Raw genomic sequence first — 144,179 nt, 5'->3', positions numbered from 1 at the left:
ACATACATGCAAACATACATACATACATACATGCAAACATACATACACACATGCAAACATATATACATGCAAATATACATACAAACATGCACATGTATACATACATGCCAACATACATGCACATATATACATACATACATGACAACATACATACATGCAAATATATACATGCAAATATACATACATACACACATGCAGATATATACATACATGCCCACATACATGCACATATATACATACATGACAACATACATACATACATACATACATACATGACAACATACATATATATATACACACATGCAAATATACATACAAACATGCATACATACATACATGCAAACATACATACATTCATGCAAACATACATACATACAAATATACATACACACATGCACATATATACATACATACATGACAACATACATAATGACAACATACATGCAAAAATACATACATGCAAACATGCAAACATACATACATGCAAACATACATACATACATGCAAATATATACATGCAAATATACATACAAACATGCACATATATACATACATGCCAACATACATGCACAGATATACATACATGACAACATACATACATACATACATGCCAAAAAAAATAATAATACGTTCATACTTACTTTCCTCCTGTCCGGCCTCCAGCGATGACGTTTCATCCATGTCGCCGCTGCAGCCTGTGATTGGCTGCAGAGGCGGTCACGTGGGATGAAGCGTCATCCTGGCGTGCGTGACCGCCACTACAGCCTGTGATTGGCTGCAGCGGCGAAAGGGATGAAACGTCATCGCTGGAGGCCGGACAGGAGGAAAGTAAGTACGAACGTATAATTTTTATTTTTTTATTACATTTATTAAAATTGTATTTTCCGCGCGCCGAGCATGTACTGTCAAGGTTGCTGAAAGAGTTAGTGCAGCCCATTAACTCTATCAGCACCCCGGACAGTAGCATGCTCGGCGCACGTAAGTGACAGGTTCGGTCAGAACTAGTTCGGTCCGAACCGAACTTTTTTGTGAAATTCGGCGAACTAGCCGAACCGAACTTTTGATAAGTTCGCTCATCTCTAATTATGTGGCATATTTGAATGTGTTGCAAGAAAAACCCTTGCTCAAGATCACATTTTTCTTTTATTTGGCCAAAGGTTTTAAGTTTTCTATTTTGTTCATCCATCAAATCCGAGATTCTGCATATACCTTTTTTAGCCCATTTTTTTTCCATTCTATATAATTCTGATAGCCTTTAGATTGTAAATATTCCCTAATGGTCAGAAACCCTGACAAGCTATAGGATAAATCAAAGCTTTTTCTTAGCATTCTCCATATTATTTTAGAGTCTCTCAACAAAACCGAAGATCCTGTCCTCAAGGGACCCCCACCCGGTGATTGATGGAGATATGAATGGAAAGAAGTTTGAAACTGTTTATTGTTTTTCGATTTTACAAATAACAAAGGTATTATTATCATTAATCCACTCTATAACATATCTTGCAATACCAGCAATATTATATGCCCTGATGTCCGGGAAGGATATCCCTCCTACTCTAATATCTTTTTGTAGATTCTTCATCGACATACAGGATTTTTTGTGTCTCCACGTAAATTTCTGAAAGGCTTTATTGATATTATTTATGTCATTATGTTTCAATAGGAGTGGAATCATTTGGAGCTTATACAATAGTCTAGGGAAGATCCCCATTTTTATTAGGTTCTTCCTATCATATAATGATAATGACCAATCCTTCCAAAATATTAGTTTCCTTTTGGCATCATCCAGTACCGGCACAAAATTCCTCCTGTAAATATCATGTATGTCTCTCCCAATATAGATCCCCAGATATTTGATCCAGTCTTTTACAATTTTCAATCCAATCTCTTGATTCCATCCCACATTCATCTGTTTATCCAGCAATAAAACCTCAGTTTTTGTGCTATTCATTTTCAAACTCGTGCAGTGTTTCTTAGAAAGTTTCTTAACCCTTTAGACGTTTCACATGAATTAAAGCAAAGTACAGGTGAAATTTACAAATTTCATTTTGTTTTTGCAGAAATTAATTTTTAATAAAAAAAATTTGTAACACAGAAAGTTTTACCAGAGAAATGCAACTCAATATTTATTGCCCATGTTCTGCAGATTTAGGAAATATCCCACATGTGGCCCTAGTGTGGTAATGTACTGAAGCACAGGCCTCAGAAGCAAAGGAGCACCTAGAGGATTTTTGGGGCCTTCTTTTTATTAGAATATATTTTAAGCATCATGTCAGGTTTGAAGGACTCTTGCGGTGCCAAAACAGTGGAAATACCCCAAAAGTGACCCCATTTAGGAAACGACACACCTCAAGGAAATTATCTAGGGGTATAGTGAGCATTTTGACGCCACAGGTTTATTGGAGAAATTATTGGAATTAGGCCGTAAAAATGTAAATCTAAATTTTTCCAAAGAAAATGTAGGTTTAGCAGGAATGGTTTGCGGAGGCCATGTCACATTTGCAGAGCCCCTGAGGGGAGAAAACTGTGGAAACCTCCCACAAGTGCCCCCATTTTGGAAATTACACCCACTGAGGAAATTACCTAGGGGGTATAGTGAGCATTTTGACCGCAAAGTTTTTTATGCAGAAAGTATTGAAATTAGGCTGTGAAAATTAAAATCTACATTTTTTTCAAGAAAACGTAGGTTTAGCTAATTTTTTTTCATTTCCACAAGGACTAAAGGGGAAAAAGCACCACAAAATTTGTAAAGCAATTTCTTCCAAGTAAAACAATACCCCAAATATGGACATAAATGGCTGTTTGGACACACGGCAGGGCTTAGAAGGGAAAAAGTACTATTTGGCTTTTGGAGATCACATTTAGCAGGAATGGTTTGCGGAGGCCATGTCACATTTGCAGAGCCCCTGACGGGACAAAACAATGAAAACAACCAAAAAGTGACTCCATTTAGGAAACTACACCCCTTGAGGAATTCATCTAGGGGTGTAGTGAGCATTTTGACCCCACAGGTTTTTTTTTATAGAATTGGGAAGTGAAAATAAAAACAATCTCTTTTCTTCAATAAGACGTAGTTTTAGCTCAGCATTTTTCATTTTCTCAACAAAGTACAGCAATATCCCATATGTGGTCATAAACTGCTGTTAGGGCGCACGGCAGAGCTCAGAAGGGAAGGAGTGGCATTTGACTTTTGGAGTGCAGATTTTGCTAGATTGGTTTCAGGTCGCTATGTAGCATTTGCAAAGCCCCTATGGAACCAAAACAGTGGAAACCCCCCAGAAGTGACCATATTTTGGAAACTACACCCCTTAGGATATTCACCTAGGGGTGTAGTGAGAATGTTAATCCCACAGGGGTTTTGCAGAAATCAGTGAGCACTCGATGTTGCAGAGTGAAAATTGGATTTTTTTCCATAGATATGCCAATATGTGGTGCCCAGCTTGTGCCACCATAACAAGACTGCTCTCTAATTATTATGCTGTGTTTCCTGGTTTTAGAATCACCCTACATGTGGCCTTTATATTTTGCCTCGACATTTAACAGGGCTCAGGAGTGAAAGAGTACCATGTAAAATTGAGGCCTAATTTGGTGATTTACAAAGTATTGGTTCACAATTGTAGAGGCTCTGATGTGAAACCCCTGAGAAGTGACCCCATTTTGGAAACTGCACTCCTCAAGGCATTTATTAAGGGGTGTAGTGAGCATTTTCACCCTACAGGACTTTTCCATAAATGATTGCGCTGCGGATGGTGCAAAGTAAAAATTAAATTTTTTCGCTAGATATGCTGTTTCAGTGGCAAATATGTCGTGCCCAGCTTATGCCACTGGAGACACACACCCCAAAAATTGTTAAAAGGGCTCTCCCGGGTATGGCGATGCCATATATGTGGAAGTAAACTGCTGTTTGGGCACGCTGTAGGGTTCAGAGCGAAGGGAGCACGATTTGGCTTTTGGAGCGTGGACTTGCTTGGTAGTAGTTTTGTTTGAGTATTGCTGGTGATTCCGTTTTCTAATGTGGGGCATATGTAAGCTGGGCAGAGTACATCAGGGGCATAGTCAGGTATAATAACTGGGTTAAAAAAACGGTAAAATAATCCATAGATGTGTGTTACGCTGTAACACAATCCTATCTGCACAGGCCGGTGTCACACTGATAAATGTCCTTCCTTATCCCCCTTTTGGTCCACACTCCGCACCTTTGCAGTTTGGGGAATTTTGCTAGGAAGTGTTGTCCTGGTATAATACGGGCGCCCTCACTTCCAGCAGATATGTTTGAGCCCTCCCCTTCCTGGTTCCCTAATTTTAGGGCCTTGATAATTTGCCGCTTGAAACAGAAGAAATGTTCCCATCGGGCCTGCACAACTGCATATTTTTAAATTCCTTGCTTATTGGAGCTTTAACTAATGTAGTTTTTTCATAGACGTAGTGGTATGAGGGCTATTTTCTTGGGGGACAAGCTCTAGTTTTTATTGGTACCATTTTTGGGTACATGCGACTTTTTGATCACTTTTTATTCCAATATTTGTAGGGCAAAGTAACCAAAAAACAGAAATTCTGGTATAGTTTTTTCAAGGGTTTTTTTTACGCCGTTCACCGCGTGAAATAAATAACATTATATTTTTATAGTTCAGGCTGTTACGGTCGCGGCGAAACCAAATATGTATGTTTTTTTGTACTAGATCTGTCAGTCATTCACTGACAGCAAGCCAATCTGCTAGCAACCTCTAAGATGCAGCGATCGCTTTCGATCGCTGCATCTAAGGGGTTAATGGCAGGGATCGGAGCTAGCTCCGGTTCCTGCCATTACAGGTGGATTGTCAGCTGTAACATACAGCTGACATCCACCGCTGATGACGCCGGCTCAGCTCCTGAGCCGGCGCCAACTTGCCGTCGGCTACGAAAGCCTTTCAGGCTCCGCCTCTGGGCGGGGCCTGGAAGATTTCTGTGCTAAGCTATGCTATTGCAATCACTGGAACCCCTGCAATTTAATTAGCTTTTGACAGCTGCATTTAAGGGGTTAATGGCGGGGATCGAAGCTCATTTCGGTCCCCGCCATTACAGCCGGATGTCAGCTGTAATACACCACTGACATCCGGCGATGATGGCATGGACTCAGCTTCTGAGACGGCACCATGCATTCGTCGTATGGATACGGAAAAATGCGGGAAGCACTAGCTTTCCATGACGTATCCATTAGGCAAATGTCGGGATTGGGTTAATGATTCATGATTAAAAAAATTAATAACTCATGATACATGATTCATGATAAACGATTAATGAATTATGATGCATGATTCATGATTACTGGTTATCCACAAAATAGGGGATACATGTGTGATCGCTGGCACTGATAAGGAGAACGGGGGACCGAAAGTCCCCCGAAATTCTCCATGACTAACCTCTGACTTCCGGAGTCTGCGCAGCTTAATAAAAATGAAAGGAGCGCTGGTCACGCATGCGCACAAACGCGACCGGCGCTCCATTCATTTCTACGGAGCTGCTGACACAGACCCCGGAAGTCCGAGGTTTGTGATGGAGAACTTCAGGGGACTTTCGGTCCCCCGTTCTCCCTGTCACTGCCAGCGATCACACATGTATCCCCTATCCTGTGGATAGGGGATACATGTCTTATGTAGGAACAACCCCTTTAATGGCAGAGCGGGGAGAAACCTCCCTGCTCTGCCATAGTGTATAGTGGCGTCGCGCTGTAGCAGCCATAGCGCCAGCTAGCGGAGCCTCCGGAGATGGAGGGGGCCCGTGCCGGCGGGCGACACGGGCCCCCTCATGCCGCGGGCCCCGTACCAGCCGTTAGGGCTGCTATAGCGGTAGTTACGCCACTGGAATCATTTATCATGAATCATGAATCATAAATCAAATCATGAATCATAAATCATGTATCATTAATCATGAATTATACATCTTAAATCATAAATCATGAATTATTAATCATGAATTATTCATCATGAATAATGTATCATGAATCATGTATTATGAATAATTAATAATAAATCATTTATTATCTATCATTAATCGGAAATCATGAATAATGTATTATGAATCATGAATCATCATTAATTATGAATAATGTATCATCAATCATTAAACATGTATTATGAATTATAAATCTTTAATCATTTATCATGAATCATGTATTATGAATCATGTTACATGATTCATGATTAATTATTCATGATTAAATGATTCATGTTTAATGATTCATTATATATTATTCATAATTAATGATTAATGTTTCATGATTCATGATTCATAATACATGATTCACATTTCACGATTATTGATTCATAATACATGATTCATAATACAATATTAGTGATTCATGACACATTATTCATGATTAATAATTCATGATCAATAACTCGTGATTAATGATTAAGGATACACGATTTATGATTCAAGATTCATGATACATAATACATTATTAATTATTCATAATACATGTTTAATGATACACAATTCATGATTAATATAACTTTTTATTTTTTTTAAATGAAAATTTTTATTCAACACAGTGTCAAAATTTGACAGGAATAGAATAACTTTTAACAGAATATTGCAATACACACTTTATAATACAAAATTACTTTTAAAACTTTTACCATAACCCTTGACAACCCCCCATAATGCCCCTCCGCCCTTATCCACCTTTAGAAAGGCATAGAATCAGACTACTTGAAAATTACTAGAAATTACACTGGAATAGAATCACTACCATTGGCCCCAGTAGCAATTTTTAAGGTTACTCCAGGAGGTACTATTGTTGTTTATTTTTTCATAACTTATGATTTTTTCACATTATGGATCCATGCTTTTACAGCCTTAGGAGTGTTAGAGATCCATTTTCTAATGATCTGAAGTTTGGCGATAAACAATAACTTTATTACACCATTTTTCCAGTGTCTAGGTACATTTAAAGCAGAATCATCTCCCTGTAATACTAATTGGGGAGAGAAAAGAATATCCACCTCCTGACGGTCCAAAATTTCTTTAGAAATTGCTACCAAAAATGTTATAACTGTCGGACAGCTCCATAGGATGTGCAAATAGTCGGCCTTCACTACCATACATCTGGGACAGTTAGATGACTTTTTTTTATAGATTCTGTTCAGGAACACCGGAGTGTAATAAAGTCTTTGAACTATATTGAATTGTATCAATTGGTGATTCCTGTTTAATGAGGCTCTACTAATGTTTTTATATAGAAAAAATGGGGAGAAACCTCCAGCTCACCAAATCCTGCGTCCCAGCCTGACACCTCGCACGGATCTCCGCGACGGCCCACGGTGGAAGTTGCAAGAAAAAAGGAGAAATGATCCAGCGCTGTGTCGGGATAAAAAGGATACGTGGATCCCACTTTTATTGACAATAGAATATATCTACATTGCAGTGCCGATCACATGCAATAGGAGATAGGGGTTTGAGAATCTGGTGACGGAGCCTCTTTAATTCAGATAAATTTCAATTTAGGAATATTGAAAAATGGGAAAATTATTTGAAATGTGTAGGCAAGTTAAAATGAGATATTATATATAAAAACATTGCAAAAAAAAAAGGAGAAATGATCCAGCGCTATGTCGGGATAAAAAGGATACGTGGATCCCACTTTTATTGACAATAGAAGATATAAAATGTAGAACGAGACGCAGTCCCAGGATGGTTGATGGTGCGGGCGTGTGCCCGAGCCTACGCGTTTCAAGCACCGACCGTGCTCTTAGTCATGGCAAGAAATGAAGACTTCCATAACTTGGCCAAGTTATGAGCTATTTTATATTTATGCAAATGAGGTTTGAAATGGACAACTGGGCGTTTTTTTTTCAATTATGTCCAACTGGACGTGTATTGTGTTTTTAACTGGGCGTTTTTACGTGTATGACGCTGACCAATCAGTGACCAGTCAGCGTCATACACTCCTCAACATCTGCACGCTCCTCTCCTGAAATATTCTGTGCTGCTGTGAACTCTGCTCTTACCATTACGTAGCTCTCAGTCTGTTACCTCTCCTCCACTCCTGTCCTCAATAACACCTTCACATGATTGGCAAGTCACCACCCCGCACAAGATCCGCACGCTCATCTCCTGAAATACTCTGTGCTGCCTTAAACTCTGTGGACAGGTCAGGATCCTGTTTTTTTTAAATTCTGCTGGGGAACCCGCTCGATCCACTATATAAGGCTGCGCCTCCATCCTCTTCTGCCCCAGTCACTTATTCCCAAGCACTGTAAACTTTCAGATTGGTTGCGCTGTGAATATTCGGAGAACATGATTGGTTTATGTGCAGGGTAATGAATATACAGACAAGCAGTAGAAGACTGAATTCAATGAAATGCTCAGCCCTTAGTCAGTCTTCTACTGCTTGTCTGTATGTTCATTACCCTGCACATAAACCAATCACGTTCTCCGAATATTCACAGAAAAAAAACGCCCACTTGTCCATTTCAAAGCTCATTTGCATATATATAATATAGCTCATAACTTGGCCAAAAATGAAAGTTTTTTAAAAAAAACCACGTTGCTGTTATCTACATTGCAGCGCCGATCACATGCAATAGGAGATAGGGGTTTGAGAATCTGGTGACAGAGCCTCTTTAACTTCTAACAATGTTTTATAGATATTAGAGCCTTGACCCCTACTTCTTGGATGAAAAATCTTGAATAGAAGCCATTCGTAACATCCTTGTAAAGAAGCAATTTATTGTCCAAGTGATCAAGGGCGGGTTTTAATTGCGCAAAGGAGAACCTTTCCTTTGAGGATAGACCAAAAACTGCATAAAGTTGCTCCTATGATTTAATTTTTCCCTCCTCCCCTCTAGTATACGCCTTATTTCTTTTTGTCTTAGGAGAGGATGCTCTGAGATATCCTTGAGCTGCTTGAACCATGAATTATGCCATAAAGGCGAGAATTCTATTGAACTTTTCCTTCCTATAATTTTACCCATGAGAGTACAACAGTCATGTAGATGACGGGCTGTTGGCACAATTGCTAGTACACCGGATAGTAATTGGCCTGACTCTAACACTTAAAAAAAATTGGAGTATTGACCTTTGGTCTTAGACATAACCCACAGCAAATCCTTGTTCCATTCCTTAATGTAAAGTAGTTGGGCTGCTAAAAAATACAAGCGGATCTCAGCGAATGCCAAACCTCCACTTGTCTTTGGAAGGCATAAAAAGTCTAGTTTTATCCGAACCCTTTTCCTCCCCCATATAAGTTCATTGGACATAATAATAATTATTTTGAAGTGATGGATCCCGACTGGGCATACTCCAAAAATAAACAATAATTTAGGTAATAAAACTGCTTTTATCTGTAATGACGGGGGTAGGGAAACGGACAAGTGAGCCCTAATCTACCCGCCACTCTGTCCCTGCCTAATTGCAACGACCCGCCCTAGGCGACGGGGTACAACTGGGCGGCGGTCCCTACGCTCAGTAAGTGCACGAGACAAACAGACAAGGGAACAAAAAGCAAAGGGAAAGGGGCAGTTGCCCACGGCAACACCGTGAGCAACAAGAGTGGTGAACGAGCCGAGTCAAACCAGGAGTGCACGAGGTACCAAACGCAGAGCAGGAGAGTAGTCAGTAAGCCAGGGTCAGTATGGAGCAGGATCAAATAGTTAGAAGCTGTAGCTGGGCCAGGAAACCACACGAGAAGAATCACAAGGAAAGGAGGAACAGGAAAGGCAGGTATAAATAGAAAGAGGGCGGGAGCTAGCTCAGTCTGGCCAGGCTGCGATAGGCTCTCCCACTCCTAAGCCTGCCATCCTGAGTGGTGGAAGATGGAGTCAGTCTCAGAGACATAGACTCAGGTGCAGACTGATTACCTATGGGAGTATACACAGAAGTTGTGCCTGGCAGATCCTTTACAGTACCCCCCCTTTTATGAGGGGCCACCGGACCCTTTCTAAGTGGACCTGGTTTATTGGGGAAACGAAGGTGGAACTTCCTGACCAATACCCCAGCGTGAACATCCCGGGCGGGTACCCAAGTCCTCTCCTCAGGCCCGTATCCTCTCCAATGGACCAGGTACTGGAGGGAGCCTTGGACCATCTTGCTGTCCACAATCTTGGCCACCTCGAATTCCACCCCCTCAGGGGTGAGAACGGGAACAGGAGGTTTCCTCGAGGGAGCCAAGGACGGGGAGCAGCATTTAAGGAGGGAGGCATGAAACACGTCATGTATTCGAAAAGATGGGGGCAACTCCAGTCGGAAGGAGACAGGATTGAGGACTTCAATGACCTTATACGGCCCAATAAACCGGGGAGCAAACTTCTTGGAAGGGACCTTAAGGCGCAAGTTCCTAGACGATAACCACACCAGATCCCCGACCATAAACAAGGGGTTAGCAGAACGTCTTCTATCAGCCTGAGTTTTTTGTACGCTCTGGGACGCCTCTAGGTTCTTCTGAACCTGGGCCCAGACTGTGCACAGTTGCAGATGAACGACCTCTACCTCGGGATTGTTGGAACTACCAGGTGAAACGGAGGAGAACCGTGGATTAAACCCAAAATTACAGAAAAAGGGGGAGACCCCTGACGAGTTACTGACCCGGTTATTAAGGGAAAATTCGGCGAGGGGAATGAATGAGACCCAATCATACTGACAGTCAGAGATAAAACACCTTAAATATTGTTCTAGAGATTGATTAGTCCTCTCAGTTTGGCCATTAGTTTCAGGATGGAAGGCAGAGGAGAAAGACAGATCAATCTCCAACTTTTTACAGAAGGCTCTCCAAAACAATGAAACAAATTGTACCCCTCTGTCCGAAACAATATTGACAGGGACCCCATGGAGACGCAGGATGTGTTTGACAAACAAGGTAGCTAACGTCTTGGCGTTGGGTAGTTTCTTGAGGGGCACAAAGTGGCACATCTTACTGAAGCGGTCTACTACCACCCACACCACCGACTTGCCTTGAGATGGAGGCAAATCGGTGATAAAGTCCATGGAGATATGGGTCCAAGGTCTCTGGGGAATGGGCAAAGAATGTAGTAAGCCCGCTGGTCGGGACCTGGGAGTCTTGGACCTAGCACAAACCTCACAAGCGGCGACGTAGGCCTTAACGTCTTTAGGCAACCCAGGCCACCAATAGTTTCTGGCAATGAGGTGTTTGGTACCCAGGATGCCTGGATGACCAGATAGTGCGGAGTCATGATTTTCCCTAAGTACCCTTAGCCGGTATTGCAGGGGAACAAACAGCTTGTCCTCAGGAAGGTTCCCGGGAGCTGAACCTTGATCAGCCGCAATTTCAGAGACTAAATCAGAATCAATAGAAGAAATGATTATACCAGGAGGCAAAATACAAGCAGGATCTTCCTCCGAAGGAGGGCTGGCCATGAAGCTACGCGACAGTGCATCGGCCTTAATATTTTTAGACCCAGCCCTATAGGTAACCAAAAAGTTGAATCTGGTAAAAAATAGTGCCCATCGAGCTTGTCTCGGGTTTTGCCTCCGGGCAGATTCTAGGAAAACCAGATTCTTGTGGTCGGTAAGGACCGTTACCTGGTGCCTAGCCCCCTCCAGGAAGTGGCGCCATTCTTCAAATGCCCATTTAATGGCTAAGAGTTTGCGGTTGCCAATATCATAGTTACTCTCAGTGGGCGAAAACTTCCTGGAGAAGTAGGCACAGGGGCGGAGATGGGTGAGGGACCTGGTACCCTGGGACAAGACAGCCCCCACTCCCACCTCGGATGCGTCAACTTCCACGATAAATGGCTCCATTTGGTTGGGCTGAACCAGCACCGGGGCCGAGATAAAGCACTTCTTAAGGACCTCAAAAGCCTGGACAGCCTCAGGAGGCCAGTGGAGGAGATCAGCACCTTTGCGAGTGAGGTCCGTAAGAGGCTTAGCGATGACCGAGAAGTTAGCAATAAATCTCCTGTAATAATTAGCGAACCCCAAAAAACACTGTAACGCCTTCAGGGAGGCAGGTTGGACCCATTCCGCCACAGCCTGGACCTTGGCGGGGTCCATGCAGAATTCATGAGGAGTGAGCATTTGACCCATAAAATGGTATCTCCTGTACCCCAAACACACATTTTTCGGTTTTCGCAAACAGTTTGTTTTCCCGAAGGACCTGGAGCACCTTCCTGACCTGCTCAATGTGGGAGGACCAGTCCTTGGAAAAAAACAGTATGTCATCAAGGTACACTACAAGAAATACCCCCAGGTAATCTCTTAAAATCTCATTTATGAAATTCTGGAAGACCGCAGGAGCATTACACAACCCAAAGGGCATGACAAGGTATTCGAAATGACCTTCGGGCGTGTTAAACGCAGTCTTCCACTCATCCCCCTCTTTGATGCGGATAAGGTTATACGCCCCCCGTAGATCAAACTTAGAGAACCATTGGGCCCCCTGAACGTGATTAAAGAGATCAGGAATCAAAGGAAGGGGATACTGGTTCCTTACAGTGACCTTATTCAAGTTACGGTAGTCAATGCATGGCCTAAGACCACCATCCTTCTTCCCTACGAAGAAGAAGCCAGCACCTACCGGAGAAGTAGAGGAGCGAATGTAACCCTTGGCCAGGCATTCCTGGATATACTCTCTCATGGCTTCACGTTCGTGACAAGAAAGATTAAATATCCTACCCTTAGGAAGCTTAGCTCCTGGTACCAATTCGATAGCGCAATCGTATTCTCTATGAGGAGGTAACACTTCGGAGGCCTCCTTAGAGAAAACATCAGCGAAGTCCTGAACAAACTCAGGTAGCGTGTTCACCTCCTCAGGGGGAGAAATAGAATTAACAGAAAAACATGACGTCAAGCATTCATTACCCCATTTGGTAAGCTCCCCAGTATTTGAGTCAAACGTGGGACTATGCAACTGCAACCAGGGAAGGCCTAAAACCAAATCGGACGATAATCCCTGCATCAACAGTACAGAGCACTACTCCAAATGCATGGAGCCAACAAGGAGTTCGAAAACAGGGGTATGCTGTGTAAAATAACCATTAGCAAGAGGAGTGGAGTCGATACCCACTACCGGGACAGGTTTAGGCAAATCAATCAAAGGCATAGCTAGAGACATAGCAAATTCCACAGACATGATATTAGCAGAAGACCCTGAATCCACGAAGGCACTGCCGGTAGCAGACCTACCACCAAAAGAGACCTGAAAGGGAAGCAAGATTTTATTAAGTTTCATATTTACGGGAAATACCTGTGCGCCCAAGTGACCTCCCCGATGATCACTTAGGCGCGGAAGTTTTCCGGCTGCTTATTCTTACGCCTAGGACAGGTGTTCACTTGATGCTTGTCATCCCCACAATAGAAGCAGAGACCATTCTTCCTGTGGAACTTGTTGGGGGGACACGGAGGCCCCGAGTTGCATAGGTACCTCCGAGTCTTCCGTGGAAGAGCGAAGCAACGGGACCTCGGGAGGCATCATGGGGGAGTCAGAGGGGAAGACACAAAAACGTTCAAGCTGTCGTTCCCTGAGACGTCGGTCAAGTCGTACCGCTAAAGCCATAACCTGGTCTAGGGAGTCAGAAGAGGGATAGCTAACAAGCAGGTCTTTCAGGGCGTTCGACAGACCCAACCTAAACTGGCACCTTAAGGCAGGGTCATTCCACCGAGAAGCTACGCACCACTTCCTAAAGTCAGAACAATACTCCTCAACAGGTCTCTTACCCTGACGTAAGGTCACCAGCTGACTCTCGGCAAAGGCAGCCCGGTCAGTCTCGTCATAAATGAGTCAGAGAGCAGAAAAGAAACGATCAACGGAGGAAAGTTCAGGGGCGTCAGGAGCCAAGGAGAAGGCCCACTCTTGGGGCCCTTCCTGGAGCCGGGACATAATTATACCTACCCGCTGGCTCTCAGAACCTGAGGAATGAGGCTTTAAGCGAAAGTAGAGCCTACAACTCTCCCGAAAGGAGAGAAAAGTCCTCCGGTCCCCTGAGAACCGGTCAGGCAACTTGAGGTGGGGTTCAAGAGGTGAGGTGAGGGGCACTACCATGGTAGCGTCAGGCTGGTTGACCCTCTGAGCCAGGGCCTGGACCTGTAGGGAGAGACCCTGCATTTGCTGGGCCAGGGTCTCAAGGGTGTCCATAGTAGTGTCAGGGAGCAGGGTAGACTAGGTATATGGGCTTGTGATTATGTAATGACGGGGGTAGGGAAACGGACAAGTGAGCCCTAATCTACCCGCCACTCTGTCCCTGCCTACTTGAAACGACCCGACCTAGGCGACGGGGTACAACTGGGCGGCGGTCCCTACGCTCAGTAAGTGCACGAGACAAACAGACAAGGGAACACAAAGCAAAGGGAAAGGGGCAGTTGCCCACGGCAACACCGTGAGCAACAAGAGTCGTGAACGAGTCGAGTCAAACCAGGAGTGCACGAGGTACCAAACGCAGAGCAGGAGAGTAGTCAGTAAGCCAGGGTCAGTAAGGAGCAGGATCAAATAGTTAGAAGCTGCAGCTGGGCCAGGAAACCACACGAGAAGAATCACAAGCAAAGGAGGAACAGGAAAGGCATGTATAAATAGACAGAGGGCGGGAGCTAGCTCAGTCTGGCCAGGCTGCGATAGGCTCTCCCACTCCTAAGCCTGCCATCCTGCATCCTGAGTGGTGGAAGATGGAGGTCAGTTTCAGAGACATAGACTCAGGTGCAGACTGATTACCTATGGGAGTATACACAGAAGTTGTGCCTGGCAGATCCTTTACATTATCAGAATAATTCTGTCAGCTTTTGATATAAGTAGTTTACCCCAAATTTTTGTTTTTTCCCCCAGTTCTTTTATCATACAGGTAAGGTTAAGAGCCCCAAAATATTCTATCTTATTGTAGATTTAAATTCCTAGGTATTAAAATGTTTGACCCGGGTAAAATCACTTATTTTATTTTGTAGTATTACATTTCTTTAATGAAGGGACAACAACGTGGCTTTCGCCCAATTAATTTTAAGACCAGAGAAAAAAAAAACTTCTGAATTTTGGCTATTACATACTGCAATTTACACTCTGGATCTTTCACAAACAGGAGTAAGTTATCCGTGTAGAGGCCAATTTTGTCCTCTCTCACCCCAGCACCAAATCCCTCAATGTACTGGCCTGTCCTGACTAGATTGGCCAAGGGTTCAACCGCCAAGGTAAATAACAGGTAGAGGTAGAGGACAGCCTTGCCTCATACCCCGCTTTAAGATAAAAACTCTGAATTCTTCCCATTGACCCGGATATTAGCTCTGGGAGCGGTATATAGTAATCTAACCAATCCAATAAAAAAATTGCCAAATCCTATTTTCCTCAACACTGCCCAAAGGTATCCCCACTCCACCCTGTTGAACGCTTTAACTGCGTCCAAAGACCGGATGGAGCGGGGATCCCACCCAGATGTCACTTGAATATTACCAAAGACTCGTCAGACACTTTGCCACACTGTTCTGCCTGGAATAAAACAGTTTTGATCCTCATGAATTACCGTTGTGATTATTTTTGCCAATCTAATTGCCAAGACTTTTGCAAAAAGTTTAACGCTTGTATTTAACAGTGAGATTGGTCTTAATGAGTCCACCTTTACTAGGCATTTATCTTTTTTTAATATCAAAATAATTTTTGCTTCTGTCATGGTAGTTGGCAGTTTACATGCCTTTTGTCACGTTGGGTATGTGGACCCTCTGGACCGTACCACCTTGACGGTATGGCAGCTGGCCAACAGGACACGGGTCACAGTCTATAGTTCTTATAGTGTACCTGTGGTAGCTCAGACAGTAGGAAGGCAGGTTCGGCTGGGACTAGGCAGCAGGCAGGCTCCAGGCGTGGTGTAGCAGGACAGGCGTGATACACAGCACAGCACAACTTCAGCTCAACCTAGTGGGTTGCAGGGCAGGGCACAGCCCTTCTTATAGCCCAGGGTGGTCTGGGAAACATCAGCTCAATCTCCCACCTGTGTGCGCTTTGGCTCCTTAAGTCAGGACTGAGCTTGCGAGCATACCCTGGTGATCACTGTGGAACAGGACGGCCGCATGTCCAGACATCTCTGGAGAGAAGGGCGTCGACTGTATGGAAGGAGATCGTGGTCAGTGACCACAGATGATACAGTATCCCCCCCTCTTACGCCCCCTCCTCTTGTGGCCAGAGCGAGAGAGAAACCTCTTAAAGAGGGTAGGAGAATTGAGATTCTCTTCTGGCTCCCAGGACCTCTCTTCAAGACCAAACACCTCCCAATCAACTTTTTTAGTGTCCAGGATCTCCTTAACCTCAAAAGTCTCTGATGTACCGCTGGGAGCCACTGCAGGAGTGGAAGTCTCGGAGTAGCGGTTCAAGATCACCGGCTTCAGCAGGGAGATATGTAAGGAGTTGGGGATCTTGAGGGTATGAGGCAGCCGAAGCTTGTAGGAAACAGGGTTGATTTGTTGCAAAATCTCGAAGGGTCCAAGGAACCTGGGAGAAAACTTGTACGATGGCATCCTCAGCCGGATATTCCTAGAGGACAGCCAGATCTTAGTACCTGGAAGGAACTGGGGAGGCTCTCGTCTTCTTGTGTCTGCCTTTCTCTTCATGCGGTTGACTGCCAGAAGAATAGAAGATCGAGTCTGCTGCCAGATTTGTAGAAAGTCTCTGAATCAAGAGTCAGCTGCAGGCACCTGGGACGTAGTGGAAACAGGAAGAGGTATACGAGGGTGTTGCACCCAGTATTCATGCTGCCCGAAGATAAAGTGGCGTAGATAGTTCTCCATAATCTGGTTTATTCTCTCGAATTGACCATTGGACTGTGGATGGTAGGCAGAGGGCTCTCCAGAACTTAGAGGTGAACTGAACCCCCTGACACAATATGTAGAGGCAAGCCGTGCAGACGGAAGATGTGTTGGACAAAGAGATTGGCCAGTTGGGAAGCGGACGGTAGGCCGGTCAGTGGAATGAAATTAGCCATTTTGGAGAATCGGACAACCACCACCCAGACCGTACTGCAACCAGCAGAGAGAGGCAGGTCCGTGACAAAGTCCATAGCAATATGTTGCCAGGGGGCATCGGGCACAGGCAACGGCTGGAGCAGGCCCGCCAGTTTGGAGTGGGCAACCTTATTTGCTGCTCACACCGTGCAGGAGACAAAGGCCATGATGTCTTTGGGCAAGGTGGGCCACCAGAACTGATGAGCAATCAGGTCTCGGGTCTTACGTGCGCCCGCATGACCTGCAAATTTGGAACGGTGTTCCCAGTGGAGGATTCTTCTTCTGTCCGCCAGACGCACAAAAGTCCTCCCTGGGGGAATGTATCTAACTCGCCTAGGGTTGACAGGGATGATGCAGGATGGGTTAATGATACTCTGTGGAGACTCCATAGTGTCCTCTGTCTTGAATGACCTGGACAAGGCATTGGCTGGACGGTAGTGGAGCTCAAACTGGAACCGGGCAAAGAACAGCAACCACCTGGCCTGACCAGGATTCAGTCGTTGGGCCGTCTGGTGATAAGTGAGGTTCTTGTGGTCCGTAAATATCAAGATAGGATGAACTGCACCCTCTAATAGATGTCTCCACTCCTCCAGAGCCAATTTAATGGCCAGTAACTCCCGATCCCCAATCGAGTAGTTGCGTTCTGCGGAAGAGAAGAGCTTATAGTAATAGCCACATACCATTGACTTGCCCTTGGAACCTTTTTGGAACAGGAGTGCTCCAGCACCAACAGAGGAGGCGTCCACCTTCAACGAGAACTGTCGAGAAACATTTGGATGATGGATGATACAGGCTGACGTGAAGTCACTCTTCAGGCTATTAAATGCGAACTCTGCTTCTGTAGTCCACAACTTGGCGTTCATGCCTTTCTTGGTGAGGTTAGAGATAGGAGATGTCAGTGAGGAGAAGTTTGGAATGAACAGTCTGTAGAAATTGGCGAAGCGCTGTATGGCCCTCAAGCCTTGAGGGCGTGGCCATTCCAGGACAGACTTTACCTTTTCAAGATTCATCTTGAGACCTTGATTCGAGATGATGTAGCCCAGGAAGGGTAGAGCATCTTTCTCAAACATGAACTTCAACTTGGTGTACAGGCGATTCTCCCTCAACCGCAGCACAACTTGACGGACATGCCTCTGATGAGTCATTGGATCTGGAAAAAAAAATCAAGATGTCATCAAGATAGACCACAACACAAACATTGGAGGAGGTCGCGGAAGACGTCATTAACGAACTCGTGGAAGACCGCAGGAGCACTACACAGGCTGAAGGGCATTACTAGATATTCATAGTGTCGGTCACGGGTGTTAAATGCAGTCTTCCATTCCTCACCCCGGCGAATCCGAATTAGGTTGTAAGACCCACCCAGGTCTAGTTTAGAAAAAATCTTGGCAGCACGTATACGATCAAACAGTTCAGAGATCAATGGCAACGAATACCTATTTTTCACCGTGATCTGGTTGAGACCCTGGTAGTCGATGCAAGGACGCAGAGAACCATCCTTTTTCTTGACGAAGAAGAACCCGGCTTCTGCCGGGGTGGAAGACTTCCGTATGAAGCCCCTATCCAAGTTCTCTTTAACATAGGCGGACATGGACAGAGTCTCTGGCAAAAAGAGAGGATATACCATACCATGGGGAAGGGAAGCACCAGGAACTAGGTCGATAGGAAAGTCATACGCGCGGTGTGGGGGCAGCATCTCAGCCCCTTTCTTGCTGAAGACGTCCGAAAATGCAAAATAATGACCAGGCAATCCTGACAAGGACTGAGGCAGAGGAGGCTGAATCGAACTAATCTGTACCAGGCAACGATTGAGACGCTGGAGGAACGAGCGAGGACACGCTGTGTGTCTGCGCACTGCCAGAAGCTGGGTGGTAACGAAGAGAAGTGGATGATGCTGATTCGTCAGCATCATACACTTCTATTCACAACGCTCAGCTAGTAAAACAAGTAAACACACCCAGATGTAACGAACACAATACACGCCCAGTTGGAAATAAGATTAAAAACGCCCAGTTGTCCATAAGAAAGGCTCATTTGCATAAATATAAAAATGATCATAACTTGGCCAAAAAGGATCGCTTTTGAAAAAGAAAAACGTTCCTGTTATCTACATTGCAGCGCCGATCAGCTGCAATAGGAGATAGGGATTTGAAAATCTGGTGACAGAGTCTCTTTAAAGAGGCTCTGTCACCAGATTTTGCAACCCCTATCTGCTATTGCAGCAGATAGGCGCTGCAATGTAGATTACAGTAACGTTTTTATTTTTAAAAAACGTGCATTTTTGGCCAAGTTATGACCATTTTTGTATTTATGCAAATGAGGCTTGCAAAAGTACAACTGGGCGTGTTTACAGTAAAAGTACAACTGGGCGTGTATTATGTGTGTACATCTGGGCGTTTTTACTTCTTTTACTAGCTGGGCGTTAGGAATGGGAGTGTATGATGCTGACGAATCAGCATCATCCACTTCTGTTCGTTAACACCCAGCTTCTGGCAGTGCAGACACACAGCGTGTTCTCGAGAGATCACGCTGTGACGTCACTCACTTCCTGCCCCAGGTCCTGCATCGTGTCGGCCACATGGGCACCAGAGGCTACAGTTGATTCTGCAGCAGCATCAGCATTTGCAGGTAAGTAGCTACATCGACTTAGTTGCAAACGCCGATGCTGCTGCAGAATCAACTGTAGCCTCTGGTGCCGATGTGTCCCCGCTCGTCCGACACGATGCAGGACCTGGGGCAGGAAGTGAGTGACGACACAGCGTGATCTCTCGAGAACACGCTGTGTCTGCACTGCCAGAAGCTGGGCGTTCTGAAGAGAAGTGGATGATACTTCTCGTCAGAACGCCCAGCTAGTAAAATAAGTAAACACGCCCAGATGTAACACACATAATACACGCCCAGTTGGACTTTTACTTTAAACACGCCCAGTTGGACTTTAGCAAGCCTCATTTGCATAAATACAAAAATGGTCATAACTTGGCCAAAAATGCTCGTTTTTTAAAAATAAAAACGTTACTCTTATCTACATTGCAGCGCCGATCTGCTGCAATAGCAGATAGGGGTTGCAAAATCTGGTGACAGAGCCTCTTTAATAATGTTTATTAACATCTTATTCGGGCTACCTGCTTCACAGAAACTTTTTTCCTTAAAAAGAAAATTTTATTTTAAGCTTTGTTTAGTAAACATTCTTTGTACTCCTTCTGTGATATTTTCCACTCGCTCAAGAGGGCTTCCGTTGAGTTTTTAGTGTAAATTTTTTCACATTTCTTTCCCCTTACAACTTTATTATATTCACGTTTTAATTTGACAACATTCCCAAAGAGTATACCTCTAATAAACACCTTTATTGTGTCCCACACTATTAACCCCTTCCCGACATTTGACGTATCCATACACCAAAGTCGGGTAGGGGAAGTATGGAACGGGCTCACGGAGTGAACCCGCTCCATACGATGCCGGTGTCGGCTGTTTGTTACGGCCGACACTTCAGAGTAACTAGCGGCATCGCGCTCGAGCGCGATCCCGCTCGTTTAACTCATTAAATGCTGGGCTTAAATGGGGCTTAACAGTTACCTGTCAGAATCACGATATACTGCAATACATTAGTATTGCAGTATATCGTGCAAGCGATCTAACGATCGCTGGTTGATGTCCCCTAGGGGGACTAATAAAAAAAGTAAAAATGAGTTAAATAATTCACTGTATTTTATGATAGTTAACTTGTGCTCCCACAAAGTACTAAAGATTGCAATTCACTGAAGTGATAAATGAGTAAAACTTATAATTTTTATTGAATAACTCTCTAAAAACAGGGGTACAATCACCACTGTGAAAACAGCCCACCGTGATTAATAAAAAGTGTATTAAACATATACTGCAATTGCTGGTTCGTTTGTGAACCCTCCTCAGATTGAGTATGCTTAAAAGTGTGGGATCAGCGTTTGAGCATTGGTGTATCAGTGAATGGGACCCTACAACATAACAGAGCCAGCAGTTTCCGCTTCTAAATACCCCAGTGCTGGGGTTACCCAAAGATACCACTGTCACCTAGGGCCATGCGAGCACGCTTCCGTGTGTGTGTGTAGCAGAATATCTGTTACAGTTTGATATCACTGGCGTCTTAGCCAGAATGACAAAGACATAGACCCCTGATGAAATAATGCATAGAAACGCGTAGGGTCAGAGGAGATAGGGATTATAGCGTAGGTGACAGTGGTATCTTTGGGTAACCCCAGCACTGGGGTATTTAGAAGCGGAAACTTCTGGCTCTGTTGTGTTGTAGGGTCCCATTCACTGATACACCAATGCTAAAACGCTGATCCCACACTTTTAAGCATACTCAATCTGAGGAGGGTTCACAAACGAACCAGCAATTGCAGTATATGTTTAATACACTTTTTATAAATCACGGTGGGCTGTTTTCACAGTGGTGATTGAACCCCTGTTTTTAGAGAGTTATTCAATAAAAATTATAAGTTTTACTCATTTATCACTTCAGTGAATTGTAAAAATGAGTTAAATCCAGTTTTTTTTATGTAAAAAAAAAATTAAAAGTTCAAACAATCCCCCTTTTTCCATTTTCCCCTTAGAGCATAGTAAAAAAATAAATAAGTAAACAAATAATTTTTTACCCATTTCCTAGTACATTATATTGTAAAATAAATGGTGCTACGAAAAACTACAACCCGTCCCACAAAAATCAAGCCCTCATAGGTCTATATCGACGGAAAAATTAAGAAGTTCTGCCTTTTGGAAGATGGGGAGGAAAAAACTAAAATGAAAATCTGAAAAAGGGCTGCGGCGTGAAGGGGTTAAATCAGGAGTTGAGCCCCAATTAATGTCTATTATACTTTTAAGCTGAGCTTTTATTAAATCTAAGTTTTGTATCAAAGTGAACCAGTACGGATTAATTCTAATACTTTTTTGGGAAACATGAATGATTTAAAGAACACTACAGCCCGTGATGATCCGATATACTTCTGGTGTCATATGTCATTTTCCCAATTAACGTGATGAAGGAATCGCTGCACAGCACCATATCAATACGTGTCACTGTGTGATGTGAGGCATTATAACAAGAAAAGCATTGATTTTGTGGGTTCTTAACCCCTTCGCGCTCAGGTCAGTAATAGTACGTCCTGCTAAGTAGAACGTTCGCGCTCAGGTCAGTACTATTACTGACCTGAGTAAACACGGCGCCATCTTTCCCCGGCGCGTGTCTGAGCTGTGATACCTGCTGTTTCCGACAGCAGGCTATCACAGCTTAGTGTGCAGGGACCGATCGCGGTGGTCCCCGCCGATTAACCCCTTAGAAGCCGCGTTCAATAGCGATCGCGGCTTCTTAGGGGTTAAGCTGCCATCGCCGGCCTGCTACACGATAGCGGGCCGTGATGGCTACTATGGCAACCAGAATCCTAACAATGGACTCTGGCTACGCCATCGACGGAAGCCTAGTGGGTCCCGACAAAATCAGGACCCACTATGCTTGCTGTCAGCGAACAGCTGACAGCTCTAATACACTGCACTACGCATGTAGTGCAGTGTATTAGAATAGCGATCAGAGCCTCCTGCTCTCATGTCCCCTAGTGGGACAAAGTAAAAAAAGTGTGAAAAAGTAAAAAAAAGTTGTGTAAAAATAAGAAAATAAAAGATTTAAAAGTAATAAAAGTAAAAGTCCCCCTTTTTCCCTTATCAGTTCTTTATTATTAATAAAAATATATAAACAAACAAATAAACTATACATAATTGGTATCGCCGCGTCCGTAACGTCCTGAACTACAAAACGATGTCATTATTTATCCCGCGCGGTGAACGCCGTAAGAGAAAATAATAATAAACCGTACCACAATCACAATTCTTTGGTCACTTCACCTCCCAAAAAATGGAATAAAAAGAGATCAAAAAGTCGAATGTACCTAAAAATTGTACTGATCGAAACTACAGTTCGTTACGCAAAAAATAAGTCCTCGCACGGCTTTCCTGATGGAAAAATAAAACAGTTATGGCTCTTAGAATAAGGGAACACAAAAAATAAATTATATTTTACAAAATGTATTTTATTGTGCAAACGACATAAGACATAAAAAAAAACTATAAACATCTGGTATCGCCGTAATCGTATCGCCCCGCAGAATAAAGTGAATATGTCATTTATAGCGCACGGTGAACGCTGTAAAAAAAATTGAATAAAAAACAATAGTAAAATTGCTGTTTTTTTAGTCACCACGCCACCTAAAAATAGAATAAAAACTGATCAAAAAGCCGCATGCACCCCATGAAAACTACAATGGATTCCTCAAGGGGTCTAGTTTCCAAAAAGGGGTCACTTTTGGGGGGTTTCCACGGATTTAGCACCACAAGACCTCTTCAAACCGGACATGGTGCCTAATAAATTAAATTAAATTAATTAAATGTCACCTCTACTTTGCTCTAAATTCCTGTGAAACGCCTAAAGGGTTAATAAACTTTTTAAATGCTGTTGTGAATACTTTGAGGGGTCTAGTTTCTGAAATGGGGTGTTTGATAAGGGTGTCTAATATATGGGCCCCTCAAAGCAACTTCAGAACTGAGCTGGAAACTAAAAAATAAAATAAAAATGAGGCAATCCTTCGCTTCCTACATTATACTGATAATGAGCCGTGCCCACCCCGAGATGACCCCAGTTTTGACCGTTTGTATAAACGGAGACCCCTATTAGACCGTTTCAGTGCCCGGTTTTCCCAGCATTCACCCCCGAGAAGTGTATTTCTATAGATGAATCCCTGGTACATTTGAAAGGGAGGCTTCAATTCCGCGAGTACCTGCCGGGTAAGAGGGCAAGGTATGGTGTGAAGATGTGTAAGCTGTGCGAGAGTGCATCAGGGTATACCTACAAATTTAGGATATATGAAGGGAAGGACACCAGTTCTCAGCCCCCAGAATGCCCCCCCTTACTGGGAGTTAATACAAAAATTGTGTGGGATTTGGTGCACCCACTGCTGGACCAGGGTTACCACCTCTACCTGGATAATTTTTATACCAGCGTCCCACTCTTCAACTGCCTCGCTTCCAGAAGTCCTGCGGCATGCGCCACTGCTAGAAGAAATCTGAGAGGCCTCCCTAAGACTCTGCTTGGGCAAACACTCAGAAGGGGTGAGAGCAGGGCACAATCTAGCAGCAACATATTGTGTGTCAAGTACAAGACCAGGGAGATGCCACACCAGTACCCATGTACCTGTACGAGGTACCAGTACAGGGACCCCCAAACTAGACTGCATCCTGGACTACAATAGGTACATGGGAGGGGTGGACTTGTCAGATCAAGTCCTGAAGCCTTACAGTACTTCTGGAAGCGGGGCCACAGGCATCGTACCAGGGCAACACTTTTTAGGAGAAGTTCCCCAAACTGGCAAGAAGGGAAAAAGTCAAAAGAGGTGCAGAGTCTGCTATAAGAGGGGGATAAGGAAGGACACAATATATCAATGTGACACGTGTCCCGAAAAACCAGAGCTCTGTATGAAAGAGTGTTTTCAAATTTATCATCCATCCCTTTATTTTTAATTTACCCCAGTTTTACTCGCTCTGATCCACTTCGCACAGCTTACCCATCCTCATCTTTCCCCTCTGAGCCCTGCTGTATGCCCAGGCAGCTGATAACAGCCACATGTAGGGTATTGCCGTACCCGGGAGAGCCAACATTACAGTTTATGGGGTGTAGGTCTCCGGTGGCACATGCTGGGCACAATATATCGGACACTGACATGGCATATATATAGAAAATTGCAAATCTCACTCTGCACCATCTGCTGCGCATTATCTTTTACACAATACCTGTGGGGTCAAAATGCTCACTACACCTCTAGATGAATTCCTTAAGGGGTGTCGTTTTTAAAACGGGGTCACTTCTCGGGGGTTTCAACTGTACTGATACCTCAGGGGCTTCTGCACACACGACTTAGCACCAGAAAATTCCCAGTAGGCCACATGGTGGTCCTTTCCTTCTGAGCCCTCCCATGGGCCCAAACGGCAGTTTATCACCACAAATAGGGTATTGCCACACTCAGGACAAATTGGGCAACAAAATGCGGTATTTTATTCCTTGTGAAAATAAGAAATTTTGAGCCAAAACTACCTCTTATTGGAAAAAATAATTTTTTTTTTAATTCACAGTCCAATTCAAATAAATTCTGTGAAAAAACTGTGGGGTCTAAATGGTCACAACACCCATAAATAAATTCTTTGAGGGGTGTAGTTTCCAAAATGGGGTGACTTCTGGTGGGTTTCCATTGCTTTGATACCTTTGGGGCTCTGCAAATGCGACATGGCACCCGAAAACCAATCCAGCAAAATCTGGGCTCCAAAGAACACATAGCGCTCCTTTCCTTCTGAGGCCTCCCATGGGCCCAAACGGCAGTTTATCACCACAAATGGGGTATTGCCGCACTCAGGACAAATTGGGCAACAAATTGGGGTATTTTATTCCTTGTGAAAATAAGAAATTTTGAGCCAAAACTACCTCTTATTGGAAAAAATTTAATTTTTTTGAATTCACAGCCCAATTCAAATAAATTCTGTGAAAAAACTGTGGAGTCTAAATGGTCACAACACCCATAAATGAATTCCTTGAGGGGTGTAGTTTCCAAAATGGGGTCACTTCTGGTGGGTTTCCATTGCTTTGATACCTTTGGGGCTCTGCAAATGCGACATGGCACCCGAAAACCAATCCAGCAAAATCTCTGCTCCAAAGAACACATAGCGCTCCTTTCCTTCTAATACCTCCCATGGGCCCAAACGGCAGTTTATGGGCACAAATAGGGTATTGCCGCACTCAGAACAAATTTGGCAACAAAATGGGGTATTTTATTCGTTGTGAAAATAAGACATTTTGAGCCAAAACTACATCTTATTGGAAAAAAGTTTTTCTTTTTAAATTCACAGCCCAATTCAAATAAGTTCTGTGAAAAAACTGTGGGGTCTAAATGGTCACAACACCCATAAATAAATTCCTTGAGGGGTTTTGTTTCCAAAATGGGGTCACTTTTGGTGGGTTTCCATTGCTTTGATACCTCTGAGGCTCTGCAAATGCGACATGGCACCCGAAAACCAATACAGCAAAATCTGGACTCCAACAAACACATAGCGCTCCTTTCCTTCTGAGCCCTCCCATGGGCCCAAACGGCAGTTTATCACCACAAATGGGGTATTGCCGCATTCAGGACAAATTGGGCAACAAAATGGGGCATTTTGTTCCCTGTGAAAATAAGAAATTCTGATCAAAAATGACATCTTATTGGAAAAATTGTCATTCTTTTAATTTCACAGCCCAATTCAAATACGCGCTGTGAAAAAACTACGGGGTCAAAATGGTAACAATAACCATAAATTAATTCCTTGAGGGGTGCAGTTTCCAAAATGGGGTCAGTTTTGGGGGATTCCTACTGTTTTGGCACCTCAACACCTCTCCAAACCTGGCATGCTGCCTAAAATATATGCTAATAAAAAAGCACCACCAAAATGCACTAGGTGCTTCTTTGCTTCTGGGGCTTGTGTTTTATTCCACGAGCGCACTAGAGCCACATGTGGGACATTTCTAAAAACTGAAGAATCTGGACAATACATATTTAGTTGTGTTTCTCTGGTAAAACCTTCTTTGTTACAGAAAAAAAATAGAATAAAATTGAAATTCAGAAATAAAAACGAAATTTGCAAATTTCACCTCCACTTTGCTTTAATTCCTGTGAAATTCCTGAAGGGTTAAAAAACTTTCTAAATGCTGTTTTGAATACTTTGAAGGGTCTAGTTTTTAAAATGGGGTGCTTTATGGGGGTTTCTAATACATAGGCCCCTCAAAGCCACTTCAGAACTGAACAGGTACCTTAAAAAAAAGGCTTTTGAAATTTTCTTAAAAATATGAGAAATTGCTGTTTATGTTCTAAGCCTTGTAACGTCCAAGAAAAATAAAAGAATGTTCAAAAAACGATGCCAATCTAAAGTAGACATATGGGAAATGTGAACTAGTAACTATTTTGGGTGGTATAACCGTCTGTTTTTCAAGCAGATGCATTTAAATTCTGAAAAATGCTATTTTTTCTAAATTTTCTCTAAATTTTGCAATTTTTCTCAAATAAAGACTGAATATATCGACCAAATTTTACCACGAACATGAAGCCCAAAGTGTCACGAGAAAACAATCTCGGAATCGCTTGCATAGGTTTAAGCATTCCGACGTTATTACCACATAAAGTGAAATATGTCAGATTTGAAAAATGGGCTCTGAGCCTTAAGGCCCAAACTAGGCTGCGTCCTTAAGGGGTTAAGGCGCCAGATAGCCAACAGGCCCAACTCTTCGCTTATTCTGGCCAAAGGCGTTATTACCAAAATTCTAGGGCCTCTTTCAGGGTTAAACGTATCTATGGCCTCATCCATTACACAGTTCATATCTCCGATAAACATTACAGGACAGTCGTTTCTCCCCAACATAAACATAATTTCTTAAACACCACGGATGAGAACGGAGGTGGTACATATACAAATGCTAAAATAGCTAGTGTTTCTTTTAATATACAGTGAAGGAAGACAAACCTTCCTTCCTCATCTATATACTTATCAAAGGTTTAGCATTGTGTGCCCATGTGAATAAGTACAGTAACACCCCTAGAATACGAGGAGTGTGTAGAATAGAATTGTTGTGCCCACCATCTATTCTCTAATCTACTAATCGTCTCTTTTGTTTAGTGCGTTTCCAATAAACAAGCATTTGAAGGAAAGTGAGATTTTATATATCCCATAATTGTGAACCTCTTTCATTTCTCACCTATACCCCAAACCACTATTTTCATGCTCATCCGTAGGATTCAATATGTATAAATTGATAGTCCTGTGGGGATTCCTTAATAATGGCCCCAAAATTATACAACTTAATTCTATTAGCTGAAAAACAATTTTTGTTTTTTTCATCCATACCTGTTTTACCCCCTCCCCTCTCCTCTCCCCGTGTTGACTTGTCTTTTCTAACAGGCCTCTCCACTAAACATGTACCCCGTTTTCCCTGTGAATAAATACATAATTATTTTAAACCCTCTAAGTCTCACCATTTTTCAACCTCTTTCTGGTAGGAATAACAATTTACTTTGTCCTGATGTACAAGCCTCAACTTTGCTGGGTAGATTAGGGATTATTTGATTCCTGACAAATGTAATTTTTTCCTAAGGCGGGATTCACACGACCGGGTCGCGCCCGAGCCCGAGTGCCGGCCGGTAAAATCGGCCGGGCAGATCTGGACAGTGACATCAGCGGCAACTCCTGAAGGGGAATCCCCATGTGTTCGGGGATTCCGCTTCAGGAGTTTCCCCTGATGTCACTGCCCAGATATGGACAGAGACATCAAGCGCTCTGTCCAGGAGCGGAATCCCCGAAAACAAAAGGATTCCGCTCCTTCAAGGAGCTAAAGTGCGGCTAGCACATAGCAGAGCGGGGAGATACCTCCCTGCTCTGCTATAGTGGCGTCGCTGCAGTAGTAGCAGCCGCAGCAGCAGCAGCTGCTAGCGGCGCCATCGAAGGTGTCGCCGGGCCAGGGCGCTTTTAAAACAAGCAGGGGAAGGGAGCCAGCGCAGCGCTCCCTTCCACCTGCTGTACACCCCGGCCCTGCCACACAGTGTACAGCGATGCCATTCGTCAGAATGGCATCAACTCCTCCTCCTCACATGCACTCTGCGCTGTGAGGAGGAGGAGATAGAGCGCAAGCGCCGGAAAACCCGGCCATCACTCGGGACACATCCCGCTGATGGCCGTGTATTACCCAGCCCCATAGACTTCTATGGGAGCCGGGCGGCCGGTTACCCGGCCGAAGATAGAGCATGTCCTATTTTTTGACGGCCGGTTTCCACGGCCGTCAAAAAATCGGTCGTGTGAATAGCCCCATTAGGGGTCTATTATTCCTAATGCAGCCGGGTGCCGGCCGATTTATGAACGGCCGGCACCCGGCCGGGAAACCCTGTCGTGGGAATGAGGCCTAACTGGAGTAAACGCCTGTCTTTTTAGTTGTTTCATAAGAATAATCTGGGTATATAGATATTTTTATGTTATTAAATAATAAATTCGATGATACGCTAGCTTTCTTTAGGATGATGTCCCTGTCTTTTGAACTCTGGATTCTTGCAATTCTTGCCCTCAGCTTAGTGCCATAGGATAATGGCTTAGCAGGTATTATATGTGCTTTATCTATTCCAAATCCTAGAGACAAATGATTTGCCCCAACTTGATCTTTTATCCAGTTCTGAACAAAAGCCTCAGAATCAGTTTTTCAATCCGTTCCGGGAAGCCCAATAATCTTATATTGCATCTTCTTGACCTATCCTCCATATCAATGATTTTATTTTTAAGAGATGTATTACCTTCTGACAGGCCCTTAACTTCTATTTAAAAAAAATAAAATCAAAAAGGCTCCGAGGAAGGTTTCAGCCTCCTAGCTTTAATGGCCAACAGTCAAACAATCTTCTCAAAGTTCTCTAAGGAGAGTATGTAAGTGCTCTGGACTGAGCCCAGTCTCTCATGATGTTATATATAATGCAAACATCTCCTGGAAACAACAGAGACTGATCATATTTAGCATTTACTCTGGCTGGCATCAGAATACACATGCAGGTTATTTCTTATAACAAAAGCATTGAGAAATCCAGTAATGTATACCTGAAAATGATCTATATTGCCAATACAGACAAAGCCATATGATCTACAGAGCATAGCATATAACAAAGTATGTAACAGTACTTAGCTGACTTCAGTAATCCATGTGCAATGTTCGGTGTTTCACCAATTCAGTATTCAGCCAGCAGGAGAAACATAGTGCACCAATCTGTGTTAGTGGCCTCAGCTATGCTATGCCACTTCAGTAACTGGAAACAAGCAGCAGAGGGCGCCAGAGACCATGCAATGCAAGGCCGTTCTATGAAGAAATCGCTCAGTATTGATATCAGAGCTAGCAAAGCACAGGGAGCTGGAGAGTCAGAGAAACAGGGAGGAGAGGCAGAAGGGATCCACTCTATGGCTTCAGCGTCGTATGCACATGGTCAGGGGGCGAGCTACCAGGTGTTCCTACATGCTTGCTTCCTGTCCCATATCAAATATAGCTATTAAATAATCTACAATCCCTATCCAGTACAGAAATATTTTCAGGCATCGCCATATCAGGCCGCATTGGGGGAAACTAGATGAATCCCTATGATCCATTCTAAACAGAGACTTAGGTGTGTAATCCAATCTATTACAATCTCGCATTTAACATAAACTGAGGGAATCCATGCGCACTTATGGATAGCTCGTTGGGTATGTGTCGGCGTCCTCCGATCATCTGAGCCAATTGCGTGGCACTTACCTGCAGGTTATCATATAGACCACATAACTGGAGGTGCATGAATATTAAAGTAGATTCCTATATGCCTTTCCAGTGTACGGCTGTGCAAGGAATTCCCCTTTAACCGTATTACTGCAACATTATCATCATAAACATGAGAAATCTCCCTGTATCGGGATGCTCAAATACAGGGCCGGCCTTAGGGTAGATGGCGCCCGCCCCGTGCGAAATTATCTTTCGGCGCCCCACCCATTATAAAAAATGCCCCATAAAAAAGCATAATTCCTCCCCACAGTATAATGCCCTATATAGTGCCCCCACACAGTGTAATGCCCCTTTAGTGCCCCACACACAGTATAATATTTAATAATGTAATATATTATAACGCCTTCAAGGACACAGTATTTTGTCCTCTAATTGTGCCCACACAGTGTTATGCCCCCTAAGTGCCACACACATTATATTGTCCCCTGTAGTGCCCCTACACAGTATGATGTCCTCCAGAGTATAATGCCCCCACAGCCCCCCTAGTAGAAAGTGCCCCCTGTAGATTGTGCCGTACAGCCTCCCTGTAGATAGTGTCATAATCCCCCACCTCCTCCTTGTAGACAGTGCCATACAGCCCCCATCTGCCCCTTGTAGTCTCATACAGCCCCCATCTGCCCCTTGTAGTGCCATACAGCCCCCATCTGCCCCTTGTAGTGTCATACAGCCCCACCTCCCTCTTGTACACAGTGCCCCCCACCGCCCCCTTGTAAACAGTGTCATACAGCACCTACCTCCCCATTGTAGAAAGTGACATACAGCCCCCACCTCCCCCTTGTAGACAGTGCCATACTGCCCCCCACCTCCACCTGACAGGATCCTTGCGTAGGCCGGCTTGATCCAGAGATGTCATCACGCCGACTGCGCAGGGATCCTGTCCCTGCGCCTCATAGGCTGCAGGCGCCTCTGTAGCCTGTTACAGAGTTTCCCAACCTTTTCGGACTTGAGCCACCCCTGGAAAAAAAAAAAATCCTCAGGGCCCCCCTACCAAAAATTGTTTAGAGAAAGACAGAAAATAGCTAAAAATAAGCACTACATTCTTAGGGTATGTTCACACAGCGTTTTTTTGTAAGGCAGAAAAAATCTGCTTTTGAATTGACAGCGTTATTTGATGGGGTTCTTTTAGCGGTTTTTTTTAAGCCGTTGAAGCGAATGCAAAAGACGCAGCAAAAAAAGCTCCAAAAGAGCGCCAAAGCTATTTTCTTCCTACTATTAATTTCAATTGGAGGTCAGAGGTGGAAACCACTTGAAGACCATCAGCCCCCCCCCCCCCCACTCACAGTAAAATGACCATCAGCCCCCCACTCACAGTAAGGCTGGGTTCACACACACTATTTACGGACGTAATTCGGGTGTTTAAGCGTCGGCAAAGATCTGCCCATTCATTTGAATGCGTCTTACGATATTCTGTGCCGACGGTCATTTTTTTTACGCGCCGCTGTCAAAAGACGGCGCGTAAAAGAGACGCCCGCGTCAAAGAAAAGCCTGTCACTTCTTGAGACGTAATTTTCCCTTGACTCCATAGAAAAACAGCTCCAATTACATCCGTAATGGACGCAGCGAATAGCGCCTGCACATGCCATTACGTCTGAAATTCCGGAGCCGTTTTCTCCTGAAAACAGCTCCGTAATTTCAGCCGTAATGGACGCTGCCGTGTGAACATACCCTAAAATGAGCATCAGCCCCCCACTCACAGTAAAACTACCATCAGCCCGTCCACTCACAGTAAAACTACCATCAGCCCCCACTCACAGTAAAACGACCATCAGCCCCCCACTCACAGTAAAATGACCATCAGCCCCCCACTCACAGTAAAATGACCATCAGCCCCCCACTCACAGTAAAACGACCATCAGCCCCCCACTCACAGTAAAACGACCATCAGCCCCCCACTCACAGTAAAACTACCATCAGCCCCCCACTCACAGTAAAATGACCATCAGCCCGTCCACTCACAGTAAAATGACCATCAGCCCCCCACTCACAGATGCCCCCTGTATAGTACCACACAGCCCCTTGTAGGTCGTGCCACACAGCCCCCTTGTAGGTAGTGCCACACAGCCCTCTTGTAGGTAGTGCCACACAGCCCTTTTGTAGTTCGTGCCACACAGCCCTCTTGTAGGTAGTGCCACACAGCCCTCTTGTAGGTAGTGCCACACAGCCCCCTTGTAGGTCGTGCCACACAGCCCCCTTGTAGGTAGTGCCACACAGCCCCCTTGTAGGTAGTGCCACACAGCCCTCTTGTAGGTAGTGCCACACAGCCCCCTTGTAGGTAGTGCCACACAGCCCCCTTGTAGGTAGTGCCACACAGCCCTCTTGTAGGTAGTGCCACACAGCCCCTTTGTAGGTAGTGCCACACAGCCCCCTTGTAGGTAGTGCCACACAGCCCCCTTGTAGGTAGTGCCACACAGCCCCCTTGTAGGTAGTGCCACACAGCCCCCTTGTGGTTCGTGCCACACAGCCCCCTTGTAGTTTCGTGCCACACAGCCCCCTTGTAGTTTCGTGCCACACAGCCCCCTTGTAGGTCATGCCACACAGTCCCCTTGTAGGTCATGCCACACAGCCCCCTTGTAGGTCATGCCACATAGCCCCTTTGTAGGTAGTAGGGATGTCACGACACCTGAATTTGGACTTCAATACCGATACTTCGTGTAGTATTGCAATTTCGATACCAAAACGATATTTTGCCAACAGTAATAAAAAAAAGTTCTTCCATTTTCTGATGTGAGGCGCGAGGTGTGATGATGAATTTAACCTCCATTTGCCTCACATTAATAGTAATTAACCCCATCATGTTTCTCAGTCATAATGGGTTAATGTGTGAGGTACATGATGGGGTTAATTACTATTAATGTGAGGCACATGGAGGTTAAAATCATCACACCTCGTGCCCCATAATAATAAGTGAAAGAAGTTTTTTTTAAATTTATTTCTGAAGTCTTTCTGCCAAAAAAACTGCACCAAAATTTGGTGCTGTTTTTCAGGTGAAATTCCCTGCGGTTCTCAGGACGTATACACTGTGTCGTTTTACGTATCCACCCTGTGTGTTCCTACCCTTATAATCAAGTTGCTCTCCCCACAAATATTATCTCTAAGGGCTTATTCAGACGAACGGGATATACGTCCGTGCAACGCGCGTGATTTTCACACGCGTGGCACGGACCTATATTAGTCTATGGGGCCGTGCAGACATGTGCGTGATTTTTATGCTGCGTGAGTCCGCTGCATAAAAGTCATGACATGTCCGTTCTTTGAGCGTTTTTTGCGCATCACGCACCCATTGAAGTCAATGGGTGCGTGAAAACCACGCATGGCACACGGAAGCACTTCCATGCGAACAGCGTGATTCGCGCAACAACTGTCAAAAGGATGAATGAAAACAGAAAAGCACCACCTGCTTTTTTGTTTACAAACATCCAAATGGAGTGTCATAATGATGGCGGCTGCGCGAAAAGCACACAGCCGCGCATCATATGCTGCTGCCGCACGGAGCTGTCAAATGCATTTTGCGCAGGCAAAACGCCGTGTTTTTTGCGTGCGCAAAAGGCACGCGCTCGTGTGAATCCAGCCTAAGGGTAAGGCCACACGGAGCAGCCCTGACACGGTCGCAACGCAGCTAACAACCACGCCGCCACCATGTTCAGTGCGGCTGTCAAACAGCCTGTTAGTGGCCGCACGTATTCCGGTTACACGCGCACTGCCGCTCCATTCATTCTCTATGGGAGCGCCGGAGATAGCCGAGTGCAGTGTTCTGCTTTTTCTGCCGCTCCCATAGAGAATGAATAGGGGGTAAGTTGTTGTAATTTGCAAAATCGTGCGGCCATAAAGGGTGTATTAATTCATGGCCGCACGATTTTGCAGATAAAGGGACGGTTTACCAGCGTTAACGTGCGGCCATGAATTAATACACCCTTTATGGCCGCACGATTTTGCAAATTACAACAACTTACCCCCTATTCATTCTCTATGGGAGCGGCAGAAAAAGCAGAACACTGCACTCGGCTATCTCCGGCGCTCCCATAGAGAATGAATGGAGCGGCAGTGCGCGTGTAACCGGAATACCCCTTAACGAGGTATTGGACAGCCGCTCCTACATAGTGCCAAGCGCGGTTGTTGGCCGCGTTGCGACAGTGTGAGGGCCGCTCCGTGTGGCCGTACCCTAAAGAATCCTTTCTCCCCATACATAACGCTAAGTTCCCCTCCCCCATGATTCATAATAAGCTCCTACACCACAAAATAAACTATACAGAAGTCCCCCTCCCCACAAAATACATGTATAAAGAATCCCCCCACTCCTATAGCATTTAGGGCAATGTCCCCTCCCCCACAAAATCGATCTGTAAAAAATACACACTCAAAGTACCTCTAACCTAGCCTCCCCTCCCCCACAAAATCGATCTGTAAAAAAACACACACACACACACAAAGTACCTCTAACCTAGCCTCCCCTCCCCCACAAAATCGATCTTTTAAAAAAAACAAAACATCCTGTTACACATCAAATAAAGCCCCCTCTCTCCCCCTCCCTCACACTGCACATAAATAGACATAGATTAATCTAAAGCTGCTGCACTTACCTGACTCTGGAGCTCCGTGGAGGAGTCTTCACTGGGGCAGCAGCACAGCAGGAAGGAGCTGCTTGAGGCTCTGAGTGTGTGTGACACTGCAGTACAGGCTGTGCCGATTGGTGGAGCAGACAGAGGCACCTGCTGCTCCTCCAATCAGCGCTCACTTCACGCAGCAGTGCAGAGGGAGGAACATTTCTCCTCTCTTCTGCTCGTACCCACTGGCGCCCCCCTTGCAGCATGGCGGCCGGCGCCCTGTGCGACCGCACGTGTCGCACATAGCTAAGGCCGGCCATGCTCAAATACGTCTGTTGGGGACATTTATTTGTTACAACGTCTGATCAGACAAGCCGATCTCTTAAATTAGGACTCCGTCTGTATGGTAACAGAGGAGGCGATTTAAATTCAGGTATTCCTAAGCAACCCCTTTCCAATATTGACCTGTTTTGTCTCAGGTTGTCCCCAATCCCATTACTAAGAGGGCGGTAGATGGAGACAAATGGGATTCATTGCAAGTTGTCCGTTCTACACTTTCTACCCAAGAGTGACTCTTTGTCCACCATACGGCCTTCCCTTTCTGTTGTTGAACCACATTTAATGGATACCCTCTAGATATAAATCTTTGGCACATTTCTTCTAGCCGATTATTTACATTGTCCTCACTCCTCACAATCCTCCTAACTCAGGCCCAATGCACACGACCGTAAAAAACCTCAGTTTTTGCGGACCACAATTGCGGTCCGCAAAAACGGAGCCATTCACTTTCACTGAACACTGACACCTTTCCGTAGCACTACGGAAGGGTGTAAGTGCCGTGGAAATGTTCCGGGAATTATGGAACATGTCCGTTTTTTCGCATTTTGCGGGCCGTGCTCCCATACTTTGTATGGGAGCACGGCCCGAAAATGCGGCTGTCAGTCAGCGGCCGGCCGTGCCCGCAATCACGTGCCGTGATTGCGGGCACGGTCGTGTGCATGGGGCCTTAGTAACTGGCTTAACGGTAGTGAATTAACCATATTCTTGGGATTATGGCTCTGGTAATTCAACATGTTGTTCCTATCTGTTGTATTTTTTAGAAATATCTGATACTAAATAGTCACCATTCTTGGAGACCATAGTGTCTCTTGAATTTCCCTATCTGAGTGGGTAAGTGTGAATTTTAACTCTATATATATATTATTAGGTTCCTCCTGGAACAATAATAGTTCCTCCACTGAGCTTGTCCCTCTGCGCTGTCGGTAAAAATCATCTCCAAACATAAAACAATTATGTGTATTCAGTACAGCAGCTCAAGGACAAATCGTGTACACCAAGGAGACATATCCGAGCCGGTGAGCACACACTGCACTGCTTCCAAACCTCTATCTTGTACAATTGATGTGTACAACCATACATCAAAGGAAGCCAAAATGGCCGAACCTGATGTCAGAAGCTGTATCTCAACAACTATATTATTTTTTAATAAAAACCAATTACAAAGTTGCATTAAACACTGTTGTTTTAGTTAAAAAAAAATGTCTTCTAAAGCTTACATAGCCTTTAAAGGGAATGTGTCGCAAATTAAACTTTTTTTTTTAAAGTAAGTTACTTATTTCTATTATATTTTTAACGTTTTTTTGCTGTATTTTTTTTCCTTCCACATTGTGGAAAGTATTAAAAATGAAATAATAATTTTACATGTTTTCCTATGTTGGCCACCAGAGGGAGCACTTCCCAGAATTACAGCAAGGCAAAGCAACCTGACTCACAGCTGCCATAAATGTGGGAGGGAATCTCAGCACCCCTCCTACAAGCCAGGAAAAGGTGTCTTGAAATTGCTAAGCAGTGTCCGGCTGCCATTTTCGGAGTGATTGTATAAATGGCAGCTGGCAGAAGCTATAGGACACACCAAAAGGCTAAGGGTATGTTCACACACTTACTAAACAAAGGGAAAACAGCTCCTGATTTTCAGCAATTTTTTTTATCAAACTCGCATTTTTGGCAGCGTTTTTTACAGCCGTTTTTGTAGCTGTTTTTCTATAGAGTCAATGAAAAACTGCTCCAAAAACCTCCCAAGAAGTGACATGCACTTCTTTTTGGCGGCCATCTTTTTACGTGCCAATTTTGGAAAACGGTCACGTAAAAAAATGCACCGTCGGAACTGAACGCCGTATTTCCCATTGGAAACAATGACCAGATGTTTGTAGGTGTTCTGCTTCCAATTTTTCAGCCTTTTTTCAGGACGTTTATGGCCCGAAAAATGGCTGAAAACACTGCGTGTGAACATACCCTTAGAATGATGAAAGTGAAGTGAATGATTTTTCAGTTGACAGGTTCACATGGCATGTATTTCAGGAGGAGACATAGTGATACTCAGTGACCGGCGATCAGGTGATCAGCCTATGCTGTTAGGAGAATGTTTTTAAGTGCCTTCTTCTAGGCGTTTGTAGGGTTAGAGGGGATAATTTCATAGCAATTGCGGTTGTCAAGGATCCCGAGGCACATAGAAATGCCTGGCGATCCATGACGACCACATTGCCCCCCTTGTGGGATGACTTGATAATAATAGACTCATCGTTTTCAAGGAGTCGTAAACTCTCAAGTTCATCAGGGGTAATATTGCTACACCCCCCTTTACGACAAATACGGGATAACTGGTCAGTCACCACCTTCAAGAACATATCAATTGGTGTATTTTCACTCATAGACTATGCACATTGATAAGAATCTTACGTTCCGTTAATTTCTAGATTTACTGCCTGATTAGAACGATTAGGCTGGGTTCACACGACCTATTTTCAGACATAAACGAGACGTATTATGCCTTGTTTTACGTCTGAAAATAGGGCTACAATACGTCGGCAAACATCTGCCCATTCATTTGAATGGGTTTGCCGACGTACTGTGCAGACGTCCTGTCATTTACGCGTCGTCGTTTGACTGCTGTCAAGCGACGACGCGTAAATTGACTGCCTCGGCAAAGAAGTGCAGGACACTTCTTTGCAACGTAATTTGAGCCGTTCTTCATTGAAGTCAATGAAGAGCAGCTCAAGATTACAGGCGTCAAAGACGCCTCGCATAATACGAGGAGCAGCATTTACGTCTGAAACGACGCAGCTGTTTTCTCCTGAAAACAGTCTGTCTTTTCAGACGTAAAAGCCTCTCATCGTGTGCACATACCCTAAAAATAAATTTTATTGATAGATACTAAAATAAGCTCTTGAAGCCCAATTACATATAACAACAGGCTCAGACAGGTGGTCAGCAGCAGAGAAGGTCTATTAGTAGTGGTAATATTGATAAGAAAACTAATGGTGGAATAATATTACCACTACTAATAGACCTTCTCTGCTGCTGACCACCTGTCTGAGCCTGTTGTTATATGTAATTGGGCTTCAAGAGCTTATTTTAGTATCTATCAATAAAATGTATTTTAATCGTTCTAATCAGGCAGTAAATCTATTTTCACTCATAGGTGGATTCTTATTTGAGGGCAAGGCCAAGTCCGTAAATGGACCTTCTCCTGTTGGCTACCACCTTACTTGAGTAAATCCCCCATAGTCCTAAGAAGGGGCATATATGCCTCCTCTAAACCCAACTCCTGACACCTACGTCTGTCATTAATTTATTTATTTTTTTTTAATTTTAGCTTCCGCCTAAACAGTTGTAGGTCTTTGACCCATGAAAACAAGTCAAAAGTCGGGGTAGGGACAAATGAGAGTCCTCTCTTTAACACACAAATTTCCCCTTTAGATCGTACTCTTTGAGAAAATTTGTGTTGGGGTATTGGGGTCTGCCTCTTCCCCTAACACTAGGACGCGAAATGTATCACTGTCGTAATCAAATGAAGATATTTCTGTATACATATCTGGTATACACTACCGTTCAAAAGTTTGGGGTCACCCAGACAATTTTGTGTTTTCCATGAAAACTCACACTTATATTTATCAAATGAGTTGCAAAATGACTAGAAAATATAGTCAAGACATTGACAAAGTTAGAAATAATGATTTTTATTTGAAATAATAATTTTCTCCTTCAAACTTTGCTTTCGTCAAAGAATGCTCCATTTGCAGCAATTACAGCATTGCAGACCTTTGCCATTCTAGCTGTTCATTTGCTGAGGTAATCGGGAGAAATCTCACCCCATGCTTCCAGAAGCCCCTCCCACAAGTTGGATTGCCTTGATGGGCACTTCTTGCGTACCATACGGTCAAGATGCTCCCACAACAGCTCTATGGGGTTGAGATCTGGTGACTGCGCTGGCCACTGCATTACAGATAGAATACCAGCTGCCTGCTTCTTCCCTAAATAGTTCTTGCATCATTTGGAGGTGTGCTTTGTGTCATTGTCCTGTTGTAGGATGAAATTAGCTACAATGAAGCGCTGTCCACAGGGTATGGCATGGCGTTGCAAAATGGAGTGATAGCCTTCCTTATTCAAAATCCCTTTTACTTTGTACAAATCTCCCACTTTACCAGCACCAAAGCAACCCCAGACCATCACATTACCTCCACCATGCTTGACAGATGGCGTCAGGCACTCTTCCAGCATCTTTTCAGTTGTTCTGCGTCTCACAAATGTTCTTCTGTGTGATCCAAACACCTCAAACTTCGATTCGTCTGTCCATAACACTTTTTTTCAATCTTCCTCTGTCCAATGTCTGTGTGCTTTTGCCAATATTAATCTTTTCCTTTTATTAGCCAGTCTCAGATATGGCTTTTTCTTTGCCACTCTGCCCTGAAGGCCAGCATCCCGGAGTCGCCTCTTCACTGTAGACGTTGACACTGGCGTTTTGCGGGTACTATTTAATGAAGCTGCCAGTTTAGGACCTGTGAGGCGTCTATTTCTCAAACTAGAGACTCTAATGTACTTGTCTTGTTGCTCAGTTGTGCAGCGGGGTCTCCCACTTCTCTTTCTACTCTGGTTAGAGCCTGTGTGTGCTGTCCTCTGAAGGGAGTAGTACACACCGTTGTAGGAAATCTTCAGTTTCTTGGCAATTTCTCGCATGGAATAGCCTTAATTTCTAAGAACAAGAATAGACTGTCGAGTTTCACATGAAAGCTCTCTTTTTCTAGCCATTTTGAGAGTTTAATCAAACCCACAAATGTAATGCTCCAGATTCTCAACTAGCTCAAAGGAAGGTCAGTTTTATAGCTCCTCTAAACAGCAAAACGGTTTACAGCGGTGCTAACATAACTGCACAAGGGTTTTCAAGTGTTTTCTAATCATCCATTAGCCTTCTAACACAGTTAGCAAACAGAATGTACTATTAGAACACTGGAGTGATGGTTGCTGGAAATGGGCCTCTATACACCTATGTAGATATTGCATTAAAAAACAGACGTTTGCAGCTAGAATAGTCATTTAGCACATTAACAATGTATAGAGTGTATTTCTGATTAATTTCATGTTATCTTCATTGAAAAAAACTGTGCTTTTCTTTCAAAAATAAGGAAATTTCTAAGTGACCCTAATCTTGTGAACGGTAGTGTATATATATTTATAAATAAAAAAAAAAAATATATATATATATATATATATATATATACTGTATATATATATGTATATAAATGTTTTCAAAGGTGTACATAGTCTTTAAACAGAATCCCCTCACCCCACACATAACATTCACAGTCAAGCTCCCCCTCCCCCACATAGCATTCATAGCCATATCCCCCCTCCCCCACAAAAAGTTTTACACATAATCCCCTACCCCACACCAAACATATTGGCACAATTCACACAGAGTTTTTTTTACGCTGATTTTGATGCGGAAACTGCATCAGAATCAGCAGCAAAAATGTCCAAAACCACCTCCCATTGACTTTAATGGGAGACGGAGGTGTTATTTTTCTGTGACAGTTTTTAGCCGCTCGTGGCAAAAAAAAGCGTTATGATCTTCCTTGCCGCGGTTCCACCTCTGACCTCCCACTGAAATCAATGGGGGCAGAGAAAGCGTCTTGCACTGCGTTTTTTGTCAGCAGCACTCAATGGCTGCGGTCGAAAAACACTGTGAAAATCGTGGCAAGAATTTTCAGGCAGGTCAAAATCTGCCTGCAAAAAAAACTCAGTGTGAACAGAGCCTTACAGTTAAGTCCCCCGTCCCCCTCAAGAGCGATTTGTAAAGAATCCCCTCCCCCACACATAACATTTACAGTTTCATCTTCATCAGCTGTTACATGTTGCAGGCAGGAGGGTAGGAGAGCTGTGTGTTACTGCTTCTCTTCAGCCCTTTCTTCTTCTTTCTTCTTCCTCCATCCTCCCTGCTTCTTTGTGATGGGGCCGTGCAGTGCAGCAAACGGCAGGGCCCCATATGTTATTACAACCTGGTCGGAGAGAAGAGCTGTGATTCTCCTGCACAGAGTGTGTGGCCACGGGTAGCTGCATTATACATCAGATGTGACGTCATATAATGCAGCCACCGGACGTCAGATGTTCTGTGCAGGAGAATCACAGGCATTCTCTCCAATGCTCCCCTGCGCTACCCTTAACTCCCCGTGGCCCTAATCATCTACTAGACAACCGGCCCCGGGGGCACACACCTCCCTTCCCCCTGGCTCAGCCCGCTTCTGACTGCCGTGTGACAGTGTCCTTATAGCTAGACAGCTTAAACTTAGACCAGACAAGCACAAAATGTGCCATATTTATCACAGTTATACAACCTGAATGATAATTTTGGCACATCTTGCATAACCTCTTAGGCACTTGTTTGTTCCTCACACCACTTTAGATTTGGCTAATTTTGCACCAGCATTTTAAGCCACGTGCTTTTCTGACAAGTCACAACTCTTTAGCTGCTAAGTATGCCCCTTTTCAGTACTAAAAAATGTCTAGTGAGATGCAAACATCAATATTGCGCCAAACTGCGACTATTTTGCATCCAAATTTTGCTCATTTTTTATCACTTCTAGATCCAAACACAATAGTAAATCTGCCTCAAATAGTTTATCCTTAGATAATAAAAATAAAAAAAAATAAAGATATACACTTATAGCTGTGAAACAGTGTAGCATCTATAGACAAACCAATCAATGATTTATTATACACTGCCTATCAGGTCCGATCCTAGCTTTTCTGCTGCCTGAGGCGAAAATTGAAAAAAAGCACATAACTTTGCAAATAATATACGTTTTAAACACAATTTATACTGTAGTTATCGGCATCATAGCACATATTAGATTAGTTAGGAGATAGGGCATTAATAAACTAGTGATTCAGTCAGATGTTCTGACACCCTCCCTTGTAGAATAATAACTATTGAGGGCTTTAGAGTGGGGATTATACTGCGGGGGGGGGGCTGAGCAACTTATTGACTGCTGAGTGCTCTATGGGGAAGGATAATTCTGCGCTCAATTATCCCCCCACAGAGCTCTCTGCAGTCAGTCAGATGCTCAGACCCCCCCCCCCCCCCCCCGCCCCTTCAGTATAGCAACTACTGACGGCTCTATGGGGGATTTTTTCCCCCCTCAGTGCCCTTTGCTGTCAGCAAGATGCTCAGTAACCCCCCTTGCCCCTAGCGTCGGCCTGGTCACTTTTAAAGAGTGGAAGCAAGAGGCTGAGTCTGAACACAGCAAGCAGCGGTCTGCCGCTCTAGTCTTAACATTGCTCACCTTACAGATCACCACTCTGCTCCACCTCTCTGGCAGTGCATGCTTCGTGCAGTGTCAAAGAGGAGGAGTGTTCTCCAGCAGACGTGCGCACATCTGCTAATTAAGTTACGCTGCACCCCCCTGCGCACCAGCCCCCTGTGCTCCACCCCTAGCCCAGCCCATCTCAGTCCGTCCCTTCCATGGCTCCTGGCTGACTGAGATTAAAACACAAAATTCGCCCCCCCCCCTTCTAACTAAGTGGCGCTCCCTGAGGCAGCAGGCTCACCTCGCCTATCTATCTATCATCTATCTATCTATCTATCTATCTATCTATCTATCTATCTATCTATCTATCTATCTATCTATCTATCTATCTATCTATCTATCTGTCTGTCTGTCTATCTATCTCCCTCTTTATCTATCGATCCCATATCTATCTGGACATGATCATCATTTTTATGTTAATGTATTAGGCTTCGTTCACATCTGCGTCGGGTTCTGTTCATGGGTTCCGTCAGACCTTTCCGTCAGGCGAACCCATGAATGGAAATCAAACGGAAACCATAGCTTTCCGTTTGCATTACCATTGATTTCAATGGTAATGCTTCCATTGCTAATTGTTTCCGTTTGTGTCCGTTCTGTAAGGTTTCTGTTTTTTTGAGCGGAATCAATAGCGCAGTAGAGTACGGAAGAGATAAACGGAATTAGCAACAGAAGCATTACCATTGAAATCAATGGTAATGCAAACGGAAACCTCTGGTTTCCGTTTGGTTTCCATTCATGGTTTCCCCTGACCAAAAGGACTGCAGCACGGTGGCTCAGTGGTTAGCACTATTGCCTTGCCACGCTGGTTTCCGCCCACACCCCAAAAACATACCAATAGGGAATTTAGATTGTGAGCCCCAATGGGGACAGTAAAAAAGAGGACCTCTGTACAGCACTGCGTAATATGTTGGTGCTATATAAGTAACTGAAATAAATAAATAATAAATAAACCCCTTCGCAGATGTGAACGAAGCCTTAACTATTTTCTTATTTCCTTCCTCAGCATATTCAATGTCACTTTCACTTTCTTCTGAACAGTCCTGTATATCAGAGTAAGGGAACCTTTACTTTCATTTTGTGAACTCCGTACATGAATAACACAGCCTTGTATGAACAGGATTTTAATATCTGATCACTGCAGTGAAGATTCATTGTAGACTTAAAACGGACGTCCAAGAAGTTACAGTGATTTTTTTCTTACTACCAAATTTAACATTGGAAGAAAACTTAAGAAACATTTTTTGATAAGTTTCATTTCCTGTATTGTGGATATGTCAATGTTGGGCACCGACCAAACCACATCTGACTATCAGGTATGTTGGTTAGAAGAAATAAATTGAATGCTCCACTGGGGCAGGGATCAAGGCATTGTATTCAATTGGATTGTACGATTTGGTAGCATATAAGATACATAATAATAGGAAATATGACGAATAATAAAAACAATTACATTTATAACAATTTCACTGCAAGTTATGCTCGTTTACCTTAATACAGAATGTCATAACTTATGTACTATGTGAGACTTTCAAGCTATAATCTGCATGTATATCAGAATGATTCATCTAATGTTTTTTTCTGTTGGTTGGTTTATATTAAGTTTATATGATAAATTAAGGCAGTCTTCAATGTGTTTTCTTAGTAAAGATATGTTGCAAATCTCTTTGTATTATAGCTGGCCAAAAACGTAAAGATTAATAATAATAAGAGGGGTTGTACAGTTCCTAAAAATTGATGGCCTATCCTCAGAAAAGGCCATCAATATCTGATGGTTCGGGGTCCGACTACTGGCACCCCCGCCGATCAGCTGTTTTGAAGGGGCCGCAGTGCTCGTACAAGCCCTGCTTCCCCTTCATTCCTTATCTGCTCGTACTGTGAATAGCCGACACGCTTTTAGCAGCGATTCACAGTATTACTTACATTCACTTCAATGGCAGAAGGCTCTAGTACTGTGAACCGCCGCTACATGTGTGTCCACGATTCACAGTACGAGCAGATAAGAAAAAAGGGGAAGCAGCGCTCATACGTGCACTGCGGCCCCTTCAAAACAACTGATCGGCGGGGGTCTCGGGAGTCGGACCATGACCGATCAGCTGCTGAGGATAGACCATCAATTTTTAGGGACCGGACAACCCCTTTAAAGCTATGTCTATGGTACTAGAAACAACTTCTCGGTTGGAACATATATTGTCCATTCTAAAGAATTTTTCTCGGTTGTTAGCAGTAAACTCTCTATTTTCAGCAGGTTGGCAATGTAAACATACAATATTTCTCACAATACGAATGATCTTTCATGGGATTTATGGCAATTCACTCAAGTGACAAACAATGTAAATATCTACTCAACCTGTACTGCAAAATGAGATTCTCTTCATGCCCCACTTGACTTATCAGCCAGACTCCTGTTCATTACAATATATATCCTTTCTAACGTTATTAAGCTACCAAACCACATACCAAGAGCCAACTGCAAGACATTTAACGCCAGCTGCACCCCCACACCCCCAACACACACACACACACACACACACACACACACACCAGCAACACTAATGCCTTTTTTTAAACTCTGTCCTGCAATCCAACATTGGAAATGTCCAATCCTATTTCTGTTAGGTGCACACCATCCAACACAAATATTTTTGGCAGACTACCTTCCAAGATCCAAGGCCTGACTACGACCCCACTCAATTTCTTGTTAGAAATAACCTAAAGTCGCTGGATTCCTAGCATAAAGCTCACACAACCACAGCATCACTTCGAGACTTGTCTTAAATCATAATCACCACATACAAAATTCAAGATATTCTCAAAGGTTTTCAGAATTTTGCAGTATTTCTGGTTTCTTTCCTCTTCCACCTTATTTTTAATCCCTCCTTTAATTATGCCTGTTATCTAATTATTCCTGGTTATCAGAGAAAACAGCTCCACAAATTCACCATTTGGATGCTCTCCCCTGCTCAGGCTTCAAATGGGCCTGCAAAAGCCAAGCCTTTACCCTGATGTGCTGTCTAATGAGTCCATAAGAAAGGTTGCCGCTCCCCTCTCTTAACTAATTACAACCAATTCTATTAACATGGAGCCCAAAGTGGGACTAACAAGGTTCCACTCCATGGTAGGTTTAACAGCAGCTGATGACGCCATACATTTCATGTAAGGCCAACAGACAGGAGGTGGACACACTGGGTTTCTAACATGTTTGGCATAGACTAGACCAGTGAGAGGACTCTATAAGATCATCTATTCTTCACGTCATTTGAGGTCTCCCCTTGATGCAAAACACACCATCTATGTCACAACACCAGCAGATAAAATATTTGCTAAACTGTTGGTTGTCAACATAGGCCATATAACTGTGTGCACATGAGCGGCGAGGGGACAGAATCGGCTTGTGTAAAAGCAACTTAACAGATGAAGATCCAATCAGCCGATAAACGATCGTTTGCTCGTTCATCGGCTGTTTGTTGGCCTGTTTACACAGGGAAATGATCAGGATCGAGTATAAACGTTCATTTGCCCAATCATTAGCCAGTGTAAAAGGGCTTTTACTCAACCTCTTTTACTTGGTTCATGGTCAACTTCTGCAAAGATAAAGAATCCAAATGTACATATTAAATTAAGGCAATCCCACGTAAAGCATATTTAAGCCATTCTCTATTTCTTTTCTTCTTCCAGTATATTACTTTGCCTACTTTTGCTGGCCATTAGCATCACTCTGCTTCCTTCTCAACTTCTATTTTTTGCTACTTCTCTCTTTGGCTTCTTCTTTTACTACTTTCTTTTTTTCTCTGCTAAAGTCTTCTCTCTCACTCAGGTATTTTTTTCTGGTTATATACTTCGGACCAGATAACCTTTCCTATATTCTTCACAGAGTTCCTGTTTTTTTATTTTTTTTATTCCTTTCTAAGCCCTGTTGGTAGTTGCTGGATCACAATATTTGTAATAATATTCTAATAATAGCAATACCAGATTAATCTCAGGAGCCTATATGCACAAAATGTCCTCTGGTAAAGTTTTATTGAGCCAGTGTAATTATAACAGACCATGGACAGCACTCCATCGATATGAGAACTTTTGCCACAGAGCGTTGAGTGGAGTACAAATAAATATTCATCTATTGGCGTTTACACCACTGGGAAACATCACATGTATATAAGTAGTGAGTGAAGAAAATATAATGTAGCTCTTACCCTGTTAACAGATGCTCTATCTTATGGCCACCCTTAGACATAGTGTTGGTGACTGATTGACAGGTGTGTTCTGCACATCAATCAAGGGCGTACGTATTAGTGAGGCAGACCATGCAATTATTATAGGGCGCTGGGGGAGGCTGGTCCCATCTCCTTTGCTACTGGATAGCGAGAACCTGTGCAAGACTCCCCCTCCAGAAGAATCTTATTGTTAGCAAGTAATGGGATGTGGAGGGTAAAACAAACACTAGTCCCTTCTGTCCTTGGTGGTGAATCCTAACACCATAATGGGGGGCTCTTTTTTTATATTTGCTGTGCGAGCCCCTCTCTTCTATGTATGCCACTGACATTGTGAGAGCAGGAGACATTCATTTTGTAATAGACAGTTTTTATTTACTAAAATGCTTTCCACATTCATTTTCTTACTAAAATCAAGAACTTCACCACTTAAATAAAACACTAATTTATGAGTGGACAGGAATGTTCTGCTTTTTTACAGAGTGTTTGAAACATTACTTCGCTTTGAGCAATTACTTTTTGTTAGCAGTGTCCACCAATGATAAGCGGATCATAGAGTGTCCTGCCGTGGCCTCCGAGGACCACCAGCAATTAGCTGTAATCTGTGGGGGGAGTCAAGCAGCATGTGTTCAGCGCCACCACAGGGGAAATTAAGCATTACATGGTGCCCATTGTAGTTAATAGCCTGGCCACTTGCTCCTCGGCTAATCTGCTTGTTTACGTGGCCAATAAAATGGTCAGTAGTCGGCAGCACATCTCCCTGTGTAATCGAAATGTATGGGGACAAATGATTGTAGTAATGATCGCTCATCCCCATATATAAGCAATCATTGCTCCTTGTGAAAAGAGCAAACAATCGCCGATCAACGAGCTGTCTTGTCGATCAGAGCTCGTTTTTACAGCCCAAATTGTGCCGTGTAATAGGACACTTTAAGTGGAAGACATTTATTGCAGTCACTCTCCACTCCACTGGTTAATAAACAAGAGTCCTGAAGGGAGGACCCCTCTCAATTAACCCAGAATTGTCTACTAGGGTATTTGATAATAGGTTTTCTAAAGAAGACATCTCCTTTATGGAACACATTTTTAATAACTTAGAAAATGTCAATCTATATCTCTATTCATGTTTCATGTTTGTTGTACAATAAGTTTTATTTGTGGAAATTGGTGAATGCAAACATTTTCCACATTCCATAGCACAACAGGGTTACATTCTTATAAAACAAGGACATTGTACACAAATTGTGAGTTTATATAACATATTCCTTCAATGTTAATACTAAAACTGTACTTTAATTGAAGCATATAATTCTGTCACAACTTTAGTTTTGATGGTGATGGATTATAGAGGACGCAGACAATTATTCTGAACGTTTAAAAATTATGTGTGTTTTTCTTAAATCGCTTCAAGTTTTCATGAGAATATCCGCTATATTTAGAGAAATAAACCGAGACTTGTAATGCTAAAAGTGAAATTGAAAGGACATCTCATTTAAGCGTTAAGGGGAAATATTTCATGATATGGAATGTGTGAACAGAAAGGGTACATAGCGTATGGGTGAATATCTTACATGCCTAATGCATGGATAAGGACCCATTATAGAACTGGACTCTTAGCATGGTGGTAGTTCAGTCAGTGACCTTTAAATCCTTTCTAAAATGGAGACAAGTATACTGAATCTCCTTATGTTATATTCCATTTGCAATTAGACTCTTTGGTGAAATAAGTTTTCAGAGGTTTCAGGGGGTTACTACCTTCTAAAGAAAGCAGAGGCATTGACTCAAAGCAGTGGCTTATGGTGTTTACGTAGTATTTGTAACCATGTATATTTTTATAGTATGATCTTTAAAGATAATTGTACAATCAAAATTTCTAGAATGACTGGGTCTCATATATAAAAACTTAAAGGGACATTCCTATCTCAGACATTTATGGCATATCCACAGGCCCCCTGACCTCCATCCTGCCTTCTCCCTCTATTGCTGGACTTCAGCCACTGAGTTAGATGTATGGCACCAGCAAAGCTTTCTGAGCTACTTGGTTTGCGTAACTCCAGTAGAAGTTAATGGGAGTTACAGAAACAGCATAGCAAGGCGAGCTACGCTGATTCCATAGCTCCAGAGTTCTAGGACAAAGCGTAGCTCCCTGCAACCAAATAACTCGATGGCTAGAGGTGGGACACGCATCTGTCGGACTTTGATGGCATATTCTGTGGATTTGCCAAAATGTTTTAGATGGAAATATCCCTTTAGAGTTGTTCTCCAGGACCATGATATTGATGGCCTATCCTTAGTGTGTGCATTGGTTAGCCCGCTTAAACTCGCTCTATAAATTTGTAATGGTGCGGGTTTAAAGACCAGGACTGCCTACCGTAAATTTACGGAAGTGGTCCTAAAAAGGGGTATTCTCATCTAAAACTGTTTACATAACTCCTATATAAATGAATGGAGGATGCCACACATGCATGAAGACCTCTCCATCTATTCTCCGCCTGGATATGGCAACTGGTGGGTTGGGGGTCGAGTGATCCACATTCTAGAGAGGAGTGCAGGTGCCAGAACTGGGACTCATATCTATCAGACATTTATGGTATTTCCAGAATGAATTAATAATTAAACACTAAACCTAGAAATTAAATGGTAACTAAACGTTCAACAAACTTCATAGTGATAAATAGTGTCAAAAGTTTTGATTGGTCTGGGTCCGAGCACTGTGACCCCCACCAATCGCTAAAATGAAGCAGCTGAAGCACTCGTGTGAGCTCTGAGCCGCTTTGTTTCTGTTTGGGTTTTTACGGAAAGCCGATGTAGCGGTGTACGGGCTCATAGACTTTCTATTGAGCCAGTACTTGGATACATTGATTTCTGGAAAAAGCCGACCAGAAACTAAGCAGCTCCGCGCTCACACGAGCGCTTCTGCCGCTTCATTTTAGCAAATGGACCCCCACCAATCAAAACTTTTGACATGTTATAGTGAGTGACATGTCAAAAGTTTGTTGAACGTTTAGTTACCCTTTAATGGTGAAAGTAAACCGGAGATTAACTTTGTCACATACTGTGCCAGTCTGCATTATTTTCTGCATATTTTCAAAACAGTCTTGTAGAAATCCTGCAGAGAACACAGGGGTTAATTTCCTACTGATCTGCTCCATTTTGTATGTTTAGTGTTCCTTTACCAAGTTAAAAATGTAAGGAGTTTTTTAATATGACCATAGCAACCAACAGATCACGCCTTTCACTTTCAGTCCTGGTCTGGAAAAATTAGAATTAGAATATGAGTACTCTAGGCTAGTGATTATGAACCTCACCTATAAGGGAGCTGGGCGGCTGCCTATTTAGCGGATATCAAGACTAAGGGCGGATTTACACGAACGTGTAATACGTCCATGCAACGCGCGTGTTTTTCACGTGCGTCGCACGGACCTATGCTAGTCTATGGGGCAGTGCAGACTGTCAGTGATTTTTGCGCAGCGTGAGTCCACTGCGTAAAACTCACGACAGGTCCTATATTTCTTTGTTTTTCGCGCATCACGCACCCATTGAAGTCAATGGGTGAGTGAAAATCACGCGCACCACACGGAAGCACTTCCGTGGGACGCGCGTGATTCGCGCAACAGCAGTCAAAAGTATGTTTGCAAACAGAAAAGCACCACGTGCTTTTCTGTGTACAAACATCCAAACAGAGTGTCATAATGATGGCGGCTGCGCGAAAATCACGCAGCCGCACATCCTATGTGATGACTCACGGAGCTGTTAAGTGCCTTTTGCGCTCGCAAAATGCCGCGTTTTTTGCGTGCGCAAAAACGCACACGCTCGTGTAAATCCGCCCTTAAACTGACAGTGAGTGCCCCTAAATCCTAACTGAGTCCGCAGCACATGTCCTGTCAGCCCCCCTAGCTACCTACCAACAATTGAATTCTCATTTTGGGAACATTCTAAAGTCCCGCCATCCGCACAGAAATGTCCACAAATCCTCCCAGAAACACTCCTTATGGGACATACAGTTTCTGCATAAACCTTACCCTATTCCACAATTTTGCAATCCTGTGAAAAACAAGATAGTTGGGAGGTATGGTGTAAGTACCTCCTAGAGAAAAGTCATCTACCCCTTTGAAGTATATGTTATACAAGTTGAAACCCTAGACTCTAGGCAACACTGACACTTTTGTTTTGAACAATCACTGATATTTCACTATAATATGGAAACTGGTAAAGCTGGTACTATCATAGCACTATTTATATATTTGGGTACATTTGTACTGACACTAATGTGGCTGTAGTATTATATGGATTGGGATGCTTTTTGCTATATTTGTCTTGGGTACCAAAAGAGTTTGACCTCCTGGTCCTTGCATCATGTATAAAAACCGATGAAGAAAATAGGGCAGCGTGACCATAGAAAACCAATTGAATTCCAGCTTTCTTTTTTTAGGAGAAAAAGAAAAAATTCTATAGGCATTATTAACACTTTTGTCTTCATCTGTTCTTATAATACTTACCTACTCTCCTGGCAAGTCTCCTACATTGGGTATGTTCCCCACAATGACTATGTTAGGGGAAGCACTATGCTAGCACTGTTTATAAGGGGTACTCTGCTGACAATATTGCTTATTATGCTAATTCTGTTAGCATAAAATCAATGCGGCAAAACAAAAATTACGTGTTTTTATTGGGCAAAAGTATTAAAACCTAAAAAAATATACATTATCGGTATCACTGTATTCATACCGACCTTTAGAATAAAATAAATAGTTGTTTTTTGTTTTTTTTTGCTGCATGGTATAAAAACTGGGGGAACAAACTTGAAACACAATTGCAGAAATTAAATTTTTGTTTTTTTTTGCATTTTCCCCAAAATCAATAAATAATACGTACAGTGGAGGAAATAAGTATTTGATCCCTTGCTGATTTTGTAAGTTTGCCCACTGTCAAAGACATGAACAGTCTAGAATTTTTAGGATAGGTTAATTTTACCAGTGAGAGATAGATTATATAAAAAAAAAATCCAAAAAAAATCACATTGTCAAAATTATATATATTTATTTGCATTGTGCACAGAGAAATAAGTATTTGATCCCTTTGGCAAACAAGACTTAATACTTGGTGGCAAAACCCTTGTTGGCACGCACAGCAGTCAGACATTTTTAGTAGTTGATGATGAGGTTTGCACACATGTTAGATGGAATTTTGGCCCACTCCTCTTTGCAGATCATCTGTAAATCATTACGATTTCGAGGCTGTCGCTTGGCAACTCGGATCTTCAGCTCCCTCCATAAGTTTTCGATGGGATTAAGGTCTGGAGACTGGCTAGGCCACTCCATGACCTTAATGTGCTTCTTTTTGAGCCACTCCTTTGTTGCCTTGGCTGTATGTTTTGGGTAATTGTCGTGCTGGAAGACCCAGCCACGAGCCATTTTTAATGTCCTGGTGGAGGGAAGGAGGTTGTCACTCAGGATTTGACAGTACATGGCTCCATCCATTCTCCCATTGATGCGGTGAAGTAGCCCTGTGCCCTTAGCAGAGAAACACCCCCAAAACATAATGTTTCCACCTCCATGCTTGACAGTGGGTACGGTGTTCTTTGGGTCATAGGCAGAATTTCTCTTCCTCCAAAAATGGCGAGTTGAGTTAATGCCAAAGAGCTCAATTTTAGTCTCATCTGACCACAGCACCTTCTCCCAATCACTCTCAGAATCATCCAGATGTTCATTTGCAAACTTCAGACGGGCCTGTACATGTGCCTTCTTGAGCAGGGGGACCTTGCGGGCACTGCAGGATTTTAATCCATTACGGCGTAATGTGTTACCAATGGTTTTCTTGGTGACTGTGGTCCCAGCTGCCTTGAGATCATTAACAAGTTCCCCCCGTATAGTTTTCTGCTGAGCTCTCACCTTCCTCAGGATCAAGGATACCCCATGAGGTGAGATTTTGCATGGAGACCCATATCGATGTCGATTGACAGTCATTTTGTATGTCTTCCATTTTCTTACTATTGCACCAACAGTTGTCTCCTTCTCACCCAGCGTCTTACTTATGGTTTTGTAGCCCATTCCAGCCTTGTGCAGGTCTATGATCTTGTCCCTGACATCCTTAGAAAGCTCTTTGGTCTTGCCCATGTTGTAGATGTTAGAGTCAGACTGATTAATGGAGTCTGTGGACAGGAGTCTTTTATACAGGTGACCATTTAAGACAGCTGTCTTTAATGCAGGCACCAAGTTGATTTGGAGCGTGTAACTGGTCTGGAGGAGGCTGAACTCTTAATGGTTGGTAGGGGATCAAATACTTATTTCTCTGTGCACAATGCAAATAAATATATATAATTTTGATTATGTGATTTTCTTATTTTTTTTTAATATAATCTATCTCTCACTGGTAAAATTAACCTAGCCTAAAAATTCTAGACTGTTCATGACTTTGACAGTGGGCAAACTTACAAAATCAGCAAGGGATCAAATACTTATTTCCTCCACTGTATGTATTATATGTGAAAAATAAAACTTGTTCTGCAAAAAGTAAGTCCTCATACAGCTCGATCAGCGGAAAAATTAAAAAAGTTATTCCTTTTGAAATGTGACAATGGAAAAACAATATGAAAAAATTATAGCAATTTTGTGATCTACTTTATTACCTTATTTTCGCTATCAGATAATAGAGCAGGTCAAACTTCCACCAAGGGGAGGAGAGAAGACTGATGTAAAAAAAAGATTCATAGGTTGAAAATTGGTGCGCAAAGAGTTGTGTGTGATCAAACAGGATCTTAGATAAGACACAAAATTGGTACGGTCAGAGAATAGAACTGTATAGAATTGGTAGATGCAAGGCAAATTTAATAAACAAGCTACGCAAGTGCCAAATTCACTAGACTACCCGTGAATGAGTTAGTACGACCTTTAGAACTGAAAAAACAGATTTGACTTTCGCCTCTTTGTTTAACCTTGTATATACTCTCTAAGAGAAACGTTCTTTGTAACGGCTCTCACACTCCGCCTAAAAAATGAGGATCTTGAACAGGGGACCGCCTGTATTAACTCAGAATTTTCTAATAGGGTGTATGAAAATGGGTTTTCTAAACTGGACAGCCCTTTAAACTACAGGCCAAATATGAAAATTCAGCTCTTGGTTACAAATATGCTCTGTTCATACCATGTTAGAGCACTATGTTCAGTGTACCTGTTTAAACATTGCTGCTAAATGTAGTGCCGCATATTTCGCCCATTTAATGTAATGGGTGAAATCCGCTGCAAATCCACAGCACAATCCATGGCAAAATCTGCACATAATACGTGCAGATTTTGCTGCAGAATCGTTGTAGATTCACTGCGGATTGCTGTGAATTTTTCCCCTGCATGTGGACTCAGCCTAAGGGGGCCGACTGTGACTTTATCGCCCAAGGGCTCACGTAAACCTAGAGCTAGCCCTAATACTAGTACTTAGTATGTTGTCTGTTATTTTTATGGTCACTGTCATTTTCACAGATTTTGCATAAATCGATAGTACAAGCGAAGATAAGAAACTTGGTAAAATATCTTATTACAGAAAAAGTCCTTCTTGCAATGTATGTTATGTATGCAATGTATGTATGTATGTATGTTAATATTTATGTCTTATTATTGCAGGAGAAGATAAAAACAATCATTCCACAAACCATTACATTGTCTCCTCAGCTCAACCAGGATCCACATGACTATTGTTCCTTTCCTGAAGAGGTGATATGCCAAGTTCCTGGAAGTCTAAGTAAGTTTAAGGCTGGGTTCACACAACCTATTTTCAGACGTAAACGAGGCGTATTATGCCTCGTTTTACGCCTGAAAATAGGGCTGCAATACGTTTGCAAACATCTGCCCATTCATTTGAATGGGTTTGCCGACGTATTGTGCAGACAACCTGTAATTTACGCGTCGTCGTTTGACAGCTGTCAAACGACGACGCGTAAATTGACTGCCTTGGCAAAGAAGTGCAGGGCACTTCTTTGCAACGTAATTTGAGCCGTTCTTCATTGAAGTCAATGAAGAGCAGCTCAAGATTTACGAGCGTCACAGATGCCTCGCATAATACGAGGAGGAGCTTTTACGGCTGAAACGAGGCAGCTGTTTTCTCCTGTCATTTCAGCCGTAAAAGCCTCTCATCGTGTGCACATACCCTAACAGTATGTAACTTAAAAAGTGGAATGAGATACAAAGAGCCGTGGATCATACGATAGATTATAATAACGGTGTATATAGTGGTGGCATGGGTTTTCGTTGTAGCGACTTCTTAGCTACAGTACGTAACCAAGATTTTTGGTTAACTTTGCCTAATAGGATTCAGTGAATATTGTTTCTCCACACAAAAATCCACAATAGGATTTAATTGTGGATTTATTTTTCCCCATTGAATTCAATTGGGAAAATCCACAACAAATCCGTGCTCATTCCGCTTCTGATATTAACATGCTGCAGATTTTAAAATCCGCACCAATTCAATTTCCGACAGAATAATAGCCCAGCATGTAGATGATACTTGTTAAAATTTCATCCACATGGCTGGTACTGTAATCTGTTATCTATTGCAGATTTTCCATGCACCAAACCGCACAGAAAATCTGCAGCATTTCCACTACATGTGAATTCAGAGTCATTGTCTTTTATCAGTAAGTTATGTATTCTCAAAGTAAAGGCCCTTTTACACTGGGCAAATATCGGGCAGACAAGCGTTTATAGCTCAAACACTCGTTCATCTACTGATCGTATAGTTTTAAAAACTGAAATATTATCATTTTAAACAGGGAGACGCGCTGCCGACATGATAATAATGTATGAGGATGAGCGATCGTAGTAACGAGCGCTCATCCCCATATGTAGCATCTTACGACAGGAGCAAACAAGCGCCGATCAACGAGCTGTCTCGTTGATCGGCGCTCGTTGCAACTGCCAATATTGGCCGGTGTAATAGGGCCTTAAGACCAAAATGTGACTGTTGTCTGAACATTGGTGTTAACTTTACTTGTCAATACTGATAAACACACCAATGCCTTTCTATATAGTTTTATTGATCGTGCCCTGCGAAAGTATTCACCCTTTTGGTGTTTTTTTGGTTTTGTTTCATTACAACCTTGAATTAAAAGGGATTTCTGGGGGGTTTTTAACATTTGGCTTACACAACATGCCTACCACTGTGCAAAATATTTTTTACTGTGACACAATAATTAAGACAAAAAATAGAGAACTTTTAAGTGCATAAGTATTCATCCAATGAAAGTCAACACTTAGTGGAGCCACATTTTGCTGCAAATACAGATGCAAGTCACTTGGATTATGTCTCTATTAGCTTAGCACGTCTAGACACCGGGACTTTTGCCCATTCTTCTAGGCAAAATTTCACCAACTACTTCAGCCACACATTCACAATAGGATTGAGGTCTGGGCTTTCACTAGGCCATTCTAAGGCTCTATTCACGCGACAGGGTCCGAGTGTCGGGTGATAAAAACGGCCGTTTTGGTCCGTTTTTCTCAGCCGTTTTTCATCCGTTTTGTTTTTGTTCCAGGCCGTGTTTCTGTTTTTAACAGCAGATTTTGACCCGTTTTGCATCCACTTTTTTCCCTGTCTGTTTTAAAAACGAATGAATTTCATGTGTAAATTTTTTGCCACACAATTCCCTCTGTAGATAATACCACACACTGCCCTCTGTCGGTAATGCCCCCTGCCCCTGTAGGTAATGCCACACAGCCCCTTGTAGGTAATGCCACACAGCCCCCTGTAGGTAATGCCACACAGCCCCTCTAGGTAGTGCCACACAGCCCCCTGTAGGTAATGCCACACAGCCCCCTGTAGGTAATGCCGCACAGTCCCCTGTAGGTAATGCCCCACAGTCCTCTGCAGGTAATGCCACACAGCCCCCTGGTAGGTAATGCCACACAGCCCCCTGTAGGTAATGCCACACAGCCCTCTGCAGGTAATGCCACACAGCCCCCTGGTAGGTAATGCCACACAGCCCCCTGGCTGGTAATGGCACCCCCTACCTTTCTGTAGATAGAGCCACCGTTCCAGGAGAAGTCCATGACTTCAATGTCCATATATGGACAGTAAAGTCAGGGACTTCTCCTGTAGCGGAAACGCCGGCCACAGCGCCGGGAATCTCGCTTCATAAGTCCCTGACGTCACTGTGTCCATATATGGACAGTAAAGTCAGGGACATCTCCTGGAGCGGAAACACCGGCCAAAGCGCCGGGGATTCCGCTTCAGAAGTCCCTGACGTCACTGTGTCCATATATGGACAGTGAAGTCAGGGACTTCTCCTGGAGTGGAAACACTGGCCACAGCGCCGGGGATCCCGCTTCAGAGGTCCCTGACGTCACTGTGTCCATATATGAACAGAAGTCAGGGACTTCTCCTGTAGTGGAAACACCTGCCACAGCGCCGGGGATTCCGCTTCAGAAGTCCCTAACGTCACTGTGTCCATATATGGACGGTGAAGTCAGGGAGTTCTCCTGGAGCGGAAACAACGGCCACAGCGGCGGGGATTCCGTTTCAGATGTCCCTGATGTCACTGTGTCCATATATGGACAGTGAAGTCAGGGACTTCTCCTGGAGCGGAAACACTGGCCACAGCTCCGGGGATTCCACTTCAGAAGTCCCTGACATCACTATGTCCATATATGGACAGTGAAGTCAGGGACTTCTCCTGGAGCGTTGCCGAAGCTGTGGCCGTGGGATTGGGGATTCCGCTCCTACAGGGAGCAAAAAAATACCCTCCTCCTCCTCACATGTGCTTCGCACTGTGAGGAGGAGGAGGAGGAGAGAGCGAGCGACGTAAGACACGGCCGTCACTCGGAACACATTCCAGTGATGGCCGTGTATTATCCGGCCCCATAGACTTTCCCAGCCCGTCAAAAAATCGGTCGTGTGAATAGCCCCATTTGGGGTCTAATGTTCCTACTGTAGGAGTGTGACAGACGTTTTTTCAACGGCCGACACACGGCCGGGAAACACTGTCGTTTGAATGGGGCCTAAGACATTTAAATGTTTACCCTTAAACCACTCCAGTGTACTTTATCAGTATGTTTATGGTCCTTGTCCTACTGGAAGGTGAACCTCGTCCCAATCTCAAATCTCTGGCAGACAAACAGGTTTTCCCTAAGAATTTACCTGTATTTACTGCCATCCATCTTTACTTCAATCCTGACCAGTTTTCCAGTCCCAGCCAATGAACAGCATCCCCACAGCTTGATGCGGCCATCACCATGTTCTTGTGGTAATGGGAAGTGTTGGTTTGTGCCACACATATCACAATAATGGACAATGATTGACAAAAAGTTACTATGATCGCTCTCCCCCTTGAATTTCCATCATATTGGCAGTGCATCTCCATGTTTACAAGTTGTGCTGCTGACAACGATAATATTTTGTGCTGCAGAAACGATTCAATTAGCCGATGTATTTGTCATGGTTTTTGCTTCATTATTTTTTTTGCATGTGTTTTTTGGGCAAAAATACTAAACATATTTTCCTGTAATTTTAATCAAAGAACACCAAAACTACCTTAAACAGTAACTAAACTTTTAGACTTGTCAGAAGTTTTGATCGGTGGGGGTCTGAGCACTATGACTCACAGATTGCTAAAACGAAGTGGCAGAAACACTCGGGTAAGTGCTGTGCCAATTCGTCTCTGATTGTCTTTTCTCGGCTTTCCTCGGAGTGGTGTACAGGCTCAATAGAAAGTCTATGAGTTTGTGCAATACTCGCTCAGCTTTCCGAGGAAAGCCGATTAAAAACAAAGCGGCAGAGCACCCACCTGAGTGCTTCTGTCACTTAATTTTAGCGATCGTGGGGGTCTTAGTGTTTGGACACCCACCGATCAAAATTTCTATGGTATTTTTGGCGTTCTTTGATTAAAATTACAAGAAAATTTGTTTATAATTTTTCCCCCAAAAAAACACATGTTAATGCAAAATAAAGCAAAAACCTAGGCAAAAACATCACTGACATTATTGTTATCTAGTATACTCGGTTGATGAAGGAAGTTGAGGCATAAGGGTATGTTCATACGCTGCAGATTTGATGTGTATCCGCCCAGCGGCGTAGCTAAAGGCTCAGGGTGTGGGACCCATAATGCAATGTCTATAGTTCAGAAAGGGTACCTGAGGCAATGTAGACAGTAGCGGTGGAGTCAGGCTAAGATGAAGTTCCGACAGTAGACACACACCCTGCGGGGTGCGACACAATAGAGACTCCAACTCTTGAAGGCACCATAGCACAGGACACAGGGTACAGGCAGCAGGAACGGGTAACACTGGGAACTGGAAAACACTAGGAGACCATTTTCAAGGACAAACTTAACCCCTTCCCTCCGCAGCCATTTTTCGGATTTTCACTTTTGTTTTTTCCTCCCGACCTTCCAAAAGCCATAACTGTTTTATTTTTTCATCAATATTGCCGTATAAGGGCTTCTTTTTTGCAGGACGAGTTGTAGATTTTCACAGCATCATTTTTTTTACCATATAATGTAGTGGGAAATGAGAAAAAAAATATTTGTGGGGTGGAATAGGAAAAATATAGCGGTTCCTCAACCTTTTGGGTGGTTTTATTTTTACGGCGTTTTCCGTACGGAAAAAATGGCATGTTAACTTTATTCTGCGGGTCAATACAATTACAGTGATACCAAATATATATAGTTTTCTTTATGTTTTACTACTTTTACAAGGAAAAAACTGATTGTTAAAAATAAAATTTTAGTTTTCTCGCCACATTCTGAGAGCCATAACGTTTTTTATTTTTCTGTCGATTTACCCGTGTGAGGGCTTATTTTTTGCGGGGCGAGCTGCAGTTTAGGTACGTGAGAATTTTTAATCACTTTTTATGTAATTTTTTGTGGGAGAAGAAGTGACCAAAAAACAGCATATATGAGGTTTTACATTTTTATTTTTTTTACGCGGTTCACCATGCGGACTAAATAATGATATATTGTAATAGTTCAGACTTTTACAGACGCGTCGATACCAGTTATGTTAACTTTTTATTTTTTTTACATTTTGCTTCAAGGGAAAATTGGAAAAGGGTTTTTTTTTTGAGCTTTTAATTTATTTCTTTTTTTGTATTTGTTAAAAAAAACTTTATTTGACTGTTTCTTACTTTTTTTACTTGTCCCCCTAGGGGACTTTAACCAGCGATCGTTAGATTACTTGCACGATATACTGCAATACTAATGTATTGCAGTATTTAGCGATTCTGACAGTCTCCTATGAAGCCCTTATAAGAGTACAAAGATCGCGGACCCGGGGCGACTTCGTCAGACTCCCAGGCAGCCGTGCCGTGCCAACCAACGGGGGGGGGGCGTAGGGACGTTACAGGGGGTCACCCCACTGTTTTTTAGTAATTTAAATTCCACATTCGCTATTGAACATGGCATTTAACTGGTTAAACAAGTGCGATCACGCTTGAACGGGATCCCGCTCGTTACCCGCAAGTGTAACACACAGCCGACACACTCGCTCTATGGAGTGGTCTAAGCCCGTGAGCCCGCTCCATATAGCCCCACCAGGCGTGCACAGTATATATACGGCGGATGTCAGGAAGGGGTTAAGGTAACACAACAATGCTCAGGCAAGGGTCGAGAGGGCAGAGCCCCTTTTATAGTCCCAAAGCATTCTGGGCTAATTGCAGTATTCTGCAACTGTGCGCGTACTGGCCCTTTAAGGCCGTGAACGCGCGGGCGTGCGCGCCCTTCGGGAGACAGTGTCCGGACTACTCGCTCGTCCATGACCGCGGACATCAGAGGGTGAGTCAGGATGATGGTCCGCAGCCATAGATGTTACAGTATCCCCCCTCTTACACCTCCTCTTACGCCCCCTCTTCTTGGGGCCAGAGCGGGAGAGAAACTTCTTCAGGGAGGAGGAGCATTGATGTTCTCCTCTGGCTCCCAGGACCTCTCCTCTGGATCAAATCCTCTCCAATCCACCAAATAAAACGTTCTTCCTCCTCCTACTCTCTTGGTGTCCAAGATCTCCCTCACCGCGAATGTCCCTGACGAGTCGCCAAGAGCCACTGCGGAACTAGGAGTCCTGTAGTAGCGGTTCAGGACCACAGGCTTCAGCAAGGAGATGTGGAAGGAGTTTGGGATCTTGAGGGTGGGAGGCAGACGAAGCTTGTAAGAGACAGGATTTATTTGCAGCAGAATCTCGAGGGGTCCGAGGAACCTGGGAGCAAACTTGCAAGATGGCACCCTTTTAGTCGGATATTCTTGGAAGACAGCCAGACCTTGGTACCTGGAAGAAACTGGGGAGGTTCTCATCTTCTAGTGTCTGCCTTTCTCTTCATGCGGTCGACCGCCAGCAGAATAGAAGATCGGGTCTGATGCCATATCTGCAGAGGGTCCCTGAAAGTAGAGTCAGCTGCAGGCACCTGGGACATAGTGGAAACAGGAAGAGGTATTCGTGGGTGTTGGCCATAGACAATGAAGAATGGGCTGGAGGTGGTGGACACACTAGTATGGTTTTTATTAAGAGAACTCAGCCCAAGGAAGTAGCTGCACCCAGTCATCATGCTGCCTGGAGATAAAGTGCCGTAGATAGTTCTCCATAATCTGATTAACCCTCTCGACTTGACCATTGGACTGGGGATGGTAGGCCGAGGAGAAGTCCAACTGTACACCGAGGAGACCGCAGAGTGCTCTCCAGAACTTTGAGTTGAACTGAACCTCTCGATCCGAGACAATATGCAGAGGCATGCCGTGCAGACGGAAGATGTGTTGGAAGAAGAGGCCAGCCAGTCGGGAAGCAGAAGGCAGACCAGTCAGTGGAACAAATTGAGCCATTTTGGAGAATCGATCCACCACCACCCAGACCACACTACATCCAGCAGAGAGAGGCAGATCTGTGACAAAGTCCATTGCAATTTGTTGCCAGGGGGCATCGGGCACAGGAAGTGGCTGGAGCAGACCAGCTGGTCTGGAGTGGGCAACTTTATTTGCTGCACATGCCGTGCAGGAAGAGACAAAATCTGGGACGTCTTTGGGCAGCGTGGGCCACCAGAACTGACGTGGCAATTAGGTCTCATCAGGACGATGAAGGATTGATGCTGACGTGAAGGCCTTCTTTAAGCTCTTGAATGCGGTCTCTGCTTTTGGAGTCCACACCTTGGCATTCATGCCCTTTTTGGTGAGGGTAGGGATTGGAGCTGTCAGTGAGGAGAAGTTGGGAATGAATAGCCGGCGTCTCCCAGGAGGGAGTTGCTGCCGGGAACTCGCTCGTCCATTGCCGCGGCCGTCAGAGGTTGTCAGGATGACGGTCCGCGGCCATAGATCTTACAGTATCCCCCCTCTTACGCCCCCTCTTCTTGGGGCCAGAGACGGAGAGAAACTTCTTCACGAGGGCAGGAGCATTGATGTTCTCAGGAAAATGGTCTGCAGCCATAGACGTTACAGTCAGCTTGGGCCCCCTTACCCTACCCAACACCCCAAGACCTCTGCATGCACTTATGCCCAGCTGCCTTGCCCAACAGCCCCCATCGATACCCACACAATATAATGCCCCCAATAGCCGGCCCACACAGTATAATGCTCCCCATAGCTGCCCCCATACAGTATAATGCTCCCTGTAGCTGCCCCCATACAGTATAATACCCCCATAGCTACCCCCATACAGTATAATACCCCCATAGCTGCCCTCATACAGTATAATGCCCCCCATAGCTGCCCCACACACAGTATAAAGCCCCGATAGCTGCCCCCACACAGTATAAGGCTTCCCATAGTTGCCCCCATACAATATAATGCCCCCGATAGTTGCCTCCATACAGTATAATGCCCCCATAACTGCCTACGTAGTATAATGCCCCCATTGCAGACCCCATAAAGTATAATTTCCCTCATAACTGCCCAACACAGTATAATGCCCTCATAGCTGCTCCACACAGTATAATACCCCGATTGCAGACCCCACACATTATTTATGCTCCCCATAGTTTCCCCCATACAGTATAATGCCGCCATACAGTATAATGCCCCTCATAACTGCCCAATACAGTATAATGCCCCCCATAGCTGCCCCCCACACATTATAATGCCCCCATAGCTGCCCCATGAGTGACTCGGCCCAGACAGGCACGATGACATCACTAAATCGTGCCTGTCTGCGCTGAGCCGCAAGTGGCTCACGGCACAGTTAATGCTGGAGCAAGGAGCCGTCAACTCCTTGCTTTCTCATTAAATTTAACTGTATCTGAGGACGCATATACAGTTGGAACTGGGACCTCGGTGAGTAGGTCACAACCCCCCGGTTGCAATGTTTTGTATCATGCAGTTTGCGGTGGGGAGAGGAGAGGGGGGCCCTGTAATTTAAAGCCCCACCCTCTCCTCTCTCCACCGCAAACACAGACAGCACAATAAAACACACATACATTACGGCCCCCTCTGCAGCTCACCTGCAGTCTTCCGTGCTCTTCCACACCGGCTCTTCCACACTGGTTGGAACGCCCCTCACGTGACGTCATGGTCACATGGTACACGTCTAAAGGAGCCCTGCCAGTAACCAGGAAGTTCCGGCGTCACGGCACATATAGAATTAGCATTAGCGCACTATGGGCCCCCCTGGTTTAGGGGACCGGTCGCAAGTGCGACTGCTGTGACCCCTATAGCTACGCCTCTGCATCCGCTTCAATTTACTGTACAATTTGTGTAGATGGGATTTTATTTTTTTCTACAATGTTTTGGGGGAAAAGGGAAAAAGTTTTTTTTCTTTGAACTGTTAATATTTTTAATATAATTAATATATGGAAAAATGTATTTAACTTTTATTATTAGTCCCTCTAGGGGACTTCAACCAGCGATCGTTGTATCGCTTGAATGATAAACTTCCATACTATTGTATATCTCAGTATATCGCCTGAGGCAGGGTTTAATAGGATCACAAAGGTGGCAGACCTGGGGACCTTCATTAGGCCAACAGGCTGCCATGACAACCATTGACACCCTGCAATCGCATCACGGGGGGGAAGCAGGATCCTTCTTGTTGCAGTGAAGTGTCGGCTGTTTCATACAGCTGACACACGCAAGTTATTTGCGGGCTCGTGAGCCCGCTCTATACTTTCCCTCTCGGCCTCCACAGTATATATATATGGCAGATGTCGGGAAGGGGTTCAAAACCTCATTTACATGTACTGGAAAAAAAATCAACACTGAAAAACAAGTATGCTGTTGATTTTCAAATCCACAACATTCCTACGTTATGGATTATGACCGCAGATATCGTCCATTTAATGTATCAGGTGAATTCCACTGTACAATCCATTTAAGAAGTGAAAGTTTTGCTGCAAAATCACTGTGATTTCAGCTGCGGATTTGTGGCAGGATATGAGGGTGAATTTTTCCACTGCATGTGAACTCAGCCTAAGGGCTTGTCCGAACGTAGCGGAATTGCTGCTTTTTTCTCGTCCAGAATTGAGGAATGAAAAAACGCAGCAGAATACAGTAGCAGCAAAGTGGATGAGATTTAACAAATAATGAGCGGAAAAAACGCTCAGAAATGGACCTGTGGTGCAGAATTTTATTCCAGAGCATGTCAATTGTTTTTGCATAATCGCTCCGTATTTTCTCCTGGGATGACGCTTTATCCTATATGACCGCTGCTGCAGCCAATCACAGGCTGTAGCAGCGGACACATGGATGAAACGTCATCACAGGAGGCCGGCCTGGATGACGTCAGAGGGTCGGCCTCCTGGGATGACGCTTCAACCCATGTGACCACCACTGCAGCTAATTACAGGCTGCAGCAGTCTCGTGGGATGAAACTTATTTAGTATGTTTTCCATTACTTAGAGTCCATCATGTTTCACCAAATTTTCCATAAATCAAGTACAAGTGATGATACATTTTGTAAGGCCTCGTTCACATCTGCGTCGGAGGCTTTGTTAGGGGTCTCCGTCGTAGATCCGGCTGAGATCACCGGAGATCAGCATGCTGCGCTATTGTCTCTGGTAAAACCACAGACACACTGACGGAAAGCCGGCGGAACCCATTAAAGTCAATGGGTTCTGTCGGCCGCTGGCGGTTTCCGTTTTGCAACGGAAACATTGCTTCTGGCATTACAGAATGTCACAATGCAGATGTGAACATAGCCTTAGATATCTTTTATAGCAAAATGCCTCTTTCTCCACCTACACCAACTTTTCTCTTCGTCCAGCCTCTTAAAACCAATCTCTCACTTTTAATCCACTGCTAATATCCGTCGATTTTCGGCTTCACTGGGGGATCAGGCTACAACTTCTGCCCATAGAAGTCTAAGAAGAGGAGAGGGGGTGGAGGAGGGCCATAGGTTCTTAATCTCAGCCTGTGCCTAACAGGAGAGCCTGAGTAAGGCCTCATGCACACGACCATATTTTTGTCCACCCGTAAATACTGGCGTAAATACGGGTCCTTGGTCACACGTATTCGACCCGCATTGCACCAGTATTTACGGACCCGTGCCCGTAAATACGGGTCCGGTGTCACCCGTACTCCACCCGTATTTACGGGCACGTTTTTGGCTGCAAAATTGCACTGCACTAATCGGCAGCCCTTCTCTCTATCAGTGCAGGATAAAGAGAAGGGACAGCCCTTTCCGTAATAAAAGTAAAAGAAATTCATACTTACCCGGCCGTTGTCTTGGTGACGTGTCCCTCTCCTGACATCCAGTCCGACCTCCCTGGATGACGCAGCAGTCTATGTGACTGCTGCAGCCAGTGATTGGCCTGTGATTGGCTGCAGCGGTCACATGGACTGTAACGTCATCCCACGAGGCCGGACTGGAGGAAGAAGCAGGGAGTTCTGGGTAAGTATGAACGTCTCTTTTATTTTTATTTTTACAGCTTTATCTATATTCTGATCGGTAGCCACTGTCCAGGGTGCTGAAACAGTTACTGCCGATCGTTTAACTCTTTCAGCACCCTGGACAGTGACCATTTACTGAGGTCGCCTAGCAACACTCCCATAATTACGGGTGCACACACGTAGTCACCCGTAATTACGGGAGCCCCATAGACTTCTATGGGCTGCCCGTGCCGTAATTACGGCCTGAAATAGGACATGTTCTATCTTTTTCAAAGACACGGGCACCTTCCCTTAAGCATACGGGGAGGTACCCGTGGCCAATAAAAGTCTATGGGCCCGTAATTACGGCAGTTTTTATGGTCGTGTGCATGAGGCCTAAGAGAAAGGTAAAGACACACAGTTACAGTATTGGGAGTGGTTTTAGTGCCAGACTTGGCTTCTCTGTTTCTAGAGCTGCAGCTCTGTGAGAACCATGTAGCATAAGTGTGATCTCAGATGCATTTCTGCATTCTCTAGTGGTCTCTCAATCTTACTAAGCAAAGCTTAAAATATTAAATAAATTACATCAAAGTATTCCCAAGGCTATGATCATACACTGTGCTGCAGCTATTAAAACCCCAGTAAGAGGACATGGCGTGTACCCTCTGGGGTACATGTACCAGGAGTTGAGAAGCTAGGCTCTAGATGACAGCATGTAGGACATTTAGCATGGCCGGAGAGTGTTTGTATAGTGAATAAGGGTCTACACTAGGAAAGTGGACATATTTTTATTGTACCCACCCTCCTTTGTATGCCCTTCTGTTTTTGTAACTCTAGACAACTCACCATTCTAATTTTATTTCAGGAATACATCCATCTCTGTGGAGCAGGGATGATATTATTCAGTGGTTACGATGGGCAGAGGAAGAGTATTCACTAAAGAAAACAGATGACAGCAAGTTTGTAATGAATGGAAGAGCGCTGTGTATTCTTACAAAGTTTGATTTTAAAGCCCGTTCTCCTAGTTCAGGTACAGAACTTTTCACTGTTTACATTCGTAATATTCGTAATATTAATAGAGATATGCTTTTGACAATATATAATTAATTTCCTTTATGTATTAATGTGAGATTCACATTTTTATCTAGAAATCAAATAAGCTGTTATGGAATAATTTTAATTTATTCCACTTAAGCAAGAGAAAGTAGTTAAGAAATACAAAAAAAATCTCCAAATTAGTCACCCTATGCTCGTGCAGGCACTATGTATGTGCACTTTATACACAATCTAAAGTAATTATGTTACCAAGACTAAAAGTACACTTCATAGTGTGAAACATGTCCGCCTACCAGAACCCTTCATAGCTCAAGCTGGTCAAAGTTTTAATGATAATCTTCAACGATACAAAAAATTATTATGAATGTTAATGATAATCGTTATGTATATTCTACTAAAAACAATCGGCTCTGACCAATGTAAATTCCCCCCACCAGTAATTGTTCGTGCTTTAAAATTATTTGATCATATAATTTATGTTACCATCATCTGCATCTGTCAAAAATTTATATGGCCTTGTGGGAAAGTGCGCGTTCAAGCTGGATAGCGGCACAGTTACGACACTCTGAGCCGCAGTAGTTTAGTATACTTTCTACAGGGCACATATCAGGCAACTCACCTCTCCCTACACTCCTGGCGAGCAGTGGCAAAGCGGCGTCCGTTACGGCAGAAATTACGGTACTGTTTTCAGGAGAAAACAGCACCGTAATTTCAGCCATAATGGCATGTGCAGGCGTCTTTCGCTGCGCCCATTACGGACGAAATTGAAGCTGTTTTTCCATGGAGTCAATGGAAGACGGGTCCAATTACGTCTCAAGAAGTGACAGGCACTTCTTTGACGCGGGCGTCTTTTTTACGCGCCGCCTTTTGACAGCGTAAAAAAAATGACCGTCGGCACAGAACATCGTAAAACCCATTCAAATGAATGGGCAGATGTTTGTCGACGCTTTTGAGACGCATTTTCGGACGTAATTCGAGGCTAAAATGCCCGAATTACGTCCGTAAATAGGGTGTGTGAACCCAGCCGGAGTCTTTCTGGCAATACTGTCTGGCCGCTGTCATACCTTTAGAACAAAGTCTACAGGCCCCATTCAAGATGGTGCCAGCTCAACTGCCTGGAAGAGACCATACGGTCCACCCTTCAAGACTCTTCGGAGCCCAGCCACTCATTCCTAGAGGGCTCTTCTGTTAGACACAGGCAGAAATTAAGAGCCTCTGACTTTACAAATCTGCTACAGCAATCCCATGCCCTACTTGAGATGGAGCTGAACAAGACCTCAGCTAAAATTACTCATGACCTCATTAAAGAAATTAGGGAGCTGGGCACCCGAACAGATCTCCTAAAACAGTGCATGGATGAAATGGTGTGTCCCACTCCTCACTCCAGTATGACCTGCTGGAAGACCGGGATGACAACTTGCAACTCCAGAACAAGCTAGAGGATTTTGAGAATATAGCCTGCCGGGACAATGTTTGTATAAGTGAACTATCCGAGCACATCGTTGACCTGCAAGCCACAATTACGGCGCTATTGCAGGAACTTTCCCTTAAAATCTCAGCAGAGCGCCTTGAAATGGATAGGGTTCTTCAAGTCTTGATGGCTAAGTAAGTTCAGGGACCCTCCGTGACATCATCACAAAGTTACATTTCTACTGCACCAGGTAGGAATTGATGTTGGCAGCCCATACTGCCACTTCCCTGACTTTTCAAGGTCACACGTACCAACTAATTTCTGACCTGGCACCTTTTATCATAGCCAAGAAACGTGCTTTAAAGCCCTACTTAGAAATTCTGCAGAGGAAGAACATCATGTACCAATGGATTTTCCCCTTTAAATTTACATTTATCTCCAATGACAAGGTTCGCACTGTCCTTTACCTTAAAGGGGTGAAAAAATGCTTATCACAGCTTTGTTTGGAAGGCACCACATCCAGCCTATCACCTCCTCCAGATGACCTATCCCAGAGCAGACCCAGTACCTCACAGCTTACATTCCAGTACCTATCCCAGAGCAGACCAGCCCAGCACGCAGCTATAAATGCTCAACCTCATCCCAGCATGTGCCTTGACTTCTTGCTGGACTTTCCACATTGTGCAGCTAAATGTAATCAGCTACTCTAGATTAGTATCACATACAGTTTTTTGCTTCTCATTTGCAACATACGCCTCTTATGCTGTTGCTGATTGACATTACGAGTAATTTTTATTGATTTTCAGTTTTTTCCTCCCCAACCCCCTCTTTTTTTTTTTTTTTTTAGTAATTTATTCTTATTGTTATCTTTTTGCTTATACTTGCATATTGATATGTAGGCTAATACCTGTATAATGTTTTCAATGTGTTCACAGTCATTCTACATCATGATGTTTCTTTAGGCTTCTGTCCCCCTGTTCCTTTACCCCCTCCGTTGGTCACACCAGATAAACTTTATATTGCGCCCTTCAATTCTACAATTGCAGAGAGTTCTCTATTCCTCACCACTGCAGTGCAATGTCGTCCCTCTTTCACCACACTTATCTTTCACGGAAACCCTACACATGGGTCGCTGATGATCCTTTACTGATCGATAGTTTAATGCTGCTCTCCTCACGCCCTTAACTTTAGTATTGCACAGCGTGCAAGGCTAAAACTCACCGCACAAGAAATCCAAAAGATTCCATTATTACCATATTATCCATGTTGATGTGGTTTGCTTACAAGAGACTCATTTCTCCACATCCTCTCGCGCCTAACCATATAGTCCATGCAGTACCTGGCTATTCCCCTACCTGTTTTAGAGGCTGTACTTCCACTTGTGATGTTCTGTATACCTGGAGGACTTGGAGGACTAGGAGGACTTGCACCACAGTAGCAAATTTTAGTACCAAGATATACTACCTCATTTGTACTGTGACAGGCTAATATTTGAGAAAAATTCCCTTTGGGAAGTCCTTCTCAATAAAAATATTAAAGGGGATTCCTATGCTAAGCAGAAGCTTGCCGGCATCCTATTTGTAGCCACAAAGCAGATGATAGCAAGCTCCTGAAAGCAACCTGTCCTCTTCTTATGAGAGATTTGTTCTCGAATGCAATATTACATGATTAACTCCTTATTGACCGGCCTATTTTAGACCTTAATGACCAAACTATTTTTTAAGTTTTTACATCGTCTCATTCAAAGAGCTATAACTTTTTTTATTTTTGCATAGCTGTCTAAGGTCTAAGGCCTTGTTTTTTGCGGGACAAATAGTAATTTTTAATAGCACCTTTTTGGGGTACATAGAATTTAAGGCAGGATTCAAAGAAAACAGCAATTTTTGCATTGTTTTTTTATTTAATTTTTTGGGAGGTTCACTGTGCGGGTTAAATGATGTAATAACTTTATAGTTGGGGTTGTTACGGACGGGGCGATACCAAATATGTGTAACTTTTTTTACTTTATTTTGTTTTTTAATAATAAAGCATTTTGTAAGGGGAATAAGTGGGTTTTTAATTTTTTTCTTCACTTTTTTGTTTTTACTTTTTATTAAACTTTTTTTTACTTTTTTACTAGTCCCACTAGGGGACTTCACTATGCGATCCTTCGATCACATTTATAATACACTGCAATACTTCTGTATTGCAGTGTATTATGCCTGTCCGTGTAAAACGGACAGGCATCTGCTAGGCCGTGCCTCTGGCATGACCTAACAGGCATATACTACATGCAGACCTGGGGGCCCTTATTAGGCCCCTCGGCTGCCATAGAAGACACCAGCACTCTGCGATCACACTCAGGGTGCCGGTGGGATGAGAGCTCCCTCCCTCCCTCTCTTCAAAACCACTCAGTCACCCTACTACAGTCCTTCCTGAAGATATAGGACCCATAAATAGCCTACATGTCCCCTCCTTGAGAGGCCTAAATTATCTCTCACCCCTAGGAGTCCCATTAATCACCCTACCGGATCATGACTCTCCTTTAGACCGAGCATATTTTGATAACTTGCCCACCGATACCCTCCCCTAGCCCTGTCTGTCCTTGTTCCGCTTTCTTGTTATCTGTGGGCCACCAGTTCCAGTTTTACTATGTCTCCACTTGTGTAGCAATTGTCTTTTGTCTTCTACGTATATGCAATGCAGTTACGATCTTCTGTAACAAAAGAGATGCCACTTTGTATTTGCTTGTATTAATGTTGTTTATTTAGAAATGTAATAAAAACAATGTTTTAAAAAAGGCATAATGTCTCCCATGATACAAAAAGATATTCCTGGTAAATATATATTTGTGTATGTTCCTTTTCCAATTAACATACTCACAAAAGCATTTGGAATACTTATCGTATCGGAAAATAATTCAATTTATAGCTCGTTTTACTTCTTCCTACATTCTCATTGTCTTCTGTCAGAGGTATGTTGAGTTGTGAAGATACACTCACAAAACAGCAGTATATCTACCAATAAACTAAATGGGTGACATTAGTCAGGTATGCCATTACATTATGACTGGCTTCTGACTACTTATGTCCAAACATTTAAAATCCATTGAGATAGCAGGAAAAGGTAGATGACAAAATTCTAAGACTGTTTAAAGCCTTAACAGAACAGGGCAGATCCTTATATTTAGCTTGTATATTCTCTGTGCATTGCATAACTACCAGTGATTTAATAGCTTTAATTTGGTGAACCTCAAAAACTTTGTAAGCGGTTCTCATAGGCAGGAAGGTATAATAAGAGCATGGCCTCAAATTTCTCTACCGCCATCATGGAAATATTCGGAGCTATGACTATAACGCTAGATTCACACGAGAGTAGGATATCTCGAACGTGAAAAACTGCCATTTTTCACGACCGGGGTGCATCTGTGCTGCACCCCTGTGGGACGCGTTATCACGCATCCCCCATAGACTAGAGCCTATGGAGGGATTCGTGAAGCACAAAAAAATTGGACATGTCCTATTTTTCATGGACCCTTCACAAGCTCTGTTGAAACAACGGTCGTGTGAACGGCCCCATTGAATTACATAGGTTTGTTTAGACGGCCGCCACACTGACTTATTCAACGTTCATGTGAATAAGGCCTAAAGTGTCTAAATGGCTTAGAAATTACAAAGCATGTCAAGATTTATTAAGTAATGTCTGGTATGGTGGCACAACACATATATAGGTGGTCCACCTTAAGATTTAAAACATTTAAAGTTGTGACACAAAGAGGATTGGAGGTCAGAGGGCTACATCTGGCTGAGTAGGTCTGATCTCGAACTATAAGAGACGTTGACATAACAGGAGTAATGTAGCTGTGGGTGCAGAGGTTGCAGTTGCAGCCAAGCAATGGTGCTATATCTACGTAAGATACTTCTACAGAATTATATCAATTACGTGATATTTGGAAGTGCCAGATTTTGCATCTGGGCTCAACAGGGTTTTCCAACAATCGAAAGACTCCCTAAAGCAGACTAAAATTGTTTGATGACATTTTAACCATGGTGACGTCATTATGGACGACATGTCAATGTGCTAGGACATAAACATTGGAGTAGTTGGGAATAACAAGGATAAATGTTGGAAAACCTCTTTCATGCTACGTTTCTGTATCACATATTTAATCATGTACTTTGGACTGTAAAAAAGACAGTAACACAAGCTAATACCTTTCTTCTTTTTTACAGGTGATGTTTTGTTTGAATTACTACAATGCATTAAGAATCACAGACAGGGGTTAGTAAGGTATTCTTTTTTCAGCCAGTGTATAAGAAAAAGTCACCATCCGCATCTACAGAGCTGCATAAATACAAGTGAGATATTCATTGTACACTGTATCTGTGTACTGGCTGTATGCTCATATGTACTTATTATATTGTACTTATTATATTTATATTCATAAATTAATTTGTGTCAATTCTTAGAGTGTCGCTGTTTCTGGAAAATAGGCAGACCCTTTTTTCTAATTTTGGACAACTCGTTTAAGCTGGCCATTTTCAGCAGATCACATGCATTTTAACTAAATAAATTACATCAGTTAAATGGATTTCATTGTTTATTTATCTTCTGGCATCCCAGTTAGGGCAGATTCAGACGAACGTTGCGTTTATGCGCGCGCAAAAAACGCGGCGTTTTGCGCGCGCAAAAACCACTTGACAGCTGCGTGTGTCATCCGTGTATGATGCGCGGCTGTGTGATTTTCGCGCAGCCGCCATCATAGAGATGAGGCTAGTCGACGCCCGTCACTGTCCAAGGTGCTGAAAGAGCTAACTGATCGGCAGTAACTCTTTCAGCACCCTCGACAGTGAATGCCGAACACAATATCGAGAAACCTGTTAAAAAAAAAGAAAAAGTTCGTACTTACCGAGAACTTCCCTTCTGGCCGTTGCCTCTCTTGACATCGGGCCCCACCTCCCTGGATGGCGCGGCAGTCCATGTGACCGCTGCAGCCTGTGCTTGGCCTGTGATTGGCTGGAGCTGTCACTTGGACTGAATTGTCATCCCGGGAGGTCAGACTGGAGGAAGAAGCCGGGAGTTATCGGTAAGTCAGAAGTTCGTTTTTTTTTTACAGGTTCATGTATATTGGGATCGGAAATCACTGTCCATGGTGCTGAAACAGTTTAACTCTTTCAGCACCCTGGACAGTGACTGTCTCCTGACGTCGCGTACTGGAATTTTTTTTGCCGGGTTCGGCCAAAACGAGTTCGGCCGAACCCGGTGAAGTTCGGTTCGGTTTTACGGGTTCGCTCATCTCAAAGACACTCCGTTTGGATGTTTGGAAACAGAAAAGCACGTGGTGCTTTTCTGTTTACATTCATCCTTTTGACAGCTGGTGCGCTGTTTCAGTCGGTTCGCACGGAAGTGCTTCCGTGCGACCTGCGTGGTTTTCACGCACCCATTGACTTCATGGGGTGCGTGATGCGCGAAATACGCGGAGATATTGAGCATGTCGCGCTTTTTGCGCAGCTGACAAACGCTGCGCAAAAAGCACGGACTCTCTGTACTGCCCCATAGACTTCTATTGGTCTGTGCGTGGCGCGTGAAAACCACGCGTCCCGCACGGACCCAATACACGCTCGTGTGAATCCCCCCTTAGAGAAATTACCCACTTCTGTACCCATTTGTCTCTGATTAGCATCTTGCTTGAGTATTTGCATAGTTCAGAATATCTGAGCACATATAGGGTCAGTTCACACGTTGCGTAAATACTGCAGTTTTTCCGCAAAGGAATTCGGAGGTAAAACCCGCAACAAATAGCAGTTGCGTTTTTTTGCGTCGGAATCACAGAGATTCCGCTGCAAAGAACTCAACTCACGATTTTAAAAAAAAATCTTATACTTACCCAGAAGTCTGTGTTTCTTCCTCCAGGCCAGCCTCGTGTGATGCCGTTTCAACCCATATGACCGGTGCAGCAAATCACAGGCTGTAGCGGCGGTCACATGGGAAAAAAACAGCATGCTCTTTCTTGCCGCGGTTACGCCTCTCCCCTCACATTGAAATCAATAGGAGGCAGAGAAAGCGTTTTTCACTGCATTTTTTGCCATCAGCGCTCAATGGCCGTGGCGAAAAACGCAGCGTAACACGCCACGAAGATTGCGGCAAGAAATTACAGACAGGTCAAAATCAGGAATTTTGAGGCAGATTTTTCTGCCTGTAAAAACAATACGTGTGAACAGGGCCTTAGACATTTTCATTCCAGGATTTCATCAGTGTAACGTTTTGTATGTTATAAATGTCAAGCCAGGAGTACAGATGATGCAATCTTTAGAAATTATTTTGTTTTTCCAGAGTGTCCAAGTTGTTTAGAAAAAAAAAAAAAAAGGGGTTGGTGACCCTGGTTACAATATATACTTCTGGATATGTGTTACCTGTTAGTATTACCTTTTAATATTCTGCTGCTACTATTAATTGTAATTCAATATTTAGACCAATTGATAGATATCTGAAGTTAGTATCAAATACAATAAAAACATTGGTAAGTCTTATGTGTCTAGTTGAAGTTAGACAACCAAATGTAAAATATGATGTTTTCACTGAAAGTACATTCTTATCAACATTTAAATCGCAAATTACAGGGCACTTAAAGCTCTACCCATCCTGCCTGGGAACACTACCAAAATCGTTAACCGCCCCAAAAAATCTTCAGGAAAACCCCTTTAAATGCAGATTAGAATAAACCTTGTCCCCTTTATGGTCCGGTTTGCAGGACAGTCCCACAAAAATAAGGACATTTAGCAAGTATGCAAATAAAATCTCTATAGTTATTTTAGGCAATGAAGGTGTCTGTGATATGAGTCTCAACTTCCATATAAGTATTATTAAAGAGGAAAATAAAAAAGAGTAATTAAAAGCTATGGGTGATACATGATTATTGCTTGAACTCCAATATACAAATATGAATAAATATTGCATAAAAACAACCTAATCATATATTGACTTGTGTGTTTAGAAACAGAGAATTCTCAATTATCTGCAAAACCAGCTACAGAGGATAATGTCCAAGATGTACCTCTCAATCTTTTCTGAAGGACACAAGGAACACAAAATAATGAAAGCTCTGCAGAACACATTGACTATATGGATAGAAAAATAAAGGGTAAATCTGAAAATAGAGAATGTCAAAAACGTTTTAAAATAGCTCAAAGCAGTCAATGGAAGATGTGGAGAGGCTTCAAGTAGGTCATTACTGAAATTAATGTCAGGAAGTCTCAAAACAAGTCTTCCTATGATACTTTATCTTACATATGTCCAGTTCTGATAATCTCCAGAAACATTTAATCACTTTATTTTTTACTAGTCATAACTGTATACTGACACAAATTCCTTTTTTCTAATCTGTTTTTATTTTCTGATTGTTTATATTTTTATTTTCTGTACATGATTATGGGGGTGAGTTCCTGCTCTGAGCTGTGAACAGCATTTTAGAGATTTGCTTTACAGCAGCCACATAGAAAACCCAGTCAGAAAACCACTCATTGACTTCTATGGAAGAGTGTTGTGGGCATGCTCTGTGTGCAGAGTTCATGTGCAGGGAGGGAAAAAGGTTAGGAGGATTGTAATCCTGCCTGTGAAAAGTGATCTCTGCAGAACAAGAAGTGTTAGCCTATTGTGAGGCTCAGTGGTCAGCGTGAGAACTGCAAGATCAATATTTTTTTTCGATACTGATAGTAATAGATTGTTTTATGGAAAATGATAAAACAAAAATGTAAGGGATTAGCTTTTTTACCCTTATTATTGAGACTGTTCCTGTTATTTCCACCCTTGTTATTGTGTGCGTGTAGCCTAGTGTTTAGAGGTTAAACTCTAACATTAACTATCGCCACTACATGTCATAGCAGACACCAGGAGGAAGTGAGATAAGGGAACTGGTTGCAGGAAGTAGAGTCGGTGTGTGTGTGTGTGTGTGTGTGTGTGTGTGTGACTGAGAGCTCGTGGAGGGTTAGAGGAACTGCTGAGCTTATTTTACGACAGCAGGCCACACCCAGCTAGCGTGAGATTTGCCGGTAGGCTGGAGAAATTCAGTGAGAGCCATTGCTATTTGACCAGCCGTGGCTGTGCCCAAAAGCATGCTGAACCTAGAGTGAGAGACTGGCCAACTGTTGATTGTAACTGTTCAGAGTGATTCCTTAAAGCCTCAGACTTGGACTAAAGACTGTGTGTGCCACTTCATGACGTGGGAACTGTACTCATGTATTGTCCGGAGAAATGTGGGCAGTTGGAATCACCTTATAGGTAGTGTCGTAACGGCTATGAGAACCTACTGAGTTGCATGGCGTTCTCAATACTACATAACTGGTACAACCGCATGCTGGTGCATAGGCGAGATAGGCTGTGGCAAAGAGTGACCTCACAGAGAACGACAGTGGCACGGCAGAACAGGCTAAGAGACAACAGTTACTTTGGCGCAACTCAATTTGGTGGGACATCAGGCATACTTGTTAGGTTCACCGGCCTCGGTAAGGACGGCACTGAAGAAAATCAAATTGCTTGAAGTGCCCGTATTCTCAAGTCATACTGCGAGAATTTTATAAATCTATTGATCTGCAACAATTTGTGATTCATTCGAAAACACTGTTTACACACCACCATGTTTGACACAAAAACTTGATTTAAACAATAGGTCATTTTGTCATGATACATTTTCTTTATATGTATATTTTTGAATTATAATATTATTATTTTCTAAGCCTTACTTTATAATCTCTGGACCATAGACAATTATGGCATATCCCCAGGATATGCCATGATGATCTAATAGGTATAAGTTTCACCCCAGCAAACCCCACTTATCTTAAGAACATGTAAAGAATGAATGGAGTGGCACTGCAAATGCGTGGCTCTCTCCACTTAGCAAACTTGGTAGCCGTCTCACCAGGCAGTATGTGTGTCGAGGAACCCCTATTATCAATATAGGTGGGGGTCCCAGAGGTGGGACTTGCACCTATCAGATATTTATGGCATGTATCTGTTAAACATCAATTCAAATTTAATTCCTAATTTGTGGTTTTCAATTACAAAAATACATTATTAACCACATATAGACCATTGTCAGTAAAATATATTATGGTGTCTGTAGTAAACTGATTAAAGTAATAGTCTGTAATTGTGAATCCAGGTTGCAGGATCTTGTGGGATTATTTGCACAAGCTCCTTGAGGACAAGCGCTATGAATCATCCATACGGTGGGAAGATAAAGAACTGAAAATCTTTAGGATAGTGGATCCAAACAAGCTCGCCGCATTCTGGGGAAATCATAAGGTAGTTTCCATATAATGTATTACCAACATAAAAATAAATGTAAACACAACCAGGCAATAATTACTTAATAATGTTTACTGGTAGGTTAAGTTGTTTAACAAGATGGAAACAAAGGGAGTTTTCAGCATTTGAACTGTTATGGTGCGTGAATTATGTGGAGAATTCTAAAGTACAATAAATTCCTGGCAACTGTGATATTTGGGACAGTGAGGGTACGAAATTTAGGAATCCTCCTGACAATGTCTGAAGTGCAGACAATCATTTGCATTGGCTGGCTTCTAAATCTGATTTTATGTATTGCCTCAAGGGGACTCCAATAACACTTACTGCAATTGTGCGTGTACACAAAGTCAGGGCAACCACTGGCGTCAGCTGCTTACTACAAAAATTATTGTCTGGTATATAGACAAAATGTAGATGGAAACCCGACGGCACTCATTAAGTCAATGGGTCCAGTCTGGCGCTGTTGGTTTCCATCAGGCAACAGATTAGGCGCTTCCTGTATTCTTATTGTTCTGCTCCTTTAATCGAGCTGAACAACGGAACACGGAACGCATATGTGAACAGAGCCTTACTGACTAACCGTTACAGGCAGTCTGTACACTATAGAGGTTAGAAATGACACCCGAAACACAATACAGGGTCTTAAATAGTGTTCTGGGCACATGCCATCACATGCTGTGAATTTTTTTTTGCTGATATCGCTACTTTCATTTGCAATTTGCTGCCAGTAATACAGAGATTGTTTGGTGAACCTCTTAAACTGCTTAATTTTGCTTAGAATCTCGCATTTAGGCTGGATTCACACGACCATGTTACGTCCATAATGGACGGAACGTATTTTGGCCGGAAGTCCCGGACCGAACACAGTGCAGGGAGCCGGGCTCCTAGCATCATAGTTATGTACGATGCTAGGAGCCCCTGCCTCGCTGCCGGACAACTGTCCCGTACTGTAATCATGTTTTCAGTACAGGACAGTTGTCCTTCAGTGAGACAGGGACTCCTTACATCGTACATAACTATGATGCTAGGAGCCCGGCTCCCTGCACTGTGTTCAGTCCGGGACTTGCGGACGAAATACGTTCCGTCCATTACGGACGTAATGTGCTCGTGTGAATCTAGCCTAAGTGTATCCATTCGCTTATCTCTACCTAACAATAGTTGCATAGTACATAGCAACAACACTGCAGCAGTACAAAGACTGCATTCATCAAAGCCATAAAATGCATGAAATAGGACCGGCAGTTTAAAAAAATTGCAATCTGCCTAAAAAATGTGCAGTTTATAAAAACATTCCCCTCTATGTAAAATCTGTATGCCGAAAAGCATTCAGAGACTTAGATACAAGAATGTACTCTTCATGTGATATTAATTGTGGTATAGAAGTCAGAACATCACCTAACGTCAGGAACTGAACTTCCTGGATTTGAACTCTGGACTCTCCATTCTTGCTTTACAGCATCCACCGGTCTGCTACAGAGATCCTTGCTTGTTCTATCCTTGTTCCAGCCATGTGTTTGCTGATCTTGGTGATTTGTTATGGATTGCACCTGCTATGTGGCCAATCACAGTATTTGCTGCCCTATATTTACCCACAACTTTGTACTTCCTGTGCCTGATTATTTTGGCTTGCCAGTAATCCAGCTACTGTGCGTTTAACGTCCATTGTTTTCCTGTGTACTGAACTCTGCATACGTTTAGCTACAGCTGATCTCTCGCCCCTGTGTACCGAACTCTGCGTACAAATGACCGTGGCTTATCCCTCTGTCGATTGTACTACTTCCAGGGGCGTAGCTAAAGGCTCATGGGCCCGGGTGCAAAAATTCAGCTTGGGCCCCCCTACCCCTCCCCAACACCACCATCATCAGACCCCTGCGCGTGCCTGTGCCCAAACGCCTTGCCCAACAGCCCCCATAGTATAATGCTCCCATAGCTACCCCCACACAATATAATGCTCTCATAGCTACCCCCACACAATATAATGTCCCATAACGTATAATGCCCCCCCATAACAGCCCCATACTGTATAATGCTCCCCATATCAGCCCTCACAGTATAATGCCCCACATAGCTGCCCCGATACATTATAGTGCCGCCCATATCAGCCCCCATGCAGTATAATGACCCCCATGTCAGCTCCCCATAAAGTATAATGCCCCACATATCAGCTCCCCATACAGTAAAATGCCCCCATACCAGCTCTCCATACAGTACAATGCCCCCCATATGAGCTTCCCATACAGTATAATGCCCCCCCATATGAACTCCCCATACAGTATAATGCCCCCCATATGAGCTCCCCATACAGTATAATGCTCCTCTATATCTGCTCCCATACAGTATAATGCCTCTCATATCAGCTCCCCATACAGTATAATGCCCCCCATATCAGCCCCCATACAGTAAAATGCCCCCATATGAGCTCCCCATACAGTATAATTCCCCCATATGAGCTTCCCATACAGTATAATGCCCCCCATATGAGCTCCCCATACAGTATAATGCCCCCATATCTGCTCCCCATACAGTAAAATGTCCCCCACATGAGCTCCCCATACAGTATAATGCCCCCATATGAGCTTCCCATACATTATAATGCCCCCCATATAAGCTCCCCATACAGTATAATGCCGCCATATGAGCTACCCATACAGTATAATGCCTCCCATATCAGCCCCCCATACAGTATAATTCCCCCATATCAGCCCCCATGCAGTATAATACCCCCCATATCAGCCCCCACACAGTATAATTCCCCCATATCAGCTCCCATGCAGTATAATGCCCCCCCATCTTATCAGCACCCATGCCATATCAGCCCCCATGCAGTATAATGCTCCCCCCTGCAATATCAGCCCCCCCGCATCCTTCGCCTCCTCCGGTGTGTGCTATGAGTGACTCAGTGCAGACAGGCGCGATAATGTCGCTACATCTCGCCAGCCTGCGTCGAGCAGCTCAGGGGACAGTAAGTGCTGGATCAAGGAGACGTCAGCTCCTTGCTCCAGCATTGAATGGAACCAGGACCTCGGTGAGTGACTCGCGACCCCCCGGAGGTCTTCACACGAATCCCAAAGGGGACGCGACTCACAGTGTGTAATGTATTATGTTGTATTGTGCAGTTTGCGGTGGAGAGAGGAGGGGGGCTGTCATTTAATGGGCCCCCCTCTCCACGCAAACAGCACAATACAACACAATACATTACAAGGCAACACAATACATTACAATACATTACATTACAATACATTACAAGCTAACACAATACAACACAACACAATACGTTACAATACAGACTCTGCAGCTCACCTGGAGGCCTCCGCACCGGCTCTTCCACTGCACTGGCTGGAAGACGTGTCACGTGACAACACGGTCACATGGTACATTAAGTGTACCATGTGACCGTAACCAGGAAGTACCGGCTTCACGGCACAGAAAATTAATTTAACAAGCATGCTGTATGGCAACGGAGGCCCGTGGGCCCCCCAGGCTTAGGGGCCCGATCGCAACTGTGACCGCTGCGACCCCTATAGCTACGCCACTGACTACTTCATCTGTAGCCTAGCCGTCATTTGGAGACTATCCTGGGGACTGGGCCCTGGGAATCCTAACCCAATTATGGCTATTCCATATTCCAGCTTGCTGCATGTCACAAAACAACGCTCAGTCCGTACTTACCTGGGAAGATGGTTTCAGAGACGGGGCAGGAGCTCCCTCTAGTGGCTGGAATGCGAGGATACATGCCGGAGCTCCCTCTAGTGGCTGGAATGCAAAATACAATCTAGAACTCCCTCTAGTGGCTAGTACATGGCATTGTAGCTTTGACTAAGGACCCTAGCGGTCTGAAACGCGTAAGCGTGGTCCCGGGATCTTTGTTTTAAACCTTCTGTTTTAAGATGACCGAATAAACCATTTAACTTTTATACCGAGTGCTGGATACATCTTTCATTGTTCACCTCCATTACATGGCATTACCTCAACTCTGGTAAACTCCCCCCGGACATCACATGACGCCTAACTATAGGACAGCCCATATAAGCCTCTCTCTGAGCACCAACAGGTGCCAGAGTACCAGGTAATTTCTACCTAGCTCCAGCATTGTACTATACCTGAACTGACTTCCTGTGTTACGACTCTGCATGTATCTCTGACCTCTGCATCTGTGCCTGTGATCCTAACCACACTATTGTATCCTGATCCTAGGCTGCATCCGTGGTAACATCTGCACTGTTCAAGGCCACTTATTTTAAAGGGAGCGATCTGCAGATTCCCGGCACCAAAGTCCAAACAACCTTGCGGCGATCCCTGGTGAAAATCGGGGTTTTTTTTTGTATCGACGCCTCAGTGATTTTAAGCGCTTCTAGAAACTGGCAAAAAGGAATCCCATCCTTCCTCCTAAAAAGTTCCTGAACCAGTGTTCTATCCATTTTGGGTTACTTCCGGGAAATTTTTCCTCTGACAAAGCCGAAGTGGCCTTCATTATCTCCCTGCTTTCCGGACAGGCCTTGGCATGAGCCTCTCCTTTGTGGGAACAAAATGACCCTGTATTATACAACTGTCAGGCCTATCTTGACACCTTCCAGAAGATTTTTGCTGAACCGGGAAGAGTGTCATCTGCCGCAGCCTCCTTGCTACGTCTCCGTCAGGAATCCATGACCATTGTCCAGTATGTGGTCCGGTTTCGGACTTTAGCCTCTGAACTGAAGTGGAACAACGAGGCTCTGATGGCAGTTTTCTGGCAGGGGTTGTCCAATCCGATTAAGGATGAATTGTTCTCTCGTGAACTACCTCCTTCATTGGACGAGTTGATTTCACTATGTAACAAAGTAGATATCCGTTTCCGAGAGTGAGCTATTGAGCAGCGGAGATCCAGATGTTTCAATTTCAAGTTGGCTCCAAAGTTCCAAGCACCTGAGGTTCCCCCAGAAGAACCAATGCAGTTTGGGCGTGCAAAATTGTCCCCGGAGGAACGTGAGAACAGAATGAATGTGCCTGTATTGCACTGCACCCAGGCACCTATTAGCTTCCTGTCCCAATAGGTCAGGAAACTCCAGAATCTAGACAAGGAAGGAGAGCTTGTTCTAAGTCCTCTGTGCTTCTCTCCTGTACAGAAAAAAGAGACATCGTGCTTCACTATCCCAGTGCTCCTGCACACACCCGTAGGGATTAAACACATCTCTGCCTTCCTAGGCTCTGGAGCTTTATCACCTCAGCTCTTGTATCTGTGAGGAAAATTCAGATTAAATTACTTTCTGGTCCCTTTTCTCTGGCGGGCATCGATGGAAATCGGCTGCCAGATGAGGCTATCCAGGCCCGTACCAAATCACTCTTCATGAATGTGGGAGTCCTGCATCAGGAATTTATTGACTTTCTTGTGGTCCCTAAAACCATCAGTCCAGTTATCTTGGGATACTATGGTTGCAAATTCACGCCCCACATATCGATTGGCAGACACGGGAAATTGTATCTTGGAGTTCTAAGTGTCACTCGTCCTGTTTGAAGAAGGTGACCCCTCTTAGACAACTGATTCCTCTGTGCACCTGAAAGCTTGAGGGTATCATCCCCCGCAGTACTCTTCCTTCACAGATGACTTCAGAAAGTCTCAAGCAGAGAAACTTCCTCCCCATCGTCCCTGGGACTGCACTATTGACTTGCTCCCCAATAGAACTCCTCCTCGTGGGCAGACCTACCCTCTCTCGCTAACCGAAACTCAAGCTATGTCTGAATATATCCAGGAGTATCTTGAATGGGGGTTTATCTGACATTCCTCTTCTCCAGCTGGCGCAGTGTCTTTCTTCGTGGAAAAAAAAAGACGGTGGTCTTCGCCCATGTATTGACTATCGAGAATTGAGCGAGATCACTGTCAAGAATAAGTATCCACTCCCTTTGCTCTCCAAGTTATTTGACCGGATACATGGTGCAACAGTGTTCACTAAGCTCGATCTGTGAGGCGCTTACAATCTCATCCGCATCGTCTGGCGTTGAATGGAAGACAGCCTTTAACACCAGGGATGGCCATTACGAGTACTTAGTCATGCCCTTCGGCCTGAGTAATTCGCCCGCAGTGTTCCAGAGTTTCATAAATGAGATTTTCCGGGACATGCTGTACCACTTCGTTGTCATTTATCTGGACAACATGATCTTTTCCCGTTCCCTTTCGGATCACCGCAACCACGTGCGCCATGTCCTAACCCGACTGAGAGACTATCAACTTTATTGTAAACTGGAGAAGTGTCACTTCGAACAATCCTCCGTTCCGTTTCTGGGATACATTCTGTCGGGCACCAGACTCAAGATGGATCCAGTCAAGGTCCAGGCTATTCAAGACTGGCCTCAACCCACTGGGCTAAAGGCCGTTCAGAGCTTCATGGGGTTTGCCAACTATTAAGAACCATGGACCCACATCTCAATGGATTTTGTTACCTATCTCCCACCATCTAAAGGGTACAATACCATCTAGGTCGTGGTAGACCGAATCTTCCAAAATGGCGCATTTCACCCCTTTGAAAGGCTTACCCTCAGCGGCTGTCCTGGCTTCTATTTTTATCAGAGACATTTTCTGTCTTCATAGCTGCCCTCAAGAGATTGTGTCTGACCCAGGGTTTCAATTTACATCACGGTTCTGGCAAGCTATCTGTAAAATAATGGGAGCTAAGCTCAATTTCTCCTCAGCCAACCTCCCACAGTCCAACAGACAGACAGAGAGGGTAAACCAAGACCTTGAGAAATTTATAAGACTCTACCTCTCTCCAGCTTAAGACAACTGGGTAGACCTCCTACCGTGGGCAGATTTCGCACATAACAATCTGTTCCACGAATCGTCATCTGAGTCCCCATTCTTCATCAACTATCAGAAGCATCCACGCCTTCCCACTTTTCCAGCTCTTCCCATCTCTGATGTCCCAGCTGCGGATTCCTGCATCCGAGAATTCTCGGACATCTGGTCTCAGGTAAAGACTAATCTTCAGAAAGCATCTGCCAGGTACAAATCCCAGGCGGATGAAAGACACAAAGTTCCAAGATGAGGACCAGGGAACAGAGTCTAGTTGTCCACTCGTTTTATCATACTCAGAGTGCAAACTATGAAATTTGCCCCACGTTACATCGGGCCGTATATTATATCCCAAGTAATAAACCCAGTAGCCTACCGCTTGTCCTTGCCTCTGTTCCTACGCATCCCAAATGTCTTCCATGCCTCTCTCCTTAAGCCTGTAGTCCTCAATAGATTCTTGTCCTCTCGGGCACCTCCCAGTTCCATCCCTGTTGATCAGCATAAGGAATATGAAGTGGATGAAATCTTGGACTCCAAGTTATCCAAGGGGATCTTGCACTTCCTCATTAATTGGAAAGGCTACGGTCCTGAGGAGCGCTGTTGGATCAAGAATTCGAACGTGCATGTCCCTCAACTTTTAAAGAAGTTTTATAAGAAATTTCCCGACAAACCGGTTTTGGCGTGTTCAGAGCCCACCCCTAAGGAGGGGGGTATTGTCACAAAATGATGCTCAGTCCGTACTTACCTGGGCAGACGGTTTCAGAGACGGGGCAGGAGCTCCCTCTACTGACTGGAATGCGAGGATACATGCCGGAGCTCCCTCTAGTGGCTGGAATGCAAAATACAATCTGGAACTCCCTCTAGTGGCTAGTACATGGCATTACCTAAATTCTGATAAACTCCCCCCTGACGTTACATGATGCCTAACTATAGGACAGCCCATATAAGCTTCACTCTGAGCACCAACAGGTGCCAGAGTATCAGGTCATTTCTGCCTAGATCCAGCATTGTACTATACCTGATCTGACTTCCGGTGTTACGACTTGTATCGCTGACCTCTGCGTCTGTTCCTGTGATCTTGACCAGTGATTGTATCTATTGTACCTAGATAATGGCACAGCAACCTATTACAGGAAAGTCAATATATTAAAGTGAAACGATCATGCTATACATATTATATATGCTGTTTGATCTGAGTGCATCATGTTATAGAGCAGGAGGAGTTGAGTAGATTGATATATATTCTTGTGGGATAAGATTAATTATAACTTGCAGTTTATCATTCTCGGCTTAGGAGTTCAACGGGTGCAGTGACTCAATGATTGACAACCTTTATGACATGCATAGAGAGATAGCTAGCAGGCACTAAGGACCATCCACTGGATTCCTAAGCCTAAAATTTGTAGGGATTTTAATAATTAAATTAGTAGTTATAATAAAGAACAAGCAATGAAAAGTTGTCCCAATTTTAGTCTTTTATACATGTTTTAACAGCAACTAGACAGCTCTTTGTGTTTTACTGTCTCTTAGTAAATCACAAGATGTTTGACATTATCAGTGCCACATTGGTTATGATACATTTTATTTATATGATTTAAAAAAAGGCCACTTCTTGCAGCAGAATATTATCACAAGTTGAAAAAAATAGCCCATAAACATAGTGAGAATAAATAATTTTACTTATTTCCTGCAGAATCGACCAAACATGACCTATGAGAAGATGTCAAGAGCCCTGCGACAATACTACAAAATAAACCTTTTAAAAAAAGAATTTGGACAGAGGCTAACCTTCAGGTAAATTCTTGTTGAAACCATAAGGATTCTTCCCTTGGTGTTAAAGGGGTTTTCCTGTACAGTAATATTGATGGCCTATTCCTAGGATAGGTCATCAATATATGATTGCTGGGAGTCCGACTCTTGGCACCCCTTCTAAATGATGGGGCCGCTGCTCTCTATTAAGTTCCACGTCCCCTTTATTGTTTACCCAGGCACACCGCCATACATGGTTATGGCTATGCCTTGTTCTACAGCTCAGTCCCATTCACTTGAATAGAACTGAACTGTGGCCCATCATTCAGCTGATCATGTGGGTGCCAGGGTTCGGACCCCTAGTAATTAGATATTACTGGCCTATCAGTAATTACTAGTAGATATTACTGGCCTATCAATGTTACAATCTTGGAAAACCCCCTTAAGTCAAATGAGTAATAATACTGGCCATTCAATATTGAAGGGTTAAAAATATAGTTTTTGGACCCTGTAACCCAATAACATATAATAATTCCCAGAATGTCTACATATAATAATTTGCATACATCTTTTAGATATTTAGAACACTGATATTGGAGCTGAAAATGATTATTACAAAAATAATGTAGCACCTGAATAATAATGCATGCGAATACATTCGCATAAATGTCCTTCAAGTTCAATCAGGGGAAAAAAAGAAAAACGCTCATAACGGAAGAGACAATACACACTAAAGGAGAAATAATTAGTTCCTGACCCTGAGTAGTAAACAGGATCAGCTGCCATTTAATGTGTGAATCTCAGAGTTTGTAGCCTGTATAGAGCATTTATATTTTGGAAAACTTACCAGAAGAAATCTTAAAGGGGTTGTCTGGGCACGGGTCAGTTTATCATCCTGATGATCTATCCACGGGATAGGTCATCAGTATATGATCATGGACACATGGACCCCGCACAGATTTGTTGCTCCGCTGCCTCCGGTCACCGGATGTTATGCAGTGGCCAGTGGCGGAAGCAGATGGCTCCGTACACTGTAAAGTGGCTGTACTGAAGTCCTCCAACACTGCTCCTATTCATTTGAATAGGTGCAGAGCTGCAGAACCGCAGCTCGCCACTATATTGTGACCGGAGCCATCTGCTTCCGGCATGGACATCCACCGATCATATACTGATGACCTATCCTATGGATAGGTCATCAGTACGAAAAACCGCCCCGTGTCCGAATAGTCCCTTTAAGTTCTATTTATCCGCTGCTTCAAGATAGAAAGACTCATCCTTTTACGCTGTGGTTTCTATTAAATATATCCTCATGTATGATAATAGAGCACTTGATAATTTTTATTATTATATGATAACTTGGGACCATGTTGCACATTAAACACCCTAGTTCAAGTTATTTATTCTCTTTAGAATATATTCAAGTCAAAATATAGAAGCTACTAATTGAAACTTATATACAATTTTATAGAACGCGAGCCAGTTCAAAGTAACATCATATTTTTCATGGGACATGGGTTCCCTCTAGTAATAAGTGGAGCATTATGTGTAGATACATAAAATAGTATTAGTGTCCCTAGGCATGACATGTTTTGCTATAACTGCAGCGTCTTCATGAGTCCAAGACATAACAATACTTAATTATGAAACACTCTAAGAAGGACATCAAAAGAACAAAAGTGTTGTAATGATGGGGGTAGGGAAATGGACAAGTGAGCCCTAATCTACCCGCCACTCTGTCCCTGCCTACTTGCAACGACCCGCCCTAGGCGACGGGGTACAACTGGGCGGCGGTCCCTACGCTCAGTAAGTGAACGAGACAAACAGACAAGGGTAACAAAGCTAATGGAAAAGGGGCAGTTGCCCACGGCAACACCGTGAGCAACAAGAGTGGTGAACGAGCCGAGTCAAACCAGGAGTGTACGAGGTACCAAACGCAGAGCAGGAGAGTAGTCAGTAAGCCAGGGTCAGTATGGAGCAGGATCAAATAGTCAGAAGCTGTAGCTGGGCCGGGAAACCACAAGAGAAGAATCACAAGCAAGGAGGAACAGGAAAGGCAGGTATAAATAGACAGAGGGCGGAAGCTAGCTCCGTCTGGCCAGGCTGCGATAGGCTCTCCCACTCCTAAGCCTGCCAGCCTGAGTGGTGGAAGCTGGAGTCAGTCTCAGAGACATAGACTCAGGTGCAGACTGATTGCCTATGGGCGTATCCACAGAAGTTGTGCCTGGCAGATCCTTTACAGTACCCCCCCTTTTATGAGGGCCACCGGACCCTTTCTAAGTGGACCTGGTTTATTGGGGAAACGGAGGTGGAACTTCCTGACCAATACCCCAGCGTGAACATCCCGGGCGGGTACCCAAGTCCTCTCCTCAGGCCCGTATCCTCTCCAATGGACCAGGTACTTGAGGGAGCCTTGGACCATCCTGCTGTCCACAATCTTGGCCACCTCGAATTCCACCCCCTCAGGGGTGAGAACGGGAACAGGAGGTTTCCTCGAGGGAGCCAAGGAGAAGGCCCACTCTTGGGGCCCTTCCTGGAGCCGGGACATAATTATACCCACCCGCTGGCTCTCAGAACCTGAGGAGTGAGGTTTTAAGCGAAAGTAGAGCCTTCAACTCTCCCGAAAGGAGAGAAAAGTCTTCCGGTCCCCTGAGAACCGGTCAGGCAACTTGAGGTGGGGTTCAAGAGGTGAGGTGAGGGGCACTACCATGGTAGCGTCAGGCTGGTTGACCCTCTGAGCCAGGGCCTGGAACTGTAGGGAGAGACCCTGCATTTGCTGGGCCAGGGTCTCAAGGGGGTCCATAGTAGAGTCAGGGACCAGGGTAGACTAGGTAGTGAGGCTTGTGATTATGTAATGATGGGGGTAGGGAAACGGACAAGTGAGCCCTAATCTACCCGCCACTCTGTCCCTGCCTACTTGCAACGACCCGCCCTAGGCGACGGGGTACAACTGGGCGGCGGTCCCTACGCTCAGTAAGTGAACGAGACAAACAGACAAGGGTAACAAAGCTAAGGGAAAAGGGGCAGTTGCCCACGGCAACACCGTGAGCAACAAGAGTGGTGAACGAGCCGAGTCAAACCAGGAGTGTACGAGGTACCAAACGCAGAGCAGGAGAGTAGTCAGTAAGCCAGGGTCAGTATGTAGCAGGATCAAATAGTCAGAAGCTGTAGCAGGGCCAGGAAACCACAAGAGAAGAATCACAAGCAAGGAGGAACAGGAAAGGCAGGTATAAATAGACAGAGGGCGAAAGCTAGCTCCGTCTCGCCAGGCTGCGATAGGCTCTCCCACTCCTAAGCCTGCCAGCCTGAGTGGTGGAAGCTGGAGTCAGTCTCAGAGACATAAACTCAGGTGCAGACTGATTGCCTATGGGCGTATCCACAGAAGTTGTGCCTGGCAGATCCTTTACAAGTGTTCAGGAATTCACAAGGAAGAGACTGGCCAAAAATGTGATTCTTGGAAGAGTAGAAAGGAAACACTTCTACTTACTTAGAGTAGCATTAATGCTCGTCTCATATTTGCCAAAAACAACTGGATGAATGCCAAGCCATATAGAATAAGGTTCTATCAGACAAAACACACAGGGTTCATTATAACTGGCAGAAGATAAAGAAGGCAGTTTATAAGTAACAACATCATACCAATGGCTAAACTGCATAAAGGTAAGGTTATTGAGGATACTTTGCTGCCCCTGGACCTGGACAACGTGTCATTATTTTAATAAACCACTAATTCTGCACTGTACTATAACATCAGTTCAGTCATGAGTGTAGTACACTCTTGTCTCTGCACAGTAGAATGGTATAGCCCATGTATTATTCCTAAGCAATTTTTCCTCTAAGCTAGGGCTACAGGGCGACTTTTGGCAGTGACACCGGTTGCATGGCCAAATATTGCTGTGTGCCTCTGTATTGCAAATAATTTAAATGAATTTGGATGAATTGCAAACCGCAGGTTGCCGCGACCCTGACCCTAACCAGTAGGTCCCAACACAGCCAAATTCACTTTAATTACGTGCGATTCACACAGGGGCACACAGCGACCTGTGTCGCAGCTAAAGTTGCCATGTAGCCCTATCCTTAAAGGGGTTTCCAGAGTTAAAATGTGTTTGTGTTAATGCTTTTAACTTATGAATGCAAATCCAATTGTAATGTATTTACTGTTTCCAAATTGGCCCCTTTTCCAGATACTGGCGTGGGGCACATGCCTGGGGACGTCACTCTCTGGCCGCTGTGTTGATCATCAATTTCCTTCCGGGTATACAACTAGTCACTAGCGATGTGCCATGTATGGGCTGTTCTATTATACAGCCAGTAACGCGCATGCGGGGTACAGGCTGTATTTCAAAATAGCCCATACACGGCACGTCACTAGTGACGTGTCGTATACCCGGAAGTTATTTGATGATAAGAGTGACGTCACCAGGCATGTGCCCCACGGCAGCATCTGGAAACGGGGCGAATTTGGAAACTGGGCGAATTTGGAAACTGGAAGTACATTACAAATGTATTTACATTTATAAGTTAAAAGCATTAACACATACACGTTTTAACTTGGAAAAACCCCATAAAGCTGCATGGCAGTGTGGCTGCGCAGCTTAGAAGCTTCCCCCATAAAGGGGTTGTATAGACTTAGATGCTTCCCAGAAATAGCTCCACTCCTGTCCATCTGGTATGTTACGTCTGGTATTGCAGCTTCTCATGTATACAAATTGCCGTTGTTATCATATAATTTAATAGAAATGGGGCTTGTTTTTTGCGGAGCGAGCTTTCGTTTTTATTCATACCATTTTGAGGTACATAAGACTTTTTGATCACTTTTTAATTCATTTTTTGTGGGAGATGAGGTGATCAAAAAACAGCGATTCTGGTGCTTTACATTTTTTTTTGTTGTACTGTGTTCATTGTGCTGGTTAAATAATGTTATATGTTAGAAGTTCGTACATTTATGTAAGCGCCGATACCAGCTATGTTAATTTTTTTTTTACTTTGCATTTGGGGGAAAATGAGAATGGTGTTTTTTTAATATTTTTATTTTTTATACAAAAAATCTTTATTTAACTCTATTTTATTTTAGTTCCCCTAGGGGACTTGAACCAGCGATTATTGGATCACTTGCATGATATACTGCAGTAATAATGTACTGCAGTTCATCATGATTTTTATAGGCTCCAATTAAGTCTTACCTCTGAGACAAATCAAGCAATCAAGGCAAGAAATCCAGAGAGGCAGGAATCAAGAGAACCTGGACAACAGATTCAGCAGTGGAGCTGTCCAAACTTTCAGATGGCTGAAAGAGAAGAGCTACTGCCTGAGACGCAGAAGTTTCTGGGTTCAAATTCTATCAATGCTCCCTTTTTTCCAAGATGTCCTCTGGACGCCCTAGGGGCTTTTGTTTTTGTTTTTTTTAGGTTATCTCTGATTAAATTCTTTTGTAAGTTTAGAAGCATGAACATTTTGCATCAAAAAAGCAGGATGCACATTCATAGATTTAGGAAGATTTAAATGAACAGGACTTCATCAATTTGAGCGAAAATTAGCTTTCCGGTGTTTATCAGCAGCCTATTTAAATACATGTTTAGCATCGTGCAAACTCTCAACAATCTTTTCTTTAACCTTTTGTAAGATCCAGCTATTATCAATTACATCTAATTTCATGAACTTAGATGTGATTGATAATAGCTGGACCTGAGTGTTAGAGACACACAAGACCAGCGTTCACCGAGACCTGACAGATTCATCTTTGACCGCAAGATACAGCTTCAATGTATACAGGGTACATAAAAGCTTTTTCCGTAAAGCCGATGTAGCATATTACGGGTTCATGGACTTGCTATTGAGCCCTTACTCCGATTTGTGTTTTATTTTTTTTTATTTTTTCACTTTTTCTTCACTATGGGGGCTGCCATTTTTTTTTACCATTTCTGTATGTGTCGATTAATGACACATACAGACATGGAATACGGCAGCTACAGTCCCATAGTGAATGCGAACGGGGCCCGTTCCATCCACTATGCTGTACGCCGTCTGTGTGGGAACGGCGCATGCGCCGCTCCCACACAGTCCAAGTTGAACTGTGCGACGTCCGGCGCCATTTTCCTGTGGACCGGAAGTCGCGGCCGGACAGTAAGATTACTACTTCCGGTCGCGGCTTCCGGACTTGTGCAGTTGGAGCGGCGGTAGCAGACGGAGCGGACGGACCGGAGGGAGCGGCGGCGGCAGGAGCAGGTAAGTTATTTCTATGTATGTTCGTGTTTCAGTGTGTGTTTACTACTGTATGTTAACCTACTACACTGTGTGTTAGCTCAAAAAATGGCGACACACAGTGTAGGAGGTTTGACCGTTCAATCCCCTCGTTTCTCCCGGCACTAGCCAGGATAAAGGAGGGGGGTTCTGAGAGCTCACTAGAGCGAGTGAGTTTTCTCAAATTTTGCAGCATAAAGCAATGTAGTTGCTTTACCACATGCAATGCTGCAATTTTGGGAATTGCTCCATCTAGTGACCAGTGCTGGGAAATATTATAAATTAGAATCTAATTTATAATATTTCCTGACTCGTGAAAAAAATAAAAAAATTAGAACAATGTCTAATCACCTATACACTAACTGTTTAGCTAAAAAAAAAAAAATGTTTTTCTAGCGACACATTACCTTTAATGTTGCGATTTCAATGTTGAAGGGTGTATTAGGCCATGCCTCTGGCGCGGCCGAATGGGCATGTAGCCAGGGCACGTCTGAGGGCCTTTGTTAGGCCCCCGACTGCCATGGCAACCCATCAGCGGCCAGCGATTGTGTTCGCAGGCCGCCGATGGGTTGACAGAAGGAGCCCCCTCCCTCTGTGAATACACTAAGTGACACCAAACAATTCTAACACCATTACTAAAAATGAAGTGATCAATCTCTCTACACATCCCCTCACTCAAATTCAAATACAGGTCCTGGAGAGGGACCTGTCCTTTGTCCTGACGGAGAAATTTGACTCCTTCGTCTGGACCAAGGACATAGCCCTATTCTCCAGAAAACTGCACTGGCATAAATTTTTTTGTGAGAAAAATAAAAGGACCTGTCAGGACTTTCATTTGGATCCTGTTGATCTAGACACAGCAAATGACGTTGTAGATCTCTTGGAAGATAATATCAGAGACAGAAGCAAGGGACCTTTCACTAATCTAAGATCGACAAGTACCAAAATGCCACCAATATGTAATAACCCAAATATAGAGATTTTCAGGAGACTAGTAGAGGAGGATCTAAGGGCTCTTGAAGGCCAGGAACCTATACATAGAAATATGACAAGGGAGGAATCTAGAACTCTGAATAATCTATCGGCAAATAAAAAAATAACAATAAAACCTTCTGACAAAGGGGGTAACGTAGTGGTGATGGACACGGGCCCCTATCTAGATATGTGCAACACAATTCTCTTTGACTCAGCAACATATCATCGATTGCAAGGCAGCCCTTTGGAAATATTTATGGGAGAACTGAGGATAATTCTGGAGAGGGCATTACAGAATGACATCATTAACCCCTTCAGGACGTAGCCCTTTTTCAAATTTTCACTTTTGTTTCTTTCTCCCCACATTTCAAAAGCTATCATTTTTTTATTTTTCCATCTATATAGCTATACGAGGGCTTGATTTTTGCAGGACAAGTTGTAGTTTTTCATGGCACCATTTATTGTACCGCATAATGTACTGGGAAGCTGAAAAAAAAATATTTGAGGGGTGAAATGGGCAAAAAGCAGTAATTACGTCATATTTTGGGGGGTTTTGTTTTTACGGCGTCCATCAGGCGTTAAAAACTACATATTCACCTTATTCTACAGGTTGATAAGATTACGGCGATACCAAATTTATATGTTTTGTTTTATGATTTACCACTTTTTAAAAAATAAAACCATTTGCTAAATTTACTAAAACTTTTGTGTCGCCGTATTCTGAGAGCCATAACTTTTTTATTTTTCCATCAATTTAGCAATGTGAGGGCTTAAGTTTTGCGGGGCGAGCTGTAGTTTTCACCCATACCATTTTGGGGAATATGTGACCTTTTGATCATTTTCTATTTCATTTTTTTGGAGCGCTAATGTGACCAAAAAACATCAATTTGCGTGTTTTATATATATATATTTTTACAGCATTCACCGAGCGGGTTAAACAACGCTATACTGTCATAGTTCAGACTTTTACGGACGCGGTAATACCAGTTATGTTAACTTTTATTTTTTTTAACATTGATTTAGTGGAAAAATGTGAAAAGGTTTTTTTTTTTAACATTTGATACTTTATTGTTTTTAGAACATAACAAAAATCTTTATTTAACTGTTTTTTTACTTTTTTTATTAGTCCCCCTAGGAGACTTGAAGCAGCGATTGTTGGATCGCTTGCATGATATACTGCAATACTAATGTATTGCAGTATATCGTGATTCTGACAGTCTCCTTTGAAGCCCTGCAGGCGGAGCTTCAAAAGAGTACAAAGATGGCGGACCTTGGGGCTTTTGTTCGGCCCCCAGACTGCCATAGCAACCGTTGTAACCGGCAAACCGTGCCGCTCGGGGGGGTGCGATCGCGAGTTTGAGGGGGCGCCCCCCTGATTCTAACACTTTAAATGCCATGGTCGTGATTGATTGTGGCATTTAAGGTGTTAAACGGGCGGAATCAAAGTGAACTTTGATTCCACTCATTGCAGGGAGGTGTCGGCTGCGTGTAACAGCCATCACCCGCTGTGTATGGAGCGAGCTCAGCCCGTGAGCTCGCTCCATACTTCCCCTTAACCCTCATCACGTACAGTTACGTGATTTTGCGTGAAGGGGTTAGTAAAATGGAACACCAATTTCTATCCCAAGAAAATCCCAAAGTGGCAACTTTTTATACAATTCCGAAGATACACAAAGGGACTAACCCTCTCAAGATGAGACCTATAATCTCTGGGTTTGACAGCCTAAACCAGAACATAGGAATATACATTGATAGAATCTTGCGCCCATTTGTGCTGAGTCACCCTTCATACATTAGAGACACTACAGATTTACTTCTAAAACTAGAGGGCATAGTCATGGAGAATAACATGATTTTTGTCTCCATTTATGTTGTAGCATTATACAGTTCAATTCAGCACCAGTTCGGATTGGAATCTGTTTCCCACTTTTTGAAAATGAGAGGAAACCATCTTATTGCACATAATGCATTTGTTATGGAATTATTGGAGTTCAACTTGACCAAAAATGTATTTCTGTTCAAGGACCATTACTTCCACCAGCTCAGGGGCACTGCTATGGGAAGCCCATGCGCCCCCTCATATGTGAACCTGTTCCTGGGCTGGTGGGAGGCAAATATAGTCTTTGCACATACCAATAGCAAATGGCATGAATCAATAGGCCTATGGCTGAGATTCATTGATGATATTTTCATCCTATGGATAGGTAACCAAGAAGAATTCCGGGACTTTATTCGTGACTTAAATACTAACCAAATAGGACTTAGATTCACCTCAGAGAGTGATACAGATAACCTGGCCTTCTTGGATGTGGGAATCTCAAGGGGGGATAAAGGTAGGATTATAGCTGATGTATTCAGAAAGTCTACCACAACAAACAGTCTCCTGAGGTGGGAGAGCTCCCAACCATATGCCCTAAAAAAATGGTATACCTAAGAGACAATACCTCCGCTTCAGGAGGAACTGTTCTAACATGAAGACTTACTACAAGCAGAGGATTTGAGAAACAGGTTTCTACAGAGGGGATACCCCAAGAGAATCCTGAAAGAAGCATTTAACAATGCAGTGGGAATGAAAAGATGTGACCTTCTGATACCCAATAAAGCAAAAGAACAGAAAGACAACATGATGCGCATCATAGGGACATATGATGGTTCTCACATAGAAATAAGGGAAATAATTAACAAGCACTGTGGAATATTAATGGAAGATGAAGACCTTAGACAAGCTATAGGTGGGAGACCCCAAATCACATTCAGAAGAAGCAAAAGCCTGAAGGATAAACTAGTGTGAAGCCACTTTGTAGATGAACCCCCTGAAACATGCTGGCTCCTGGGGACCTTTAGATGCGTTAGATGTCTCGCCTGTGAAGCAGTTTGTAATGTCCGTGGCTGCGGGCTGTCAGCTCCGTTCTCCCCCTGACAGCCGCAGCCACGAGTCGGCAAGCGCTGGCCCCAGCCTCCTCCTCAGGAGAAGCCAGTGCTCGCGTCTACTCACCACAGCCGGATCCCGTAAAGGGGCATCGCGTGCACAGGACCTCGTTCATGAACCTTGACCGGTGAGTACTCTGGACTATAATAGGGGTCCAGCCCCCTAGTTCTATGCCTGAGCTTTGTTGTGTATTCCTAGTCTGTCTTGCATATGGCCCCCTAGTGTTTCCTGCTCCCAGTGTTCCTGTATCCTATTACTTGTATCCTGATCCAGTCCCCTGCTGCGTTGGATACCACGCATGTTCTGCTTCTCCACACCTGACATCCACCTGCTGCCAAGTTCCTGCCAAGCCTGCATTGCTACTGTCCGAGCTGCCACAGGTACCCTATACAAACTATAGACTTTGACCTGCGTCCTGTAGGCCAGCTGCCTTACCGCCAAGACGGTACGGCCCAGTGGGTCCACAGACCCTTCGTGACAGTAAGCTCAGGCTATGGACCCCGCTGGTCGACCAAGACCATGACGACGTCACAGGAGATGCGGGCGGATTTGCTGGACCTCCAGTCTCTACAAGAACAACTCCTCCAGGCTTTGAACATTCTCGTAAGTCAGCAGGAGGCACGAGCTGCCGTTCCTCCTACTACACCTCCTGGTAGTGTTGATCCTCAGACTACACCTCCTGGCAGTGTCGATCCGCGTTTTTCTTTGCCTCTTTTCTTTGCCGCTATGATGGAGACGCAGGTTCCTGCCGTGGATTTTTGAATCAGTGCCAGATCCACTTCAGCCTGTATTCTAGGGCATTTTCATCTGACGGCGCAAGGGTCGCTTTCATCATCTCTCTCCTCACTGGCAAGGCCGTTGCATGGGCAAACCCTATCTGGGAGAGACAAGGACCAGAGACCCGTGACTTCCAAGCCTTTCTCCGGACTTTTCGAATGGTGTTTGAGGAGCCTGGACGTGTCTCATCTGCAGCGGCTACCTTGATTAAACTACGCCAAGGAGACACCTCCGTGTGCGAGTACGCCATCCACTTCCGCACCCGGGCCGGAGAACTGTTATGGAACAATGAGGCCCTGGTAGCTGCATTCTGGCATGGACTGTCTCCTAAAATTAAGGACGAACTTGCCGCTCGAGACCTGCCATCTACCCTGGATGACCTCATCCTTCTGTCCGCCCGGATTGATATGCGGATCCGAGAACGCCTCCAAGAGGTTAGTCGGGAGGGAGACCCTCCTAGTCTGGTACCTACTTTGCAGCAACCCCTGCTGTCCTCAGATGTCGATCCTCCTAAGGAGTCTGTGATGATGGACCAAGGTAAGCTATCCACCCAGGAGAGACAACGTAGACGCACTTCGGTACTTTGTCTATATTGCGGCTTCGGTGGCCATCTTGTGCGCCTGTGCCCTCAAAAGCCCCAAAGCCTAGGGTTGCTAGGAGTTGCAACCCTGGGTAAAAAAGGACTTCCGTCCAAATTGTCCTTACCCGTGACCATAGTGTCTGGCGGGAGAACGCATCATGTCTCTGCGTATCTGGACTCTGGATCCGCTGCAAATTTTATCCGTAGAGACCTGGTGGACCTTCTTCAATTGCCTACTACCCCTATGGAGAGCCCGTTGACAATTGCTTCAGTGGATGGCCTACCCCTGCCAGACCCAGTTATTGCTGTGACCAAACCACTGAGGCTCCAAGTAGGGGCTCTCCACTCCGAACTGCTGTCATTCTATGTCCTACCCAGAGCCGTTGACCCTGTGTTGCTGGGCCTGCCTTGGCTCCGATTGCATGCCCCAGTCCTCAACTGGAACTCTGGAGAGGTTCTCCAGCGGGGCACCGAGTGTCACAATCATTGCCTGGGACAGATTAGTTCGGCTCAGCCTCCTGTGCCTCAGTCACTGGCAGGATTGCCTAGTCATTTTACTTCATTTGCGGACGTCTTCAGCAAGAAAGAGGCGGAGACACTGCCCCCACATCGGGAATATGACTGTCCTATCGAGCTGGTTCCTGGTGCTTCCCTTCCCCGTGGTAGGGTATATCCTCTCTCTCTGCCAGAGACTCTGTCTATGTCTGCCTATGTTAGAGAGAACTTGGAGCGGGGCTTCATATGCAAGTCTTCCTCCCTGGCAGGAGCCGGGTTATTCTTCCTCAAAAAGAAGGATGGTTCTCTTCGTCCCTGTATAGACTACCGAGGTCTCAACTAGATCACGGCGAAAAATAAGTATTCATTGCCATTGATCTCAGAAATATTTGATTGTATACGTGGTGCCAAGATTTTTTCCAAGTAGACCTGCGGGGGGCTTACAACCTAATCCGCATTCGCCAGGGTGATGAATGGAAGACTGCATTTAACACCCGTGATGGACACTATGAGTATCTAGAAATGCCCTTCGGCTTGTGTAATGCCCCTCCGGTCTTCCAGGAGTTTATTAATGACATTTTCCGTGACCTCCTCTATGTTTGTGTAGTAGTCTATCTTGATGACATCTTGATTTTTTTCTCCAGATCCTATGACTCATCAGAAGCATGTCCGTCAAGTCTTGCTGCGGTTAAGGGAGAATAATCTGTACGCCAAATTGGGGAAGTGCGAATTTGAGAGAGATACTCTACCCTTCCTGGGCTACATCATCTCGAATAGAGATCTCAAGATGGATCCTGAAAAGGTAAAGTCTGTCCTGGAATGGCCACGTCCTCAAGGCTTGAGGGCCATACAGGGCTTTCTGGGATTCGCCAGTTTTTACAGACAGTTCATCCCAAACTTCTCTTCACTGACATCTCCTATCTTTAACCTCACCAAGGGGCATGTACGCCAAGGTGTGGACTCCTGAGGCAGAGTCCGCATTCAATACTCTGAAGAGTGCCTTCATGTCAGCCTCTATCTTCCATCATCCAGACGTCTCTCTACAGTTCTTGTTGGAGGTGGATGCATCCTCTGTCAGTGCTGGTGCACTCCTGTTCAAGAGAGGCTCCAAGGGCAAGTCTAGGGTATGTAGATATTTCTCCAGGGAGGACTTTTGTGCGCATGGCTGACCGAAGGAGGGTCCTCCGCTGGTGACATGCCTCTAGACTGGCAGGTCACGCGGGGATCCGTAAGACCCGGGATTTGATTGCCCATCATTTCTGGTGGCCCACTCTGCCCAAAGTTGTTATGGACTTTGTTTCCTCCTGCTCTGTGTGTGCAGCTAAGAAGGTCGCTCACTCCAGACCCGCTGGTCTGCTCCAGGCATTGCCTGTGCCGGATGTTCCCTGGCAGCATATAGCTATGGACTTTGTTATTGACCTGCCTCTCTCTGCCGGATGCAGTACTGTCTGGGTGGTGGTGGATCGATTTTCGAAAATGGCCCACTTCGTTCCTCTGACCGGTCTTCCATCTGCTCCTTAACTGGCCAAGCTGTTTATCCAACACATCTTCTGCCTGCACGGCTTGCCGCAGCATATTGTGTCTGATCGGGGGGTTCAGTTCACCTCGAGGTTCTGGAGAGCCCTTTGCGGACTTCTACGTGAGAAGTTGGACTTTTCCTCGGCCTACCATCCTCAGTCCAATGGACTCGAGGATCAATCAAATCTTGGAGAACTACCTGCGTCACTTCGTCTCTAGGCAGCATGATGACTGGGTGCAGTTGCTTCCGTGGGCTGAATTCTCCCACAACAATCATACCAGCAAGTCCACTAGGAACACTCCGTTCTTCATAGTCCTTGGCCAACACCCACGAATACCTCTCCCGGTTCCTGATTCATCCAAGGTACCAGCTGCTGACACGGCCTTTAGGGACTTTCTACAGATTTAGCGGCAGACTCGATCCTTCATCCTGCTGGCAGTTGACCGTATGAAACGGAGGGCGGACACAAGGAGAAGACACAAAGGTCTGGCTGTCCTCCAGGAACATTCGACTAAGGGTGCCGTCATGCAAGTTTGCTCCCAGGTTCCTCGGACCATTCGAGATCCTACAACAGATCAACCCTGTAGCCTATAAGCTTTGGCTGCCTACTACCCTCAAGGTCCCCAACTCCTTCCATGTATCCCTCCTGAAGCCAGTGGTCCTGAACCGCTACACCAAGACTCCTAGCCCTGTGGTTGTCGCCAGCGGCCCTTCAGACACCTTTGAGGTTCAAGAGATCCTAGACACCAAAAGATTGAGAGGAAAGACCTTTTATTTGGTGGATTGGAGGGGATTTAGTCCTGAAGAGAGGTCTTGGGAGCCAGAGGAGAACCTCAATGCTCCTGCTCTTCTGAAAAAGTTTCTCTTTCGCTCTGGTCCCAAGAAGAGGGGGCGTAAGAGGGGGGATACTGTAATGTCCGTGGCTGCGGGCTGTCAGCTCCGTTCTCCGCCTGACAGCCGCAGCCACGAGTCGGCAAGCGCTGGCCCCAGCCTCCTCCTCAGGAGAAGCCAGCGCTCGCGTCTACTCACCACAGCCGGACCTCATTCATGAACCTTGACCCGTGAGTACTCTGGACTATAAGAGGGGTCCAGCCCCCTAGTTCTATGCCTGAGCTTTGTTCTGTATTCCTAGTCTGTCTTGCATATGGCCCCCTAGTGTTTCCTGCTCCCAGTGTTCCTGTTCCTGTAATCTATTACTTGTATCCTGATCTAGTGCCGTGCTGCGTTGGATACCACGCCTGTTCTGATTCTCCACACCTGACGTCCACCTGCTGCCAAGTTCCTGCCAAACCTGCCCTGCTACATCTCCGAGCTGCCACAGGTACCCTATACGGACTATAGACTTTTACCTGCATACTGTTGGCCAGCTGCCTTACCGCCAAGATGGTACAGCCCAGTGGGTCCACAGACCCTTCATGACACAGTTGAGGTATCTAGGGCATTTACTAGTGCGACGACAGGCATTGGATACCTGAATAAACAGTTTATTAATTGTAAATATAGAGGGGTGATATATTTAGCTAAATGTACGTGCCCTAATGATTATGTGGGGAAGACTAAAAGAGAGTTCAGGAGACGCATCAGGGATCATTATAATGATATCATAAACAAAAGAGACACTACAATATCAAGACACATTTGTTCGGCACATAGGGTAAACACAAAATCCATCAGATTCCAGGGTATACAACATATTGAACCTAGCCCTAGAGGTGGCAACTGGGATAAATTATTATTACAGACAGAGTCGAGATGGATATACAAGATGAGATCGGTATCTCCAGACGGTGTGAATGAAAATGTGAATTTTGCATGTTTCCTATAGGGATTGGGTTAGACTACGCATATAGAGGGGAGGGGAAGGATGCAATATACGATCCTCGTATAAGATTCTGACTATACTCTGAACAAAAATCTTAACACAGGAACCAATACCCTATACTTAATTGACACTTATATGTTATGTATGTCAGTATATGTCCTTATAAGTAAATGTGTGATGTTCCACGTTTTAACAGCTTATTAAAAGCTAAGTTTTATATTTACTCCTTCTGCAGCTTTATAATATAATCACTATTGACCGCGGCATTTAAGGTGTCAAATGGCAAGATTGGAGGTTTCTCCAATCCTAGCTGTTGCAGCGGATGCCCAGCAGTCAGTAACAGCCAGGCTCCCGCAGTGATCGTGCGAGCACAGCTTCTGTGCCCGCGCGATCAGAAGCATGTATGTGATTGTATGCTAAGCTGTTAATTTAATGAGAGCATTCAAGTTTCGAACTAACTTTCTGTAGACATTAGCAAAACCAATAAATTACTGAATTTTCCATTTTTTGGGGTTGGCCAATCAACACCAGCCAGTCCATACTGAGATGTGCTGGAGATATACTGTACCCAAAGAAATTGAATTGTAGTCTATTCAAAATTACATTTCTCAAGTTTAATATATACAGTGAAGGAAATAAGTATTTGATCCCTTGCTGATTTTGTAAGTTTGCCCACTGTCAAAGACATGAACAGTCTAGAATTTTTAGGCTAGGTTAATTTTACCAGTGAGAGATAGATTATATTTAAAAAAAAACTGAAAAACACATTGTTAAAATTATATATATTTATTTGCATTGTGCACAGAGAAATAAGTATTTGATCCCTTTGGCAAACAAGACTTAATACTTGGTGGCAAAACCCTTGTTGGCAAGCACAGCAGTCAGACGTTTTTTGTAGTTGCACACATGTTAGATGGAATTTTGGCCCACTCCTCTTTGCAGATCATCTGTAAATCATTAAGATTTCGAGGCTGTTGCTTGGCAACTCGGATCTTCAGCTCCCTCCATAAGTTTTCGATGGGATTAAGGTCTGGAGACTGGCTAGGCCACTCCATGACCTTAATGTGCTTCTTTTTGAGCCACTCCTTTGTTGCCTTGGCTGTATGTTTCGGGTCATTGTCGTGCTGGAAGACCCAGCCACGAGCCATTTTTAATGTCCTGGTGGAGGGAAGGAGGTTGTCACTCAGGATTTGCCGGTACATGGCTCCATCCATTCTCCCATTGATGCGGTGAAGTAGTCCTGTGCCCTTAGCAGAGAAACACCCCCAAAACATAATGTTTCCAACTCCATGCTTGACAGTGGGGACGGTGTTCTTTGGGTTATAGGCAGCATTTCTCTTCCTCCAAACACGGCGAGTTGAGTTAATGCCAAAGAGCTCAATTTTAGTCTCATCTGACCACAGCACCTTCTCCCAATCACTCTCAGAATCATCCAGATGTCCATTTGCAAACTTCAGACGGGCCTGTACATGTGCCTTCTTGAGCAGGGGGACCTTGCAGGCACTGCAGGATTTTAATCCATTACGGCGTAATGTGTTACCAATGGTTTTCAAGGCAGCTGTGGTCCCAGCTGCCTTGAGATCATTAACAAGTTCCCCCCGTGTAGTTTTCGGCTGAGCTCTCACCTTCCTCAGGATCAAGGATACCCCACGAGGTGAGATTTTGCATGGAGCCCCAGATCGATGTCGATTGACAGTAATTTTGTATGTCTTCCATTTTCTTACTATTGCACCAACAGTTGTCTCCTTCTCACCCAGCGTCTTACTTATGGTTTTGTAGCCCATTCCAGCCTTGTGCAGGTCTATGATTTTGTCCCTGACATCCTTAGAAAGCTCTTTGGTCTTGCCCATGTTGTAGAGGTTAGAGTCAGACTGATTAATTGAGTCTGTGGACAGGAGTCTTTTATACAGGTGACCATTTAAGACAGCTGTCTTTAATGCAGGCACCAAGTTGATTTGGAGCGTGTAACTGGTCTGGAGGAGGCTGAACTCTTAATGGTTGGTAGGGGATCAAATACTTATTTCTCTGTGCACAATGCAAATAAATATATATAATTTTGACTATGTGATTTTCTGGTTTGTTTTTTTATATAATCTATCTCTCACTGGTAAAATTAACCTAGCCTAAAAATTCTAGACTGTTCATGTCTTTGACAGTGGGCAAACTTACAAAATCAGCAAGGGATCAAATACTTATTTCCTTCACTGTAAGCAATATTCCCAAAGTCTTTGTAGTACAGTGCAGACATGTTTCCGATGCTCCTAAAGAATGTCTGAAAAAAAAATGAGGATATCATCCAGGTAGGCTATTACAAGTTGCCAAAATAAGTTCCTAAAAAGATCATTGATAAAGTGTTAGAAAGCGACTGGAGCATTACAAAGTTCAAAAGACATTAAAAGATACTCAAAGTGTCCAAACTGTCCAAAGTGTCCATTCATCCCAAGGACAGATTAAAACAGGGTTATTTGCTCCTCTTAGATCAAGCTTATTAAATATTTTAGCTGTGCAAAGCCTTTTAAGTAATTCTGTAATTAAAAGGTGAGGATATTGCTTTTTTTTTTTTTATAATTTCTTTGTTTAACTTTTTTAAGGGAGGAGATAGAGAGTACATAATGGAAGGAAAGAGGGCAGGGGGTTACAAAATATACAAATACAGAAAGAAAAACAAACAATTGTCTCTGCTGTTGTTAGTATGAATTAGAAACAGACCTATATAATTCTGTACAAGATTAAAGGATTATATGATATATGTAACTGGCATCAAGTATTCTAAGTTTGAGAAGAAACTGACACCCCACCAATCATAAAAACTTAGTCCAAATTTTGTGCTTTTATCCATCTGCCCTAAATCGTGTAATACTTATCTAGATTGTTCTATTGACCATTTTGTTTCGCTTCGTGTCTGTTCGGCTTTTTCCGGAAATTAATGTATCGGAGTACGGACAGAATAGAATGTCCATGAGCCCATACTCCGATACATCGGCTTTCCGGAAAAAGCCGAACAGACACTAAGCGGCTGAGCGCTCACAAGCGCTTCAGCTGCTTCATTCTAGCGATTGGTAGGGGTCTCAGTGCTCGGACCCCCACCAATCCAAACTTCTGACATGTCACTATGACATGTCAGAAGTCTGCCAAAAGTTGAGCTACACTTTAAACCAAATATGTGACAAATTCCCTGTTTCTTTCTTACAGCTCCAGCATATTGGGTTTTGGTTGGGATCAATTCTGTTCAAGAGCTCTGGTGTCTTATACCAACGTGCAACTAGTTTATAGTTTAGTTCTTGAATTTTTGTAGAACTAGAGGGAGATTGATAATTTTTCTAGATTTGATCAGTCTGTTCCCTGGTGAACGTTTTACCAAGATTTTTTTCCCATTTTGTTATAAATTAGGGTGTTTCTGAATTAGTAATAAGACGTAGGTAAAGTTTTGAAATGTCTTTTTGGGTATAATTCTAGAAGAGTAAAAATTAGTGAATAAATTTACAGTATTTAAGTCTAAGATGTCAGGTGAGAAAAGACTCAGCAATTATGTTCTATTTCCCAACATTAAACGTGAGGTTGGGGATTATACTTTTCATTTGTTTAACCCCTTAATGACCAGCCTATTTTAGACCTTAATGACCAGGCTATTTTTTACGTTTTTCCATCGTCGCATTCCAAAAGCTAGAACTTTTTTATTTTTGCGTCGACATAGCTGTATAAGGTTTTGTTTTTTGCGGTACAAGTTGTATTTTTTAATAGCACCATTTTCAGGTACATATTATTTATTGATTAACTTTTATTAACTTTTTTTGGGGGGGAGATAGAAAAAAATCAGAAATTTTGCCACACGTTTTCGCGTCTTAAATCTACGCCGTTTACCGTGTGATATAAATAACACAATAACTTTATTCAGCGGGTTGTTACGATTGCAACGATACCAAATTTGTATAGTTTTTGTATGTTTTACTACTTTTACACATTAAAAACGCTTTTTTTTTTTTCAAAATTATATGTTTCTGTGTCCCCATATTTGATGAGCCGTAATGGTTTTATTTTTTCGCCGATGCAGTTGTATGAGGGCTTTTTTTTTGCGAGAAGACTTAGTTTTTATTGGTACCATTTTGGAGTAGATGCGACTTTTTGATCACTTTTTAATCACATTTTTTTAAAGTCAGGATTCACAGAAAACAGCAATTTTTCCGTCGTGTTTGAGTTAATTTTTTACGGCTTTCACCGTGTGGGTTAAGTAATGTAATAGATTTATAGTCGGGGTCATTACGGATGCGGTGATACCAAATATATGTAACTTTTTAACTTTATTTTGTTTTTTTACTACTAAAGCAATTTGTAAGGGGAAAAAGTGTGTTTTTCATTTTTTTTTATTAACTTTCTTACAATTTTTTTTACTTTTTTACTAGTCCCACTAGGGGACTTCACTATGCGATCCTCCGATCGCCATTATAATACACTGCAATACTTTTGTATTGCAGTGTATTACTGCCTGTCTGTTTAAAATGGACAGGCATCTGCTAGGACATGCCTCTGACATAGCCTAGAAGGTATTCACTACAGGCAGACCTGGGGGCATTTATTAGGTCCCCGGCTGCCATTGGAGACACAGACACTCGGCGATCTTATCGCCAGGTGTCAGTGGGATGAGAGGGAGCTCCCACCCTCTCTCCAAAACCACTCGGATGCAGTGCTCGCTATTGAGCACCTCATCTGAGGGGTTAAACGGGTGAAATCGATACGAATATCGATCTCACCCAGCAGAGCAGGGACGCTCACAGCCCTCAGCTACCTCTGGCAGCTGAGAGCAGGGAGATTTGACAGCTCCCTGCTCTGTTTACTTATTCTGATGCCGCGACGTAAAAAGTCTATGGCATCGGAATAAGACCCGTTAGTGACCGACGTAAAAAGACTATGGGCCGGTCACTAAGGGGTTAAATGTAATCACAGCTTTGTTATGAATAAAATTGCTTACTGGAAGTAATGCTTCCCTTAAGTTCCTAGATAATTCCTTCCCGTAATGCTTCCCTTTAGTTTTTTGAATTTGTTAGGTATCAAGAAAAAGATAGGGGTATGAATGCATGTACTAGGTAAAAATTGGTGTCTTTTGTTTAGTTTGTGCCAGATTCTGACAGTTTGTTTAGGTAAAGGATTGAGGAATATTTAAATTTATCATAAGATGTCGGCCATAAAAGTTCTTCAATATTCGTTTTTAAGAGATATAATTAAAGTTCTACCCAGAGTTTCCGTTTAACCCTTTCAAGACTGAGCCTGTTTTGGCCTTAATGACGAAGCCGATTTTTCAAATCTGACATGTGCCACTTTTGGTGGTAATAACTTTGGAATGCTTTTACCTATCCAAGCGATTCTGAGAAATTTTTTTTTCTCATGAGATGTTGTACTTTATGTTAGTGAAAAAAATTGGTAGATAAATTCAATATTTATTTGTAAAAACCACCAAGATTTGGAGAAAATTTTAAAAAATTATCATTTTTCTAAATTTAAATGTATTATCTTGTAAAACAGATAGTAATACCACACAAAATAGTTACTAGTTTACATTTCCCATATGTCTACTTTATGTTTGCATCATTTTTTGAATATTCTTTTATTTTTCTAGGACGTTACAAGGCTTAGAACTTTAGCAGCAATTTCTCATATTTTCAAGAAAATTTCAAAAGGCTATTTTTTCAGGGACCAGTTCAGTTCTGAAGTGTCTTTGAGGGCCTTATATATTAGAAAGTCCCCATAAATCACCCTATTTTGAAAACTGCATCCCTCAAAGTATTCAAAACAGCAGTCAGAAAGTGTTTTAATCCTTTAGCCGTTTCACAGGAATTAAAGCAAAGTAGAGGTGAAATTTACAAATTTCTTTTTTTTTTGCCATAATTCATTTGTAATACATTTTTTTTTCTGTACCACAGAAGGTTTTACCCGAGAAATGCAACTCAATATTTATTGCCCATATTCTCTAGTTTTTAGAAATATCCCACTTGTGGCCCTAGTATGCTACTGGATTGAAACACAGGCCTCAGAAGCAAAAGAGCACCTAGTGGATTTTAGGGCCTCCTTTTTTTAGAATATATTTTAGGTACCATGTTAGGTTTGAAGAGGTCTTGTGGTGCCAAAACAGTGGAAACCTCCCAATAGTGACCCTGTTTTGCAAACTACACCCATCAAGGAATTTATCTAGGGTTGTAGTTAGCATTTTGACCGAACAGTTTTATTGCTACATTTATTTGAATTAGTATGTGAAGATGAAAATCTACTTTTTTGTCTGAAAAACTTTAATTTTTTAAATTTTTACAAGGAATAAAGGTGAAAAAACACACGAAAATATGTAAAGCAATTTCTCCCGATTATAGTAATACCCCATATGTGGTAATAAACTGCTGTTTGGACCCACAGCAGGGCTCAGAAGAGAAGGAGCACCATTTGGATTTTGGATTTCTGATTTTGCTGGAATCGTTTTCAGTGCTGTGTCACGTTTGCAATGTACTGGAGTGACCAAAACAATGGAAACTCCCCAAAAGTGACCCCATTTGGGAAACTACACCCCTCAAGGAATTTTTCTAAGGGGAAAGTTAGCATTTTGACACCACAGTTGTTTTGCTGAATTCATTGGAATTAGTCTGTAAAGGTAAAAATCTACTTTATTTCTGAAAAAACTTAGACATTTTTAATTTTTACAAGGAATAAAGGAGAAAAAGCACCCCAACATTTGTAAAACAATTTCTCCCGATTATGGAAATATGCTATATGTGGTAATAAACTGCTGTTTGGACCCACAGCGGGGCTTAGAAGGGAAGGAGCTCTATTTGGCTTTTGGAGCTCAAATTTAGCTGAAATGGTTTTCGGGGTGCCATGTAGCATTTGCAAAGCCACACTATTTGGGAAACTACACCACTTAAGAAATCGATCTAGGGGTATAGTGAGCATTTAGACCCCACAGGTCTTTTGCAGAATTTATTAGAATTAGGCCGTGAAAATGAATATCAACATTATTTCCACTAAATATGTTGAATTTTTTCAATTTCACAAAGGATAAAGGAGGAAAAAGCACCCCAACATTTGTAAAGCAATTTCTCCCGAGTACGGCAATACCCCACATGTGGTCATAAATGTTTTTTCATTACAAAAAAATTAACCCTTTCCAGACTGATCCATTTTTGCTTTTTCTTTTTGTTTTTCCCTCCCTGCTTTCCAAGAGCCATAACTTTTTTATATTTCCGTCAATAGAGTGGTGTGAGGGATTATTTTTTGCGGAACAAGCTGTAGTTTTTATTGGTACCATTTTTTGGCACATACAACATTTTGAGCACTTTTTATTACATTTTTTGGTAGGGACAAAGTGATCAAAAAGCAGCGATTTTGCCGTTTTAAAGTCTTTATTTTTCACGGCGTTCACCGTGCGAGTTAAAAAAGCTGTATTGTAATAGTTTGGACTTTTATAGACACAGCTATACCTATTTTGTGGATTTATTATTTTTTGACATTACTTTAGAGAAAAAATGTGAAAAGGTTTGTTTTTTTTGGACTTTAAATATTTATTTCATTTTTTTCACTAATAATAATAATTTACTTTTGTTATTACACATTTTATTAGTCCCCCTAGGGGACTCGAACCAGCAATCATTAGATCACTTGTACAATACACTGCAATACTAATGTATTGCAGTATATTGTCATTTTTACAGGCTCCTGTAACAGCTTGATTGCTTTTCCTGTCCGTTAGTCCCGGGTGTCAGCTGTAATACACAGCCGACACCCGCAGCGTATGGCGCGGGCTCAGCACGGGAGCCTGCTCCATACATCACTCCCACACCACGACATGCTATTAAGTCGTGGTGTGCAAAGGGGTTAATGCGCAATTAATGGGGTGGAGTGAAAATTAAAATTTTCCGCCGATATGCCATTTAGTACACTATATGTTATGCCCACTTTGTGCCACTGAAGAAAAATACCTCATAAAATATTAACCGGGTTCTCCCGGCTATGGCGATGCCATATCTGTGGATGTAAACAGCTGTTTGGGCACGCTGTAGGGCTCAGAAAGGAGGGACAGCCATTTGGCTTTTGGAGTGCATATTTAGCTTGGTAGTATTTCTGTTTGGCGTTTTGCTGCTATTTCAGTTTATAATGTGGGGGCATTAAGCTGTCCGGAGTACATCAGGGTATAATAAGAGGGTATAATACTGGGGTAAATAAATAATAATCCTCAGATATGTGGCCAGTGTCGCACTGATAAATGGTGCCCAATCTTCTCCGCTTTTGGAACACTGCACATTTTGCATCGCTATATTCTGAGAGCCAGAACTTTTTTCTTTTTTCTTCGCCAGAGCTGTGTGAGGGCTTATTTGTTGTAGGACAATCTGTAGTTTTCATTGGTACATGCAATTTTTTTGATCACTTTTTATTCCATTTTTTGGCAAGCAAAGTGACCAAAAACGATCAATTCTGACAATGTTTTTTTTTAATAATTTTTTTTACGATGTTCACCCTGGGCTATAAATTACCATTTTACTTTATTCGGCGGGTCGGTACGATTACGGCGATACCATATGTATATAGTTTTTTTTATGTTTTGCAGCGTTTGCGCAATAAAATCACTTATTTATAAAATAATTAATTTTTTGTGTCACCGTATTCTAATAGTCATAACTTTTTTATTTTTCAGTCAAAAAAGCTGTGTAAGGGCTTGTTTTTTTGCGAGACGGGTTGTAGTTTTTATTGGTACAATATTGGCGTACATGCGACTTTTTGATCACTTTTTATTGTATATTTTGGGAAGGGTGGTGACCAAAAAATAGTGATTCTAGCGTTGTTTTTTTTTTGCGGTGTTAATTGTGCGGGAAAAATAATATTAGAGTTTTATAGTTGGGGTCATTATGAACGCGGTGATACCAAATATGTGTACTTTTTTAACGTGTTAATTTTTTCCTATAATAAAAGACTTATAGGGAAAAAAGCATTTTTTGTTTATGTAACTTATAACTTTTATTTTTACACTTTTTTAAACCATTTTTATTATCTTTTTTTTACTTGTCCCACTAGGGGACATTTAGACTTGCAGCTCAGATCGCTGCTAGTCCTACGGAGTGTAATGTGTTCTGTCATTGTAACGGGACAGTCAGTCAAGCGCCATCTTGAAGATCCGAATCAGGTTAGGGGGGCGGATGGGGGGGGGTTGATCGGGGGTGTAACAGGGGGGTGCTGGCCCTTATTTAGACCATTTCTCTCTTCTCTCACAGAATATATTCTGTGAGAGAAGAGAGAGAACGGACTGTCGCTGTTCTTACAGCGATCGCCGTTATTCGTTGAAATGACGGCGATCATGTGACCCTCGGTCTGTGCTCCGAGGCCTCAGCTACCTCCGTAGCTGAGTGCACAGAGTTTAAGCACCTCCCGGGGACGCTATCTTATGCCAAAGTGCCGCCGTGAAAAGGCGGCGCTCTGGCATAAGTACCCTTAATGGTCGCCGTGAAAACACGTATAAGCGGTCATTAAGGGTTTAATATAATTTTTTCATTCAATAAATCCAGAAAGTGTATAGCATCCCTGTAGTTTTCCAGGTCTGGTAGGCCTATTCCGCCTGCTTTTTTGTTTTTAATGAGCGTTGAGAATTTAAATATTTATCCTTTAGATTGCCATACAAATTTTGTTATTGTAGCGTCCATGGCCGCGGGCTGTCAGGTTTACTCACCTCCCGACGCCCGCAGCCATGGATCTGTGAGCGCTGGTCCCCATCTCCTTCCTAGGAGACGCCAGCGCTCACTTCCGCTCCGTTCGGCTGTGTCCCGTAGGGTGCGCGCGCACGCTCGTGCCCGGCCTTAAAGGGCCAGCGCGCGCAAATTAGAGGAAGTCATCATCATCAACTGCCACGATTTCCTGGTCTATAAGAAGGCCCCTGGCCTTCTAATCCTTGCCTGGGCATTGTTAGTTTTCCCAGTCTGTCTTGCAAATGGTCCCTTAGTGTTTCCCGTTCCTGTTGTTACCCGTGCCTTGTTCCCGTTCCTGTTTCCCGTGCTTTGCCTTAGTATCAAGTCGTGCCACGTCCTGTGTCATCTGCCACGTCCAGAGGAATCTGCCACATCCTGTGTCATCTGCCACGTCCGGAGGAATCTGCTACGTCCTGTGTCATCTGCCACGTCCGGAGGAATCCGCCACGTCCTGTGTCATCTGCCTCATCCGGAGGAATCTGCCATGTCTGGCGCAACTTGCGGCTCCTGAGCCATCCGCCACGTTTGGCGCTGTCTGCTGCAACCATCTCCATCTGTGCCAGAGCTTCGGTCACTGTCCGGACTATCCAGGTACCCTTGTGCGGGACATTGTATTTCTGGGGTTTCCTGTGGTTTGGCCAGCTGCCTTCCCGCTACGGCGGTACGGCCTAGTGGGTCCACTACCCGCGCCGTGACAGTTCGCTCAGGCCATGGACCCCGCTGGTCAACCTGGGACTTTGACGACACAAGCCATGCTGGCCGAGATGGAGGATCTCCAGTCACGACAAGACCATCTCCTCCTGTCGGTGAATGCCATAGCCCATCGATTGCTCGCTCCAACCACAGTCGTCCCCGCACCTCTCCCTGCGGTTCCTCCTGCTACACTTCCTGTCTGTACCGGTACCAACCCCCTGTGTTTCTTGCCGCTACCTCCACGCTATGACGAAGATCCGAGGTCCTGCAGGGGATTTTTGAATCAGTGCCTGATCCATTTCAGACTTCATGCCAGGTCCTTCTGTTCGGATAACGTCAGGATCACCTTCATCATCTCTCTCCTTACTGGCAAAGCCCTGGCATGGGCTAATCCTCTGTGGGAACATCAGGGACCAGAGACCCGGGACTTGCAGTGCTTCTTACAGACCTTCCGCTCGATCTTTGAGGAACCTGGGAGAGTTTCTTCGGCTGCTGCATAACCCTACACCAGGGAAACCTCTCCGTGGGCGAGTATGCCATCCAGTTCCGTATCCTGGCTGCTGAATTGACCTGGAACAACGAGGCTTTGGTGGCTACATTCTGGCAGGGACTGTCTTCAGGGATCAAGGACGAGCTGGCTGCTCGCAATCTGCCATCTACCCTGGACGATCTTATCCTACTCGCCTCCCGTGTCGACATGAGGATCCGGGAACGTTCCAAAGAGGTTCTCTGGGAGAGAGTACTTCCTGGGCTGGATTCTGCTGTCCCGCAATCCCCCTCAGTCGTCCCACCAGAGGATCCGATGCAGGGTAATTATGTCAAATTGTCTACCCAGGAGAAACAACGCAGACGCACTTCTGGACTTTGTTTGTATTGCGTCCGTGGAGGCCATGTTGTGCGTCTGTGTCCCCAGAGGCCGGAGAGACCCCATTGCCTAGGATTGGTTGGAGAGACAACCCTAGGTGGAACGGAATCTAACAGAGCATTCGGTTCCAAATTGACTATTCCTGTGACCCTGGTATCCGGCGAGAGGACGCATCAAGTTTCTGCCTATCTTGACTCTGGCTCTGCTGCAAACTTCATCCAGAAAGAGCTTGTGGATCATCTTCAGTTGCCCACAGTTCCCCTTGAGACATCTTTGGCTGTTGCCTCAGTTAATGGACTGCCTCTGCCTGATCCCATCATCTCTAAAACCAAGCCATTGAAGCTCCAGGTTGGAGTACTTCATTCTGAATTTATTTATTTCCTTGTTTTGCCCAAGGCCATCAATCCTGTTCTGCTGGGCCTGCCTTGGCTTCGACTACATGCCCCAGTCCTGGACTGGAATTCTGGAGAGGTTCTCCAATGGGGCTCCAAGTGCCATGGTCGTTGTCTGTTGCAGATCCATCCTGTCAAGCCTACTCTGCCTCAGTCGTTGGCTCAATATGCAGATGTTTTCATCAAAAGGGAGGCTGAGACGCTGCCTCTACATCAGACCTATGACTGCCCCATATAACTGGTTCCTAATGCCTCTCTCCCCCGTGGACGGGTATATCCTCTCTCCTTGCCTGAGTCTTTATTTATGTCGGCCTATATCAAGGAGAATCTGGAGAGGGGTTTTATACGAAAATCTTCCTCCCCGGCCGGGGCTGGATTCTTCTTCGTTAAAAAGAAGGATGGATCCCTTCGTCCCTGCATTGACTACCGGGGCATCAACCTGATCACAGTCAAGAACAAATACCCGTTGCCACTCATCTCTGAGCTGTTTGATTGCATACGAGGGGCCAAAAATTTTTCTAAGCTAGACCTGCGTGGGGCTTACAATCTAGTCCGGATTCGCCGGGGTGATGAATGGAAGACGGCATTTAACACCCGGGACGGGCACTACGAATACCTAGTGATGCCCTTCGGACTGTGTAACGCTCCCGTAGTGTTTCAGGAGTTCGTTAACGATATCTTCCGGGATCTACTCTATGTCTGTGTTGTTGCTTATCTCGATGATATTTTGATTTTCTCCCCAGATCCGACGACTCATCGGAGGCATGTCCGTCAGGTTCTACTACGATTGAGGGAGAATCATTTATACGCCAAGTTGGAGAAGTGCGTCTTTGAGAAGAGTTCTCTGCCCTTCCTGGGCTACATCATCTCGGATCAGGGCCTCAAGATGGATCCTAAGAAAGTGAAGGCTGTCCTGGAGTCGCCACGTCCCCAAGGCTTAAGGGCCATACAGCGGTTCCTGGGATTCTCCAATTTCTACCGCCAGTTTAATCCTAATTTCTCTTCTCTGACGTCTCCCATCTCGTCCCTTACCAAGAAGGGTGTGAACGCCAAAGTGTGAACTCCAGAGGCAGAGTCCGCATTTATTAGCCTCAAGAGAGCCTTCACCTCAGCCTCGATCCTCCATCATCATGACATATCTTGGCAGTTCTTCCTCTGTTGGTGCAGGTGCACTTCTGTTCCAGAGGAGCTCCAAAGGAAAGGCAGTAGTATGTGGCTACTACGCTAGACTGTTTTCTTCTGCTGAGCACAATTACTCCATTGGAGATCGGGAGCTGCTGGCCATCAAATTGGCTCTGGAGGAGTGGAGACATCTTCTGGAGGGCACTGCTCACGCCATCCTGATCTTCACCGACCACAAGAACCTTACTTACCTTCAGTCCGCTCAAAGACTTAATCCTCGTCAAGCCAGGTGGTCGCTGTTCTTCACCCGTTTTCTGTTTGTGCTCCACTACCATCCCGCGGACAAGAATGTGAGGGCCGATGCCCTGTCCAGATCGTTTGAGACGGAAGACACGGTGGAGTCCCTTCAGACCATCATAGACCCGTCCTGCATTGTCACTGCTAATCCTCTGCAGGTTAGAGACATCCCTCCTGGGAGGACTTTTGTTCGGTTGGCAGACAGGAGAAGAATTCTCCACTGGGGACATAGTTCTAAACTTGCTGGGCACGCTGGTGTCCGTAAAACCCGAGATCTGATTGCTCGTCACTTTTGGTGGCCCACGCTACCTAAAGATGTTCTGGACTTTGTCTCTTCTTGCACGGTGTGTGCCTCTAACAAAGTGACTCACTCCAAGCCTGCCGGCCTGCTTCAACCTCTGCCTGTACCCAATGCCCCCTGGCAGCACATTGCGATGGACTTCATCACAGACCTTCCCCCCTCAGCAGGATGCAACACCATCTGGGTGGTGGTGGACCGGTTCTCTAAGATGGCTAATTTTATCCCGCTGACCGGCCTACCTTCTGCTCCTCGTCTGGCGAGTCTCTTTATTCTACACATCTTCCGCTTGCATCGCCATCGTGTCAGATCGTGGTGTTCAGTTTACCTCTAAGTTCTGGAGAGCCCTCTGTAAACTCCTGGATGTGAGTTTGGACTTTTCCTCTGCCTATCACCCCCAGTCCAATGGGCAAGTAGAGAGGATCAACCAGAACATGGACAATTATCTCCGCCACTTCATCTCTTCACAGCACGATAACTGGGTACAGCTTCTTCCATGGGCCGAGTTTTCTTACAACAACCACACAAGTGAGTCCACCACTTCCACTCCGTTTCACATCGTGTACAGTCAACATCCCAGAGTCCCTCTTCCTGTATCAACTTCATCTCAGGTACCCGCTGCTGACTCTGCATATGGGGACTTCCTGCAAATCTAGCAACAGACCCGGTCCTCTATTTTGCTGGCGGTAGATCGCATGAAGCGAAAGGCAGATACTAAGAGAAGAGAGCCACCTCAGTATCTTCCTGGGACTAAAGTCTGGCTGTCCTCTCGGAACATTCGCTTGAGGGTGCCTTTATACAAGTTTGCTCCCAGGTTCCTTGGTCCTTTCGAGATCCTGCAACAAATCAACCCTGTCTCCTATAAGCTGCGGCTGCCTCCTACCCTCAGAATCCCTAACTCCTTCCATGTGTCCCTCCTGAAACCAGTGGTCCTGAACCACTACAGCAAGACTTCTAGTTCCACAGTTGCTACCAGCGGCCCTTCTGATGTATTCGAGGTAAAGGAGATCCTAGACTGCAAAAGGGTAGGAGGAAGGACTTTCTATTTGGTGGACTGGAGATGGTTTGGTCCTGAGGAGAGGTCCTGGGAGCCAGAGGAGAACCTCAGCGCTCCTGCTCTTATTAAAAAGTTCCTCTCTCACTCTGGCCCCAAGAAGAGGGGGCGTAAGAGGGGGGATACTGTAGCGTCCATGGCCGCGGGCCGTCGGGTTTACTCACCTCCCGACGCCCGCAGCCATGGATCTGTGAGCGCTGGTCCCCATCTCCTTCCTAGGAGACGCCAGCGCTCACTACCGCTCTGTTCGGCTGTGTCCCGTAGGGTGCGCGCGCGCGCTCGTGCCCGGTCTTAAAGGGCCAGCGCGCGCAATTTAGAGGAAGTCATCATCATCAACTGCCACGATTTCCTGGTCTATAAGAAGGCCCTGGCCTTCTAATCCTTGCCTGAGCGTTGTTAGTTTTCCCAGTCTGTCTTGCAAATGGTCCCTTAGTGTTTCTCGTTCCTGTTGTTACCTGTGCCTTGTTCCCGTTCCTGTTTCCCGTGCTTTGCCTTAGTATCAAGTCATGCCACGTCCTGTGTCATCTGCCACGTCCAGAGGAATCTGCCCCATCCTGTGTCATCTGCCACGTCCGGAGGAATCTGCCACGTCCTGTGTCATCTGCCACGTCCGGAGGAATCCACCACGTCCTGTGTCATCTGCCTCGTCCGGAGGAATCCGCCACGTCTGGCGCAACTTGCGGCTCCTGTGCCATCCGCCACGTTTGGCGCTGTCTGCTGCAACCATCTCCATCTGTGCCAGAGCTTCGGTCACCGTCCGGACTATCCAGGTACCCTTGTGCGGGACATTGTATTTCTGGGGTTTCCTGTGGTTTGGCCAGCTGCCTTCCCGGTATGGCGGTACGGCCCAGTGGGTCCACTACCCGCGCCGTGACAGTTATAATCTTTTTGAGTTTATTAACAAATGTCAGAGGCACCACAATTGGTAAAACTTGCAGTAGGTAAAGTATTTTTGGTAATATTACAATTTTTATGATATTATTTCTCCCAAACCATGAGATCGGCAAAGTATTAAATTTCTCTAAGTCTGCTTCTATTTTAGTCAGTATTGCCTTATAATTCAACTCGATAATATCTTTAAAAGAATTGTTAATCTTTATTCCTAAAAAGGTGAAATGTACGCAATTATTTTTAAAGGAAAATTTTTAAGTCAATTCCTCCCACGTTTTGGGGTCTATGTTTACATTTAATAATTCTAATTTTGTTGTATTTAGTTTAAAGTTTGAGATTTGTCCAAATATTTTAAATATCCATGTAGTAAGGCTTTAATTGTCTTTCTTTGGTTTGAAAGAATTATTAGCATGTCGTCTGAGAATGCAGCAATCTTTTGTTCTAATTTATTAAATGAAAGACCAGTGATTTCCTTGTTTTCTCTTATCATTTGGACTAGAACTTCCATGGTCATTATAAATAGTAATGGAGATAAAGGATAACTGTCATAATGCGGGGTGTGGACCCACTGGGCCGTACCGCGTAGCGGGGTGGCAGCTGGCCAAACAGGTAAGTACAGAGTTCAAATAGTTCAGCGAGGGTACCTGAGGCAATCGTAGGCAGTAACGAGGCAGGCACGTGAAGGACCAGGCGGCGGGAAGACGTCAGGAGAGGCATAGCAAGTCAAGCGAGACTGTAGCACAGCACGGCAACAGCACTAGAACTGGGTAGCAAGGAAACAGGATACGGGATACAGGAACAAGGTACATTGGGAAACTGGAAGACACTGGGAGACCATAAGCACGACAAACTAAGGGTAACAAATAATGTTCTGGCAAGGGGCAAGAGGGCAGAGCCCTTTTTATAGCCCAGGGCATCCTGGGCTAGATTTGCAGACTTCCTGCAAAATGCGCGCACTGGCCCTTTAAGACCGTGTACGCGCGGGCGTGCGCGCCCGCCGGAGACACTCAAAGTCCGGAAGTGAGTGCTGGCGCCTCACAGGAGGACGACGCTGCAGGGAGGTAAGATGTCCATGGCCACGGCCATCGAGGTTAACGGCAGAATGACAGACCGTGGCCATAGACGTTATAGTATAGACGCCATAGACGTTATAGTATAGACGCCCCCTCTTCTTGGGACCAGAGCGGGAGAGAAACTTCCTCACGAGGACAGGAGCATCGATGTTCTCCTCTGGCTCCCAAGACCTCTCTTCTGGGCCGAACCCCCTCCAATCCTCTAAATAAAATGTCCTTCCTCCCACCTTCTTGGTAGCTAGAATCTCTGTTACTTCGAAAGTCCCCGATAAGCCGCCAGGGACCACTGTGTAACTAGGAGTCCTTGAGTAGCGGTTCAGGACCATAGGTTTCAGCAGGGAGACGTGGAAGGAGTTAGGAATCCTGAGGGTAGGGGGGAGCCGCAGCTTGTAGGTTGATCTGTAGCAGGATTTAGAAGGGTCCGAGGAACCTAGGGGCAAATTTGCACGACAGCACTTTCAGCCGGATATTCCTAGAAGACAACCAGACTTTAGTCCCTGGAAGGAACTGCGGAGGTGCCCGACTTCTTGTATCTGCCTTTCTCTTCATGCGGCCCACCGCCAACAGGATTGAAGGTCGGGTCTGTTGCCAAATCTGTAGAAAGTCCCTGAAGGTCGAGTCGGCTGCAGGAACCTGGGACATAGTAGACACAGGAAGAGGTATACGAGGATGCTGACTGTAGACGATGAAGAATGGACTGGAAGTGGTCGACTCACTGGTGTAGTTGTTATAAGAGAACTCTGCCCATGGGAGCAACTGCACCCAATCATCATGGCGCCTGGAAACAAAGTGACGTAGATAGTTCTCCATAATCTGGTTAACTCTCTCGACTTACCCATTGGACTGGGGATGATAGGCCGAAGAGAAGTCCAATTGTACACCGAGGAGGCCGCAGGGTGCTCTCCAAAACTTTGAGGTGAACTGGACCCCTCAGTCCAAGAAAATATGCAGGGCAAGCCGTGCAGATGAAAGATGTGTTGTATGAAGAGGTCAGCCAATCGCGTAGCAGACGGCAGGGCGGTCAAGGGAATGATGTGAGCCATCTTGGAAAATCGATCCACCACCACCCAGATCACACTGCAACTCGCAGAAGAAGGAAAATCCGTGACAAAGTCCATAGCGACATGTTGCCAGGGGGCAATGGGCACAGGCAGTGGTTGGAGCAGACCAGCAGGTCTGGAGTGAGCAACTTTATTTGCTGCGCATACCGTGCATGAGGAGACAAAGTCCATAACGTCTTTTTTACACCGAGGAGGCCGCAGGGTGCTCTCCAAAACTTTGAGGTGAACTGGACACCTCAGTCCAAGAAAATATGCAGGGCAAGCCGTGCAGACGAAAGATGTGTTGTATGAAGAGGTCAGCCAATCGCGTAGCAGACGGCAGGGCGGTCAAGGGAATGATGTGAGCCATCTTGGAAAATCGATCCACCACCACCCAGATCACACTGCAACTCGCAGAAGAAGGAAGATCCGTGACAAAGTCCATAGCGACATGTTGCACAGGCAGTGGTTGGAGCAGGCCAGCAGGTCTGGAGTGAGCAATTTTATTTGCTGCGCATACCGTGCATGAGGAGACAAAGTCCATAACGTCTTTGGGTAGCGTAGGCCACCAGAACTGACGGGTGATTAGATCTTGGGTCTTACGAGCACCCGCGTGACCTGCCAGCTTAGAACTGTGACCCCAGCTAAGAATTCTTCCTCGGTCAGCCAGACGTACAAAAGTCCTACCCGGAGGAATGTCTCTAACTTGCAGGGGATTCACAGAAAAGATGCAGGATGGGTCAATGATATTCTGTGGGGATTCCATGGCGTCCTCAGTTTCAAAATATCTGGACAAGGCGTCGGCACTCACATTCTTGTCGGCCGGTCGGTAGGGGAGTTCAAACCGGAACCGAGCAAAGAACAACGACCACCTGGCTTGACGAGGATTCAACCGCTGGGCCGTCTGTAGGTAGGTCAAATTCTTGTGATCCGTGAAGATCTTGATAGGATGAACCGCGCCCTCCAGTAGATGTCTCCACTCCAGCATAGCCAACTTGATGGCCAGTAACTCCCGGTCCCCAATCGAGTAATTGCGCTCTGCGGAAGAAAACCGCTTAGAATAGTAGCCACATACCACAGCCTTGCCTTTCGATCCTCTCTGGAACAACAGTGCACCAGCACCAACCGAGGAAGCGTCCACCTCTAATGAAAACTGTAGGGATACATCAGGATGGTGCAGAATGGAGGCAGACGTGAAGGCTTTTTTTAAGGATTCAAATGTGGCCTCAGCCTCCGGAGTCCACATCTTGGCATTCCTACCCTTCTTAGTGAGGGTGGAGATAGGAGCAGTCAAAGATGAGAAGTTGGAGATGAACAGTCGGTAGAAGTTGGCGAATCCTAGGAAGCGTTGTATGGCTCTTAAGCCTCGGGGGCGTTGCCACTCCAGAACAGCCTTTACTTTCTGGGGGTCCATCTTGAGGCCCTGATCGGAGATAATATAGCCCAGGAAGGATAGAGACTTCTTCTCAAATACATATTTCTCCAACTTGGCATAAAGGCGATTCTCTCTTAGACGGAGCAACACCTGGCGGACATGACTTAGATCAGTTACTGGATCTGGGGAAAAAATCAAAATGTCATTGAGATACACCACAACACAAACATAAAGGAGATGACGAAAAATGTCATTGACAAATTCTTAAAATACTGCGGGGCGTTACACAGGCCGAAGGGCATAACTAAGTATTCGTAGTGCCCATCATGAGTATTAAAAGCAGTCTTCCATTCATCAGCTCGACGAATCCGAATCAGATTGTAGGCACCCCGCAGGTCCAGTTTAGAAAAAAAATTCGCCCCCCCCGTATGCGATCAAACAGTTCAAAAATCAAAGTCAGAGGGTACCTGTTCTTCACCGTTATCTGGTTTAGGCCTCGGTAGTCAATGCAAGGTCGTAACGATCCATCTTTTTTTTTAACAAAGAAGGACCCTTCTCCAAGTTCTCCTTAATGTAGGCTGACATGGACTGGGTCTCTGGCAAGGAGAGAGGGTACACTCTGCCATGAGGAGGAGACAATTTAGGAACCAGGTCGATCGGACAGTCATATGCCTGATGTAGCGGCAAGGTCTCAGCCTCCTTTTTGTTGAAGACATCGGAGAACATGGAGAAACAAGAAGGCAACCCTGTCAAAGACTGAAGAGGGGCAGGCTGTGGCGACTGGATATGGCCCAGACAGCGGTCAAGACACTTCGGACCCCACTGGAGGACCTCTCCAGAGTTCCAATCCAGGACGGGGCATGCAGACGGAGCCAAGGCAAACCCAGCAGCACGGGGTTGACGGCCTTGGACAGGACGAACAGGGAGATGAGTTCAGCATGAAGGGCTCCTACTTGTAGTCTCAACGGCTTGGTTACGGACACAACTGGGTCAGGCAATGGCAGTCCATCCACCGAGGCAACGATCAACGGCCTTTCAAGAGGGATAGTAGGCAACAGAAGGAGATCCACAAGGTCCTGGCAGATGAAGTTGGCTGCAGAGCCGGAGTCCAGATAGACAGAGACCGGATGGGACCTCTCGCCAGCAATGATGGTTACGGGAATGAATAGTTTGGAAGAGAGTTCTTGATTCAATGTGTTGACGCCCAGGGTTGTCTCTCCAACCAAACCTAGGCGCTGGGGTTTTTTGGCTTGTGAGGACACAGATGCACAAAATGGCCAGCGAGGCCGCAATATAAGCAAAGTCTAGAGGTGCGCCTGCGGTCTACTTGCATCGGGACCTCGGCAAAGCAATAAAAGCAGGCAAGAGGGGTTGCTGAAAGTTGGACGCCAGTCTAGGGCGCCGACGCTCCTGACGAATCTCGTGATATCTCTCCCTCAGCCTTATGTCTACCCGAGTGGCAAGCAGAATCAAGTCGTCCAAGGCAGGAGGCAGGTCTCGAGCGGCCAGTTCATCCTTGATCTCGGACGACAGGCCATGCCAATAGGATGCCACCAAGGCTTCATTGTTCCAGGATAGCTCTCCTGCCAGAGTCCGGAACTGGATCGTATACTCGCCCACAGAGGTGTCCTCTTGGCGAATGTTGAAGATGGCAGTGGCTGCCGATGAGACTTGCCCAGACTCCTCAAAAACAGTTCGAAATATTCGCATGAACCCCTGGAAATCTTGGGTCTCGGGTCCCTGACGTTCCCAGATAGGATTAGTCCATGCCAGGGCCTTGCCAGTCAGGAGGGATATGATGAATGCGATCTTGGCTCCGTCCGACGGAAATGCTTGAGAGTGCAGGGTAAAATGAATGTGGCATTGGTTCAGAAACCCCCGACAAACACTGGCGTCTCCATCGAACTGAGAGGGCAATGGCAGCGAGAACCGAGGATCCGGACAGGAACTGCCAGGAGGAGCAACAGGAGGATCGGCTTGAAGGACTTGCATAGAGGCAGGAAGACAAGCAACTAGCGTCCCTAGCTGCTGCGCCATAGAGTCCACTGCCACAAGGAGCTGATCCTGCCTAGCTCGGAGATCCAGCAGGTCCGCTTGCATGGCTTGGGAGGGTGCCAAGCCCTTGAATTGACCAGCAGAGTCCATGGCCAGAGCGTACTGTCACGATGCGGGGTGTGGACCCACTGGGCCGTACCGCGTAGCGGGATGGCAGTTGGCCAAACTGGTAAGTACAGAGTTCAAATAGTTCAGCGAGGGTACCTGAGGCAATCGTAGGCAGTAACGAGGCAGGCACATCCAGGACCAGGCGGCGGGAAGACGTCGGGAGAAGCGTAGCAAATCAAGCGAGACTGTAGCACAGCACGGAAACAGCACTAGATCTGGGTAGCACGGAAACAGGATAAGGGATACAGGAACAAGGTACACTGGGAATCTGGAAGACACTGGGAGACCATAAGCACGACAAACTAAGGGGAACAAACAATGCTCTGGCAAGGGGTAAGAGGGCAGAACCCTTTTTATAGCCCAGGGCATCCTGGGCTAGATTTGTAGACTTCCTGCAAAATGCGCGCACTGGCCCTTTAAGACAGTGCACGCGCGGGCGCGCCCGCTGGAGACACTCGAAGTCCGGAAGTGAGTGTCGACACCTCACAGTGGGACGACGCTGCAGGGAGGTAAGATGTCCATGGCCACGGCCGTCGAGGTTAACGGCAGAACGACGGACCATGGCCATAGACGTTACAATAACTCTGTCTTGTACCATTTTTTATTTCAAAATTATGCAAAAAACTCAGCATTTATTTTGATTTTTGCAGATGGATTTTTATATAGAGCCATAATTTTATCTACAAACATTAGTAGTAGCCCAAATTTCTGTAGTGTCAGTTTGATAAAAAGCCAGTCTAATCTATCGAAAGCCTTTTCGGCGTCGGCGGTGAGTAGAGCTAGAGGGATATTTTTATAATCTGTGCGACTTGAATTACATTCAGAATTCTGACTATTTCTTTTGCTTCTCTACCTGGTGTCAAGCCTACTTGTTCTAGGATAATTATGTTTGGTACGAAATTTGTAAATCTATTAGCTGTTGTTTTTGCAAATGGTTTGATGTGATTATTTATTAGGGTATGTTCACACGAGGGCGTCCGTAACGGCTGAAATTACGGGGATGTTTCAGCCTGAAAATATCCCCATAATTTCAGCCGTAACGGCATGTGCAGGCGCTTGGACGCCGCGTCCATTACGGACGTAATTGGCGCTGCTATTCATTGGAGTCAATGCTTTCAATGGGCAGATGTTTGTCAGCGCTATTGAGGCGCTATTTTCGGACGTAATTCGGGGCAAAAACGCCCGAATTACGTCCGTAATTAGTGCGTGTGAACATACCCTTAAAGAGATGGGTCTGTAATTTCCACAAATAGTGTGGTCTTTCTCTTCTTTAGGAATTAAGGTGATGTGTGCAGTTAAGGACTCTTTACAGAAAAGGTTGTGTAAGTCTATTGTGTTGAAGTATTGTGTTAGGAAGGAAGATAGAGTTTCACTAAATATTTTATAGTATGACATACAAAACCCATCAGGTCCCGGGCTCTTGCCTTTTGGGCTAGTATTAATAGTGTTGTCTATTTCTTGTTTTGAGATGGGTAAAGTTAGCGTTTGACTCTGAGCTTCTGAGATGTAAGGAAGTGTTATTTTGTCTAGTAGTTTATTAATCGCTTCGGTTTTTTTAGTCAATGTTTGGTCATTGAGAAGTTATATACCTCTGAGTAAAAGGAACAAAATTCCTTGGCTATTTCTTCAGTAGCGTAATGAAGTTTCGTTTGTTTTGGGTATAAAGGTGTTTGAGTGTTGTTTTTTAATTAGATTGGCTAATTTATTTCCCATTTATCTGCATTCACGTACATTTAAGATTTTGCAAAGTTAATTTTTTTTCTGCATTATAGTTCAGTAAGTCTTTCAGTTCTGTTCTGAGTTTAACCTTTTCATGCCGACAATCTGTAGATTCACGTCCTATTCGCATATACCCCATGCAGATAGGACGTGAATCTGCAAACCTCTGCTTTTGCCAGCATAGAGCTGGAGAGATCGCTCTGACATCGGTGGTGTCAGTGTCCGCGGCTCCCCAGCAACCTGTTTTCTGACAGCTGAACCGATTGGTTCAGCTACAGAGAATATTATCACTATTTTTGATTGTTTCCCGACCGCCCACAGTAAATTCATGTCGGCGCGTGCTGGGCTCTGTGCAGCGCCAACGTGAAATCACAGTGGGTATTAAAAGCGCGATCCAGTGTCTCAGAGTAGTGCTGACACCCGGATCGCGCTGTTAACCCCTGCCTCTGGTCCGGGAGACATGATCGGGACCTGATTGGTACTGGTCACGATCATGTGATCGCAGGGAAAGTTTATTGTAGCAACAAACTGGAAAGTTTGTTGATACAACAAACTTTCTCGGGACCGATTGCGGGTGCTGCCATCGGTTGCATGGCAAAACCGGAGGCCATACAACGGCCTCCGGGTCTGCCATGCACGGAAGCCTATGACGACCACCCGGAGGCTAGTCCTCATAAGTTTCCTGTCAGTGTGACTCTCATCGTCACACTGAGAGTTTATAACACGTTACACTACCTAGGTAGTGTACTGTATTATAGCAGCTATCAGTGCTGCAGGTCTAAAAGTAAAAAAAAAAATTAATAAAAATGTTTCAGAAAAGTGTAAAAACAAAAAATGATTTTTTTCCTATAATAAGACTTTTATTATAGGAAAAAAATGAAAATGTTAAAGAAAGTACACATACTTGGTATCACCGCGTTCGTAACGACCCAAACTATAAAACTATAATATTATTTTTCCCGCACGGTGAACACCGCAAAAAAAATAAAAAAATAATGCCAGCATCACTATTTTTTTGATCATCACCCCTCCCAAAATATAGAATAAAAAGTGATCAAAAAGTCGCATGTAACCCAAAACAGTACCAATAAAAACTACAACCCATCCCACAAAAAACAAGCCCTTACACAGCTTTTTTGACTGAAAAATAAAAAAGTTATGGCTCTCATAATATGCTTACACAAATAATAAATTATTTTATAGAAAAGTGATTTTATTGTGCAAACGCTACAAAACATAAAAAAACCTATATACATATGGTATCGCCATAATCGTATCGAGCCGCAGAATCAAGTAAAATCTAATTTATGGCGCATGGTGAACTCTGTTTTTTTGTTACTTTGCTTGCCAAAAAAATCAAATAAAAAGTGATGTACCCTAAAATTGTACCAATGAAAACTACAGATTGTAACGGAACAAATAAGCCCTCGCACAGCTCCGGTGGAGAAAAAATAAAAAAGTTTCCTTTTCACAGACAAACTCCAATAAATATAGCAAAAGAACTGTGGGGTAAAGATGCTAACTATACCCCTAGATAAATGCCTTGAGGTGTGTAGTTTCCAAAACCATGTCACTTTTGGGGCGTTTCCACTGTTTTGGCACCACAAGACCTCTTCAAACCTGACATGGTGCCTAAAATATATTCTTAAAAAAAAAGGATGTCCTAAAATACTCTCGGTGATCCTTTACTTTTGAAACCTGTGCTTCAGTCCATTACCACACTAGAGCCACATGTGGGATATTTCTAAAAACTGCAGAATCTGGGCAATAAATATTGTGTTGCGTTTCTCTGATAAAACCTTCTGTGTTACAGATTTTTTTTTATTACAAATGAATTGCGGCAAAAAAAAAATAATTTGTAAATTTCACCTCTACATTGCTTTAATTCCTGTGAGACGCCTAAATGGTTAAAGCACTTTCTGAATGCTGTTTTGAATACTTTGAGGGGTGCAGTTTTTAAAATGGGGTGATTTATGGGGTCTATCTAGTACATAAGGCCCTCAAAGCCACTTCAGAACGGAACGGGTCCTTGAAAAATAGCCTTTTGAAATTTTCTTGAAAATGTCATAAATTGCTGCTAAAGTTCTAAGCCTTGTAATGTCCTAGAAAAATTAAATAATTTTCAAAAAAGGATGCAAATATAAAGTAGACATATGGGGGATGTTAATTAGCAACAATTTTGTGTGGTATTACTATCTGTTTTACAAGTAGATACATAATTGATGCTCTGTTTTTTTGAGATTGAAAGTTTTAACATAAGTGGAGCATGGTCCGATTGTGTAATTGAACCATATTTCACCTGTGTTATAGCATTGATAAGGGGGATGAGAAATAAGCAAATAGTCTATTCTAGAGTACTTTTTATGAACGGTTGAATAGAATGAATAATCTCTGGTAGAAGGGTATCGAGTTCTCCATACATCAACTAAATGAAACTCTGCAAAGAGTGTCTAATGAGGGTTGAAGTGCTGTATTAAAGTCACCACCTGCGATTAAATCGCCCTCATTGAATTTCTCAAGTTTTAGTAATATTTGCTTGAAATTTTTTTCCTGATTAGTGTTGGGCGCAATTTGCAAACGTGAATATTCTACCAAAGATAATTCCCTTCAAAAAAAAAACTATCTATCTTCAATATCTATAACTACATCTTTGTAAGTGAAAGGAACCCTTTTGATGATAATAATGGCAACCCCTTTAGATCTTTTATGAGGTGTAGATGAATTATACCACTTTCTATAAGCCTTATTTGTTGTTAATATAGTGTAGTCTTTTTTTAAAATGGGTTTCCTGTAATAATGCAAAGTCTACTCGTTCCTTTTCTAAAAACTGCAGTATTTGAAGTCTCTTATTGAAAATATTGATGCCTTTGTCTTTTTCATCTTTTTAGTTTTCTTTGGGTTAGTTGTTTCCCAATTGTCATGTTTTAGAAGTTGTGGAAAGTTGAGTTGTTCTTTTGGACTGGTCCAATCTGGAATTTGTAGATGACATAAATCCAATTAGCTAAGGACAAAGTCCAGGTCATCTAGCGTTTTAACGGTCATTGTTTTGTTGTGTCAAGTTATTTCAAGTCCAAAGGAAAACATCCACCTGTAGGGGATACTTCTCCCTCTCTCTCAATGTTTTACTCAAAGTTTATAGTTGGCCTCTCAGTTCCAAAGTCAGTTTAGAGAGGTCTTGATAAATAAGAGTTTTGCTTTAATTTCTTCATATTCAATTCTCTTAGCGTATCTTGCTTTCAGTAGTATTTCTTCTTTCATTTTAAATTTTTGTGTGCAGCATAGAATGTCTCTAGGTTTTTCTGGGCCGACAGATTTGGGCAAGAACAGTCTGTGTGCTCTTTTGAGACTTATATCATGGCTTTCTTCTTTCCCCAGAAGTTAGTTGAATATTTGAGTGAGTACATTAGGAATTTATTTATCAGGTATACATCTTATTCTCAGGTTATTTCTTCTAGATATATTTTCAAGGTCATCTATATGTAGTCTTTCCAAAAACATTTTGTTTTGCTTGTCCATGAGTATCTCAGACATTCTTTCAACATTAGAGATAACTCGGGTGCAGATATACACTAGGGATTGGATTCTGGTAAAGGCTTGTTTAACATCATTCCTCATTTCTGATATTTCTTCTTTTACTGTCTGGGTAAATTCTTTAAATAAGCTCCAGGTACAGGCCGTTGTAGGAAGAGCTTTAAAGAGGCTCTGTCACCACATTATAAGTGCCCTATCTCCTACATAATGAGATCTCGCGAGATCACGTGTGCTGTCATTCACAGAAACTTTACCGAAGTGTCAGAAGTGATGAATAGATATCGCGTCCTGGCTGGAGGTGATGTCTATCCACTCCCAAGACACTTCAGTAAAGTTAATATGGGAGTATGTGACTGCACAGCGTGATCTCGCGAGATCACGCTGTGTTGTGAGCACTGCTAAAAATTAATGGAGAGAAGTGTATGATGCTGATTGGTCACTGATTGGTTAGCGTCATACACTTCTCTCCACAACGCCCAGTTGGTAAAAAAGTAAAAACACGCCCAGTTCTCTATTAAGAAACAAATTAGCATAAATCTAAAATTGTGCATAACTTGCTCAAAATTTATTGTTTTTCAAAATAAAAAACACTGTTGTTATCTACATTACAGTGACAATCCCTTTATGTACGAGGTAGGGCACTTATAATGTGGTGACAGAGCCTCTTTAATATAGTCCTTGAGATCAGAGGAATCTTGTATTGCTAGGTCCACTGGCGTAGCTATAGGGGTCGCAGCGGTCGCAATTGCGACCGGGCCCCGAAGCCAGGGGGGCCCACGGCCCCCCGCACCACATCAATAAAAAGTTACTATAGTAACTCGGGCCGCGGGCCCCTGTTACTATAGTAACATACTTTACTTACCTTCCTGGTTCCGGATCGCAGCGGAGGTCCTGACGTCAAGCGCTGTGCGCAGCGCATGACGTCACAGTGCTATGCCGCCGCGCACAGCATCGAGACTACAGAACTCCCGCCGCGGCCGAAGAGGAAGGTAAGGTTAGCCCTGACTGGCGGGGTCTGACTCCCGGGACCCGCCAATCAGCTGTTTTGAAGGGGCCGCAGCACTCGTACGAGAGCTGCTCCCCTTCATTCCTGTCACTTCATTCCGGTCACACTGTGAATCGGTGTCGGCGATTCACAGTGTGAGCGAGTAGTGAAATGAAGGGGAAGCAGCTCTCGTACGAGTGCTGCGGCCCCTTCAAAACAGCTGATTTGCGGGTCCCGGGCGACACATCAGCTATTGATGGCCTATCCTGTGGATAGGCCATCAATGTTTAGGGACTGCACAACCCCTAAGCCTACGATGTATCAGGCTTAGGGGGCCCATGAGACAGGATCACAGATTGTGTGATCCTGTCTGCTGGGCCCTGTATCTAAGCCAATCACATGGTAGGCTTAGATACATGGCCCATGCGTGATCCTGTCTGCTGGGCCCTGTATCTAAGCCTACCACACTGTAGGTTTAGATACAGGGCCCCAGCACACACTAATCTTATACTGTATAAGATTACTGTCTGCTGGACCCTGTATCTAAGCCTACCTTGTGGTAGGCTTAGTTACAGGGTCCCACAGACAGTATCACACATGGGCCCTGTATCTAAGCCTTAGGGTATGTGCACACACACTAATTACGTCCGTAATTGACGGACGTATTTCGGCCGCAAGTACCGGACCGAACACAGTGCAGGGAGCCGGGCTGCTAGCATTATAGTTATGTACGATGCTAAGAGTCCCTGGCTCGCTGCAGGACAACTGTCCAATACTGTAAACATGTTTTCAGTACGGGACAGTTGTCCGGCAGCGAGGCAGGGACTCCTAGCGTCGTACATAAGTATGATGCTAGGAGCCCGGCTCCCTGCACTGTGTTTGGTCCAGTACTTGCGGCCGAAATACGTCCGTCAATTACGGACGTAATTAGTGTGTGTGCACATACCCTAACACATGTGTTACTAATCATTTTTTGTGTGTTTTCTTACAGGTTCGGTCGTTGGACTACGGCGGATTCCAGGACTACTTCGATGACAGCTTTTTTTTTTATTAATAAAATGGTTAATGAGGACTGTGTGGTTTTTTTTTTATTTCAATAAAATATTTTTTCTATGTCTTTGTGTTTTTTTTTTAAACTATATTACTACCGCCTTAGTAATGGCCGCCGGCTGATTGACAGCATCCATTGCTAAGGCGGGGCTTAGTGTTAGCAGGTACAGAGGCTAACACTAACCCCCATTATTACCCCGTTACCCACCACCACCAGGGGTGCTGGGAAGAGCCGGGTACCATCCAGTACTTGACCATCTGTAGTGATGGTTGGCCACTGGGGTGGCCGCAGGCTGGTATTATCAGGAGGGGAAAGGTCGAAAACAGTGGCCCTTCCCATCCTGGTAATGCTAGGCTGTTGCTGCTTTATTGTATCTGGCTGGTTATGAAAATGGGGGGGACCCCACGTCATTTAAAAAAAAATAATTGGAAAGAATGATGTCGGGTCCCCCCCAATTTTCATAACCAGCCAGATACAACACAGCAGCAGCAGGCAGCATTACAAGGGTGGGAGGGCCACTGTTTTTGGCCTTCCCCAGCCTAATACTACCAGCCTGCGGCCACCCCTGCCCGTCACTACAGATGGTCGGGTACTGGTTTGTACCCGGCTCTTCCCAGTACCCCTGGTGGCGGTGGGTACCGGGGTAATAATGGGGGTTAGTGTAGCCTCTGCACCGGCTGACATTAAGCCTAGTAATGGAGGTTGTCAATCAGCCAGCGGCCATTACTAAGGCGGTAGTAATAAAGTTTAAAAAGATACAAGCACATAGAAAAAATATTTTATTGAAATAAAAAAACACAACCCTCATTAACCATTTTATTGAGAATAAAAAAAACGCCGTCATTGAAGTCCTCAAATCCGAAGTCCAACAACCGAACCTGTAAAAAAAACACAAACACAAAAATAATCAGTAACACATAAAGAAGCAAAATTATTATTCTTACCTATCCTGGGTCCAGCGCTGGAGCCGCAATGTCAGCGAGCTGGGCCCTGTATCTAATCCTATCATGTGTGATACAGTCTGCTGAGCTGTGTATCTAATCCAATCATGTATGATACTGTCTGCTGGGCCCTATATCTAATCCGATCATGTGTGATACTGTCTGCTGAGCCACTGTATCTAATCCTATCATGTGTGATACTGTCTGCTGAGCCACTGTATCTAATCCTATCATGTGTGGTACTGTCTGCTGAGCCACTGTATCTAATCCTATCATGTGTGATACTGTCTGCTGAGCCACTGTATCTAATCCTATCATGTGTGGTACTGTCTGCTGAGCCACTGTATCTAATCCTATCATGTGTGGTACTGTCTGCTGAGCCACTGTATCTAATCCTATCATGTGTGATACTGTCTGCTGGGCCACTGTATCTAATCCTATCATGTGTGATACTGTCTGCTGAGCTGTGTATCTAATCCTATCATGTGTGATACTGCCTTCTGAGCCACTGTATCTAATGCTATCATGTGTGATACTGTCTGCTCAGCCACTGTATCTAATCCTATCCATAGTTTATAGGGTCGTAGTGCTATAGATATGCTATGCTGTCTCATATACACACTTTTTTTGGGGGCGGACACATATGTATTGGGGCTATTTCCCGGACATTTTAAGCCCTGAGGGTATGTTCACACGGCAGCGTCCGTTACGGCTGAAATTACTGTGCTGTTTTCAGGAGAAAACAGCACCGTAATTTCAGCCGTAATGGCATGTGGAGGCGTCTTTTGCTGCGTCCATTACGGAAGTAACTGAAGCTGGTTTTCCATGGAGTCCATGGAAAACGGCTCCATTTACGTCTGAAGAAGTGACAGGCACTTTTTTACGCGCCGCCTTTTGACAGCGACGCGTAAAAAAAAATGACCGTCGGCACAGAACATCGTAAGACCCATTCAAATGAATGGGCAGATGTTTGCCGACGCTTTTGAGCCGCATTTTCGGACGTAATTCAATGCTAAAACGCCCTAATTACATCCGTAAATAGTGTGTGTGAACCCAGCCTTAGTGACGCCCCCGGCTGCTAGTGCTGCATTGTTGGGTCATTTAGGAGACCCAGCGATGCAGCTGAAAGTGGACCGTCGGCCATGAGAAGTTTGCGGGGGAGGGGGGGGCCCAGTAAGAATTTTTGCATCGGGGCCCATGAGCCTCTAGCTACGCCCCTGGCTAGGTCTTCTTCTTCACTGTCTGACCAACATGAAGTTGCAAAATTATCCTTAGATTTATCTTTCTTAGGATCAACTCTTGAAATCGAGCTTTGATTTTCCCCATAGGCTGGTAATTTCCATTTCTTTACATTTTTTTTCTTTACCTTTTTTTGTGGTTTTGCTGTTTTTGACTTGTTCATCGATTGAGTTTTTTTTGGGTTTGCCCATTATGATCCCTTTCTTATATAACTTGCTGGAAGAACTGTATTATGTAAATAGGACATTTAGGGTTCCCATACTAACCCCTTAAGGTTGCAGCCTAGTTTGGGCCTTAAGGCTCAGAGCCCATTTTTTAAATCGGACATATTTCACTTTATGTGGTAATAACGTCGGAATGCTTAAACCTATGCAAGCGATTCTGAGACTGTTGTCTCGTGAGGCATTGGGCTTTATGTTAGTAGTAAAATTTGGTCGATATATTCAGTGTTCATTTGTGAAAAATTGCAAAATGTAGAGAAAAATTTGAAAAAATAAAATTTTTCTGAATTTAAATGCATCTGCTTGTAAAACAGATGGTTATACCACCCAAAATAGTTACTAGTTCACATTTCACATAAGTCTACTTTAGATTGGCATAGTTTTTTGAGCATTATTTTATTTTTCTTGGACGATACAAGGCTAAGAACATAAACTGCAATTTCTCATATTTTTAAGAAAATTTCAAAAGCCTTTTTTTTAAGGTACCTGTTCAGTTCTGAAGGGGCTTTGAGGGGCCTATGTATTAGAAACCCGCATAAAACAGCGCTATGTGTTCTTAGGAGTCCAGATTTAGCTGGATTGGTTTTCGGGTGCCATGTCGCATTTGCAGAGCCCCAGAGGTATCAAAGGAATGGAAACCCACCAGAAGTGACCCCATTTTGGAAACTACACCCCTCAAGGAATTCATTTATGGGTGTTGTGACCATTTAGACCCCACAGTTTTTTCACAGAACTTATTTGAATTGGGCTGTGAATTACAAAAAAAACAACTTTTTTCCAATATGATGTTGTTTTGGCTCAAAATTTCTTATTTTCACAAGGAATAAAATACCCCAATTTGTTGCCCAATTTGTCCTGAGTGCGGCAATACCCTATTTGTGGTGATAAACTGCCGTTTTGGCCCATGGGAGGGCTCAGAAGGAAAGGACCACCATGTGGCCTACTGGGGATTTTCTGGTGCTAAGTCATGTGTGCAGAAGCCCTTGAGGTACCAGTACAGTTGAAACCCCTGAGAAGTGAACCCCGTTTTAAAAACGACACCCCTTAAGGAATTCATCTAGAGGTGTAGTGAGCATTTTGACCCCACAGGTACTGTGTAAAAGATAATGCGCAACAGATGGTGCAGAGTGAGAGTTGCAATTTTTCTATATATATATATGCCATGTCAGTTTCCGATATATTGTGCCCAGCATGTGCCACCGGAGACATACACCCCATAAACTGTAATGTGGGTTCTCCCGGGTATGGCAATACCCTACATGTGGCTGTTATTAGCTGCCTGGGCACACGGCAGGGCTCAGAAGGAAAGGACCACCATTTGGCCTACTGGAGCTTTTCTGGTGCTAAGTCATGTACGCAGAAGCCCCTGAGGTAGGGCTCAGAGGGGAAATATGAGGAGGGGTAAGCTGTGCGGAGTGCATCAGGGTAAGTAAAACTGTGGTAAATTAAAAATAAAGGGATGGATGATAAATTTTAAAACACTTTCATACAGAGCTCTGGTTTTTCGGGACATGTGTCACATTGGTATATTTTGTCCTTCCTTATCCCCCTCTTATAGCAGACTTTGCAGCTCTTTTGACTTTTTCCCTTCTTGCCAGTTTGGGGAACTTCTCCTGGAAAGTGTTGCCCTGGTACGATGCGTGTGGCCTAGCTTCCAGAAGTACTGTAGGGCTTCAGGACTTGATCTGACAAGTCCACCCCTCCCATGTACCTACTGTAGTCCAGGATGCAGTCTGGTTTGGGGGTCTCTGTTCTGGTACCTCATACAGGTACATAGATACTGGTGGGACATCTCTCTTGTCTTGTACTTGACACACAATATATTGCTGCTGGATTGTGCCCAGCTCTCACCACTTCTTGTTTGCCCAAGCAGAGTCTTAGGGAGGCTTCTCAGATTTCTTCTAGCAGTGCCGCATGCCGCAGGACTTCTGGAAGCGAGGCAGTTGAAGAGTGGGACACTGGTATAAAAATTATCCAGGTAGAGGTGGTAACCCTGGTCCAGCAGTGGGTGCACAAAATCCCACACAATTTTTGTATTAACTCCCAGTAAAGGGGGGCATTCTGGGGGCTGAATACTGGTGTCCTTCCCTTCATATATCCTAAATTTGTAGGTTTACCCTGATACCCCCTCGCACAGCTTATACATCTTCACGCCATACTTTGCCCTCTTACTCGGCAGGTACTGGCGGAATTGAAGCCTCCCTTTAAAATGTACCAAGCACTCATCAATAGAAATACTATTCTCGGGGGTGTATGCTTGGGAAAACCGGGCACTGAAATGGTCTACTAATAGGGGTCTCCATTTATACAAACGGTCAAAACTGGGGTCATCTCGGGGTGGGCACTGCTCATTATCCGTATAATGTAAGAAGTGAAGTATTGCCTCATTTTTATTTATTTTTTAGGTTCCAGTTTAGTTCTGAAGTTGCTTTGAGGGGCCTATATATTAGAAACCCCTATCAAACACCCCATTTTAGAAACTAGACCCCTCAAAGTATTCACAACAGCATTTAGAAAATGTATTAACCCTTTAGGTGTTTCACAGGAATTTAGAGCAAAGTAGAGGTGAAATTTAATTAATTTAATTTATTAGGCACCATGGTGGTGCCAAAACACCATGTGGTGCCAAAACAGTGGGAAAACCCCCAAAAGTGACCCTATTTTGAAAACTAGACCCCTTGAGGAATTCATTGTAGTTTTCATGGGGTGCACGCGACTTTTTGATCAGTTTTTATTCTATTTTTAAGAGGCGTGGTGACTAAAAAACAGCAATTTTACTATTGTTTCTTATTCTATTTTTTTTTTACAGCGATCACCATGCGCTATAAATGAAATATTCACTTTATTCTGTGGGCGATACGATTACGGCAATACCAGATGTGTATAGTTTTTTTTATGTCTTATGGCGTTTGCACAATAAAATACATTTTGTAAAAAATCATTTACTTTTTGTGTTACCTTATTCTAAGAGCCATAACTGTTTTATTTTTCCATCAGGAAAGCCGTGCAAGGACTTATTTTTTGCGTAACGAACTGTAGTTTCGATCAGTACCATTTTTAGGTACATGCCACTTTTTGATCTCTTTTTATTCAATTTTTTGGCAGATGAAGTGACCAAACAATTGTGATTCTAGTACGGTTTATTATTATTTTCTTTTACATCGCTTTGTAGTTCAGGCCGTTACGGATGCGGCGATACCAATTATGTATAGTTTATTTGTTTATTTATATATTTTTATTAATAATAAAGGACTGATGAGGGAAAAACGGGGATTTGTACTTTTATCACTTTTAAAACTTTTATTTTCTTATTTTTACACAACTTTTTTTAACTTTTTTACACTTTTTTTTACTTTGTCCCACTAGGGAACTTGAGGGCAGGAGGCCCTGATCACTATTCTATTACACGCGTAGTGCAGTGTATTAGAGCTGTCAGCTATTCGCTGACAGCAAGCATAGTGGGTCCTGACTTTGTCAGGACCCACTAGGCTTCCGTTGATGGCGTAGCCAGAGTCCATTATTAGTACTCTGGTTGCCATAGCAGCCATCGCGGGCTGCTATCGTGTAGCGGGCCTTCGATTGTGGCTTAACCCCTAAGAAGCCGCGATCGCTATTGAACGCGGCTCCTAAGGGGTTAATCGGCGGGGACCACCGCGATCGGTCCCTGCACACTGAGCTGTGATAGCCTGCTGTCGGAAACAGCAGGTATCACAGCTCAAACATGTGCCGGGGAAAGATGGCGCCGTGTTAACTCAGGTCAGTACTATTACTGAACTGAGCGCGAACGATGCGCTCAGCACAATGTAATAGTACTGAGCTGAGCGGGAAGGGGTTAATACATGTTCTGAACTACTACTGAGTATAAATGATATTCTCTAAATTTGTAGGACGGACCTTTTGTGCTGATAGGTCTAGTAGTAAATTTCCTTTTTAGGTTGAATACTCAGATTAGAAGTTAATCAGAAGACCACAGAGAGTCCAGGAATTTTTGAACTATGCTCTTTCTTGTTTAAATTCACAGTTCTGTAGAAAGGTAATTAGTTGTTCTGAGACCATAGAGATTTAATTAAAAGCACTAAGCACTTGTATAATGAGGAAAAAACAAGGTGGCTCCTTTTACAAAGGAGAGTTACCTCTTATTTCACAGTAAAATGTAGACCTTTATTTCTCTGGTGAGGGCACTCTGCAAGGCTGTTATTTTATCTTGCTGTAAAAGAAAGCATTTACTGCATAAATAGCGTTCTGGACGCCGTGTTCATTTTCCAGTATAGGACAAAATTCAGTCCCCTTTTTTGAGGCCTAGTAAGGGTTTGGTTTCTTCCCTTTCCCAAAGTTATTTTCAATGAAAATGAAGCAAAGAGTGGATGCCTCAAAATGGGACTGGGTTCAAAGTCCTTATGAGTACACACAAAAAAAGTAGCGAGGCAGCACATCCCAAAAAAAAGTGGGAATTTATTCACCCAATGCAGAACACTGGGGGTGCGTAAGCCCACTACAGCCCAATATTAAATTCCCACTTTTTTGGATGTGCTGCCACGCTTCTTTTTTTTTGTGTGTACTCATAGGGACTTTTTACCCAGTCCTATTTTGTGACATGTACACTTTGCAGCATTTTTTCTGGTGCTGTGACATTTTTGTTTTTGTCTATTGCCATCGGTCCTATCACTTTGCACAGAACAATATTGGACTGTAATGGGAATTACATTATGGCTTCCGCACCCACAGTGTTCTGCATTGGGTGAATAAATTCCCACTTTTTTGGATGTGCTGCCTCGCTTCCTTTTATGTCTTCTCAATGGTATGTCCTACCGTTTAGTATCTGGGGAAGGTGACTGATGCTCTCCGTGCAATGTTTGCATACTTTTGGCATGTTATTTAGGTATGTTAGTATGAGTGCCGTTCCTAGCCAAGTGAATAAGGACTCAGTTCGGACGGTGTCTTTGATCCTTTGGTATGTCAGTGGGGTCGGTGACTCTCTGTGTTACACCTCAACAGTGCTTCCCCATCGCATAAACAGGGCGTCTGTAAACGTTAGTGTCTCAGAGATCTAAGAGGGGGGGGGCGCGGGTCTGCCCTTACATGCGGTAGAAATCGAACAGGCTGCGTTATAGTTTACGCCTTAACCTTTTGTTGAAATATGACTGGGGAGAGATTTAATCTCTTGATTGGTACGCCGCTCACCTTTGATGATGTTTCTGAGCCTGCGTGGCAGCTGTCCCCATTGGTGTAGCGCGTGGTCTGAGCATGGTCTAGGCCACAATGGTATTAAACTTGTCTGCAAAGAATCCAGCGATGATTGACCAGCTGCAGAGAATCTCTTTGCACTACCACACCGGTTCAGCTTTCAAAAAATAGATTTAAAGGCTGTGATGTTATTAGATTCTTTTTTTTAGATGCGGAGCTCATGAAAGCACGTCTGCTCAGTTCTCCGGCTAGCCACGCCCCCAGAGGATATCGGTTTTTAACTGTTCGTTTTTTTGCTCCCTATAATCAATGCAGGGACGTAAGGTTAAATATTTCTTATCAACAAAGAACAAGGGTGCTCCCGCAGGACATGTAGATGGAAAGATAAAGCCTGTATTCAAATTTTCATCCAAATATTCCTTAAGGGCTTTCAGTTCTGTTTCCGAAAGAAAGTAGATTCGACCAAAGGGTTATGTAGCTATGGGTAACAGTTCTATTGGGCAATCATTAACCATGTGGAGGTAGCTTATCTGCATTCTTTTTATCACAGACATCCTGAAATTCTTTGTATTGTGATGGTAATTAATCTTTAACCCCTTAACGACCGGCGTATAGTTTTTTTTACGTCGGCCATTCAGGGTAGTTCTTCTGAAGCGCCGCCTTTTCACGTCGGCACTTCAGAAGATTTTTCCCCGCATCATCCGGTGATCTCCTGAAGCCCATGCTGTTGCTAACAGCCTCGGGCTTCAGGACAACGATTGGAGACCACTAGCAGTGTTCTCCGATCTTATTTAACCCCTCAGATGCGGCATTCAATAGCGAGCGCCGCATCTGAGTGATTTTAGAGGGAGGGGTCTCCCTCTCTCATCCCACTGGCATCCCCGCGTGTATTATAATAGCGATCAAAAAGTTTGCACTGTAAAGTCCCCCAGTGGGACTAAAATAAGTAAAAAAAAGTTAAATAAAGTTTGAAATAAATAAATGTCCCAAGTAAAAGAATAAAAAATAAATACCCACTTTTTCCCCTTACAAAATACTTTATAATGAAAAAAAAGTTAAAAGTTACTCATATTTGGTATCGCCGCGTCCGTAACGAACTCAACCATAAAATAATTACATTATTTAACCTGCACGGTGAACGGCGTAAAAAATATAATAAAAAACAACGCCAGAATTGCTGTTTTCTATTCATCCTGCCTTCAAAAGTATTTGACAAAAACTGATCAAACAGTCGCATCTACTCCAAAATGGTACCAATAAAAACTACAAATCGTCCTGCAAAAAAAAAAAGCCCTCATACAGCTGCATCGGTCAAAAAATAAATAAGTTATGGCTCTTAAAATATGGCGACACAAAAGCAAATAATTTTGAAAAAAATGTGTTGTTACTGTGTAAAAGTAGGAAAACATAAAAAAAATCAATATAAATTTGATATCGCCACAATTGTAACGACCCGCTGAATAAAGTTATTATGTTATTTATACCACACGGTAAACGGCGTAAAATTAAGACGCAAAAAAATGACGAAATTTCTGTTTTTAAAAAAGTTATTAAAAAGTTAATCAATAAATTATATGTATCCCAAAATGGTGCTATTATAAAATACAACTTGTCCCGCAAAAAAAAAAAAGTCCTTATACAGCTCTGTCGACACAAAAATAAAAAAGTTATAGATCTTTGAATGTGACGATGGAAAAACCTACAAAATTGCTCGGTCATTAAGGTTTAAAATACCTTCGGTATTAAGGGGTTAACAGCAAGTTCAGATATTGATATTCTCAAGTATTGAAAAAGTTTAGGCAGACAATTTAGCTGACAGTACTCAGATGGAAAATGTATACAACGTGTTTCCCAACTGATGAATAGTTTGTGAGTAAAAAGCCAAGGAATTCCCCAAATCACTGAAAACTTTGGAGAAGAAACAGTTGGAAATGAATAACTTCTTGATGATCAGGCATGATGAGAACTTGAAGATGCTTAATTTCATGAGAAAAAGGCCATGATGATAGGGGTCAAATATATCAGAACAAGAAATCTCATGTGTTTTAGTGCATATGTGTATTGGCACTATAAAATAAGATTCTCTGGTGCCAGCAACTTGTCTTCGTCCTATAGTATTTTTTAATCCAACAGATCGTCTCCATTTTCTATTACATCTTTGACAGCGATTGTCCTACGGATCTAATTTGAGCAATAAACAGCATAGTACACTTCAATAAAGGCAAATATTTTCTGTAGGTCGCCTCTCTTTTTCTGCTGTTGTTTTTGAATAACATAAAGTCAAATTGGTTCAGATATAGATTCAGTATCTTTCTGAGTATTCTGACTTGATTGATCGAAGGAGAAGGCAGGATTATCTCCAAATACCCACAGTATAGTCTTTCGTTTTTCATTAAGTCTCTGATCAATTTGAATGCACAATTGCATTAAGTTCTCCAACTTTTCTGGGGTTATCACTTTGGAAAGTACATCCTTCACTTGCTTTGAAAGCCCTCTCTGAAATTGGCTCTTCTGAGCCGCTAGCTTCCCTGTGGTATCAGTTACCCAGCAGCTCTTCTGTGCATTCCGGAACTGAGCACCTTCCTTGCCGCAGATTATGCAGTCTAACTTCAGCTGTGGCATAACAATTAGGATCATCTAAAACTTGATTCATAGCAGTGATACAGTCATCCAAAACATTCAGAAGATTACTATCCTTTTCTACATAAAGAGAAGCCAACACTGGAGCTTCATCTGTCAGAAGATTAATTGTAAGCAATACATTTTTCTTTTCACTAGTAAATTTGAAAAATATATGTAGCATAATTAAAGAGGTTGTCCGAGCACAGGGCAGTGTTTCATAGTGAATAGGAGCAGAGCTGCAATAACCCAGCACGGCCGCAATACAGTGTACGGAAGCCTTCTGCTTCTGACACAAGCCACTGCATAACATCCAAGGCCTGGAAGCATCCCCAAAAGCTGATCGGTATGGGGTCTGGGTGTTACACCCCCACCGATCATATACTGATGACCTATCCTGTAGATCAGGTCAACAGTATGAAAAACCGCTGAACCTTAGAGATGGACGTTGTGTGCTGCCAGCGTCAGGACCTTGTATGTGCCACGGTGCAGACCATTGCCAGGGACTAATGTAGCAAGCGTGAGGGGGATTCGGTCCCCTAACCCTCCGGTCAGGGTTGCAGGGGGTTTGTTACGCCAATGGGTAATGGCGTGTAAACTTGAGACTGTGGCTGAGTGAGCCACGCACATACGAAAGTTGTCTTTGTAATTAAATCATCTCTCTTTGTTGCTCTCCCTATCGATTTTGCAGCTGAGAACATTTTTTTTTTTGATAAGTAGCTCCAAATGCTTGTAGTTCAGCAATTTGTTGCTTCATAGTTGTCAAAGGACTTGTTCCAGGGGATTCCACATGTGAGCCAGACTAGTCTGCTAAGGTTTATAGCAGATTAAGATTCTAGATCATGTAGGAGGGTGATAATAGCAAGAGTAGCCCAGTAACAGCCCAGGATCGGTACACAGATGAGCAGCAACAGGTTACCGCGTGAGGCAGAGACGTGGTCAGGAAAAAATGCAAGTTCGGTACACAAATGACAGCAACATTTTGTAGAGAGAGTCAGAAAGGAACTAGACTTGAGGCAGGAAGCTTAATAGCCTGGCCAGATTTATATAGTATGCCAAAAGGGTGAGATGAATTAAGCAATTAAGGCAAATAATCCAGAGAGGCAGGAATCCATCCTATGGGTGGATTACTTAGGACTAATCCATTATACTGTGCAGAGACTGGAGTCGACTACACTAGTAAAAATAAATTATGTGAGCAGAATTTTAATTACATATAAATTACAAAATTGTATTGTTTCCAATTCTAGAAATGAATAAATAAAAATGACAATGAAACAGAATATCCCTCCAAATATTGTGATACAGTCAAGAGTTTGCATATTCGAGACACAAATGTTCAATTGTAAAATTAGCTTTCTCTGCATATTAAAAACATGTATTTATATGCTGATTAATTCCACAATTATTTTGTTTAGGTTTCTGAGGTCACCTAAAGAGAAACATGCATCAGAGGAGAAACTGCAAACGCAAGACACATATGACTCTGATGAATATATCATTGCTGTTTCCCCTTGAGATATTTCACTAAGGATACTTTCACACTGCAGTTTTTGGTCAGTATTTGGCATCAGTATTACGAAGCCAAAACCACGAGTGGGTCCAAAACATGGAAGAGGTACAAATCTTTCCATTATACTTTTTTCTCATTAGGTACCACTGCAGGATTTGGCTTCCAAATACTTCCAAATACTGATGCAAAATACTGACCAAATACAGCCCAAAATACTGAAAACATGTACTGAAAACATGATGGAGCATACTGAAATTTTTTTTCATGTGGACTCAGCATGTGTTTCCACCATTGTACAGATGTGCCCACCATTAACTTTTCTTGAATTGCGTTGTTATACAATTTGTCATGATACCATTTCAATACAATCTCGCACCTTCTAGTAAAAAACCTATTAACATAGGATAACAAATGGCTGTTGGATGTCATCTGTCAGACACATTCGTCACAGCTATCCAGTAAAAACAAATACATTAAAGCTATGGTTTTTTTTAACATGGGAGTCAATGGGCAATGGATGGCTCAAGAATGGCATCTGTCGGAGGTTTATGGTTTTTTTACCTGCTTGTTTAACATTTTGTGTCACACATTTCGGGATTTGTCGGCTTTAGAAACAAGTTAAGGGTGGACACATCTGCCCCATTGAAATGCAGTAACATCGTATTGAATATCCTTATGATATGAATGACAAATACGCTTGTGTGCATGATGCCTATGGCTGGTGCTGCATGCAACTTCTATTATTTCCTATGAACTGAGAGCAGAGCCAAGTGTATACATATGAAGATAATAATTAAGAAAACTTGTGTTAATTGCCATTGAATTATGGATATGTGCAGTGAATGTGTTATATGCAGTTATATGCTAACATAAGGAAAAAATAATAAAAATAAAGAATAAAAATGTCACAGAAATATTTTTTTTGTTGTGTTTCTTTTAGTCTTCAGCATAGACTGCACTGAATTATTTTTAACATGACCACGGTATCTGCTTGCCAAAGAGAATCTATAAGATGGCCATGGTTTTTTTCTGCTTTAGCAAGAGCTATTGAACATGCTGAATAGTGCCCTAAACAACGGTTAGGGGAGTCATCCAGAAGTGTGCACCATATGCCAATATTTTTTCAACGAGAGGCATCATGTGATTTCGGCCATACCACTTGTGTGCTTAGTCGAGTCGCAGACAAAACTATTTTCATTTGCCAATCAGGCCTGAGCACACACCATAATTAGTATAGCACGCTTTTGCATGGCACCTGAAGCACATTACGTTGAGTATCTCATAGATGCACTATATTAAAGGGGTTTGTCTGGTGACAGATTTCCTTTAAAGATCGTCTGTCACCAGACACAGCCAAGTGTACCCCAATGTCCTATTCAGTTTTGAAAGAGTCTGAGAGGTCAGAAAGGGCCATCATGTGAACCCTCTTGGTCAGTAAAAAATAGCAAAAGGGATTACGTGTACACATTTACATATAGTGTGGTTAATCTTTCAGCCACCAATGAGGAGATCAAGGTCATTTAGTGAGTGCTCCTTCCGTTTAGCAATACGTTTTGTAGATGTTCTGAAATAAGGGACTCTGCTTTATTATGTTTATGATCAACTCAAAAAGTACTGTATAATTATATACACACATACACAAATTTGTGAAAACCATATATTTAAATTATGGCAAGTAAATCTACTGCCAGCGCTTATAAAACGAATATGTAATCTAGGAAAATGTAAATTGCTTAATCCTATAGACTTATTGGGGAAGATGTATCAAGATTGTGCCAGTTTTAGTTCTAACAAGCTAGAGTAAGATGCAACAAATTTATTAAGAGGCAAATGACTCTTAATAAATGTTTTGCATTTTCAGTTGTCCATGCGACACTAAATAAAATCTATGCCAACCTGGAGCTGTCGTAGATCTTTGCTATAATTTTCGCAAGTTGCCAGTTTCTGGTGTAAATTATAGTAAATATGTCGGGCCGAAGTGGGCACGCCCCTTCCACTAAGCTCCGCCTACATTTTCAAAAGGGGTCGAAAGTGGAGGATACTGCCCAAAAGATGCAAATTTTGCGACTTTTGATCTGTTTGCAACATTTCTTTGCCAGAAAACAGGCATATTAACATGGCTAACTTTCTCCCATTGAGTATTATTTTACATTCTTATTTTAAGCCCAAGCACTGTACCTTTTCCATCTTAAAATAATGCAAAATTCGATAGAGAGAATTTAAGTCGTCCAGGTACAGTGTCTTCAAACGCTACCCATATCATATAAAGTTAGCTTTATTGGTACACTCCCTTGGACTTGGCAGAGATTTCATGTACAGTTGCCCTATATCGAGAGTGTAGGCTAAGAGAATGCCTTTGATGTGCTATTTATACACACCCATCTTTCCTGCACATTTATGGTTTACATACTGTATACGGATTACAAAATGGCAAAATACTTATTTACACTATTACTCTATTTGTATTGTGCTTTGAAAAAAAGTAAAATAATCTGTCTTAGGCCTCATTTACACGAGCGTATTATACGCGCGTGCGACGCGCGTGCTTTTCACGCGTGTCGTACGCACCTATAATAGTCTATGGGGCTGTTTAGACGATGCGTGAATTTTGCGCTGCGTGAGTGCGTTGCGTAAAACTCACGACATGTTCTATATTCTTGCGTTTTTCACGCAACACGCACCCATTGACTTCAATGGGTGCGTGAAAACAACGCATGCCACACTGACGGTCCTGCGTTGCATGCGCGAAAATCACGCAAGAGCTGTCAAAAGGATGAATGTAAACAGAAAAGCACCACGTGCTTTTCTGGTTACAAACATCCAAACGGAGTGTCAAATTAGAGATGAGCGCACCGAACTTCACCGGGTTCGGCCGAACTCGTTTTAACCGAACCCGGCAAAAAATGTTCGGGTACGCGACGTCAGGAGACAGTCACTGCCCACGGTGCTGAAAGACTTAAACTGTTTCAGCACCATGGACAGTGACTTTCGATCACAATATACATATACGTGTAAAAAAAAAACAGAAGTTCTGACTTACCGATAAGTCCCGGCTCCTTCCTCCAGTCCGACCTCCCGGGATGACAATTCAGGCCTAGTGACAGCTGCAGCCAATCACAGGCCAAGCACAGGCTGCAGCCAATCACAGGCTGCAGCGGTCTCATGGCCTGCCGCGTCAT

General features: G+C 43.8%; 1 protein-coding gene across 2 annotated transcripts; it reads left to right on the top strand.

Moving 5' to 3' along the window:
- The first annotated feature begins 35,044 nt into the window (after positions 1 to 35,044).
- LOC142674709 (transcription factor ETV7-like) lies at positions 35,045 to 141,901 on the top strand. 2 transcript variants are annotated; one of them, XM_075847217.1, is made up of 8 exons: positions 35,045 to 35,254; positions 54,286 to 54,403; positions 66,292 to 66,456; positions 72,105 to 72,230; positions 74,867 to 75,013; positions 77,033 to 77,175; positions 85,635 to 85,735; positions 140,906 to 141,901. In XM_075847217.1, the coding sequence occupies exons 5-8, from the start codon at positions 74,995 to 74,997 to the stop codon at positions 141,003 to 141,005; spliced, it is 363 nt and encodes a 120-aa protein (XP_075703332.1). In that variant the 5' UTR covers positions 35,045 to 35,254; positions 54,286 to 54,403; positions 66,292 to 66,456; positions 72,105 to 72,230; positions 74,867 to 74,994; the 3' UTR covers positions 141,006 to 141,901. The 2 variants fall into 2 exon arrangements, with proteins under 2 accessions (XP_075703332.1, XP_075703333.1); XM_075847218.1 differs by lacking the exon at positions 72,105 to 72,230.
- Positions 141,902 to 144,179: the final 2,278 nt, after the last annotated feature.

Source organism: Rhinoderma darwinii (genome assembly GCF_050947455.1).
Source record: "Rhinoderma darwinii isolate aRhiDar2 chromosome 2 unlocalized genomic scaffold, aRhiDar2.hap1 SUPER_2_unloc_14, whole genome shotgun sequence".
NCBI classification, from domain to species: domain Eukaryota; kingdom Metazoa; phylum Chordata; class Amphibia; order Anura; family Rhinodermatidae; genus Rhinoderma; species Rhinoderma darwinii.
Note: the sequence above shows the minus strand (reverse complement) of the source record. Positions and strands in the feature narration are given on the sequence as shown.

What these genes read in the sequence shown, in the direction of transcription:
- LOC142674709 (XM_075847218.1), top strand. An exon ending in CATTCTGGGGAAATCATAAG is followed by an intron (nt 77,176 to 85,634) that starts GTAGTTTCCATA and finishes TATTTCCTGCAG; the next exon opens with AATCGACCAAACATGACCTA. An exon ending in GGACAGAGGCTAACCTTCAG is followed by an intron (nt 85,736 to 140,905) that starts GTAAATTCTTGT and finishes TATTTTGTTTAG; the next exon opens with GTTTCTGAGGTCACCTAAAG.